Here is a 139162-nt window from a genome sequence, read left to right as displayed (position 1 = left end):
ACCCTGTTTCCCAACCTGAGCAGCCCCCAACAAACCCTCATGGAAACTGCTTGTTCCTGTTGAGCTCGTAGGATTTGAACAGAGGACGGTGTCAGAGTTCAGGTTCAGTATCAGCATGTAGCATGGTGAGCTGCTGCTGCTTACAGAGGCTTTAATGTAACTGAGAGAACACACATTTGATGCCTTTAACGACCAGTGTTGATGAACAAAATGCAGAACTGTGATGTGCTAGCTCAGAATGTGAACATCATCTGAGCCATTATCAACCTTTAACTGATTTTATAACCTGTTACCTTGTCTCGGAAATTTGAAACATTTCTTTAACATTTTTTTTTTTTTAATTTAAAAAAAAAGGTGTTTACAGGTGGAATGCAACTATCATGGCTTTCAAGCTATCAAGGTATAGCAGTTTTAATGTCACTGGATCACTGTTGCACTGTTCTCTATGGGCTGACAATGTCAACATGAACTTCTGACCACACAATAATCAGTGATGTGACAGGGTGTACTTGGTATTTGATTTTTGTGATTTTGTATTTGTGTCAATTTACCCATTAAGACATGATTTAACTGCTTGTCCTAATATGACCAGTAGGTGGCAGTGGAGGTCTAAGTTCCGTTAGCTGCATGTTTCCACTGTCTATACAGTGTTTGGAAGAAGTACTCAAAAAGAAATATTACTGCAGGAGAGGTCAGTGTCCTTACATGAAAATCTTGGTTAGGGCTTGAGAGTGTTGGCACTGAAATAAACAAGCATCAAAAAAAAGTTTAAACATGCATTTGTTAGGACAAAGCAGACATGGACGTTTTTTTAAAACCTTTTTTCATGCTCCAAATTTTGTCAAAAGTGTCTGGTGTTGAAGTTAAAGAAGCTATCTCAGAGTGGTGGTACCCTGAGGATGGCATCAAAATTAGGAAACGTTTTAATAGTAAACATTGTGGCCTCAAGTTAAGTAGTTAAATACTTAAACAATTCATTTTTCATCACTAAATAAGACCAATAACTATGAACCAATAAAAAGGAGCTATTTGTAAGTTTTCACATTGCTACATAGCCAACGTTAGCATTCACAGCTGTTTACTCATCAGTCTTCACAAGAACTTCAGTCTTTGTTGTGATAACAATACAAGCAGGTAATAATACTACCTCTGAGCAGCACTACTTCTTCAGGGCAGCCTGGACGCCACAGTGACTCAGTATCGGAAAGTGATGAGATGGGCAGACAGGGCCCGAGCTAGCTGGTTAACATGCTAACTTTAGTACAAGAAAAGAAGAGATAGAAACAGACAGCTCTTGGCGAGTCAAGGAATTAAGTTTGATGCTGAACTCGGGTTTCTTTTAGACTGGTAGTTAAACAGCTGTTAATGCTAACGTTAGCTATGTAGCAATAGAAAAATCTTTCATATGGCTCCTTTTTAAAGACTATTTACAAATATTATTTACAAATTAATGATCCATATAGATTTGAAATTCTGTGCTGTGATCACATCTTTATATTAATATTCAATCTCATGTCAGGCTGAGGGTTAAAACAAATGTTAAAATCTGCAATAGTGATATTTATTCTCTTGGTTCTCATTCAGTTGCACAAGGACAAAACACAAACAAGTCTCAATTTGTGGAAAAGCCAGTGAGCTCAAAGTCAGACAAAGAAACAGACCCAGTCAACCGTGATTGTCCAAATAGCAGCTCCTTTAATCAGTTCTTCTGTCAACCATTTAAAGCCCCTCAGCACCTATAGTCCACCCACACAGTTGTTTTCATTTATGTTGCTTGATTAGACTTCTCAGGAGTGTGTAGGTGTGTGACGACCTGTGTTTGACATTAAGTGAAAACACGTGTGAACACCTTTCTCCCCTCACCGTGAGAGGATCCTTTTTAGAATCCATATGCAGCGCAGTGTGCGGAGTTTAATACGGCGTGCGAGGTGATTCCTGTTTTGAAATGCAGGCTCCACTTGAACCGTGCGCCTTTTTAAAAAACACTGTTTCAAAATTTCCAATTAAGCTTGTATGAACAGGGAAGCTGCTCAGCCTCTTCATAGTAATGATTTCATAATACACATCTACTTAAACATGATAGATGTTACCGCTGCAGGTTACTCAACACTGTGAGCATGACTGAATACTGAATCTATAGGTGGAGGGAAACAGTCTAAAATGCCTCGGAGCACAGATGTTTAGCGATTTAGCGATGCTCACCTGCGCCATCGACAACATATTCAACTCATCTACAAACCAAAACTGGTCCTGGAGCGAAGCGAAGCACCAACACCGTCAGAGCTGTAATAACAGGCAGTAATTAAAGCTCATTTCACGCTCCTGCAGTTTGTGATGCCACACACACACACACAGCTATTTGTCAAAATTAGTTGGGATTCTCAGACAACACACACACACACACACACACACACACACACACACACATCACATCTGTCAATCAATCTTTCAAATCAATCTCTCTGGTCGCACTGATCAGGAACACTGACGCTGGCGAAGGCCGCGCGGCCGAGTTGAGGGTAATGGACAGGAAAGACGCAACTCATTCATCTTTGGAGAGAGCTGTCATGTTTTTAATGATGTGATCAGCCATGTTTTATCTTTTTGTTTGTTGTTGTTGTTTTTGTAGTATCTCACCCTTCAGTTTCTGCTGTCTTCTATTTCTGTCTCAGTGCTCCAGACGTAAGGTATTTATTTATGTTAAATAATGAGAAATCATTTGGAAGGGAGCTCGGCTAATTTTCATGTATTGAGAATAAACCCAGAGAATATTTTTGTTTTTTTCTGCCTGGCTCTGTGGGGAAGGTTTTGACAGAAGCACTTAGGGCTTGCACATCTGGGATTAAAGTTCACTGAAAGTATAAATGAACAATTAACCGAATGAAGAAAATAAGAAAAGTCCTTGTTTTGGTTTGGAGTCAGTTTTCTGAGAGTGGTGGTGTGGTGCGTTGGGGGAGAATAGTGACTTCAGCATTTCTAAAAATCCTTCAGTCGACTACTGGTGCAGTCTCCTCTTCAAATCAGTGGCAGATGCTGATTAAGAACAAGGATTTAAAGCTTATAGTCACAGCCTCACTGGTCTAAACATTATGGCGTCCATTGCCCGATCAGATGCAGACTTAATGTTGCATGAGTGAGAGCTGGTTTTGCTTGGAGGCGGCTTACACAGTCGGTGCTTTAGAGTTAGGACGGCTGAGAAAGGAGGAGAGAGCCTCCATCACTGGAGGGTCACAGGGTCTATTACTCCACAGTTAATGTGTCCATCAATGTCACGGAGTCCTTCAGGGAAGCACTGAACTGTTTCCTGAACCAGAGCTGAGACAACAAGCTGCCCCTGATCTCTGGGTAATGGAGGGTACAGTGGTCATGTTTCCACACAGCTCTCAATAAATAAAACATCCAAAACCAAATCCAGAAACAAACAATATTGTTCAGTATACATTGATTTCAGTCTCATCTCAGGATAAAAAAAATAATAATAAAAAAAAAGTGTTATTGCTTCAACTAACAACATGGCATGATGGACGTCATGGACAATGGAGAAAGAACAGGTTCAGCGTATAGTCATGAACATTTCATGATTTTTAGAGCCACTTTGGACGCTTCAAACTAATGAAATAACTCATTTTCCCCAATAGTAGGACAATTTTAACTCTGCAGCTCAACTTCTCTCTTTCAGAAAGCTTTTATATTGGTTTTCTACACGCACAGCCAATGTCATGATGGCAGGACATATTCTTCAACACAAATCAATAACCCTCGAACCTCCACTCCCACGTGCCCCAGTTGGCCAAACCAAATATTATTTGTATACAGTAGCTTACTGAAAGAAATGAAAGTGAATTACGAGACTAAAACAGTTTTTTAAAACATGATATATAATAGATTACAAGAGATTTTCCTGGAGATCGTGCGTCTCTCAGAAATGTGCAAAATGGAAAATGACTAATCAGCTTGTGGCGTCCAAATGAAGGTCTTTAAACTCCTGAAACCTTTCTGAGTGATAGATGCAGGTGTAGTCTCAGTCTCTGGAGGTGATGGCAGTGACAGCTATCAAGATGCCTGACAGCACACAGACAGGTGGAGCAGGCTTATCATAAGGTGAGTGAGAGCTCTTCATGTGTCAAACTCAATGTGTCTTCATCAGTCAGACACACGAATCCTCCACCGTCCCCGCTTCTCACAATACGACACGTGAAGGACAAAACAAAGGCTGAAATATTCACACCGCATAACTGTAGATCTTGTCAGTGTGGTGTTTGTTATGTACAGCACAGTCTGGCAGTCACTGTCAGCCCCGTGTCTGAAAGGTACAATTTTCACTTCAGCGTTTGGGGCTGATGTCTGTTGAGATCTGCTCAAGACACTGCAATTATAGTCACAACAATGTTTGACAGTATTCATGTGCATAATAAACGCTCTGTCATATACTATATGGAAGCTCCACGAACAGCAGTGTATTGGAGCATGCTAGCTTTCACTCTGATTTACACGGTCGTTCATACCCATACATTTATCAGTGTAAGTACAATGGTAATAACAAAATAAAAAGACTCAAAGTTCATTATTGAGTTTGGAAACTGGAGTTGACAAAGCAATCTCACTTTCATTTAGAAGCAGTTCTGGAGCTTTCAATTACATCCCATGATCTTCAGCAGGAGAGTTTGCTCAGTTATCATTGACTGAAAGCTCCAGAGCGTCTGCTCTACAATACAGACTCACCTCGAGGTCCATTTAGTAAAGCACAGTAAAGCAAGGGTACCATCCCGACAAAGAGACGGCCTCCAACTCAAGAAGCCAGGAGACAACTGCCGCCTCGAGCTTCCCCGAGACGCCATAGAAACGACACCGAAGAGCAGGCTCTGGTAATGGATAATGGCTACCAGTGCTAGCTGGCTTAGTAACTGCTGTTAGATTAATTTTGCTCTTGTTGCCACTGTTAGAGTCACTGGCTCAATCCCAGTGTTCACCCTCAGACTGAGGCCTTTATTTACTCTTACCGTAAATCCGCATTTCTGCAGATTTTGCCTGAGGGAATTATCAAAAGTTCATAGCGTTATGACATTAAACAAGGGTGTTACCATGGTTACCAAGGGTTGCCCAGAAGTGTAAAAAAAAAAAAACAGTAAACAACGACCATTAAACTGAAAAAATGATAAGATATTATTATTTTGTTCACAAACGGAGCGAGGAAGGGAATTAAAAATGTAAAACCAGAAGTCCCAAACCCACAACTGTAGGCAACATGTTTTACATGATATGAAAGTGTCACAAAGTGCTGTCCCATTCCTCTTTATACCATTTTGAGCCCTTGCACTCTCGCACTCAATCACTTACCAGGTGACGTCAATTAAACCTGTGAGGGTTCAGGGCCATTGTGTGATTCTCCACCTAAGGGGGAGGAGGAACCAGACAGACAGACGGACGGACGGACGGACGGACGGACAGACTGACAGACGGACAGACGGACAGACGGACAGACAGACAGACAGACAGACAGACAGACACTCTTGGAAAAGCTATCTGCAGAGATGAGGGAGCTCTTTCTGGGAGATGGACAATGACTTCAATAAGTTAAAATGACTTCGGTTGTTGGACCAGTGGGAGAACAATTGAGACCAATTTTTCATATACACTGTTAAAGTTTATAGTATATACTGTTAGAAGTATATTTCATTTTTGTATCTAGACCAAAAAACAACCGTTGTTGTGACTAATCCGAGGTTGGTGTGTATAATCAGTAGTGTATGTCAGCAGGTTTTTCACCCCGTCTTCAAGTGTGGCCGTTTGGAAGAAGCATGAACACCTTTGCCTTTAGACATGGTCTGACGTCATTTGTTCTAGTTTACTAAAAGCATACCCTGGCCTTCACTCTGCGTAGTTTTAGCAAGTGTGGGTACTTCTGCGCTAGCCTAGCAGCCCACACCCATCTTTGGTTGATTTACTTTCATTATTCTTTAAACCCACAACCTCTTCATCACCCAAATTTGCTTCTTAAGCAGCTGAGAAATCTGGAGTTTGAGCTCCATCAGCTCTCATGGAGAAGAATAAGTTCACACGAGGGGGAGTTTGTCGCTTGCTAAAATTAATTGAGGTGGGAAAATTACAAATGTGAAATTACTGGGGTTGACGTGTCTGCCAGTAAAATTACACCAGTGTTTTGAAAAGGTAAATCGATGGTGGAGGGAGAAAGACTTGAAAAGTGAAGACCACATGTTATCTACTGTAACAGAAAGGATGACTGTCCTTATCACTCCTGCTGCCGAGCTTCATTTTGATTCGTTGGTGAAAAACTCATTTAGTCCAATAAACCATAAAAAAAGCTGAATTTCATCCCTGAATGAGAGACCTGAAACGTGAGCTCGGCTGGATGGACATTAAAAAGAAAAAAAAGGAAGACGTACATTTGGCTTATATATTTCTGTGTGTGTGTGTCCCCTATATTTTCTCTTGCTTTTTTCATGACCATTCACAACTCAGACAAAGCAGATTTCTCAGGTTTTATATGCAGTATTATTCCTATTCGACGACCCCAGCAGAGTTATAGATTTCCAGCAGGGAGCAGTGTTAGCGCGTGTGTATGTGTGTGTGTGTGTATGTGTGTGTGTGTGTGTGTGTGTGTGAGTGTGAGACAGCAGATGCCTGCTGAGGTTTGTCCCAGTGATTTGTTTGTCCTGCTGAATGAGTTTGCTGCCTGTCATTAAAGCAGCCAAGCAGGGAGAAACAGTCCGTCTGTTACAAAGCCCCAGTGTGGCAGCGCTGAGTTCAGCTCTCCCCCCGGCTCGTTCTCTGTCTGCCTCTGTCAAACTCAATCTCTTTTGCAGACACCATCTCCACATTTAACTCTCGGTGTCTAATCAATGTCCTTATGCAAAACAACTCGCTCAACTCAACTCACAGAATGGCAAAACAAAGATCTAGAATAAATCTCCAAGCAACAAGCAAGTAGTAGGCAACCAATAGTGCAAGGGAAGCTAAAAACAAAACAATATTTCATCCTTTTATGCCTCACAAACACAAGGGCTCAGAGGCAGGCTTTGTAGCTGGTAACGTCTCATTACTTCTACACACAAAATGTCTTTCTCAGCAAGAATGTGAGTGTAATATACATTTGGATGTAAGAGACTGTTTATTTTCCATAAATGTTTTCCTAACCTCTTGCGAACACAGATTCTCCAGGTTGAGGGGAACAGCTGAGGCAAACAAGATTTATTATGCAGACACAAGAGATTTATCTGCAAAGCAGTATTAAAATAAAAATAACAGTTACAGTTGAACAGCTGCAGAGGCTTTTCTTGGAAATATCCTAGTTATTAACAGCTAAATTACTACTTTAGAAAAATTAGGAAAGTTTCCAGGGAATTCTTTGGAAAATATTGATAAAATGAAGCATTATTCAACTAAGATGCAACATCAAATCGTTTGGAGAAACTCAACACCTGGATTATGTTATGTCTACTTTTGGTGACAACAGCACTATCAAATTTTTTTATGTTTATGTTTAGACGCTGTGTCATAATTAGGAGAAGATTGTGCTCTGGTTTAATATAGAAGTCTACAGTGAACAAGCAACAACATGTTACATAACATTTAGCCAAAAGCACGATCTTCGCCTTTTCCCCTGCTAATAAACCCGCTAAGACTCACTGACATCGAACTTTTGTCAGCAATGGAAAAGGGTACAATTGGTAGTCACACCCGGGTTAAATGACTCTGCAGAATAGACGCAACAGTGCAACTACACTTCGCTCAGGGATGAAGGATTTATTGTTTGGTGGATAGATGACCGTACAGACGGCTGAGACATCTCAAAGTTGTCAGCATTGTAAACTTGCATTTTCGCTTTTGCCAAGTAGCGCAGCGTTGCGAGACACTTAATATTAGCACTGATCGGGTTGTTTCGGTTAGTAGGAGATGTTATTGCATCCTTTATAAGACGATCATTATTCCCTCGCAATTCAGTCGTATCTTGTAAGTAATTCAGCATCGTATAAGGTTTCCAAAACATCACAATGTGGAATGACAGCGGCCCTTTAAGATTCTTTGTGATTTGGTCTTAGCAAGTTAGGAGTCCTCTCCACTACTAACTTCTCCCAGACGTAGGAGCTACTTTTAGAGCCAAGTGGGTATGTGAATTACTTTGTTGGAAAAATGGGAGTCCTAAAGTTAGGACTGACACTCCCAATATTTTTTAGGAGTTTCTCCTGAATCAGCAAGTTCGGAGCTACTTTTAGCCTTAAGATGCTTTGTGAATACGGACCCAGGAAGATCTGTCAGAGTATGCTCTTTGAGTGAAACAGCCATATAGTTTCGGGCCTCTACACTCCCATTGCATCAGGGACTTTATTTTAAAGGGGTGCTGGCTAGTGTGTGTGTGTGTGTGTGTGTGTGTGTGTGTGTGTGTGTGTGTGTGTTGAAAGAATAATATTCATTTCATTTTGTTTATTCTCAAAGTAAATAACAGCTGTTTATTGCTGATTCCAGTGTGATGTCTGGTAAACAAAACCCAATAATCAGGGCATTATAGCTCATTAGGTGATTAAAGAGACTCAAGACACTTTAAAGTGTATAGGCCAAAGAAAAAACAGGACAGCCTTAATTTAAGTATTCTTATTTGTAAACTGAATTAGGGACTCAGGGTCCTTACCTGATTAAAATTGGTTTAGGTGGGCTACACACATTTACTTAACAAAACCTTAGCTCCACCACTATCAGGTCCATTTGCAAGAGCTTGGTCACTATGATAGGTAAGACCTCAGAATGTATTCCATGTGTCAGTAACATTGTGACTGTTACTATAGCTGAGTAAATTGTGATAAACCAAAGGAAACGCCTTTTGAGTTGATATAATGAATTTGGTAGCCAACAGCTGATATTCACACATAGCATACATTCGGACGTCCATCATTAGTTCCGTTTTTGCTCTCTATACCAACTCCTGAAGGAAATATCTGGCTTTGCTAGTACTAAATATTCCACTATGTTCAGTGGTTGCTAACTGTTTCAGTCTGTGGTTAAAACAGACCAAAGAAAACTGTCAGAAAGAGTAAGGTAGTAAATACTGATGTAAGTTCCTCATTGTGACATTGTTAAAAAAGGTCCTCACTGGTAAATGTCTGAAAATCTTTTGCGAGAGCCATTAATGGGAATCTTTAGTCAAAGTTAGAGCATTTAAAAACTTACATGTCGCTCTACAGTAGAAGTCATTAACACTGAGTAGTATAAACCCCACCCTGCTCTCCTGCTGTGAGGCTCCAGCTCATTAGCTTCTGCTCTTCTCTTCCTTCTCTTCCACTTCAAACCTCTTTCATCCTCAACCACCTCTCGCCAACCTTCCTTCATCTGACACCTTTGCTTTAACCCTCTATCCTCTCTTCACTTTTTTCCCTTGCATCCCTCCATCTGCGATGGGAGTCTTGCCTTCTCTCCAGCAGAATGATGATGAGTTGGCTCCACTCCAGCTCATTTTTCCCCAGTGAGCAGTAGGCAGTAATTCAGTCCTGTGAAGCAGTTGGGTGTCACAGTGCAATCCCTGCTCTCAGTGTTTGCTGTCACAGTTTGTCTTATAACCAGAGGAGAACCCTGTTTTTTTTTGTTTTTTTTTTTTTATATAAATGGAACGGGGAGTAAAATAAGTGTTCGCTGTCTCAATCTGTCTTGTAAATGCAGTGAGGGTCAGTGGGAGGGAATACATTTCTGTGCCTCGGTTTTCTTGCAGATGCAAGACAAGAAACAAGTTTTACTGAAAGCAAAGTTAAATATTTATGTTTACTCTTACAACTCATCTTGTAACTAAATGTTACAAGATTATGTTTTTTTAATTGCTGGAAGACCAGATAAGCTCTAGTGTCTCTTACTTTGCCTTTTGACCCACAGCAGAATGTGGATTTAAGAGAACTTAATGTGCCTGTAGAGAGAAATCGACTTGTCAATGCTGCTGCTTAGAGAACTGATTGACTAATGAGACACTGTGAATGTAGGGAAATGTTTGGGGTTTGTAGCAGCCATTAAACAAGGGTCTTTGTGTGAATATGTATTCAATTAAACTTTTTTTTTTTTACACAATTACCATTTTTTATAATGTAGTATAATGTGTAGAATTTTGGCTGGATCGCAACAGCGGGAACGTGACTAACAGTGATTAGATTTCCACCACTGGTCAGCCAAATGCCACTTCACTGAGTTGGAGTTTCTGGTGCAAAGAGGTTCTATTGGGGGGGTGTTTAGAGCTGCAGTGTTGCCAACTTTGCTCATTCTCGCTTTATCCACAGACATTTTTTTAAACAACACTGTGTATAAACCTAGTATATGGCTTGACTGTGCATTGATGCCAACTAGGGGCTTAGAGCTACACCTCTTCTTACGGGCAGTCTACCAAGCTGCTCGGGAACTGAAGGGAAGCAGAGGAGCGCTTCAAATACACTGAGCCTTGCCCCCATTATGGCAAATAATCTACAGAGAGAACTCATTGGTAATGCTGAAGAAACGAGCTGATCTGAATAGCATGTAAGCAACAGAAACACCAGCAACCAGAAATGACAATATGCTTACTGCAGCACAGCAATACAAGCCCTGTTTCTGCTCACTGAAACGCTAGAGGGCTTTTAAATTGAAATTATTACAGGAAGTGTTCAGTTTGTATTACCATATGATGCAGCAACTTTAACACGGCAGACGGGAGCAACCCAAAACAAGGCTTTGTACTGAAATATCGCAATTGATTAAGTATGTCAAACAGAGGGAGTTAGAAATGAAGGTCTGCCTCAAATAAAAGTCTGTGACACTCTGGAGTTGAGGATCCCAGACAGAGGCTATGACCTGTGTGAGAGACACAATATAGATATATTCTGTTTGTTCTAACTTTCTGTGAGTGATCATTTTATAGCAAATATAACTGATATCACAACAGTCTTTATGTTGCGGTTATAAAATCAGGATTTGACCACAGGCAGTCCAGTCAGATACTAGGTTTTGACCTGGTCTTGTTTCTGAACATTTATGCATGAATATGGTAGAGGTTGTAGGAAAGAAAGTAAATTTTCAAGATATTTAGAAAATTTTAATTTTGACCTGCAGGTGGTGTTAGAGGAAGAAGTTAGGAGGAAATCAAAGTAGGAAGGATTCATCCTCCATGGACCATGAATGTCCATATAAAATTATATTTTACTGAGCTACTGATTCATCTCTAGAACCACAGAAAGACGAGTAAGCCAGTTCTCATGTAAAAAAGCACCGTGGTGGGTCTGGAATTAGTGTCTGACCCTTCCTCTTCACCTTAGGAGACCCTGTATATTTACCGTCAGCATTTCCAGTGAAGAGAGAAGAAATAAACGGAGCTGCTGAAGCTTGAAGACGAGCGTGCAGGGCTGACAGCACTTCAGACTCCGGCTTAAAAACAGGAAGATGACAGAAAAGTCCTTCTGCAGGTCAAACATTGTAGAAAAGCTCAAGTCCTCAGACCAGCCAAAGGTCATTCCAACAGCTTGTGCAGTCTTCTTAAGTGCAGTGGATTTAAAGTTGCTGTGGCTTTTTCTTCAGACTCCACACTGCTCTCAGCCTTGGGCTATATTGGTCTTGACCTTTCCGTCCAGCTCCAGGCTGTATCCTCTGTCCAGTCCCTCTTCACTCATCGTTGTCAGTCAATCTAGTCCCCATTGTTATCATCCCAAACATGACTGATGGTGTGCTGGCCTCTCAGGGACACAAATTAACAGCCCGTGGTGCAGAAAGACCTTGAAACTTTGCACAAAGGTGTAAGAAACCCATGTGTTATAGTAGGCACAGAATGCCTCCATACATGAGGACATACTGTGGTATTTCACTCTTTACCACTTTTTTTCCTCTAATGCAGTTGAATATTTTTGCATGAAAGTTCCCTCTGCACCTTGGGGCCCCATTGTGGGTGATTTATGAGACCCTGCAACTGAAATAATATTTTCTTCGCAATCCAGATGTGAAAAATGATACCGTTTGGTCAGAAAACAAACATATGTGCAGCCTGAAGCTGTGACAAAACTCTGCAGCACACAATTGTGGTAGCAAAGAAAGCAAATATTAGACAATAAGATTGACTGTCAGCAACACAGTAAAAATATATAATGGTCTTTCGTAAGTAATCTTGTCTGTAGAAGGGAGAAAAAAGTTAGATTTGGAGGTGCTAGTAGACACTAAAGTCTCAGTAATTAATGTTATATATCTTGTTTGTTATATACATACACACACACAAAAACTGGAGTGTTAACATGGGTTAGGCAGGCCACAAATTTTCAAGGATTAAAAACAAGATTCTGAATGTGTTAGTGAGCTTTAGAGGAGCGGGTAGCTAACCAGCTAATATACAGCTATTAGCTTCATCTTTAGCGTACGGACATGAAAGTGGTATTGATCCTCTCGTCTCTTTTAGCAACAAAGCTAATTTTTCCCAAACTGTCCTTAAGTTGTTATTCAGAAAGGTCATTGTGTGGATTTCATAGTTCAACATAAGTGCAGTTGAAACTGATCAAAGTTCTCTGAAAATCTGATCAAAAGAAGATTCTTCTGTAGAAAAAAAAAAAAAAAAAAAAAAAAGTAATAAAGTTAACTGTCCAGATCAAAAATCATAGCAGTGACACAAACCACTCTCAATGACACAAGTTCCGACACCGGAGAACAGTCTGGGTTCACTGAGAGAATGAAGCTGTAACCCGTCATGACCCTTCCCTGGGTCCAGACCAGCCCTCTGGCCCACTTCCAGCCTTGATCCAAGCCCAGCCTCAACCTGCACCCCTGGCCTCAGACCTCTGCACCTTCCTGGGCATCAAACAACACCTCCACCTGACCCCCACTTCAGCCTGAGCGCCGTCTGTTAGTCCTAACCTGTCAATCACCTGCAGCTGCAGTTGTGGATCCAGTGGACTGGTCGCTCTTGTTTTCCACCTCAGGCAGCAAATTCAATTAGTGTCTCCAACACTCGGCCACAGAGCTGCTCCTCAAGTTTCCAAACTGTTTTTATTTTCTTCTCCCTGTGACCACAAAACAATCTGGTCCATTGACCCGTGTCAGCTCAGGTCAGTCAGAGAGGAGATGCTGCAGGACACCTCAGTGTTGCTGTGATTCATTCGTCCCCGGACTGTCCAAATCAGATCCTGCTCGGCCTTTTGTGTTTCCAGAAAGGTCTCTGATGAGGTTCATCTTCACCCTGAAAACATTTTCTCATCTACTGACTTAATTTTCCACTCAATAAAAATAAATCCCATAGAGGATGTAATGATCACAGCAAAATTACCAGCAGAGTTAGTGTGAGCTTCCTAAATTGAGACAAGCAGACACAAATGACCCTTGTGGAACTGTTAATTTCCTTCAGCCGCATGTGTCCGTTTCATTTGCATATGAAATCTGTTTTATTGTTCTCTGATGAGTCTTTCAGCTCTGTGGCATTTAGAAAACTCAAGTTTCCACTTTTTATTCCATTTGGCAAACGGGTAGTAGTGAGTGATTGTGCAATGTCACGTTGGAACAAGCCGACTACAAGATGCTGAGCGTGACAGCATCCATTGGTTCACATGAATCATTTCTTTAACACGTCTTATAGTCGGGAAAAAGGAATTATATTAAATCCCTGCCTGTGTTTTATTCAAGCTTTCTAATCACAAAGTGTGAGAGGTGCCCTGGAGGCATTTCTCTTATTTAGAGAGAGTCTTGCTTTATAATGAGATATCCAGTGTCTGTGCACAATTCATTTGTTTGCACCGGCATCAGTTGTTTCAAAGTCCTTAAATGACAACATGATGAATCTTGGAGCCTCTATATAATTTTTAATATTCTAGTTAGTGGACGGCAACCTTTTAAGAAAATCAGCATTTCCATCAACTTCCATTTTCTTTCACCTGCTTCTCATTCAGAGCAAGGTGTGTAGGTGTGTGTGTGTGTGTGTGTGTGTGTGTGTGTGTGTGTGTGTGTGTGTGTGTGTATGTCTCTGAAGGAGCTGTATTGTATGTCTGCAGAGTGGGCGCTCTGATTACACTGTACATCAGTGATAGTGAAGAAAAATAAAGATGTTGTCATAGGAAAGATAAGTGCAGGTACAAACTCTTAAAGTCCTTGGGCGTAAAAACAAAAAAGTTACAAACTGGAGAGAATCAAAAATGTGGAAAAATGAAGAGACAGACCTTGAGCGCCTTTCACCGGCTTTCTCATCGTGCTTCTTTCTTCCCATTATTTCTAATCTCACCCATTTATCTGTCAGTCACTTTTCTCTCAAACTTTCCCTCCTCTTTCTGTACAAATCAGTGCCACAATCACAAATGCTCATAAATACTTTGATTACCGTTTTATTCCCTCCACACTAAACACACAGCAGCATTTCAACATTTCAAAATAAATGATATTTTCTGAATCTCTACCACTCCTCAGTTAACTGGAAAATTAATATGCATGCTATTATAGGGGAAAAACATTATTCACTGGTGTTTTGACCCCAACCATAATTACCCGCTATATGCTAATTATTCATTAATTTATTGCTCTTCTTTGTCCTTAATGTTAATTTGAATTTTAAATCGTCCATAACAGATTAAATGTTTTGTTGAATATTCATCATTTTCCTTCTAAAAACACTTTGATTAGTTAAGTACGGAAGATGTTCACGGTTTCCAATCAGACACTTTACATATTTACATTCCCCACACAATGTAATCAACTTAATATATTGTCTCTAAACCATCTGTCTGTCACTGATTTGGATTAATATATAGATGCATTTAATGTATTCACATTCACACCATCGATGCAGATTTTAAATGCAGCAGTTTTCCCCTTTTTATTCGACATTCTTTTCCTTTCTCAGTCTTGTCCGTCACTCCCTCTCACTATCTTTCCCTCTTTCTTTCCCCCTCGTAACAGGCTGCAGTGGGCTGATAGCAAGCCTTCGGTCAGAGAGGATGGAGCTGTGATGCTTCTATCAGTAGAGAGAAGAAATGAATGAACTTCTGTCTCTGAAACTACATTAGCCCTCCTCCTCCTCCTCCTCTCCACCACTCTGCACTCTCACCTCTTCTGTCCTCTCCCTGCTTTCTCTTTGTCTGATTTGATCTTCCTGCCTCACTCTGACTCCTTTGTATCTTTTATATAAACTGTTGCCACAACCAGAAAAAGCTTTATTCCTGATTTCCTCATTGTGTGTTGTTCAGTATGAATCATTGCAGATAGCCAAGTACTTTCAGTGTAATGAAGCCAATGTATTTGTAATTTCCAGCGGCTGGAAATGTCACCATAGTTAACCCTTATTCACCTTACCGCTGCCTGTAAAGTGCAGTGTGCGTTGTTTCTTAGAAGTATATGGGTAGTAAGCTGTGACCTTCATCAGTTAGCATGGTGCTACCTTACCAGAGCCGTAAGTCAGTTAGCGTTAGCCAGCCCGCTTTCCATGTGACAAACTGGGCTCACCAGTTCATTTGGGCAGTGGGAGTGGACACTTAATTGATGAAGTAATTAATTTTAAACAAATGAGCTTTGTTCAAGCCCTTCCCCATGTGTTTAGTGGAATACAGGAATATCACAGGGCCATTCGCTTGGCTGTTGTGTGCTGTAATTTACTTTATTGGACAAGAGTTTCCATCAATGCAGCATTATGTCAGACAGTTCAAAATGAAGTATGTTGGAAGTTGGGCTACTGAGGTGGAAATACAAGCTGCTGCAGATTTGTTTGTAGATATTTACATATATAGTCAGCAAAAGTGGTTAAAGTTTAGGTCAAACAGTGAGCAGAGTACAAACAAAGGGATTTATTTGAAACGCTGTAATGAGTGTCATTATGAACCCATTGCTTTTGTGAAGGAGAAAGACAAACAGTGATGTTATTTCCCCACGTAAAATGAGTAATGATAGGCTTGAGAGAAAAGAAAGAAATTTGCTGAGGACAGTGAATTCAGGCAAAGGGGAAAAAATGAAAGTACTGCACAGATATGCTACTGACAGTGAATATAGACTAAGGACACAACAGGGTAGCATTGAGAAATATGACAATAATAAAGAGCATGCCAAAGAGTGCCAAGAAGAAATGATTGATGACTGGTGATCAGCATATACAAAAGCTAATACAGAGGGGTAAAGATGAATATGCCACCAAATAATCAGTATAAAGAACAGCTGAAACAAAGGAGTGTCTAAAAATATACTTAAGATGAACAGCACAAAGCAAAGGTTAAAGACGTGTTCAGAAGTATACTATAGTCCTGATCATGAGATAAATCATAATGTCAGGAGTTTATGAATGACCCTGTTTATGCATCATCTATTAAGCAAAAAATAATGAAACACTGCAGAGGTAGAACACCGATGTTGTAGTTCAACAACTCCAAGCAAAAGTGAAACATGGATGGGGAAAAGTTTGTTGTGTGAGCCACAGATTATTATTTCACCACCATGTATTTATGTGTAAAAAACACCAGCATAGAAATGAGGGTCCTGTGGTCGATTCAGTAGCAGAGAAATGCGTCACATCAACGTATCTTTGTCAGTGTGGTGTGACGGCCCCTGTGCTTTGTTTCCTGCTGTGGCTGCAGACCAATTGAAGGCCTTAATCAGCAGCATGGGACACGCCTCGACCCGGTGCAGTCTAAGAGCTGGGCTGCAACAGTGTGGATGCATGTGATGTTGACTGTATATTACAACTGACACATGTAGCTAAATTATGGATGTGTTATACCTGCCACAGATAAATTCTTACAGGCAAAGTACCAGAAGAAAGTGGAGCAAATAATACCCAGTTAGATCCAATTCCTGAAGAGCTACACACACACTGAACTCTTTGGAACAACATTTAATTTCCCAGCATATTCCCTTCATGAAACTATTGCCATTACCTATATGGGAGGACAAAATGGTGTCCATGGGCCTGTGACTTGTGTTCCACCCAATAGTGATGCGAATAGTTACCAACGTTCTTCCCAGGTTAGAAAATCAGGATTTAATGATTTGTGTGAAATTAAAGAGAAAACTGACATCCAAAAAGGTCATGAGTACCAGCATGTCCATACACAAAGTGCACTTGAATATAAAAAAAAAGAAAAAGAAAAAAAAAAGGTATAAAAATGTGGAATTTAAAAACAGATTGGACAAATCCTCATGAGAAAAGAACTAATGATCAGGAGTGTAATGTCAGTAGTGATAATCTGAACTTGATGTAGGTGAAGATAAGAATGAAGCTGAGGTTTTAAAAGACAATGATGTAGATGAGCATATCAACGAGGGACAGCAGCATGGCATGTATTTGGATACATGTATGCAGCCGTGTAGATGTTGCACAGGAAGTCTGGACCAACACTTGCACTGCATTTCCCAATCACAACCACCTCTAAGCTGCCTTGCCTCCTTGCTGTCTTACCAACTTTCTCTCCCTCTTGAACAAATTTGATTGCAACTCTCTTTATTTTAGAGCCTCCTAAATTTGCCTGCCTCCGTAGGTCTTCTATTCCTGCAGCTAAGCTTTTTAAAACCTGGTTATGTCGCCACATATACCGGCCTTGCGACAGACTAACCTTACAGCCTGACAAAATGTGCTTTAAAGTTGCAGTACCTGAACACAATGAACATAGTGGGTCTCCATTTACCCAGAGTTTTAGGTTCTGGGGAGTTGGCAATACATCATGAGTTGCCCCTATCAAAAATCTAATGCTACTTTCCTCCATACTCCACAGCTCTTTCCAGCTAAGCTTTTTCTTGTCTACACCTTCCCAATTCAACCACTGTCCCTGCTTAGCCTGAGCCACTGCCTTTGCACCCCTTAATATCTCCTCCTGTCTACGAACCTGTTCCACCACTAGCTTTCTCTTTTCCTTGGGACCTGCTCTACTCCACACCGGTTTGCCTGGGCCAAGCCCCAAGCCTCCCCGGCCTATTTGAACATTACCCACAATCTCTGTATGCCTGAGCGTTGCTTCTGCCTCCTGCACTGCCATTCTTGGATTCCACTTTCTCCCCTTGATTGGGTTTGGAACCACCTTACTGACTACCACATCTTTACTCCCAGATAACAGGAGCTCTGTCCTAACCTTAGTACATTTAAACTCCTCCACCAGACTAGTTACTGGGAGCTGAAGTATGCCTTTCCCATACAGTGCCACCGTACTTAAACATCTAGGAACACCTAGCCACTTCCTAATGTAAAAGCTAACTAATCTTTTCATTTTCTCTGCAGCAGATAATGGGATCTCATATTCAGACAGTGGCCACATCAGTCTGGGAAATAACCCGAACTGCAGACACCACAACTTCAACTTTCCTGGAAGCCCTGATTTATCTATTCTATCCAGTCCCTCAGCAACATCTTTCCGAAACTGCACTACCTGTTCTCCGTCATTCAAGTCTGCCTTGTACCACCTACCTAGGCTCTTTACCGATTTTTCCCTAATTATTGGAATTTCCTCTTCGTCTATTACAAACTTCCTATCACTTAGCTTCCCTCTACTTATTGAGATACTTCTAGACTTACTAGGCTTGATTTTCATACTAGCCCACTTTAAGTTTTTATTAAGTCTCTCAAGTACTCTTTTCATACATGGCACCGTTGTAGTTATCAACGTCATGTCATCCATGTAGGCCCTAATTGGTGTAAGGCGCATCCCATCCTGCCGCCTCTCTCCACCTACAACCCACTTAGAAGCTCTAATGATTACCTCCATCGCCATTGTGAATGCCAATGGAGAAATCGTGCACCCTGCCATAATGCCTATTTCTAGCCTCCTAGTGTGCTCTAAACACCCTGCGAAACCTGGTATTCCTGCCTTCTGTACTGCAGTATCTATTAAGCTATTCCTTTCTAAATAACTAGCTAATCTCCGTGCGACTATGCTAAAGAAGATCTTCCCCTCCACATTTAGGAGAGAGATCATTCGAAACTGACTCAGGTCTGAGGATTCCTTCTCCTTTGGAATAAAAACACCTCCTGCCCTGCGCCATGCTCTGGGAATAACCTGTTTCTCCCAAACTATTCTTAATTGCTTCCACAAAAACTTTAGGATATCAGGTGCGCTTTTATAAACCTGGTAGGGGACTCCGTTTGGCCCTGGGGCCGAAGAAGCCTTTGCACGCCTGACTACCTCCTCAACCTCCTTCCCCCTGGGTGGTCTAACATCCATCTCATGATCTATCTTTCCTAATGGTGGCATGTCGGGTGGAAGGCCTATTACTCTATTCTGCTCAAAATCTGAATACGTGTTTCTTAGATACTTTTCTACTTCTGACTTTGTTGCCTTAAGCTGTCCTCCCTTTTCCTGGTTAGACAATCCTTTAACAAACTTGAAGGGGTCTCTGTAAAACGCTGCTCTTACATACTCTTTCTTCTCTCTTTTTCCTAAGATATTCAGCCCTTCTAAGTACTGCTAGCCTGCCTCTCAACTCTTCTTGTAACACATTAATTCCCCCCCCCCCTTCCTCTGTTGCCCTTTTCCACTGCTTTCTTAATTGTCTTCTTTCCTTAACTAATTTCTCCATTTCCCTTTGCCGTCTGGAATTAACTAACTGTGCTCTGAAATGTTATTAAAAAATATTAATATATAAATACTGGCATTGGGTGAAGACACCGGCGAGGACTTTCACATTTTTGCCATAAACAGTGAAGTGGCAACACATAATATCAATATGTTGCACAAGGTATGTTCAGATATTGTGCAAATACAAGCTCAAGATTTTGAATAAAATGAATAACTAAATAAAAAAAACTGATTTGGCACATACCTATGATAAAAATAAAATAAACTATTTGGATAGAATGTTAAGTGTTGGTCCCAAGGCATATGTTATGCTAATAAAAAATAGACGTTTCAGATGGAGCGTTTGGTACCGTTTCTAAGTTGAACTTTGATGGAAAGGACAAATTTCCAAAAACAATTTATGTCAGTTGTGATGATAAAGATTTGCAGAGAACTGAGGCTTAAATTTCTGTGGTCTGGATGTAAAAATGCAACCCCAATAGGTGCCAATGAGGACAAAGTTACAACACAGTGGTGGAATTAGATGTCAATTTCCATTGCATCTAGCCTGGGCTTGCGCTATTCATAAAGTGCAAGGCTTAACCTTAGACAACAGCAGTGGTGTCATTTAAAAAGATTTTCTCAGCTGGGCAAGCATATGTTGCCTTAAGTCGAGTGACATCTTTAGAAAATATTATTCTTCAAGATTTCAAAGCCACTGCTATGTATTCAAAACATGATATTGATGAAAAACTACAACAAAAAAAAAGCCAAATGTTCTCTGAAAGTCTGTCTACACAACATTCAAGGGCTAGATGTTCACGTAGCAGAGATAAAATGTGATCGCAGGATACTGGATGCTGACATCATTTGCATCAGTGAAACATGGCTGCAACACAATGCAGCAGAAAAAAACACCAGGATGGAGAGTTCACCATAAATCAAGATCTCAATCATACAGCAACATGGCAATTTTCTTTACAGAGCGAACAACAGGGTGGTGTTGGCTTCTATCACAAAAGCCACATGATTTGTAACATTCTAGATGTGCCATGTAGTGACTTGGAAGCCATAATGTTTAATGTTAATGTTAACTTAAGTGCACGGGTCTATACCAGCCCTCCAAATGTCATGCAATTATTTCCAATGGAAAAAAAATCTGATCAAAAACAATAGGGTCCCCAGCCCCCCCTCGGACTTGGACCCCTAAAAATACTTCTGTTTACTCACTGACACTGGATCACATATTACCCATTAGTCTCTGGGGCCAGGCTAAGGCATGAGTCGAGGGTGGTGAGCGAGTTGACACAGTAACAAGCTGTGAGCCAGTGGCCTTCTGGGAAGAGGCAGCCATTACAGACTGCGGGCTGAATGAGAAACAACCAGTCTGAATGATGAGACTATGATTAATGTCTGCTGGTGGTTTTACAGCAGTGAAGAATATACAAGTGAATGACACGATAGGAGAAGCAGCAAAGTGGCTGGTATTAGAACAGATAAATGACAAGTATTATAGGAGGGAAATCAATGGAGCTGCAGAATCATTTGTTAATCCATATGTTTTGGTGTTGGGCTGCAGAGTAATGAGAAGGCCTGAGAAACCGGACAGGAATGACCCAACAAAGAGCCGTTCTGAGGAGATGTGAGGCTCCTGGGAAATCAACATAATGAAACCTTCTCACCTGAAAACACAGACCGCAGAGCGAATACCTTTCATCTGGTCGTCTGGATCAGATGGAAAACTGAGCTGGTGACACTGTGGACAAACAGAGCGGCCTTAGAGAGGAGGGTTTAAGAGGCCTGTAAAGAGATCTACCAGTGGTGGTATACAGTGTGTGTTAGTCTATAACTGCTCTGTTGCTTTAGAGGAATACACAGAGGGAAACATTTGCTTAGACTTATGTCGGCTGCTATAAAGCAGAGTGATGGGAACAGACTTAAAGGAGTAAAAAATACCTCAGCAGTAACAATGGAGTGAAGTGAGCAATGTGATGCTTTCGATCTATAATAAAACTGCCATCCAACACAGAGTGAGGACTGCCAGCGGCACATAAGCTGACCGCTGGGGAACATGGATGTAACACCCAACACATGTAGCTAGAGTTTAGAAAGGTGCACTATAGCCAAGGTCCTGCGTCTTAATTGTAGTTTGTTGCTCTAAAACTGCAATAGTAAATTAAATAAGTAGCAGTAATCTTCCATATATAATAAACAGTGATTTTATTGGTAGCAACAGTTCACACAAAAGCTGTGGCTACATCTATGTGGTTGTTTTGTTTGTCAGTGGCTATATGTGGGCTACCATTGTTGAGAGCTATACTATTACCATTCATTAGCGTCACAGCTTCTTCACACTGCTCCAGATACTGTACTGTGTTGAACTCTCTGCAGATTTCAATCAGGTTGGTGTAACTCTGCCTTAACTGAAGTTACGGACACGTTCACTCTTTACACGGCTTCATCTGCTCCGCATACAACTCACCTGCGCCCCGAGTCTGCGTCAGACTTAAGTAGCTGGCCGGCTACAGGTAATGACTCCTCACACAGAGAAACTGACTGTAGCGAACAGGAATAAACCACCAAATGAATATATGGAACAGATAACATTGTAACTGCAGGTGTTTTCTTTCAGCTGTGTGTGAATTTATTCCCTCTAATTACCTGTGTGTGTGTGTGTGTGTGAGTGAGAGAGAGAGAGAGAGAGAGAGAGAGAGAGAGAGAGAGAGAGAGAGAGAGAGAGAGAGAGAGAGAGAGAGAGAGAGAGAGAGAGAGAGAGAGAGAGAGAGAGAGAGAGAGAGAGAGAGAGAGAGAGAGAGAGAGAGAGAGAGAGAGAGAGATGAGAGCAGATTCCAACATGGTGTTAAATACGCGACACTTTTCATCTGGGCAGAGAAGGTGGTTTGGTGTCAGACTGCTGCTGTTCCTCCTGAATGCGATTATGAATTAATGCACATCCAGATCTGTGCCACCTGCTCTGGTGGTTTCACTGGTTTTTATGGATCAGAGGAGGCAGAAATGAAACAATGGAAGAAAAATACTGTAATGAGTGTGTGGGTGTATGTGCGCATATGCTTGTCCATTTGTTATTTGAGGGGTAAGAAAATAATAAATTCCCCGTTCAAGCTGTCTGCTCTCGTTTCCTCCCACTGAGGAAGCTTGAGCAAATTTTGTTTCAACTCTTGACAGACAGGTTTCGTCTTTTTCCACCGTTTTCTGTTGAGATCAGTTAAAATCCCTCATGATTTCCATACAGAACTTTCTAGAAACCCATCTTTTCTGATCTTGCGGTCATTTCTCTGTCAAACTGTTTGTGGTGCTTTGAAAAGTGCGAGGAGCGCTGAGCCGTGCCAACTCATCAGAACCCCTGACACCGGAGCTGAAAATAGCCAAACCACAGCAGGCCCGTCGAAACAGGCAGACATGGTGGTGATGGTTCATGTAACAAGCTGCTATAATGTGCAGGTGTGTATTCAACCGAACCGTGACTAGACATGAAAAGTCCACAGCAAAAACTGGTTGTTGTTTTCCTTCTCAAGCGATTCCCCCCCAGAGATCTCTCCTCTCCCACTTTTCATACAAAACACTAAAAAGGTGATTGTGGAGTGGAGAGCAAACCAGGGCACAAACAGGAGTTAAAGTTAAAGTGGTGGGGAAATACTCAAACCGCCAGTCATTTTGAATGTTTGATTCAAATCCCTGAAGATGCCTGTTCATTTCAATCTGATAAATTTCAAGTGACTCAAACACTATGGAAAGGTTTTTAGCTCTATATTCTCTAACTTTTCTTCCTCAGTATTTCTACGTTGAACGGCAGTTTGTCATTGCATTGCATTGCATTGCATTGCATTGCATTGCATTGGTGTGGAGGTAAGCAGTTGTTTTGTAGGGAGGACCAATGTTTCAGACCTTCCTCAGGCCAAACCGCGCACGACTGACACACTTCCCTTTATAAACCCAATCTCCTGACACAGGCGTGGGTCCCTATTAGCAATCAGCCAAGTGACGCACCTGACACACTTCCTGTTTCTTCCATATATGGTCACAGAGGTCTTCTTAGATATACAAAAAATGTGTAACATTACATAATTGAAAATCTTAAAGAAAAAGAAATGTTTCTTTTAATACTATCCTCTGATTTGTGATTAATGGCAATTAAAATGCGCATCATGAAGGAGAAAGTTAAAATCACCAATAAAAATTACACCAGAGGTAAAAGTAAATAAAAGTAAAGGATTACTACAACCACCTTGATTAAAGGTTTTACACACAATCCTAAATAGTCCATATATTAGAATATTAAATATATTCACCAGCTCTTTCCATCATCTTACACCTGATTTTAAAAACTCATGTAGCTGGCATCAGCTGGCAAGCTGTTCCAAATCTTGGCCTGTTGATCTGTGAATTTTTTGTCTCGTATCAGCATCTACTACACCACAGTACCTGTGCTGGTCTCCAGTGTGCTAAAGCACTTTTTATTCTGTCTGTGAGTCTTAAGACTCACTGGCCTTGTTGTCTCCCTGTAAAACTACAGCTGTGGTGTTTGGGTGATTCTGAGAAAACGGGAAGAGGACATCACACAGATTGGACTCAATATTTTTTCAGGTTTGAGCACATAAATTACCATAAATATAGTGGAAATCTGGATTCTCTACTTCTTTAATCAGGGAGCATTGTGGATACAAACAAAACATCATCACATTGATACGCATGCAGGTGCATCTCAGGTATTTTCTTTAAAAGTAACTTCTAGACAGTTTTTAATTTAGTTTTTGTAATAATATATGATGTTGAGTTGTAGTGCGTATCCTTTAACTCTGTTAGATTTTGTAATAAAAGGAGCTTTTGTTTGACATTGATGGCACTGGTTACTAATTGAAGGCAGGTGGAGCTACAGGTGACACAGATTACAGCCTGATTGCTTCATTTGATTCTCACTGTTGGAGCTATTTGGTGTTATTTAGTTTAGTGTTTAGATTTCATTATTCTATTTTGATTTTATTATGATTAAATTTCTGTTAGCATTCTGTTAGTTTATCATTTCTGTAGTTTGGGTGTTTTGTTGTTATTTGTTTGTTTCATTTGGGCACTGTAGGGAGGCACAATAGGTTATATAGGTAAGTGCACGGTAGGGACCAGCATGCACCTGGGTGGGCAAATGGTTTTTTAGCGGAGCAGGAGAGGCTCAGGAATTTTTCTTTGTTCTGTGTTTGCTCGTTATCCGATTAAATAAATCCCGTTTTTTGTTGCAATTTGACAGTCGTTTGGACCTTATGTTTTTTCCCATCCGTGTACACCACAGCCCACGGTGCAGAAGTGGCCTTTTGAGTTTTTTTTGATCTAGAGTTTGATTTGAAACCTTTTGTTGTTCTTTGTGGACAAACGGCCACTACACTCACAAACAAAGAGTTTGTGTTCAACATGCTGCTGAGGAGTTCTGGGAATATTACTCCAATGTGGAGAACCTTAAACTTAACAAGTGGAACTTTTGACTTTTCTTGAGTGATAATGTTCAAGTTTAGGCCTTTTCCATAAAATGCCCAACTTTCAGATAACTCATCACTTTCTACTGTGGAGGTTTTGGATAGTAATGCAGCTTTACATCAATCCAAAATGGACACATTTTGTGAGAGTACTTGCTTCAGGTTGGTCAGATCACACAACCTGTCCAAACTAACTTCCAATGCATTCAACCAGTGTTAACTGCATGAGTTGCTAAATCTGACAAATGAATAACCTTTTTTGGTTTAAAATGGTGGACTTACCTTTTTCTAATATTTGAAGTCTGTCGATTTGTATTTGTATGTGGTCTGGATTGGGGGGGGGGGGGGGGGGGGTGATGAAAAGGTTCAGCCCATACTGACAAGTCCAAAGGAATTACCTCCAAAATAACCTGTAAAGCTACAAATAGGGGGGGAGGGGGTGAGAAATGTTTATCAGCCTGGTAGCAAATGCTCTGAGGCTCAGTGCTGGTCCACGACCTGGGGATTGGAAACCTTCATTATAGATAACTTGCAGGATTGGAAATGCACTCTAAAAGAGCTCATGTTGGGACGTCTAAACCAGATGTTGAAATTAAATTGTATCCATTTCTTTTACAACCCCCTCGGCTGCTGCTGCTGCTGCTGCTGCTGCTGCTGATACTGGCATTGTTTTGTTTCTGTGCATTAGCAAATATTGACATGGCACCTTTTTTTTTTTTTTTTTTTTTTTTTTTTTTTTTTTTTTTCATATAAACTTTGTCATTAAAAATCAACAACAGACAGTGAGTTTTGGTGTGATGTAAACATGACACCTGCACTAATGCGTCGCTTGCTCACCCCAAGTTTTTCTTTACACATGTTCTATATAAATGTATATCCAACAGAGGTGAGAATGCTTTCTTAAACCGTCATTTCAACAAGGCCAAATCTGCCCTGTGGGGAAATTAATCTGAGGCTGTCGGCTCCACCTCAGCCGTGCTGCTCCCTGTGTGAACACACAAACAAGCAGAGAAAACCTATCTTGGTTTAAATAGATCCATTTGCAAATACATTATTCATGTTCCCCTGGTAAGCACTAATATATTTTTACCTGCTGCTATGTTTAATTCATTACTCGGAGACATTTCTCTTGCCTCTAAACTGGGTGAATAAATTGTGAGATGTGTGATATTTCTCAGAGGCCATTGTGTCCACTCAGTCTGCATGCCTCGGGTGGCACTAATGATTCCTTCAGCACCAGAATCAACTTTACTTTAGCAGGATATATTTATCCAGGGGCAACCAAACTGGGACGACTGGCAGGTGCTACAAGTGTCAGTCTGTGGCACAACTTATTTTCCCCTGACAGCCAAGATATGAGTAAATGAGGCACGCACACACAGTATCTACCACTCTGGATATTTTGAATTTTTCCACAAACTTCTGGAGAAATGTACACATATCCCAGATACAACAGAAAAAGCATTTCTAGTACAGACTAAATCTATGCTCAAATTTATTCAAAAGGTATTAGCTGCCACCTAAATACAAGACATAAGTTCTGTGCAGAGTCTCCTGCATTTTTATCTGAACTGAATAGGTACATTGATCAACATTCAGTTTGCAGGAAATTATGTAAAGACGAGAAGGCACACAATGAGGCAAGAAACAAACAAGTTGAGGAAAAACTAAGGAAGCAAAAATAAAAGTAACTTGCAGAGAGAATGGGAAGGAGCCTGCCGAGCTGAAAATGTCTTTGCATGAGCGAGGTAACGACAAGATGGGACTCGAGCGTTAATGTCAGGATATAGAGGTGTGTGTGTAATGGGAGAGGAACGGGGGGGGGGGGTAAATGAGACACCTAAGCGGAGGAGCATGAAGATCTACAGAGAAATAAGAGGTTGGAGTGAAAGCAGAAGTCTTTCATGACTCTTATGAAATCAGAGTTATTGATGTACAAAGTGTTTGTTACAGGGTGGGTTTTTTTTTTTTTTGTCCTTTAGCTTTATCAAAAAATCCTATGCAAATAGAAACTATCAATGACTGTTTAACTACTCTTGTCTTGAACATGTGCTCCTGTGCCTCCTTGCTGCAGAGCTGCATTGTTCAAAAACTAAATTTTGTATGGTCATTGTAATTTATTCCCCTCAGCACTGTAGCAAAAATAATTCATGAATTTAGGGGAAATGTAAAACAGAGTTACTACAGCTAATTTAAGTGTTCGTTCACAGATTAGTCTGGAGAGTGGTGGTCTGCCGCGGACAGTTTCTAAACCAATTAATGCATTTCTGTGGACAGATTAACTGTAAATGAGCCACGCGGCACAGAATCTACACAATTTTTTGAGACCAAGATGTGAGGGGGGAAAACACAAGGCAACTGAACTTTTATATGCACACATTGCAATAATTGGTGCACAAAAGACTGCACTGTTAGACATGGAGGTAGATATGCAGCTGAATCCAAGAGACTAGACAATGCTGTGTATATAATTCACAGGTACAGCTCAGTTAAAGTGGGCAGACCAGTGTCAGTTTTGCGTCTGCAGTCAGTAGCTCACACACGATGGCTGACACCAAAAGTACAAGCGAAGTCAGTCTTACGATCTCAAGCCTGACTGTGCAACTCTGGAGGACCCACACACACACTCGATCGACAATCCCTAGCAACGTCATGTTTTTATGGTAACCTGTAGGCACAAAGGGACAACACCCTAAGCTTAAACGGCTGCTGCACCCAGCTCCAATTTCAAAGTATCCAGGGAGTGGAGTCGTCCAACGGGACTGGGTCAACTCATGGGATAGGTTACGGTTAGGTTATGGGATTACCCTCAGAGGGCGTATACAAAACTTTATTGTCCAAGGCGTTTGATTTCAATCAATCTATTTAGTACCAGAGGGTGTATCTGAGCAGACAACATTGGAGTGTCGAGTTGCTGAGGAGCCCTTTAATGGTAATGCTGTGAGATACATGGCTGTAAGAAGGAAGCCCTGCAGGAGACTTGGAACTTTGGAAGGTTATTTGTCTTTGCGTTTTTTTATTTCAGGGTTACAAGTTCTTTGTTTTAGACAAATCACACTTTTTTTTTTTTTTTTTTTTTTTTTTACACAAGCTGAAGCTGAGAAGGCATCAGAGGTTAAATGACCACAATTACATGCGAAAGACAAAAAAACAGATTAGTCTGGGGGTCCTATGTAGGAGGGGTATGGGCCTTATCTGTGCCACCTGTCCCATTTTCTCATAATCCATCCATGGAAGACGGCTGGATAGGATCCTTCAAGTGTTTGTTCATCGAACATCAGTACACAGGAGGTGTTCAGAATTTCTCACAGCTGCCTCACGAGAGTGTGCAGACGTGAAACTGAAATGTTCTTGGAAAATCAATTTATTATTGGATAGCGAGGCTGTAAGGCGGCTCGGCCGTGATAACTGCTATGTATCACGATGAACACTGACTCCTCTGTGTGGAGGCAGACGGAGAAGAGAAGCAGGAAATGCTGTGGAGAGAGGTGATGAGTGTGAGGATAATCCTTTAAAAGTGCACGTCGTCTGTGGACAGCCGTGTTTAAAAAGTTGTCCTCCGCTGTTATTTCTGTTACAGATTAGCTCTGCTTCTCCAGGGACTATTATTTTTCCATTGGAGATTAGACATGTGTTATCTCCTAAGAAGGAAAGGTGGGAAGAGTCAAGGTCCTCTTAAACTGAATCTGAGACTGTAGAGGAATTTTGATAAATAGTCTCTGCAGACGTACAAAACACCAACTTGATGTGTTCCAGGAGAAATCTTCCCCTCAGTTCTCATTGCTTGTCCTACTTCTGTCTCCTCTTGCGCGTTCTCCTTACCCAAGACGTCAGGTGGCGGCCCTCGGCCACAGAGGTGTAAAATAATTCACTGAGAACATGGACCTGTGTTCAACATCATGACAAGAATATATAATCATTTTTGCCCAGGCCATTGGAATATCAGCTGTGACTGGATGACAGGTGAGCTTCAGAGCCAGACATAACAGCATAGCTTTTCTTTTTTTTTTTTTTTTTTTTTTTAAATTGATCTCCAGTGTGGTGTGGTCTCGTTGCTTCCCCCTTGTGGAACAAAACCGTGGGTGATTCTCCTTATCTGCATCAGGAGACAGTAATGAGTCCATTTCAGTTTGGCTACCAAATGCTATCAGAGAAGGGGTGTCGCTCTCTATCTTCAAGCTCTAGGAGACTCATTGCTTCTCTGCTGATTGTTCGTAGTGTATTTTTTATTTTTTTTTTAAATTTTTACGATTAGTCAACTGCAGAGAAGACAATCTGCTTCCTGTTTACACTGGCTTGCGCATGCCCAGTGTACATGATTCCTCAGGTGTGTATGTGTGATAATCTGGATGGAGGTTGTTCATTAGTGCCACGGGTGCTCAGCTCCACTAGCTTTACATTAGCCGCATGTTAGGTCTAATCTTCTTAAATTACATTTAGTTAGGTCTTAAATATGTAAGTCCATTTACTGCTTCCTTTGTTGCTTTTCTTTTTGTTTTGTTAAAAGAGTGAATGAAGTTGTGACGGTCTCCGCTGAGACAGAGGAGAGGAGAAGCTACTAGCCCTCTCTCGCTGTCACTTCTAGTCGCGTTGCTCTCCTCCCCAGTAATGTTAAATTTAGCACAGAAAAAAACATAATAGTGGTAATTTAAATAGCGGTTCATGGGATTTATTAACCCTCAGGGGTCCCTCTGTCCTTTTTTGGACATTTTCTTCACTTTTCTTTTTTGATTTGCTGATCATTTTGGCTGTGTTACAGCTGAAGGTATGGATTTCTGCAAGAAAGTGTCTTTTTTGACATATTTTTAAAATCTAATGTCAGTTACTGTTACAGGTCTATTATACACTGGTAACACATTTTGTACCCTCTGGGGTTCCTCGCGTCCAAAAAAGGACACACAAAGAAAATGCTATAAAATCATCATATATCAATATTTTGTTCTGCTTTTTTTTGCATACATCTCTTAAACCACTTCAGTTCTGCTCAAACCTACCAAATGTTTATTAGTTTTCAGGATTTTAACCCTTTAAATGCCAGTTTGAAGACATGTTGCCTCTTGTTTTATTAATAAAAACAACACAGAATATGAGATATTTCCCACATAATACATGATGGAGGGATGTGACATTGTTTTATATCAGTCTTTTATATCAAGACATTTCTCAAAACCAGAATATGATCAGGGTGAATTTTGAACACTGGAAATAAATCATGTACTCATCCCGGCAGTAGCCCCCGTGGCAAAATTTCCCTGGAATTTTCTAGTTTGAAAACACTATTCTAAAATGAAAACGCAGTAGAGTCCTAACCTCCTGAGGGGGTCTCTGGGCCAGCTTCTCTCAGCGGAGGCCCAGACTGACGCACCATTACTTTGGCTCTTTACTTGCAATGTCTGAACTGAGGTCAATACTACAGGTCCCTGTAAAATATAACATTTCCAAAATGACCTGCACTCGTTAATTTTGGAGGTACATCAAAAGATTGTACACCCTCACAGTAGGATTAGTACTCGGCTAATATTTTCAATGTCACATTCTTAAATGTTAATAGATTTATGAGCTGTTGGAGTCGAGGCAGGTTCTGAATTAACAAACCCACATGAACAAAATGAGAGGTTGTTAGATAAGAGAAATGTGTGGGTTGATAGTGGACGGACTCTGCTCTCTCCTGAATACTGTAGGTGGGCTGATGATGAGCAGGACGCACTCTGTCATCTAATTACTCATGTGATTGAATTCAAACTCCACAATGAGAAACATCTCCACAAGCCGCTCAGATTATAAACTGCAGGTGGGCTGGATAATTACCAGCCGCCTGCTGGGAGAGAAGCGAGCTTTTCCCTCCAGCAACATCATGGCAGAACCATCAAGGGTTTCAAGCTGAAGCTGAAGGTCCACTGTTTCTCTCACTGCTGTGTAATGAAACAACCACCCCAGCCCCCACCCCCTGACAAATACTTTAAAACAGGAAGTTGCATCCAAAACCTGAAAGTTGATGCTTCTTAAAGGAGCAAAAAAATCTGTCAAGACTGAAATGCATCTTCAATCATTTAATAAAATAATCCTTAGTCAACTTACTAACTTTTTCCTAAACTTCGGCCACCTGTGGTTTTCACAGGAAATGGTATTTTGTTCTGAGCAAATCCTTCCACACATCTTAAATCGCCTTTTTTCAGACAAATTGTGTATTCTACACAAGACCAACATCTGTTTTATTGTCCCACAGTTTTGCATCTTTCAGCCACAAACTCCACTTCTTTGAAATGAACTCCCTGATTCTTCTGTTGCTACATCTCCTGACCTCAGTCCTGTTTATATAAATATTCTCACCTGTATGTTTGGTATTCTGCCTGGATGTGTATCTGTATCATTAAATATATTGTTGGAACTCCTGACAACCTTCCTGCCTGAGCTCTTTGGCAAGTAGAATAGCAATGCCTTGTGTTTGGCATTGACTGTCAAAATAACAGCATAGAACATTTGTCCCAACAAGGGCACAATATCACATTTTCACTACATGATTATTGTGGCCAACTCAGATAATATCTCACATTTTTTTTTTTTTTTTTTTTTTACTTTCTCTTTTGGCAAATGAATTGGACTCATGATTGTAAGGAGGTGGAGAGTCTGTAACCATAACTGCACAAAAGCATAAAAAAAGAACAAACACGTTTACCCTTTTTCTGACAGCGAAATATACCTCCTAAACCTTGACCATATTGTGTAGGCCTACTTGTTCCAATAAATCCTGGTAATTCTCCATCACGGTTGTATGGCGTGTGTGCCGTTCTTCATCCACCACTTAGAAATAATGCTTCACTGGTCTGAAATGTAGTTTGACGATTACTTTCCCGTATGAGAAGGGAATATAGGCCTACAGGTTTTGGTCGTTTTTCAATGAGATCTCAATATCATCAGTGGTCGATTTAGAGAGCGATGTGTAGTGTGGCTTGTATGCCGAACCTCATCCGAGACATTTGTACAGCGGAGGAGCAGCACATATCTGTCACCCACTAATTGATAATCCAAATTGTACAAAGGCTTAGACTTCTGCTGCTTAGCTGTGCTAGGAGAGGTTAGGCCCAGTCAGTTAACGTTACCCAGTCCTTGGAACAAAAGAAAAAGAGGTTCTTTCCAGTGTTGTTGAAGTGTCCAGTGAGTTGGGTGGCTTTCTGGTGGAGTAGAGTCCTGTCTGGCTGTGTTGCTTCCGCTGTTCCACGCTAAATCTGCTGTGGCTCCTGTTGCTTGGAAAATCAGCTGGCTGACCTTGTGTTGTAGCCGCTGATTCTGAAGACTCTCAGTTAATCCTAAGCAGGTCGCTGCTGTTGAGGAGAGTGTTGCAGTCTGCTCTGAGCTGTTGTCTTGGCAGCAGGGCTGACCTGGGCCTTGGTGCTCCTTGAAGAGCAGAGAGGGGAGAGGTTGGTCTCCTGAACAAGCCAAAAAGAGAGAAGACAAAAGGAGGATCTGGTTTTGTTTGGTGACACCCTGGGGGTCACATGAACACTGACTGGTCAAGGAGGTCCCTGGGGGGGGGGTCATCATCCCCAGGTGTGAACAGTGAGGAACTGTGGGGAAGTGAGTTCCTTTGTCCGTGGGGTAAAAACATGTAGTCTCTTGAATGAGTCCCAACACAATAATTTCACACTGTTGCTGCTTCCAGTAAAAAACACCTGTGTTCAACCTTTACTGTGCAGTGTCTTTAGCGTGCTGCAAAGCTGTGTACCTGGACGCACAGTGAAGGCAGACGAGAGGATATCAATGCAAGAACTCTTGTTGAACTGATATACATTGAAACCACATTGCCCGATCTCTCCAAGTCGCACACTTCGGTTTAAATATTTTTTCTTTTTTGATAAGTTTGGGAGAGAGATCAATACAAGGAGATGCAGATCCATCCTATCAGTGCATGTCATAAAACAGGTCTCATCTCTAATGCTTGATAGCTGACAGGAGGTGATGTTGATGGGCTGTTTGATACTTTTCACTATGAGCGGTAGCTCTAAGGAAGTTTTTAATGTCACCTCAACCTTCTGGATAACTGATGATCCAGTCTGATGTGACACTGGAGGTCTGGGTGTTTAGAGTCTGTTAGCTTGTGAAAGTGGTTCACATAGGTAGTGATACAGCCTGTCACACTCCAGCTAATTCACCCTTTTTTTGTATCTTTTTTTTTTTTTTAAACCCCACAAAAACTGAAATCGTTTCTGAAGCTTGACTCCTGTCTTGCCTGGAGCAGCTGATTAAATTCAATTCTAAAGTGGACCATTAGATACGCAGTGTCCCCCACCTGTATATCAGAAACAATATCCTATGATATTATGACAATGTGGCACCGTGTAACTGCAGCAATTATCCTGAAATGGTGATAGCTGGTGGTTGTGATGACTGTAGATAAAACGGACTGAAAATGAGGCACGATGAGAGTAGCTTCAGCTCCTGAAGGACTCACGAATCAAAACAATGGATTTAACTGACGGCAATATCTGGGGTCTTTCTATTACCACTTACTTACCCGTCCTGTTAGCATGCTCACAAGTGGAATGAATGTCACCGATTTTACACTTGTTCACTCCCACTATCAAAACCTTTCACTTGGTGACCCTGGAAAAGTTGCTCTGAATAGACGATGATAAATAGTGATAGTAGGGCTTTAATTCAAAGAGAAAATGTAGCCTATTCCATCAGGCTGTATTGGAGTTTCAAACAGTTGTTCTGTTCATTTTCTTTTAAAGACACTAAAGGTTTGATCATGATCTTTAAATTACTTTTAAGAGGAAATACTGTGTGTGTTGCAGCACATTATTCATCAGTAGTATTCCAGCAGTAAATGTTGGCTATTTAAGATCACTTCTGCTGTATTCAGATAATTCATCGAGTTTTCTTCTTCCACCTCAATGAATAAAATAACAGAAGATTTCCTTCACTTTTACATCTTGAAGTCTCAAATGAAAACCTGTGTCTGTACAGATGAATGAGCAGGTGTCATTCAGCAGGCGCCCTCTGAGTTCCTAATGTGGGCTCCAAGAAGTGCTGATGATGAGAGGATTGGCCCCCTCCTGCGAAAAATCTGCATCATCTGGAGAGCTGAAGAAGAGCCTCTGATCAAGATTAGCTGTAGGGAGATGCATGTAGAAGGAAGAGAGGGAGAGAAACAGAGGGGGGAGAGTGACTCCTGGATCTCAGCAGGATTCAGATTTCCTTTCCTCTGCTTCATTACCACTAAGCAACAACACAGCTGTTTATTGCATTGCATCGTTGGCAGATAACAGTTGCAGCTTCTCTTAAAGAAGAAATAATGTCATGGTTTGAGTAAATATCAGATGGGGCAAATTAAGTTTCTGGGTGTGAAGCACTTGGATGTGGTGGTTGTAAAAAGTTAGCACATTTCAAACAGTTCAATTACCTGTGGTAAGGCATCCCAAAGGTGCCGAGTCTTCACAACAGAAAATCGGAGTTCATGGAAGCGCAACTTCTCGTCCATCCATCAGTTAGCTTCGTGACCATTTTGACAAAACTGCAAAATAAAATGTTTGACCAAAGAGCCATATATAGGTCCATCTTAACGACTGAGCAGACTCCCTCTATTTGAAGACCATGGGATGGTGGCTGAAAGCTCTGTAGTAGCCCTTGTGTTAAAGAACATTGTCAAAACAAATCCCACCATTTTCAGTTACCCTCCTCAACCCCTTACCCATTTTGATGAGCATGCTTTACTGAGCACATTGATGCTGTGGATCTTCTTGTTGTTGTTGTTGTTAGTTTGAAAAGACTTCAGTTTGAATACTTTTGTCTGCTATGAAAACACAGCACAGCAGCGCTGGGAATTGCATCCATTTTAGATGATTTGGTACTTCACAATTTACATCCAATGCCTCTCTCTCTCTCTCTCTCTCCTAACCTAAACCATACCAAAGATGCAATGCACTTGATTTCAAAAATGACACAAGACATAATCTGGGATTTTGCAGCTCATTTCAGCATAAGCCACTAGGTGACACATTTAAAGTGATACAGCCCTCCAGTGGCCATAGCAAATATGACCAGGGTGCTCACAATAAGGTCAGGGTGGATGGAGGTCTGTCTTTTAAAATCACAACCATGTTTGCTCCCTAACCTGTGACCCTGATGACTCCCCCTAATCTCAGTGAAAGGGTTATTTTAACTCGAACCATCTTTCCCAAAACCTAACAAAATATTAGGCACAGAAATGAGTTGGTTATCTAATTTTTGAGAACCTGTTGGACAACGGGTTTGGAAGACATATCCCAGTTGGAGTCCACTGTCCTGACCTGAATTGATACTGACCAACTGTGGATGACTGTAAAGACTGGAACTCCAAATTTCTCACAGCGATCAAATGACGGAATCAAATTTTTGACACCGATAATCAGGCCTCCATGAAACTTCCAGGGATTTGGTCTCCTCCATACAGGTGGAGATCAGGGTCCATTGTTGCTTATGCTTTGTAGATGGAGGTGATATGCCATATTCAAGCTCTACAACCCAATGATCTTGAGGCTGATGGCAATGTGTAAGAGATGGTATTATAATGAAACGCATCTGTGTACTGCAGATGATCCTTATCTTTGAGTGTCCTTCACCTCCAGTCTTTGATATCACTGACGCTGAAGATGTCAGTTATCAGCTCCACATCTCGTCTCTGATCACAACCAACATTAAGTGAATCAAACACGGATCGCTGATCTCAGGCAGTTAAATCAGCGTGTGAGTGTTCAAACAGGCAGAGAGGCTAAAAGGCCCTTCAGAGTTTCACATTGACATCCTCTGCTCCTGGATGCTTCACAGCTCTGCATATTTCCCTCTTCTCTGGTCTGCAGCTAAATGTGTGTTAACAGGCATCAGAATTGACAAGTTCCCACGCTAAACTGACAGGAAGAAACAAGGAAAAATGTAAAAGTTAATTGTACTCGCAGAGGAGTAAATTCTTGCTGTGTCGGCCTCATTCAACAGAAACAGAACTCAGTGATGTGAAACAGTGATGTGTTTTTCTTCTTACCCTAGATTTTCTCAAACAACTGGGATTATTACAAGAAAAACATATATGTTGGATACTTGTCAGATGTTTCCTATGGTACAGATGTCAAAACATTGTAGTGAAGAACAAATTATTGTACTGGAGGGAAAAATCATGTTGAAAAATGGTTTCATAAAGCGCTATAATAACTTTTATGGATGTAATACAGAAAGTATTACAGTGACCTCTTCAGCCGATGTGTTTTTTTTTTTTTCTGAGGAAAAAATCCACCTGATTCATTGAAAATCATACTCGTTCTCTGAAAAAACAACTTTATTTTCATCAAACAGGATTTTCTCTGTAACCAAACGACCAGAACATGGTGTAAATCTTCTGGGTATTTTTATTTATTTATTTATTTTTTGTATAATGGCATGTCACTCAGACTCACTTACATCACTCACCAATACTATGTACCATCAAATTATTATTATTATTATTATAGCTACACTGATCACCAACAAGAAATCAAACCATCAGAAAAATCTTGATTCTTGAAATTTCAAGTTGAACAGTGTACAGATGCACCTATGCAGCCAAATACAACATTAAGACACTGTTCTTCTCTCCACTCATTATGGTTTGACAGAATCTTTACCTCAGTTATTATCCGCTGACAATTCGAGTCTGTTTTCTGATTGCCAAACTTTCCTCTCGTTAGTTATTGGTATGATCCGGTGCACTTTATTGTGTGCCACGTAAAGGATCGCGTTTAACTTGTGCAACTCCCAAGCGTTGGACTCAGAGCAGCCAAAAGAGGGGTGACCTACATTCAGTACGGTCCTTGAAAGCATCGTGTGTAAACGGACTGAGAACTGCAGTTATTGCTGCTCTGCTAACGTGCTGCTCGTGCTACGCCACCCGTGTAGACACAGGAAGTGAAGCTTGAAGAGTAGCTAAATGCTCACATCAGCATGCTAACATGCTCACCATGAAAATGCTAACATGCTGATGTTAATTTTGTAATGTTTAATGTTGTTCATCTTCTCTACCAGATTAGGGTTAGCATGCTAAAGTTGCTAACTTGCATTTGCTTATTAGCACTAAACACAAAGTAGCTACAGCTGAGGCAGATGGGAGTGTTTGGTTTGTGACCAAATAACTGAAGAACTAAGTATTGAACAAAGATGAAAATGAAGTGAAGTTATTGCAATTTATTCTCTGGGGACCATTAATTTTACAGCAATCAATCCAACAGTTTTCTATATTTCATTAAAAAACAAATGTCAAGCTCAAGTTGAGACTAGAGGTAAAATCAGGGGATCACCAAATTCTTTATGATTCAGTGTGGGCAAGAAAAATGTCTAAAAATCTCACACAGTGGTTATTTCAGTGTGGACCCAAGTGGTGGACAGACTGACATGACACCCACACATGCTTTTAAAACGTTTGTTTTGTCAGGAGATGACAAAGATGAAAATAATTAGTCATTTCAAATTAGTTGGGTTTGTTACATTACCTCTTTCTGAAGGGCAGAAATCAGCAAGGTTATTACTTTGGTTTTACTCATCAGTGTGAGTTAGAGAGAGCTGCTAATGCAGAATTGATGCACAGCGGTGGTGAGCACTTTATAAAATCAGTGACAGAGAAACAGCTGAAAACAATGCCCGCATCAACTCCTTGTTGTGGGGTGAAAAAATAAATAAGATGCACTTTGAAGTTTTAGCAACTTTTGTCATTAAAATCCCATCTGTGCTTTGGGGTCTCGCAGAGAGACGGTGGTGTATGTTTGATAAACAGCTGCTGTCGATGCTCTTTCTGCTTCTTGGCTTCCCTACATCAGCAGCACTCTTTACACATGAGCTGAATTATCACACGGAGGGATTTGCTTCATTTTCAGTGTTAATATCAGAATGTGTTTTCATTACATCCATGTCTGCCTGACACTCTGTCTCTTGGATTATCTCGCGGTCTCATTCTGATCATCTTACTGCTTTCCATCGCGTTACAATCCACCTGTCAGACCGAAGCAGATTAGCATTTCAAAAACACATTAACTGTCTCTGCGTGCAGTGAACGAGGTGACAGACAGCCACAGTGTTACAGAGCCTGCGCTGCTGTCGCTGTTAAAAGCTTCACTGTTCAGAGAGCTGGGGGAGGAAGCTCCCAGCAGGCGGCATGCAGCAGGGAGGACAAAACTGAAGTGGGGGTAGAATGTGAAAGGGAAGTGGATGTAATGGCTTTTGAACGAACCGCATATGGTAGAAGTCTAAAAATGATCAGGATTCGTGAATGTGATGAGGTTTCCTGCCTATGCTGCGTCTCCATCTTTAGAGGGGGGGCCACAACCTGAGGGCCCCTGTCAGCCCACCTCTACCCTGATTATGGCTCAGATTTCTCCAACTGTCATTGCAGGGAACTTTCAGTCATACACATACAAAACTCCTTATAAATTAATCCAAAATACAGACTAGGAACCAAGGTTTACTAGAACAAAGTTGTTCGAATCACTTGAACCATGGGACGGTGAGAAGTCTCACTCCGGTGGTAGAGTTTCTGCGAGAGAAGCAACTTGAATTCTTCATATGGAAATTTTCAGAAAGCATTCCTCAGGCTACATTACATAAGTGAGGCAACTTTTGATTTACTTTCGTCTGCCTTTATTCAGAGATCTGCAGTTTTAATGAAACCTTTTGCAGTGTTTTGTGTAACTACAGGGGTAAAGGTTAATTAACTGATGTTACAGCTTTCTGCTGACCGCTTCAAGCTAAGTTTTAAAATGTATATTGACGCTACTTGGCGTGTTTAATTACTTCTGGTCAACTGAATCCACTCTGCCCTTTCTAAAAGGTAAATAACGGTAATGTGTTTTCAAAAGTGAAACATCACGACTGAAACTAATATCTCAGTTGTACTGATTTGTGTACGCGGACAGCTGTGGACCCCACAGAGGCATAGTTGTTTTCATTTACATATAGTTTGTTTCGTAGTGCACTTGTCCGGAATACGTAATCAGTCAAAATGGCGACATCCATGCAAGAAGAGCTAATTTATCTGCTGTACTTATTATTTTAACGATGACTTGTAGAGATGAAGGTAGCAGCTGATCTCTGCACACAGCTTCTCTTCAAACAGCGTGCATGTTGGTTTTCTACCCTTGCATAGTGATTTATGTCTGTGCGAACGTAACAAATTGGTCGCTACACTGATGTACACCCTCCCATGATGAAATTCACATAACACAGACCCTCATGTACTCGTGGATGCAGAAAGTATAACAATAGTGTAAGTGTCTGCAGCCATGATGGTGGCTCTGAGAGGGCGGGGCTTACATTTATATAAGATTTTCATTACATCGAACTCATTTTTTGCTACTGTTTCGAGCAATAGCCTTTCAGTGTATTCACATTCATGTATTTTCCATTGGTGTCAGACTCTTCCCGCCCTTTTACCTACAATATGAGGTTGTTTGGCTGCACTGTAAACAAATACACCAGTTGCTTCTCTGTTATGACAAAGCTGCTGCTCAGGGAGTGTTTGCTGCTCCTGTAACCTTACATGTCACCAACTCGATCTCGACTGAAATATTAAGGATTCTATAAAGAAAAGAAAAACCTTACTGGAAGTTAAAGACCATGTAAAGGGTGGGGCAAAACCTTCCAGGAGAAATAAAGCAGCTATCTGTTAATTAGGAGTTTGCCTCCGTCTCTACATATTCCCATCTCTCCAGGAGAAACTCAACCACAAGAGGGTGTAGCTTCACATTTTATGTACTGGTACACCATAAAAATACTGATACCTCTACTATTCAACATTTCAATATGACAAAGTGACGTTAGCCAGAGGTTGTTACAAAGACTTGAATCAGCATTTACATTTTTGAATGTTTACACATGAAACGACGATATCAACACCTTAAAGTCCGACACTGTTTCCTGTTTGTAGCAGTATTCACAATGTAGAGAAAAGCAACACAAAGACAACACTGTGTATTGTTCGTTTTTGCTTTCCATATAAAGTAGAGCCACTTCTACCAGTGAAGTCTCAAGTGTCTCTGAGTGCAGTGTGAAGTCCTGAGGCGTGGCAGGACACCCCCAGTCTGCACCCTCAGCTCCAAAACGTCCCCCAGTTCACCAGGTCACCAGGCCTTTAGTTAAATGAAATACTCCTTTCGGCTTTCGCTGGAGACGTTTTGGGAATCAGTCGTTTGGTTGTTGAAAGGAAAATCTTGGCTGTCGTCCTGTTTGACTCCCTTCACTTCCTGATTTCTATACGTCTCTTTTCTCCGGTAGAGGAATCTGGCAGTTATCGCCAGGACAGTCACAACCACAAAGATCACCACCGCTATCACACCTGCAGGGTTAGAGGACATTTCACAATGTAAAAGGCTGAGATATCAGATAATTGTGTGGGTTTTATTTAATTTCAATATGCATGAATGCTTCAAAGACAATCAGAACGATATCTTTCCCCTGTGGTTCAGTCATTTCGTTTCCCAGTGTTCTGATTATCTTGCTAATCTAAAAGTACATTAAACATCATTTTAAATCTATTGGGCTCCAATGCTCTGTTGAGCACATTTGGGGATATGATAGCAGATTACATTTAATTGGAATCCAAAATACATCTAAAATTTGATAGCACATTACATTATACAGAGCCTGATTTTTAAGATAAGGGCAAGAAAGCTTTCCCATCAGCAAGTCATTCCTGCACAGGTTTAATTAGGTGAGCTGCCCTCTGTGCACTGAGACAGTCAGGCCAGTTTAATGGGCAGTTTTAAATGACTTTTCTCAGGGTCTCACCTTTTTCTTTCTACACGATTATAGATTGAAGCTTTTCAGTCTTCACTTTGAATCAATCTGTGCTGGCAGGGCAACAAAGTTTTAAATGAGTTTTTAAATGGGCTCTTGCCTGGCACATCACTTTACACGTCACCTTTTACTCAGGTCAACAAAGTTGTGGACAGATGTTGAGCTCAGAGAATAAAGTCTCGTTAAAAAAACATCCATCAAAAACAGCAACAATTATTAGGTTATAGATGATCATTATTACAAGATTACAGATCAGTATAATCAGCTTAATTTAATATTTAATTCAATTTAATTAAAAGTTTTCCAAAAACCAAAGTCTTGGTGTTTATACAAGTGAAATCGGTCCCTGTTCAAGTACAGTGAAAGATGGTGAAACAGTTCAGTACCTCCAATCAGAGCCGAGTCAGTCCTGATGGCATTGACTAAAGGTTGACCTGAACCCACTGAACCAGACTGGTCTACAACAGAGACAGAGAAAAGGAGTGGAAGGAAGGAGGTTATAAGGGCAAAATGGGGGAAAAAAAAAAAAAAAGTCCACCAAGAAATGTAAGAAATAATATTGAGGGAAAAGAAAAGCAGAAATAATATAAAGGAAATATGGGAAGTAGGGAAACCAAGAAAACAAAATTTTATAGGGAACAAAAGACAATGGAAGGAAAAAAAAAAAGCAAACGGATCAGATCAGGAAAAAAGCAGGGGAAAAATCCAGATAAGAAGATAATCATTCAGATCAGACTGGGAATAACTGCAGCACTTCTCCAACTGACTCTAATAAAGCATCACAAACTGGATGAGAAGTAAACCAGAGGAAAGAACTTGCAAAGGAAACTCCCCCTCTGTGGTCTGAATTAATTAAATCATTGTTCACACTGTCATTAGTGTCCCCAAAACAAGAAGCATACTGTATGCCATTAATGAGCCCCTCATGAGCATGAAAAGCAGCTTTCATGCAATTTACACACACACAAACTGAAAGGCAACAGGAGGTGCACGCCACTAGATGAAACCCCTAAGCAGACGGATGGGGAAAAAGAGTTGAAATAAGCACTTTCCTCTTTTGAACTAACGTCTCATCAGTGATGGTTAAACTATATATAATAAAAACGTCCTTGATTTAGAGCAAAATAGTTCATTGGGCGTGATTTTAAATTTGTCGTTGCTCAAGTTGCAGAGTGTTAGCAGAAGCAAAAAGCCATGTCAAATCTGAATGTGTTGAGCAGAACAGCTTGTCATGCTACATAATAACAGCTTCAGGCTTGACGAGTTAAACCAGACATTTTAATGACTCCCAATCTTGCATACAACACCCCACCATTGTTGTCACTGTCAGCTGCACTGCCTGCGGCTTCTTATTTAATACTGACGGACTGATTCTCTAGTTTGGTTATTGTCAAGACATTTCATGAAAAGACCGAGATCAACAATGTATTAGTTCGTCTCTCAGTACGTCCTGTCACACTCGGCGCCAAGCCCACTGGATGCTAATGAAACCCTAATCCTTAAAAATGGGTCAAAAATACACTTTCATTTCCTGTGTTAAAATGCATCACAAGTTTAATTTAGAATTTCTCAGACCAAACTGACTCCACCACTTACCTGACAGGTGGTGCGTGTCCTCTGCTGCGTAGGGATTGGCTGAAGCCGAGGAGCCACAGTTGGACTGCACTAAAGGTCCAGTGATGACGACGGGGCTGGTGTCTGGATGGAGCAGAGCAGCTTTCAGAGGGCTGATGGAGTTAAAATGGACCACTGACAGACAGCCGGTAAAACCCAGAGACGCCAACCTGGCCAGGTCTGGATCCAACTCTTCCGACTCTGTTGAAGACATGTATCATTGTTTCAAACCTGTCATTTGTGTATACTTAAAATGCAGTTTACATTGTATATTTGAAAGTTGAAAATGCATGAAAAGCTCATTTAAATATGATCCTCGACCTTTTTTTCTCCCTTCAAGTTTCAAGATGTTACAAACTAGAAGTTATAAAGTTATAAATCACCAACTCATTCATAACTTCACAGATAAAATGAACTACAAGACTACAGCCATGTGAGCGGCCCTGTGAGGATGTACTGTGCTTTGAGCCAAGTCCATGCTAACATGCTTACAATGATGATACTAACACACTGATGTAAAGCAGCTACAATGTTTACCATGTTCACAATCTTAGTTCAGTGTGTTGGCATGCTAACATCAGTCACACAGAACAGCTGCTGGTGTGAATGGCATTAGTGTTGCAGGTATTTGGCACTAGCTAAAAAGTGAGTAGCAATGGCACTGTTGACAGATTGACTGAGGGATAACAGGCGGCTGAGTCGATGTGTCACATAAGTGGAAGTATGTTGACATGAACTGACTAAGCACCAATGCTGAGTACAATAATCTTTTTCTGTTGTATGTTCATTCTCCTGAGTGCAGCTGCAGCAGCGGGACACAAACTGACATCATGTCAGGATCAATTATGCTCATCCTCCCTAAACATACAGTCACACACACCCTCATTACAGTAGACAGACTGTCAGTGATTTCAGCCTCCAGTCTCCATCTATCACTCCACGAGACAGATGTGCACTCTCACCCTCTATCTGTTCATTTTATTGACTTAAATCCCTTCATTATTCACCTCCACTCCTTCACAGCAGTGTAAACGGCAGCTGTGGAAAAACATTACCGCGGAAACCGGCTGCATCACTGTCAGATGACTGAGAGGTGACTATGGTTTTTACCGGGACACATCTGCATGTTGACGAGAGCGAAACATTACTGCAGCCTGTAAGCTCCGCTCAGCTGATCCACCCCTCACTCCATCACCTCTCTCCCCCTCTCCGTCTCTCTGTATTCCTTCCGGGTCCATTAGTTAGGCTGATGGATGATAGGGTTGGCAGGGAACGACGGAAAATCCACTTTCCTGCTGCTTTTCTGATCCTGATCTGACTCTCTGCCTCCTCTGGTTTGACAGAGATGAGGACCGGGGTTCAAACACACTGTGCTACACCCACTGAGTTACTCACTGAGGATTTACATCCAAAAAGACAAAAGATAATCAGAGAATTGGTATTTGTTACACCATAAAATGTGTGGTGTGCATGCCTGATGTAAAATGTAGATTGTTTATTTGGTTAATATTGTTGCTTTAAGTAGTACATAAAATTAGTTTTTGACTGATATGGATATTTGAAGGCAAAAACTAGAACTGATGTTTTTAGAATGAAGCTGCTGATGACAATTCTGCATTCAATATTTTTAATAATGATCAATTTCATGCATAAAAACCCCAGTAATTACGACTTGAGCGCCGATTGACTGTCTCAGGCTGTAACTGATGTTTCAGAGGCTTTTTTACTCAAAGTCTCTATTGAAGTTAATGAAGAAGAACAAATAACATTTTCATGCTTCGCACAACTGGAATGCTGAATAGTAGAGAGAGTGCATCATATCAATGAAAATGGAAAATATTGATCACTTTCTTTTTTTTAAAGGTCAAACTTTAACACTGAAAACTGCATTTTCACATACAGTACATTTTTAGCAATTTGCAGTACCATGTTACAACAGCACATTGCTGCTTTTTATCTTGCACATCACTGTTACATGATTATAGTAAAGGGCCATAAAACACTGACAGGATACACCTATGCAAAATTAATCATCATCTTACTCACTATGACTTAATACTGCTGAAGGACACCTGGGGAAAGCTGGTAGAAAAAGCTGACTCAACTATTGATAGCCGATGTGTTTCCTTTTTGAATTGACAGTGTGTTGCTGTGACTTGGTCTCGGGGAGCTGTGACTGCGGCCTCTCAGCCCCTCATGTTATTAACAGCTTATATCTGAGTGTGTCTCTGATGGCTCCGCTCACAGAGAACATGAATAAGTCATGACAGAGCCAATTACTGTCTCATCCCAACTCTGTTACACGTCCCTGTCCAGGACTACACAGCTAAGTGGATAAAGCATGGCACTAAAGCACCCAGGGTTGGTGAAACCTTGTAATAAAGTATCCATTAAATAGACCCGTCTTCTGTTCACTCCTGTAGAAGTGACGAGAAAGAGACAGCATGTGATGACAGTTGGAGTTTTACAAAGGAAAACTAACGCTGAATATTTGAGGCTGCCAAAAATGCAATTTTGACAGTCTGAGTTCTTTAATTAGTGCTGGATAATAATCTAAATTTATGAAATAACACTATGGATCCGTTAGTACATAAATATCCAAGTAAAAATCCCATATACAACAAATGATATTTATCCAGAAGTTTAATCTAACAAAATCAAACACGCACACATATTACTCTTTGTTGTAATCTGAGCATGATGTTCCTCGAAATCAAAGGTTTGAACTGAGGTTCCCACAAAGTTTTGGGGAGTCAGTTACTTGTGGACTACAACTGAAGGCCTGTTTGCTTTCCTTTGTTTATATTTTTGCAAATTAAATGTACGCTGAATTTGCTGTTAGTTGTATCAAATGTATCCATGGATGTCCAGACAAACTACTATCTTTGGTTATACTGAATCTAAAACTAGAGACCATCTTGCGATGGGGTCACACCAGCTGCGACACCCATCAACATGTTGATGTTCCAGCTCATGAGTATTCAGTGGCTGTATCTACTTCACTGCTCAAGTTTTCTGTCGACATCTCAGCTCAGCCCAACTTGGCACATGATAAAGTGATCTTAATTATCTAAGTACTAACAGCTTTGGCTATGTTTACTTCTGTAGATTTTCATAAACACATGTCAGAGAACTAATCAACACTCATTTGAGTAACAGCTCTAAGAACTTTGATCTAAGTAAAAAGGCTTTCTTTGTTTTTACTGCCTCCTCACTTACCGTGCACCCTGCCCAACACCAGTGACTTGATGGCATTGAATTCTCCGTCTGATGTCAGGTTGAAGTCCTCTCTGACATTTTGGTCGACCTGAAACAACCAACACATTCCCCTCATTAATATTGGGGAAAACATTTTAGTTGTCTCATTAGATGCTTCGAAGTTTTCTCAGTGTAGCGTTCAAAAACTGCGGATGTCTGAATTTAAAACTACACTTGTTCACAGTTGAATTTTTTGGAACAGTGTTCAGATTTTCTTTTGTTTCATCTCACCAGCTCAGTGGGAGAAATGAGCAACTGAGTCCAAACTTTCAGTGAAAAACATTCAGTCATCTGGGGTGAAATTCTCCACTGGAGATTATTTTAGTGAGAGCTGCTCTACAGAGACTCGCAGTGTGTGGCTGTGGAGAGGAAATCTAGTCAGAACCAAAACTTTAAAACTTAAAAGTTCCAAACTAACGTCAGCATTTAAAGGACATTGACCACCAAAGCTTGAGGAAACTTTATTATGGGCTAATACTTCACTTGACTTGCATCTCTTATGGATAAGATCCTGTAGGTGCTGGTCTTGAAAGACTTTTACTTAATTTCAAATGTGATGTGAGTTGTGAATCACATCTTCATGTATAATGTCCCCAACTTGAGTTCTTCTTAAAACCCATTTTAAATAGAAATAGTGAGGTGAGTTAAACCATCTGTTGAACTAAACTGGGTGAGATACTGTAGAGTGAGAGTATGTTGTGTTACGGTGTAATTATGCCTCTCCAGGCTGCACACGTTCAGACAAATATGCAAATGTGTTTGTACTTAGCTAAATGTGACTAGTGGACTAGTGATACATTATACCTCCCAATCCATACAAGTATAAATACAATGTTAATTAAATATAGTGGTAATATGGAAACTAAAATCACTCTCGCTCCAGGTCAATGTAAAGAAATCACTGCATGTGAATGAAGTTTAACATTCATCAATCGATGTAAACGAACAGGACAATGAATTTGAGTGGCTTTAAGAGAAAATTAGTTTGTGCTTTACTTTAAGATCCCTTGTGGCAGTACTATGCCAAAATGTCTGCCCAAAGAGAGAACTTCCAGACAAAGTGTCAGACCAAACAATCAGCTAGTTTGATGCTCATATATTTGTGAAGAATGAACTTTAAGCGGTACAACTGGTGCAACTCGAGTAAACGTGAGTTCTCTTTAAGGTGGTGCGAGTTGTGACAAAGACATGTCTGTGCAATCTTTTCACTGTAGTTGAAAAATTTGCATGTAACCTTAACCTGTACAACTTCATGAATAGATTAAAGAGTAAAAAGGAAAGAGGGTGGAATAAAACAGAACTGGTGCCTTCATGTAAAATCTGTCAAAGTCTGAGACTGAGGTACAGATTCAGGCACAAAAATTGATCTCTAGTGATAAATACAGATGGTTGCAAGTAAAACTTATGAGAAATTGTAGAGGTTGAGAGAACAAAAACGTTTAAGAAGTTTTAAAGGTACAATTTTCTAAATAGATATGATTTATTTTACACTAGGTTTCTGGATATTATATCCTGGAGTATTTCTCCTCCGGTGTTTTGAACAGAGTTGACTAACTGGAGCATGTTGTGAGATGAACAGGAAACCCTCAGAGGAACAAACTGCACTCTGGACTCTCCGATAACAGTGTAGGAACAGAGGACACACAGTATTAGTAGCCCAGAGTGAGTCATTTTTCATCAGGACATGTGCTCAGGGAACAGGTTATGACACTGTCCACTTGTGAGACCAGTGGGGAGACTGGACGCTGCTGGCCATCAGGAAGCAGCTCGGTGAAACTCTTGTCGAGGTTCAGCTGATGTCCCCACAGTATGTCTCTAACGACATAATGATTCAAGGTGATGGAAATCGCCAAGATGAGGTGCACCTCATATTTCATTGGCGCTTCGCAAAACAGTGACTCAGGAGGGTGAACCCAAGCAATATGAGGTCACCTTATTTCATCTCATTGTGTTGATAATTATACAGACGTCGGGGCTGCTGGCCCCTGGTTAGATGAAGTTAGCCTCATATATCATCTGATGCTGTTAACAAGATAAGAGATTCAGTAGATCCAGATACGATTTAAGATGCTTCATATTTCATCTGCAGCTGTTTTAATGTGCAATTTGTCCCTGCTGCCCTGCCGTAGCTCTGCTTAATTATACCTGAGGGGAACAACACAATGCTGTAAAGATGGGACTGTTTATTCCTTCCTCTTTACTGATTAAAATTATACACAAACACACACGTGATCAACCATGTGTTTCTGGTAGATCATTAGTTCCAGTATTCTGACATTTTAGTCTACACTATCTAGAGCGACAGCAGGCAGCTCATTATCACAAACCTGGGAAAAACAAAACATTTTAAATGCCACATGCCGTCACTTTTGGGTCAAGTTAAAGGTGTAGTAGTCTCTGTCAAACTGTTTTGGTTTTTTTGGGGTTTTTTTGAGTGAGCACAAAACCAAAAATAAAACTCATAAAACTTGATTCTTTTCAAATAGCAAAGTGCAACAGGATGTGTCCACATCTGGACATTTTCAAAATTGATGCCTGGTGAAACAGGGTTGGAAACCAGTCAAAACATTTTTATTTCTTAAATGATGCAAACCATATTGCTCTTTGTCTCTATCTGGTAGTTAAAAGATACCCCTGTTCCAGCTTTTATTTTGAAAGCAAGAGGAGACTAACAAGAGGGCCCTTTAAACAGAACAGGTTACTCTCTGCTCTGTTTCAGACTGCTGAAAGTGAGTAAACAGTTTTGATAGTAAGAAACCTTATTGATCACTAAAATGCAAGACACAACTCTTTTTGCAGGTTCAGATCATCTGCTATGCTCATAATTTTGTCCTTGTGCACATGCACGCACGCACGCACACAAAAATCTAATTCTGCAAATCTTTGCTTGCACGCTCTCAAATATTAATTTGCAGACTGAATATTGCTCAGGATTAGCTTCACACACTCTCAAATCTTTTGTTACCTATACACTTCCATACATTTCAGGCCAATCTCTCTAAACAATGTGTTGTGTAGTCATTCAACTCTCTGCAGCAAAAAGTATGTGGTGTAAATGGTGTGTGTGTGTGTGTTACCTGCACAGACACGGAGTCCGCCAGTCTCCTGATGGTCACAGTGTGAAGTTGTCCGTTGGCCAGACTCCTCACTCTGCTCCTCAACACTTCAGCTTCTCTGCTGCTGTCCAGCTTGTACCGCACCTCCAGCTTATCTTCACACACACAGAGACACACAAACAGTTTCTTTTCAATTGAAACTTTTTTTCTCTTGATGAAAACGTCCAGGTCTGCTTCTTTAATCTTTACTTACGTTTTGTTTGTTTTTTTGTTTTTTTGCCTCAGTGAAGAATCTGAATGACAAGTATCTGATTTAATACAGCTTGAGGATTGGGATTTAATTCCCTATCAATAACAAAACAAATCTAAATTTAAATGTAATTAATCTTAACTAATATTCAGAGTATTAAGAGCAGATTTAATGAAAGCCCTGTGATGTCTGTGCACTTTTAAAATTCAAAAGAAGGATAAGAAATCACACATCGTCCTTCAGGTGCATACATAATAACATTTAGCATAATTTTCAAGTATAGTAATTAATACCACAAAGAATATCTCATTAATACGATTCACATTCATGTTCATTAGACGTGGATTTACCATGAAGGAATAATTATTTGTTATTCATGCAGTTTGTTTAGGAATACATGTATTTATTATCTGAACAACAGCAGTCAGTGATTGACAAAGAGCTTCTGTGTTTGGTCTGAGGAAGTTTAGCTGCAGCAGAGGGCATGAGAAATAAATTAGCCCAGCAACACAAAGCTCTTAGGGATTTAATTGGACGCTTCAGTTTAAGAACATTTACCTGACCAGTCCACGGTCACCACGAAACCTTAACGCTCTGCTGTCCATCAGCTTTGAGTCATTAACACCAAAAAAATTCCATTTACAGCTAATCTAGCAGCAAGTGCCGGTTTTATTAGACTCCTGGACGGTGAAAATGTAATTTAAAATTCAAAGGGCCTCCTACTACTCTTAAAAGCCAAACTCTCAACATAATTATTTGAATCAAAAGTTTCTAAAACACATGAGTGAGTTTTCTGCTGTTTTATTCAGCAGCACATTGACCGGCTACATTAACATCCCACCAAACCTTTATTCCCTCAGCATCACTCATCAGGTCTCACCGGTAAAACCAGAGAGCACTTTCTTTTTTCAGCCGGAGACAAAACACAATAGCCGGCCCAGCTGGACAGATTAAAAGGCAGTAGAGGCTGACGGGGTGAATCCAGAGAGAGGAAAGGTCTGACAGATCCTGATAGATCTGGTAAAGCTGTAGAGCAAAGGACGAGGAGGAAGGAGAGAGGGAGAGGAGGAGGAGGAGAGGTCGATATCATGAGGAGATGACAGGAATGGGAGAGAGATGATGAGATGGAGAGGGGAGGAGAGGTAAGATGAGAGGCTGGGAGGAGATGTGAGGAGAGGAAAGTCATTGAAAAAAGTTGAGGGACGAAGAGGATTAGGAGAAGTCTTGAAAACATTTTTGATTCAAGGGTTGAAAATATGGACAAAAATAAAAGAACAGAGAGCAACAACCAAGAGGGAAAATTAACTGATGTTCAGAGGGTGAAAGACGACTGGGAGGGAGAAACAGGAAGAGAGGATTACAAGAAGCTTTTTATAAATAAGAGGACAATCTCAAGTCTGAATGACCTGAGCAGACAAAAGGATGAGAAAGAGCCCTGAAGCATGGAGGTAAATAGGAGGAGAGGAGTTTAAAAGGGTTTTTTACAAAAAGATGATGCACTTAATCTTGTGTGCAATCTTGTTAAAAAAGCATTTAAATAAATAAAAACTGCACGAAACCGAAGTCATGGTGGGTAATAAGATTTAAAAACTACCACACAAACAAACCACCTTCAAAATAAAAGCCCTATGTCCTGCTCACCGTGCTTGTTGATGAGCAGGGCCAGGTACTCTCTGTAGTAGGAGGTGACGTAGAGCAGCAGAGCCGGACTCTGGTTCGTCCTGAAGCTCAGAGAGACGTTCTCTCCTCTCAGCGTCATGTCAGAGTAAATGGAGGACGGCAGGGCGCTGCTGTTCCTGATTAACTCGTACGGCTCCTTGAAGGTGTAGCTGACGGATGTCCCTGACTTAAAGATGGCCGACACCTCTGGAGGAAGAGACAGCCACAGAGAGGCTCATTACAGACTTTTTTTTTTTTTTTTTTTAAGCAATATCAGGAATGGAAAAGCAGATTTTACACTCAAATGACGTTCTTTGATCAACAAGGCAACTACCACATTAAAAAGCTTAAAATTATTTTAAATTTTACATTAAATACAAATGTATTTATCTCTCAAGCTTCAAGAGGTTCAAAGGTTTGCTCATGTTTTCAGAGTACAGCCACTGATTTTTCATCAAGGAGATAGTTGTTTTTCTTTCTTGTTTTTTTTAATACCTGTATATTTTTATTTGGGAATTTCATTACTCATACTGATTCAGAGGAACCAGAGGAGGGAATCCTGATCAGGATGATTAATCGGTGTCATCAGGCATCAGTGTGTTTATGTATGTGTGTTTATCTAACAAATAGGCAATCTCCCACCGAATTGCAATGGAAAGGTTAACCAGTCCTCCTCTGGTGTTCCAAATATAGATGTCAGGGGGTGGTAGCTATGTGAATGTGAAATACATTTTCATAGCTTTTAAATATTTCTGACCAATAGTCAGTTAACCTCGAGCAGGTCCTTAGTAAGTGGATGAGATTGGCAGGGAACTGTCACTTACTTCTGGGGTAATCTTGGCCAATCTGGCATTAGTGTAGTGAGCTTTGTGGAGGATCTTGCATTGCATAACACTGTCTTGTAGAAATAGAAGAGGAATGAGCGAGTTTTGAAATGTGTTTCCATTTGATGTCAGGCAGTCCCATTCCCAAGTCGTCCTCCCGTGTTCTTTTAAAATTTAAAGAGCATATTAAATTAAAAATAACTGAGGTGAGATGTCTTTGCTCGAGATCAAGATTCAGAGGGATATCAATTTTACAGTCAGGGTTGCGACTGGGGAAGTGGGGAAACTGTTTCTGTGCCTGTTCTGAAAGAAACACAAAAGATGGCCTTTAGGCAAGTGAAACTTTCAGCGAAAATTCAGCGAAGGACAAGAAAACCTCACTATTATGGTTTCTGGGTTATACCTCAGTATTTAGAAATCCCAAAGGTGCGAGCTGGGATGGATGGTTGCTGTCGGTGGGGGAACAGAACTCCCTGTTTGTGAATATTTTGGGCTCAAAACTGATGCTACAGATGAGTCAGCCAACATGGATGATGCTAGGGGCATTATTTGCTACAAAAAAAGTCAAACCCTTATGGTCTAGTGGGGCCTGCAGATCATGTGGAGTATCTGATCAAACATTCAGCAAAGCGGGGAATGCAGTCTCTCCATAACGCTCACATCTAAAGACAAAGGAAATGTTGTCCTATCAAAAGCTAGATGATCAGGTCCCCTGGAGCTTTATGCACTAAACCAAAGCTTTTTTTTTTTAAATTACTTTTTGGCTTCTTTTACATGTCTAGGATTACGGTAGGCTAAATGACTGCGTATGTTTTTTTTCTGGAAATTAGGGCTGAAGAAGTGGGTCTTCATCATCTTGACAATTACTGTTCATCAGATATTGTCTTTGTAGAGGACCGTGTTACATTTGTATTCTCTCCATTCAGAGTGTTGCATGATGGGTCGCTTGTAGCCCTAATGTTGCTGGGCTATCGTGTGTTTTTAAGTCTGTTTTATAGTGAGTCAGTTAGTCAGCCCTGGAAAGAATCAGGCTCCGTCTCTGGAACATAGCATCCAGTTTTCTAACAGTTGAGCCTGATGTTTTAAAACATTAAACTCTGCTTCACCTACACATCACTCATGGACTGGAGATATTTTATATTTCATCAAGCCTGAAAAAAAGTTGTTTGTTTCTTCCATTTCAGCGACTTTCCACTTTTGTTTCAATATTATAATGAATTGCTCAGGGTTATTTTAGCTCAATCAGATATTTAAAGCATATGAACAAATTTATATGGCCTAATTAGACTGCCAGAGAACACAAGGCTGTTCTCAAAATACCAGCACAAAATCAAGAAAAAAAACCCACTTTAAACCAATTACAGAAAACCGTGTTCAACAAGTTTCCTGACAACTGTAAACATAACTATATCCACGCGGTGTTTCACAGATACATCAAAGCAACTAAAATGTACTCTCTGTGCCTCACCATGCTGACGGAGATGCAGATAAGTGCATTAGATGGATGGGCAGAAGAGGGCACAGAGAGTCCTCTTGAAATCATGGACTAACTTAAGTTGTTGGATCCAGATATAAAGTTCAACTTGATGATGCAACTAATTTGACATCAAACAAACTACTTAAATAGACTCCAACACATCAAACAGACACTATTTGCATGAGACATTTGATTGCAGTGAAAGATTCAGTGGAATGACATGCAGTCTAAATACAGCAGCAGAGAAACACCCCCACAAACTTGTTCTCAATAACAGTATCTGTCTCTTCTCATCTTGTGTTGACTGTTATTTATATTTTCATCCTTTCAGTTTTGTTAAATACAATGAGAATTATATCTTATTGGAGTCCTATAGAAATGAAGCCTGTGTGGAGATGCAGATGTTCAGGGTTAACCTGCTTTGACTCTGCTCAGACAATCGCCGGCTTCGACTCTTTCGTTCTCCTCCTGAAGGAGCCACAAGCTGACACACGACGTCAAAGCAGCTCTGACCTTGTCTGGTGAGATATATGAGCTAACAGTAACTGTAAAGCAGAGCGGGGGGGTTCGGGGGTGGTGGTGGATATGGCTCTATGCAACATGTTGTCAAGTGGTTCGACAGGTCTCACAGAGACGGGTCAAGGCGGGTGTCCCCACCATTGTTGTCTATGGAGAAAAGTATAATATAAAAATAGCTTTGGTTTATATGAAGACTGTGATAACTTTGTCAGCTGAACTCTTCCAGCACTTTACTTCTGTCTGTTTTATAGATATGGTTGTCACAGTTACCTCACAGTTAACTCCTCCCACATTCATTTTTATTCAGTACAAAAGAGTCTCTTATGTAACTTACAAAGTAAGTACATTCTCCAGACAAAGAAAACCTTTACAGCATGATGACACTGGCTGGTATACTTTGCCTATAGCCCTAAGATTTGAGGTTGAGTGTCTTGCTCCAGGACATAACATGTGGACAGTACCTGTATGGCAGAAGACTCCGGTGTAGGCTGACAGGCCACAGTCACAGTGGAAGCCGTTGACCCTCTCCACACAGCGGCCCTGGTTCTGGCAGAGCGAGCCGTAGCTGCTGCAGTGACCCGGGCAGCCGGGTCGAACCCCGGGCGTGATCTTCGCCCTCTCCTCCAGGTCCAGGGTGACGCCGTTCAGCTGCAGAGAGCGAATACAGCCCCGAAAGCCCTTCTGCCTGGACGCTGTGCCTCCTGTCAACATCAAAACAGATAATGGTCTTTAATGCTTTATATTCAATGCTTTTTTTATGTTTCATGTCGAGATGTAAAATGCTACACTTTAAATTTCATGTGTAGCTGAAACTGCAAACATCACAATCAATCAAAGCATGTAGCATCAAAGCTAGCACTGCGAGAACAAAGACAGAACAAATCTTCCCGTCTATCTTCTTTTCCCCAGCCTTTCTTTCATTTCTTTGGGTGCTGACAAGTCTGTGTACTTTCTTTTCTCTTTGGTTTTTCTTCTCTCCTCCTCCTCCTGTCATCTACAGCAAATCCACATGTTGCCTCTGCTCCTCCAGAAGCTCCAGACTGTCAACACTCTTCTTATGAAATGACACAACGATGAAACGGCAATGAGGCAACAAGCTGTAGGTGGAAAACTGATCTGGGAGCATAACTTTCGTCAGCTGTCTTCAGGTCTGTCTGAAAAGCATCATTCTAGCTGTTGACTGGCTAACTAGGTGGTTGGCTGCCATGCTGAATTTCTGCCTGGCTGTGTGTCTGGTCATACATCTGTCTGTGTGGAGCAGGAAGGCAGATCTCCTTCCCTTTCCATCACCTTTCCTTGCACATTCTCCCGCACTTCACTTGCAATTTGTCAGATTTTTTTTTTTAAATAATGGCTACAAACCAGAGGACAGAGAAATAATATCAAAAGTACATGTCCACCTTTGCACCCACACATACTGTGAACTTTTGCTGTGCCATCACATATAAGAGCAAACCAGACAACCTGTCATTTCTGCAAGGTTCACAGGGTGAAATTGTGCACTTTGCTCTCAGCGCCCCAAAGCTGACATCTTCCTACTGCACAGCAGCAGCAGCTTTTCACACCAATAACTCACTGAGCTCTGTCAGACTCCTCTCTCTGCTGTAATACAAGTCACAAACTGTAAATTATTGAAATAGGTTTGAAACACAAAGGGGGAAATACCCACTTTTTTTTTTTTTTTTTTATAAAACAGGGAAGGAAACTTGAAGTTGACTGAAGCATGGATTCAGAAAAGTTAATATTTTGAACATATAAAAATTAATCTTTGGATGAGTATTCTTTCACTACGCTGTTGGCTAACAATGAAGAAACATGCAATGTTTGTGACTAAACAAAACAGGAATCACTTCCAGGATGGTAAGACTGTAGCATAATGAGGGATTTGTGGGGTGAAGATCAAAGCAAAGATCAAAAAATCCAAATGCAGATAGCCCTGCTCCTTTGGTCAGAGGTTATCAGTGAGACCTTCAAGATCAGTAAGAATTTTAACCTCCTATACATCCTCAGCTCTAACAAGATGATTACAGCATCGCTATATGAGATCACACTGTGAGAACACACTCAGTATACGGTATGAGACAGGACTGTGAAGGGAAAAACAATTAGAGGAGCAGAGATCAAATAAACCATCAAAGGCAATGTATGTGGCTCAAAATACATAGAACCTTAACCTGCAGGTCCAGAAAGCAAGAGCATGTACAGCTCCTGTAGCTTGGAGCAGAAAATTATAGTGAACATGAAAGTAGGACATTATGCAATAAAGCACACACAGGATAGGTCCATCTGCCTCATATTTGTGGGGTAGAGTTGGTTCGTTCAAAACTTTGGTCCAGACTTAAAATATCTCAACAACAATTAGATGGATGATGAGATAATGAAATTTTTTAGACATTCCCCAAAAGACAAATGCTAATGACTTACGATCTGATTTTCTACCAGCACCATGAGTTTCACATGGTGCAGACTTTTCATCAAACATCATCATTCGGTCAAATCTTGATTTGCCCAAATTTTGTTTCGGACCAATTAGAAAATGCTAAAACAATGCTAACATCCTAAACTAAGAAGCTGAATATGGTAAACATCACGCATGCATCAGCATGTTAGCATTGTAATTGCAAGAATGTTAGCATGCTGTCGTTAGCATCACTTAAATGATGAATACATTTAAAAACTTTTTATTTTAATAGATAGATTTTCTGTTGATTTATGATTTGTTTCAGCACTTATCTGGACTGCAGTGTCTACAGCAGGAAAAGCAAGAACATAAAATATCTGTACATCATCAAGTATGAATAGATTAAAGGATCTAACGATGATCGTCCACTGGGATGAAGATTTGCTGGAATCCAACAATACCTCAAAAGCCAGATGATTACACCAGGTTTTTCTTTTGAACTAAGTGGAAATACTGTTTTCATGCCACCACTCACAGGATGCAATGCAGCACCAATAAACTACAGCTTATCTATCCAAACCAGGCAATACAACAAATAATGTGAAATGCTGCTTGCAATGAATGCGAAAATCTTTCACTTGAAACTGCTGCATGTGGATATTTTACACCCACAAATATCAGGCAATGAAGAAACTGCAAAAGTGATGTTATGGCTTATAAATCCCTGCAAGGCAATAACACAAGTTATTAATTGCGACAATGTAATTCTCTTCCTTTATAAATCTGTACGATGAATACTTAAGGCTCATAAATACAATGTTTGTGGAATTATGGCTTGTGTATTCATACAACACTGTGCCTTTATAATAAATAGTACACTGACCTAAAAATCTGTCTCATAAAGTCATTGCACATGATAACATAGCTTAACTATTCAAAATGCATGCAACTATTAGAAATCCAAACAAAAGTAAATATTTTCTACATGAATTTGTTGGAGGCATATAATAAAATGCATATAATATTATAGCTCACACAGCATTGTAGTGGCTTTTTATTGCAGAAAAGCTGAACTGATATCAATGCTTATTTTTTACACATAAACACGTATATTGTGTATTTTATATTTATATTTCGGGCATACAACCGATGCTCTGAATAGCTCAAATCATGATCATCAAGTCAAATATTCTGCACATTCCCATTCAAACACACAAAGCTGCCAATATTCCATTGTACTACATAATTCAGAGGTAAACACATGCGGGTTTCGGCTGATGCCGGCAACCTGTTGGCTATTCAGAGTGGATAATTGGCTAAACACATGCAGCCAATCAATCTTCACCCTGTTGCAGACGATGAAACTGGGATAAACAGGGTATTGATCAAGTTGGATATTCTCAGTTTGCAGTGTGTTATTTACATGACTACTGATGAATAACTTACAGCTTCAGATTCATTTACAGATTATTTAAAGACCCTCGCTGCAAGAAACCACACCACACACTATAATCACTGCTCCCTGCTGCATGTTTGTTTATTGAATGCGATTATTGCTCAGTGTGGTCAGAAACCATCGACTCAGCGCTTTCATATCTATAGTAGCAGCTGGTGTCATTTGTCCAACAGCAGTTTAGGATTCTTTGAATCAGAAGTTTCATTCTCTTCCTCAGTGCGTGGGACTGTGAGAGGAGGTCAGACTTGCTCCCGTCTTGAGTCCTGGATCTCAGTCTATCAGGAGTTTGTATTGTGGGGCCGTGGATGAAGAACTAGTAGAAGCCCTATAAAATAGATGTGCAGACTCAGCATCTTTCATATCCAATACCGCTGAGCAGACAACAGGATTCAGCCAATAGCAAATTAACATATGTAAAAGAATATTTTTAGCCCTTTTTCTGAGGATTTAATCCCAGTCTCATGGGGACACACAACACATCCTGTACTAGCTGTTATTGATCTCTAAACTTAACTTTGGGTGTCAGGTTTAGATCTATGGAGAAGTATGGTGTCAGACCCCCTATATGTAAATGTGTCAAACTGGTATCTTCAGTATTTAGCAACACTTGATAAGTGGAGTCAGACTAACGGTGTCTCTCTTCAAAACCAAACAGCATAACCTCCATTTACTTTCAAACAAACACAAATTATCTACTTCTCTGTAAGGCGGCCTTTTTTACGTATGCCTAGAGGGTCTTCGTCGGTAATACCTGGCAACCTCAACCTGCTTATAATCCTTTGCAATTCACCTTCACAAGAGTTAGTTAGCTATGCTGAGTATTTTTGTGTCCTTTGTTTATTAAAGGTACCCAGTGAAGCTTTTGACCAGTAGTTTCACGATCGAGCAACGTTTTTAAGACTGGGTTCCCATATTGTTTGGCGCTTGTACACATGTGATATAAAGTCCTAGTTTTATGCTATTTCAGTGATCAGCAGTTGGTGACAGCAACGTGTCAAGGCAATGTAGAAGAAACTGGCTTAGCAAACGTTTTGGGGAAGGAAATGCATTCAACATGTTCACTTGGCCTTGAGAAAATATACACTGTGCTTTGTTGAGAAACAGTGGATGTAAACATAACTTTCTTGACCTTTAGTTAGGGTACCTTTCATTTTTTTCCTTCTCGGTAATTTATTTTGATTGTGATTTACAGTAAATAACCTTGACCTTGACTCATGAGTGATGAGTGAACGCAGAAGGCTCTTGTGTAAAAGCTGAGTAACAAGACACAGCTCCGAACCTGTCTATGGTTCATAAACTATTGTCTGGTGAGACGTTAAAGAAAACAAGTTTTACTTCCAAAATAGAAAGAAATTGGACTGAAAAGTTCTGTGATTAAAGCTAGTTCAGGAGCTGCAGAGACAGAAACACTGAGCTACTGGTTCTCTCAAGAGCAAAAAGGATAAAAGAAATGAGGCAAGTAAAAGAGACGGAGAGAGACTGGTGTTGTTCCAATCCCAGAAGATTTAAGAAAGAGCTTTGAACCCATCAGCCCTGAGACTGAGGCGAAAATTCACACAGAAACAGAAAAAACTCCAGTGTAAAATTAAGAGCGGTTGTTTTTGATCACAAACAAAGAAACTGAATCAATAAAATAAGATGGTTCAGGATTTTCCTCCTTGCTTGACTGTGAGGTCATTTGATCGTTACGAACACAGAAGAAAAAACACGCCTCTCACCTATGAACAGCTGGCTGTTGAGCTGCAGGTGGAAGTGTCCGTCAGCAGGAGCCTGCTGCGTGGCGGCAGGAAGCTCGTCCAATCGAAGTGACGCTTCCTTGACGTTGCGCTCGGCTCGGACTCGATGCCACCGGTTGTCGTTGAGTGGGACGCTCGACTCCACGCGAACCTCCAGCGGGCCATTACCCACATCGAAGGAGAAGAGCACCAGAGTGGAGGCTGAGGGAGGACGAAGGGATAGAGGAGACAAAGAAAACAAATTTTAATAGAGGGAGAGGGGGATGATGTAGATAACGGGGAAGAAGGAAGAGGACATAGGGAAGCATCAGAAGAGAAAGAAACATAATTAATATGCCATGTGAATCCCATTTAGATGAGTGTTCAACATCTTGAAACAAAACCATACAATTACTCTGTTGCCTGGTGAAGCAGATGTATTTCATTGTGTGGTGATGTTTTTGAATCCTTATACAAATCAGATTAAAGATTCAGATCATACAGTTTAATTAAAGCAAACATTTTCCAAATTAAATCAGGGAGATCGATTTTGGTTTTTCAATCACCCAAATAATTTGTCACAAAATACTGAGCAGTAATAAATTCAATAAAGTAACTTTCAATGAGGTAGTGAAACTAATTTAAATGCTTGACAGAAAAAAGCAAGACAGAGAGGTCTGTCATTGCTACTGTTAAGTAGACAATTTAAATGTTTAGAAGCTACAGACCCAACACAATCATTCAGTTTGTGCAAACAGGACATGTCCACATCTCAATTAAAGTCCACAGGACACCTATGCTGAAACCTCCATTTTATGATTTAGTATGGGGACACAGGTGTGTCTTTACATAAAAAATCTTGCCAAGTGCAGCTGGAATGAATCTTCATTTTACAGCTGCATATTTTCACACTGCTCCAACCATTCATCTCAGACCTGCCAATGCCACAACTGGGAACACAGACAAGAGCTTTAACAAGCAGGTAGGCTGGACCCAAGTGTATGGAGACCAAACAGGCAGACGGGGGGAGGGAGGTGGCAGGACTCTCTGGATTGAAGTTTAATTACTCTCTCACAACAAAACAACAAACACAAAAGCCAGCAGAGCTTTCTATCTAAGCAGACTGGGAACAGTTCTCATAGGATAACAACAAACAAAAGACTAGAGACGATGTGCTGCTTCTTTCCAGATTCCTATAATGCTCTTCGTTGCAGAACCTTGCTAAGCTTTGCAGTTGCAGTCTAGTAAGTTAACATCAGGTCTACTATTATCCAGCTATAACAGTAAAATGCTACTTTTGATACCTGATAACATTTTATTGATAATACTTTAAAAAGTGTGTGATGATTTAAGTATAGCTCTGCAGTGGTAAGTGGCCACAAAATGTGTAACACTCTCTGAGGTGTCCTGATGTACAAAATTAGTTTCTGTACGGTAATCACTCCATTGTGAGTACTTTATTTTCATGCATCAGACCACCTCATTGTATTTTATTGCTTATGTGCTATTGTTAGGTAACCCCAGGAAGTGAGTGCAAGTGCATGTGCTCAAGTACCCTACCAAAGTAACTGTACTCTCCAGGTAGTTCACTACAGTTCACGAGGCAATATTGTGCTATTTCCTCAGCAACGTTTACCTTGAGACCAAATGGACAATTGGACACAATGAATGGTGTCATCATCATCATCACATCAGTTATACACTTTATTTTGCTTATTCAAATTTTAAAATAAGGTCTAAATTTTGATATAGTAAATTTAGCAAAATTTTAGTCAGCATTCTTTTACTTTTATTTGTACTTTATTTTGTAGTATTGATACATAAACCTGCAATAAGCAATTTTTTTTTTTTTTTAATCCAATTGCAGTCAGCAGTGTTGTGGGTACAACATTCCCATATCATCACATTCAAGCTGATTTGACATTATCATTCATTTGGACTTAATGTAAATCCAATATTCACTCTCTTTTAGCTGTTTTTGGTCTCTACCAAGTGAAATATCGGGCTCTTTAGCTGGTGAACATGTGGAGCTGAGACTCACTGTCGAGCTCTGTATCCCCTTTTCAAATTGTCTTTACATTAAAAAAAATAAATAAAAATTGACCCATTATAGGATCTGAATACTTCCACCACTGCCCTCAGAAATGTTTCACTCTGAGCCCGAGCATTAGCTTCAGGACCACGGCCAGCGCCTCAGCTCTGTTAATGCAGCCCTGGTTCAGCACCACGGACAGCATCTCAGTGCCGCATGACTGTATTTACTCCTTGAGCTGTCTGCTCAGCTCTCTCTGTCCTCTCCACCAACAGCAACAGATTTAGGAGGGTACAGACAAAACAAAACCATCATTCTTCATGTTGTGCTGGTGGAAGGTGAGGATGTATTACTGTGGGACAACAGAACAAGATGAAACAATATCCAAACATCCTACAGTGACTTCATTTAGAAATTGTTGTCAGGCCTGGCCACAGTGTTACCGAGCGACCACACTAACAATGATTTCCCGAGGAGAGAGGCGTCTGTGTGTGTACCTGAAATCCTATTTTGTAAACAACTTCCTCCGAACTTCAATACAACACAAAAACAAGCAGCAAACAGAAAGCTAATCCAAACTAAAAGGGTGAAGTGAGGTGAAAGAGCTTCAAAAGGCAACCACCGATGTCTCTAATACCATAGATTAGAGACATCAAGGCATCTATACATGCCTCACTAAATGACTCACACCATTGCTGCCCATAAATGTGTACTTCATACCTTGCTGCGTTACTGTCATAACCATATAAGCATGAGGTCACCTTGTTGGGTAATACAGCTATATTTCAAATGACACAATCTATGGTAGGCTATAAACATACATCTCACACCTCGCCACATTTCCATGGCACCCATAAACTAAATAACACCGTTGGTTATTACTGTCTTAATCTAAATGACACACTGTGGTGTGTGCATAATGCAGGAGACAGAAATTAATGGAGGGTCATGGCGACAATGCCCCTGAGAGTTTACGAAACAAATGTAAAATTAAAAACAAGGTTGCAAAAAAATTGCCTGAAGTAATTATGAGTTCCTCTTTATGGGTTTAATCTTGTTCACATTTTATTGGTTGTGTGGTTAATACAAGGCTGTCTCCTGTGTGCCAGAATGTGCTACCCACAGAGGTGTATACAATGCATTCAACTGCAGTCTGAGTGGGGAATTGATTCAAACAACAATGCAGCCTAAAGCAGAAAAAAATAGAGGAAAACAAAAACTCCACACAATCCAGCCTGTCAGTAAAAAAAAACTGAACAGCCGGTTTCATTTGACCTCAAAATTTAAAGAGTAAATGGTTGGGAAAATGTCACCACCCTCCACTGTAAGGCTTCCAGACAATTTCAAACACTTCAGCATGGGGGAAATACATTAAAGCAAATCGTAAGGATACAAGTGTTTTTGTGAAATGAAAGTGTTCACAGTTCAATTAAAAATAAAGAAAAAAGGACCAAACTTGACCAAAAGTACAATCCAAAGTAATCTTCTAACTGCATCACTATTAGACCAAAAAATAGAAATAAAAGAACATTATTAGTTTTGCTGGCATACTATAAATCACACTGCCTAAAGGGCTTTAAAATGCACACGCACATTCCCTTTAAGTGTGTTTGGATTCAGCTCCTACTCACAGCTTAGTTCGATGCGGATGAAGTCTTTGATGCCCAGGTTTTCCAGGAACACACCAGAGGAGGCCGTGGTTTTGAACAGGAAGGAGATGTCCGCGCTCAGCTCCCCGTGGAAGGTGGGAAAGTGGAGGTACGACGTCTCCTTGTCGAAAAACGCAGCGTTCCAGAAGTTCTCTGAAAAACACAAATGCACTTTCACATCAGAAACAAATGAGCCAAGCAGGCTGATTAGATGAAAACTGAGTAATTTTAGCAATGCTTTGGCATTAATAGCACATGTATCAACTTTTAGGTACTAAAGACTGCAATTCAAAAATCATTTCAAAGAGGAAAGAGTGGTCGCCTTGACGGGCTTGGAATAAAACTCAAAAGTCTCAATGATGTAATGTCGCTGAGTGATGGCTGGAATATAAAACACATAGAGTTTGTGTCTCCAGGGGACACACAAACTGATGAACATGCTCTACCATGCGAGTTTGTATAATAGACTACAGCATTATAACATACACTATAGATACAGTATATACTATACAGTAACTGTATAGCAAATATCTGCATTAATATTTAAATCATGGTGACATAATGTTAATATATAACCAGTGTTGTTTAGCTAGAAAGCATAAGAAAGTGACAACAGTACATAATAGTAGGATTTCCTGATCTTGATCTTAGAATCAAGTGTAACCAGGCAACTGGGGTTTTTGGAGGGCACTTACTGTCTCCATGACAACGGAGCGGTCCCACCCTGTAGGCGGCCTCTGACCCTGGCCTCTGGATGTCACCCAGTACCAGAGACCTGACTGGGAGGCTCTCCCTGTGGATAAGCAGGCCTGAGTCTTCAGCCCTGGTGGAAAAAGGAAAGGAGGAGGAGGAGGAAGTGAGGAAATAGAATAAAAGCAAAAATAAAGCGGAAAGAAAAGAGATGAAAGACGAAAAAGGTTTACGGAGGAGATAAAGGCAAAGATAAAATGAGGAAAACGATGTAGACGAAGAGGAAGCAACAGGATGAGGAGATAGATTAATATGTAAAAGAACAAAAAACTATGCAGAGAATGAACAAAAACACACCAGTCACCCAACCCAAATCATGCTCATTTTCGTGCATAGATTTACTGGTGTGTATATTTTTAATGTTACATCAGTCTTGTGACAACATTACATGTTGCCACAAGCTGATGCAAACATTGCAGTGTGTAGGTGTAATCTCTCGGGAACCTGTTTATTCCAAAACCAAATCATAACCATCCTGACGCTCAGCACTCCATGCGTGGCAGTTTATGGAACAGCTACTCCCAAAACACCTCCTGTCCATCCAGGCCCACACCCGGCTTTATGCACTGAAGATTAATATGAATGTTAACCTTGTTGCTAAGGAAAGCTGTGGATAAAAATACATTCAGCACTGGAAGGACTGATGTATGCAGCAGTTTGAGGGTCTGATAAAATATTGAAGAGCAGCTATGGCAGCTGAGGTATGTAAAAATAGAGGCGCCACTGCACAAACAGTTCGGACCGGTGGTAGAAGAGTGACAGAAGACATGAAGTGAGGCATGGAAGGAACCTTTACAGCATGAGGAAACATTAAAACAGTTTTGTTTTTTACTCTGCTCAATTTATCCCCGTCGACTGGATGTTTGCCAAAGTTTCAAGTCGAGCAGGGACAGCATGTTTGTTCAAAGTCATCAGACATGTTTTCATTTTCCTGAGGAAATTACATTTAGTCAGACGACTTTGCACATATATCTTCTCTTCTTATGTCTCGTGTCTATTTTTTGTATGTGAGTATGATTGTTCCTATTTTCTTCAGACAATCTGATATTGACATGTTTTGGTAACCAACCCAGATTTTCTTTTCCTTATTATTTTGTGTATTTTATAAGAAATAAAATCATTTGATGAAAAAATTTCATCAAATGATCTTCACTTTTCTTTAAATTGGTCACACTGAACAGATTTCTTTTTCTTCTTCTTTTTTTTTTATGTTGATTCTCCCTAATAACTTTTTTACATTTTCTGGGAAGGCCAACCCCGTATTACTGAACAAACTGCTATGTAAACTTTTACTTTTCCTTTACTTTTATGTCAATATTCTATTATTTTTTTCCTGAAAAGCAAGCATGGTACCAGTTATTACAAACAAATGGACCTTGTGTAGCAGAGCATTCTGCCCATAGTCTTCTGTTTTCTTTTCATTGGACATGATAGTTAGTTGATGGTGGATGCTTGAAAGAGACACTTAAACTTGAGGTGTGTGACCTTACAAGCACAAAACACCCTGAAAAAAACATTACCTTATGACTATAAGTACTGAGAAAAATATATAAATACATGTAAATATGAGTTTATTAATTTCAGTACCACTCCATGCGGTCAGCGTCACAGTTGCAGTAGTGTTGTGGGTCCACACAGTCGCCCTGCAGGCCGCAGGCACACTGCTGACTTCCTGGTTGAGCTCCGCCCCAGTAAGTCTGGAGACGACCGGAGCCGGGACCACCGAGCCACCAGCTGAACGGAGACCCCTCTGAAACACACACGACAGCTGAGCTAACACATGAGGAACCATTTTGTTGTATCAGATTCAGCCTTCAGTCGCACTACTAGAAACATGCTGCTGAGAGAGGATATTGTGCTGTGTAAAACTGAGGAGAGAAGCACATTTACCTTTGTAAACAGTGCTAGAAACACCCCTACAAAACCCCAAAGTTACAGTATCTCTCAACATTTCACTGGCAACACTACATGAATGCTGCAGCACTATTTACGAGGTAAATGTGTGTCTCCTCAGTTTTATACGCCACAACATCTTCACAAAGAGCACTCAGCTATTTTCTCTCAGGTGCACATTTCTTTGTCTTGTTTCCAAAAAAAACACATTTGTGTGAGGAATAAATAAGGGAACAAAAACTTCTCTTTAGAAAGGCTGCCAAGTATGTCTTGGCTTTTACATACTGAAAACGCTTCTTGGACAAAACATTGTGGCCACGATATAAAAAATGTTTTGTATTGTAAGTTGTGAGCATCATTAATAAGAGAACATTGTGGGTGTAGCTACTTTTTCTCTTTCCATCCTTTTCCTCATCCAAAAAATAAAACAATCTCCCTTTTATCCTTTTGTTTACATTTCATGTGTTTTACTGGAACACAGCACCCCTATAATAAATCCTAAAATACTGTACAGACTGAATCTTTTGCACCAATGCAGCCAAGGTACAAGGTTCTTCATTTGTCACATGCACAAAGATACAGAGTAAAATAAGCAGTGAATCAAAGCAATATAATAGTCAGAAGATAAAATGAACTAAACTCAATAAAACTAAAATAGCTATATAACTACATAAAACTTTATGTATAAATACAAATCTATATAAACATATAATATAGATTGTATAGATGTGTAGAACTTTATACACATACATAAAAACATAAATCTACCAGTATTTACAGTTAGAGTGTGAAAGTGGCAGAATCAAACAAACAGGATGTGGATGTTTTAGACATGTTCACATGTGTGTGTGGAAGTTTGTTAAAGTGGAGAGTGTGTGTTGAGGATCTGGTCTTTCGGTTTAGGTCATGTGACAGCAGAGGTGTCCCCCTGACCTCCACAGTCTTAAGAGTCTACTGTTGGGGAGTGTAGTGTCTCTCATGATGTTCTGGGCTCTCATCTTCACCCTCCTGCTGTAGGTTGTCCTGCAGGGGGGCTGTTCTGGTGGTGTATTCAGCCGATCTCTGCAGGGCGCCTGTCATGCTGCCTGTCAGGACTGTCTAAGGTCTTCAGGATGGAAGCTGAGACCTTGAATTAGTGAAGCTGTCAGAGGAAGCAGAGCCCATGTCTGGATTTTTTTAGCATGTGCTGGGTGTGAGGAGCTCAGGTGAGGTTCTCTGTGATGTGTACACCCTCTCCAACGACGATCTTCAGCCGTGTTCGTGTCTGCTGATGTGCTGTCTCCTAAAACACTTTACAGTAAGCCACTCTAAAACCACAAACTGAATGCCAAGTGTTGTGGAAATCTTGTGAGCTGGAGAAGAAGACGATCCCCAGGAGTTCAGATGTCTCAGGCAGAAGTATTTACTGTAAACTTGACAACAAGGGTGAAAATGATGAGCAGTACAAAGCCAGCATGTGAATCGAGTTGTGAATCTTTCTGAAGCTGTCTGGTCTGTATATATTCCTAGGTAGCACATGGTTACAACACTATTCTGTAGCTTACCCAAATGAGGCTAAGCTACAGTCTAAACCTATGTGTGTGACGACGCTGTCGGCCCCTTTAACCCGGTCACTGTCACATGTTCTTACCGTATGTTACATGTGTCGTGCCCTTTGCCTCTCTTCACTCATCCTTGTCTAGAACTGGATTTGGGCAGTTCTCTCTGAGTTATGCTTTTCCCTGCCTCCTTATCTATAAGACCCTGGTTTCCCTGGCGACAGAGGATAAAGATGGTTCCATCTAGACACTATCAGTCATAATAGGAGTTAAACATTGAACCACTGTGTCACAATGTGAGTTCTTTATGAATTCTTGGACTTAATTTCAATATAAAATAAATAAACTGGCAGTTTCGGCAACATGTTCAAGTGGAAAGTCCCACTAGTAAAAGGGCAACATGCACAGTGTGCAAGGCTCCAATTTCAAGTGGTGGCACAAGTTTTAGGACAAACAGGGTAGGAAGTGATATTTATATCAAGACTTATTTCTTTATGAATGACAGTCATATTAGATAATAAAAGAGAAGGCATTCGTGTGTCCATGTTTTACAAAGGGTTTAACCAGAGTCACACCATAAAGGAATGACAGAAATCATACCACATCCATACAGGGTTAGTAATATTGAGCTGTTATTTTTTTATATGTAATGTTATCGGATCAGTACTCAGCCGATACACAAGTATCAAAAACGCTATCGGAGCATCTCTATATTCTTTCCTTAATCCATCTGCCCTTAATGGTTCCAGCCTTGTTTTACTGCAAACTGGCTGCAACCAGAAAGAGGCTGAACAGAAGACATTAATATCAAAAGATTATCCCAGTGCCCTGCAGCAGTTTTCTCTAAAGTTGTAAAATTAGAACCCTGTATGCTGCTTGAATGCAAAAAAAAAAATTCAAGATAAATGTTGAAACGCTGTTTGTATAATGGTGGTCATAAATCATTTCCTAACCACTTTCTCACAGGCAGTGTTTGCCATAAGAAAAATGCATGTCTACACACTTTTGGTGGTTTAACTGATTCTCAGTCACAGCGTTAGGGTCAATTAATGACTTGTAAGACCATGAAAAAGCATTTGAGGAAAAACAAAGAACAAAATCCAGACAAACTAATTGGCCTCAATGCTGAGTCTAAAAGGAGGAGACATTTATACAAATCGTACACAGTCCATTTGTCTGACTCGCTGGTAAATGGGAAGAAAATCCTTGGAACCTGATTAAGTGTGCAGCAATGAGCGTAACAATTATTTTGTTTTGTCTGGTAGAGCGGGAAAAATGTGCGGAGCTCAAGGGAGTTAAATTGTTTTCTCCAGAGCTTTTGGTTTTGTACAAAATGATGTATGGCTCATAGCTCGCTCCTGTTAAATTGGATTCAAAGGCGAGTGTGATTCAGTGTTTATGACTTCAGTGAATCAAGCCCTTCAAAGACAAAGATAAATAAATAAATAAAAACATGAACACATACTTGACTATCTTAAAGCTAACTGATAATCTGATCTAGTAGGAGTGGGTACATCCCAGTTTCCGTATTTGATTGATCCTCAATCCTCAATCCCCAGTCCTCCATCTTGAAGGTCGTCCCATAGCTCTTATGAGTGAGGATACACAAGACCATGGTTCACAGCAGTCTTTCAACGGTCTGACACAGCCTTTCTGTTATAAATCTCAGTCATTCAACACTGGAATCTGCACCGTAACGTCACCATTGTATGAAAGGAAAAAAGGCTTTACCTGGAGTGTTGAGGAGGCGGGACTTCCTGCAGTGGTAGGACAGTTCCTGTTCACAGTGATCTGATTGGCTAATAGCAGCCAACAGCTGCTCCTCTTTAGTCAAGTAGTCAAAGTGAACCGAATGCTGGTTCACACCAGGAGACGGTCGGACTCTGGTCAGGTCTGTGTTGTTGTGCTGGATCACCATCCACGTGTTCTCCTCTGGAGAGGCAGACACAAGGAAACACAACCATTGCTATGCTGCTAATGACACTGTGTGGTAAAAGGGAAGGGAAGGTTTCTCTTGTTCTTCCCCTTTTCATTTTTTCATTTTGAACTTGAACTTTTCTGTTCTCTCTCTATTTCTTGTTGATTTTTTTTTATTAAAAAGATGGAAGAAATATGGACAGAGAAAGAGATGAATGGAGGAAAAAGAGAGACTGAGGTAAAGATGGGAACAGAAACGGAGCCTTGTAGGGAAAGGAGGATGAAAGATGAAGTGGGTCACAGAAAGAAGATGACATCATCATTTACAATTATGTAAATGTTACGTCATGTGAAACGCTGAGTGATGTTGGGAGGATGAAGGGGAGTGAATGTGTGTGTGTGTGTGTGTGTGTGTGTGTGAGTCACCTGTCATGTTGCAGTAGACCAGCTGTGGTTTGATTGGTCCGCTGCCGTCCACGTCGATGTAAAAATGTCCCGAGGAGTTGCCGTTGTGTTTGTACGCCTCACAGGACTGTTCATACACAGCTGGGAGGAAAATAATGCGATCAGCTTCAACATGAATCACATCAACATCAGCACATCTGCTGGCACACAGGAGCTGTGAGGGGATGGAGATCACACCCCGTGGAGGATTATGGGTGCTTCTTCATACGTATGTATCACCACTGAATCATAACCAGCATGAAGCGTTTTATTTCTGCAGCAGCGTCCCATGAAGTCAAGATCAGTCCAGCTGGAGAGGACAGTAATGACTGATGGGAAGTCAATGACTCAATAAATAAAACCTTTATCAGCCCCGCCTCTTCCTCTCTATCTCCACAAGTCTTCCTCTTCCTCCTCCTCCAGTCACACACACACACCTGTTCTTCCTCTGCAGCCACATAATCGAGCCCTTCAAGTCAAATCCATATCTAAAGGTTCCCACACTCTGCTCACCTGTTTATCTCGCTTCTTCTCCACAGCCAAAGGCCTTTTATTCATCACATTGCCTCAGTGTATTTAGAAAAAGGTTTTCACAGAAACGTCAGCAATAAAAAATGAGAGCAGAGGTGAGGTGTGTGGGAAACTCTCCACTTTTGGTCTTGAGGTGTTTGGCTCAAAGGGAATCGGCACAGAACCAGTAAATCCCACCAATGAGCTCACCTTACCTCTGCAGTTTTATTTGTTCATTCTGTATTTGGAAATTTAGTCACAGCTACAGACTCATTAACCTCCATCAAAACACTCACACACAAACAGGTTTTAGAGGTACTCTGCAGTGGGCAAAGAATATTATGCAGGCATCACATGAAGCTTGCAAAGAGGTCGCTTTATTTAAAAAATGTCCCCAGGCTGCAGCCGAAACAAAAACCAAGAAATACTTTTTTTGTTCTGACAAAACTCACACTTTGCTGCTCCTACGCTAAAGGGGGAAAAACCCAGTACAGCTGTAATTACTGAGCAATATTGCTGTTAAATGCATCTGTGATTGCCACCCTGAGAATAACAGGTTTTCTTGGTCTTGAAGGTCGAGCTGTAAATGGAGCAGCTGCCTTTAAGAGTCAACTTAAGAACCCTTCACATGAATGATAGAGAGAACTGACGTGTACATTAAAACTAGTAACATTAATAGTACTCCCCAGGCTGTTTTTATTCATTCATTTTTAATCTCTGTGCTGTCTCACTGAGTGCTCTATTTCTGTTATTTTATTTTCTCTTCAGTTTGCCTCTGTGCTAAAATCCAGTTATTGTGTGTAAAAGGAAATTCATTATCTGCTGCTGTTGCTCTTTCTCACATTTTACCTCTCCATTGATTCTAATTTTTCCATTTTATCTGTCATTGCTCTCTCACTCTCTCTCTCTGTTTCTAATCCTATCTCCATGCAACATACGAGTCATTTCAACTGAAAATATATCTTGGGAGAAATGTATTGCCACCGTGATTATCTTTTTATATACACATAATGAGGAACTAAAGCAAGATTAAACTTTTTTCATGGTTATGTTTAGATTCTCAGAGCACTTGGTTAAGGTTAGGGGAAGATCATGGTCTTGGTTAAATACTGAATAAAAGTGATTTAAAGCATGAGACAAAACAAGTTTTATTCATTAATATTTAACCAAAACCCTAACATTGTCTAAATCAAAGAGCTTTTGTCACCTAAGCATAACCACACCATAATAATAGTAGTAGTAATAGATTTGCCAGAGTAGAGTGTGCACTCCTGAATAAACTACAATATAAAGACCATCAAAGCGAGCTCTGTATTACTAGGTAATCTTGTGGCTTTGTCAGTTTTAATCTTATCACTTTTGTTATAATTAAGTTGATATTATTATGTTTACATGGTGCTCATTCCTAAATAAAGGTCTGTTCAGTAACTGACACACAACTAGTATTACCACCTTGTGGTTGTTCGCCTTTACCAACCAGTCAAGTTGCAGGAAATATGGTCATTATCTTTGCAGAACATTATGATGTCAGAATGAAGTTGACCTTTGACCATTTGGATGAAAAACATCATCACTTCATCATCTTATTTGACATTTGTGTTAAACTGTGTCATACCTAGCAAAGGAATTAGCTAGTTATCGCAAAAAACATGTTTTGAGAGGTCAGAGTGACCTTGACCTTTGACCTTTGACCACCAAGTTCTAATCAGCTCATCCTTGAGTCCAAGTGGATGTTTGCGCCAAATTTGAATGTTAGTGAGATATCGTATTCACGAGACAGATGGACAACCCGGTAACATAATGCCTCCAGCCCCGGCTATCGCCGGTGCGGAGGCGTAACAATCCTGCAAAGTACTAGTGTGCTCTCTACCGGATTAATTCCTAAAGGTAACAGATTAAAGTACAGTACACAATGAAAAGAGATCAGGAGGAACCCGGGGTGTCAAATGCTCCAGCTCGATAGCAGGTTAATCCGGCCCTTTTGTCCAAGAGCCATGTTTGTCTGACAGGTGACTTACAGCTGTGGCAGGTGGCTCCGCTGTAGCCGCTGTCAGAGCAGTTACAGTGGAAGACGGTCCAGGACTGACTGCAGAGGCCGCCATGTTCACAACGACTGGGAGAACACCTGAGAGAGAGAGAGAGAGAGAGAGAGAGAGAGAGAGAGAGAGAGAGAGAGAAATAGTCTCCATAGTTCATCGTAAAGTTTCCCAAGAATTTTATTTCAGTCCCCAACTGATGGACTCGTGTGTGGGAGGAACTTGAAGGTTTCATTTCTGCCGTCAAGAAAAAAAATACAGAGAAATGTATTACAACATTCTTCTCTATACTGTATACTGAGACAGCAGATTTACAAAAGAAAATCAATGTTTGTTTTGGCAGCCTGAATATTTGGGAACAATTCACCAGGTTTTGCTGCCAAAAATCTGTCATCAAGGACAAAAGCAGTCGATGCCAAAAACCACCCCTAATCACTTATTGTCAAGAAAAGTCCACTTTTTTGGTTTGTTTCAAAAGCAGCTGAAGAATATTTCTATATTTCAGTTGAGTCATTTATCTTACAATGAGTGAACACACTCAGTGGATACATTTCAGATTTTGTCTGTTACATAAAGCTATTTTCATTAAAAGGGACAGAAAGCATTTTATATTACGCATAATATTCATTTTATGGCCAAATGTGTGTGTAGGAGGATCCGAGATAATGTAACTACTGGACGCAGAGAGTATTTCATTTTTAACATCTGGAGGTCATATTTTCCATTTTGGCAACATGTTGTTGTGGGAGGTTGTTGAACTGAAAAAGAAAAAACTTTCTAAACATTGACTGGAAAACCACTGCACCCTTTCTGCAAAAGATTAAAAACTTTGTTATCATGCATTCTGTGTGGCCTGAGCACCATTGCAGAGCACAAATCTAAGCTAAACCTTGTTAAAACACCTTGATAAATGTATCAGGACAGCTGTGATTTAGAAAATACCTGCCTTAGAGTTTGACTGGATAAAAATAAACTCCTCCGGAGTATATCACTCCACGGTTCAGCTGCTCTCTTGTAACATTTTCTGTGCTTGAACTTCTCCAAACATCTGTCACACACTGTCAAGCTTTAGCAGGATCATCCATCCATAAATCCATCAAGGTCTTTTCTTCTTCATCCATTTTTACACCATGTGTGCCCATACATCAGACGTGTTTCAGACATGTTTCATCATTAGACACGTCATGACTGAACTCATTTTAAATCCTTGTGGTGTCAAATAAGGAACGCGACCTTTTACATCAACTAATTTTACCTTCCCTTTACTTTTACTTTCACCTTTTGAGCATCACTATTTGTTACATACACTTTTTCCTAAGGTGTTGTCTGCTTAGTTATGACCACATCCAGCTGTGCCACCATACATCACAGCTGAGTGATGAAAAACACACGATGTCACCACTAGTTAGCAGGGTCAGCCGGATTGTGAGACGCGGCCAAGTTACTCTTTAAAGTGTCGCTTCAGTTGTTTGGTTGTTGGGCTCTTGATTAATCTCAGGCCGATTCTGAGATGATAAAACACAGTTAACATTCTAGGCTTATATCTTACCCAGTGTAATGAGACTTTTCTCCAGGTTGTGTTAGTTTACCTGATTAAACATAGCTGAGCCTGTGGTGTACACTGTCACTGAAATGATAAAGACCTCACTCTACTAAACAGGGGTGGGAGAACCAAACAAAAGCAGATAATAGGTCTTTGTATTTCTACATGAGGAAGCATGGTGCCTGTCTGAATGTTACATTAATGCCACTTTGTCATTTGCTCTCTGTGCAGTTTTGTTGACTTGTGGGCAATAGTAGCTTTGTATTGTAGTATAACTTTGTAAGCAGTGTGTTTTATATTTATCCTGTCTTGGCCTCACCCTGTTGCATTTGGCTTAGCTATTTTTATTCACATGGATTGCCTCCATTTGTTCCAGCAGGCCCGACTGATTCCTACAACAAGGTTTAACTCTCTCTCTCACACTCACACTCACACACACACACACACACACACACACACACACACACACACACACACACATACACAATGATAACCACTTTTCTCCAGTCCCATCTCATCAGCTCTCAGGTCTGTCTTTGTGAATGACTTTGTGTGTTGGTAGTTTGTGGGGCGGGAGCCTTGACGATTCTGTATATATCGTAATATTAAGAGATGCAAGTTTTGAATACTAAATATAAACGTATGTGACAGTGTGTGAGTGTGTGTTTGCTCAAACCCAGGCAGGAATATTGAGTAGAAAACAGATGACTGTACAGAATCTGCAGCCTCCCTTTTATTTAGATAAAAGCCCTGAGTCAGCAGCCTGTCAGCCTGCTACAGGCTGATTTTTACCTCCATTTATCTCTATACTGCTTTAATCTAAAGTCAGTGAATTAGCATTCACATTAATTTTACAATATTAACCCAGAGTATCACTTTATTCTGCTGACTTATATTTTAGTGTGTGTACAATGTGGGTTTTGATTCTTGGAGCGGCGTTCATTTCTTTGAAGAGCCATGATTACGATGCTGATGATGACGATGATGAAGAAGAAGATGCATTTTTAAGATGAAGAAGGAGGAGGAGACTTGACTTCTAGCCTAATTTAATGAAACACCCCACAGAAAAAGAAGACAAGAAACAAAAACCCTAACCCCTGCCCCCCCCCCCCAGTCTGCACACACCAAACAAATACACACATGTCCGACCCACACATGCAGGTGTATACAACATTTTGGGTACCTCCGATGAGATTACTTTCTTCAGCTGTTAATGCATTCTTGCTTTTTATTTCATGAATTTAAAAACTAGAAAAAAATTAAATGGTAATTTCAGCATGTGCAAAAATTTGGGCACCCTACTAAGTCAGTACCTAACTCCCCAAACCCTCCTTTGGCAGATATCGCAGCTGACAAACACTTTATAGCAGCTAAAAGTCTTTTTATTCTTCACTGAGGAATTTTCGCCTAAGGATCCCTAAAGATAACTTCAAAATCAGAAATATTTTTACGCTGTCTTGGACACACAAAATCAAGATCTACCTTGCAGTCAGGGGAGCCAAAAGCTTCAGCTTATGTTTCTTGGAGTGGTTCATGGTGGATTTTGAGCTCTGCTTCGGATCACTGTCCTGTTGTACAAGCCAGCCTCTTTTCATTTTCACTTTCTTGACCAACTGCAGGACATTTGTATCCACAACCTGCTGATATTTAGTGGAATCCATTCTTCTTTTGTATTTGTGAAATGTTTCCTGAGCTGATACACAATTCAAAAGCAGAATATTTCCAACCCCAGTAAAGTTAATGAAACAAAGTAACTGCACATTTGTATTTGAAGAAAGGCTCATTTTTAATATCTGTTTGCTGGAGAGTCATTTTTTACTTCTATTCATTTCAAAAATCAATAAAATATGTAATTGCCCAGTGGTGCCCAAAGTTTTGAAAACAACTGTATTTCATAAAAACAGATCATTGAAACCAGTTTCTTTCACAGAACCAAAACAACAACAGTGTCACAGACTGATAACTAGTTAAGTCCACACTCAAACTGCAATACAGCCTCATCTACACCACAACTCCACTGAAATGTCAGACACAGAAACACAGACACACACTCAGCCCTGAGGCCCTCACAGAGCAGCACTTTAAACACTGAGTCAGGGTCCATCAGCTCGCTATCCTGCAGCGCCATGTGAGCCAATTTAGCCTGACAGCACTTTTAACTTCAGTCCTCACAGACCACATTGATCCCAGTACGTACAGCCATGCAGAGAAGCCTCCTCCTATCTCCGCTGTGCTCCATGCGTTTGTTGACAGTCAATAAAAACCTGGTGTGCACGCTCAGAAATTTAAAACAGCTTACGGTAGTCATGTTGATGGCAGTGAAACACAAAAAACACACACCCCGACTCACATTTTAACACTGATTTTCTGATGTGTGTGTGTTAATCTAGCATTTTACATGAACTGAAAATAATCAGGCAGGTTTGGTATAAAACAAGGTGTTGATCCGATTATATAGTAAAGAGGCTCCTTGTTCCATAGGTGCTGTTAATGTGTGTTTGCGTTGGATAATTATACTCTTTGGTACCAGCAACACACCCAAACACACCCATACACACCACTGCAGATATAATAACCTGGTCTGAAGCACTGCCACAAATAGAAGCCGTGTCGTGAGTCCATTTTCCACCTGACTTTACATCTCATGGGACCAAAATTCAATCAGCAGGATTACACTCGGAGAATATGGGGTAGATTTTTTTTTTTTTTCGTCTTTACTGGAAAACAGGATTTTTTTTTGTAGGTTTGTTTCAGTGATCAGTCAGATCCGTGCAAGAACTGCATTGTACTGATTTAATAATCTAATGAATGCAGAGAAAGGGAGACATTTTAATTAAAATCACTGGAGCAGATTCTCTTTATCTACCAAAGATATGTGGTCGGTTCAATATTGGTGTTTATGCTAATGTTTACACACAACATACTGTGTGTGTGTGTGTGCGTGTGTGTGTGTGACTGTGTGTGTGCTATGCCCTAGAGGCGAGTGTATAATTGTTGTAATTGTCTCATTAATTGTGCTGCTATTTGCTGTGACTGCTCTCTCTCCCTCCCTCCTCCCTCTGCCTCGCTCATCTCCTGAGCTTGAAGTTATCGCTCTGATCCTGCGCTGTCACTGACTGTCATTTATCATCTTACCATCCATGATTTACACCAAAAATATTTATCATGAGGTCTAAACTCGCTCTACACATCAATTCATTTCAGTTCAGCTCTCTGTTCACTCTTTGACTTACATGAATTTTGCTGAAACACAAGTGCCAATTACATTAGATAGTATTTAAAATCTAATCATAAGTTAAAAAAATCATAGAAGACATAATCAATATCTTTATATTAACAATTGGTCACACGGCTACTTGTATTTAAGCTCTACAGAGCTTTACAGCGACTTTCGGTTTTACTGTTTCTTTACTGATTTGTTTCACTCTCACTGCTGTCATCAGCCTCATTTCCAGCCACAGCAGGCAGTGAAAAACAACAGCAAATCTACTGCACACCACCTGCTCAGCCGCACACCGTAGACACACAACGTTAGAGACTAGCTGGTGAACATAGCGGAGCATTAAGCAGCTGACGAGCCAGATATTTCCCTCAAGAGCTGGTGGAGACCAAAACACTGAGCTAAAAGGAGAGTGAATGTTGGACCTGCATTTATCAGATGGACACACACACAAACGTGAGTCAAAATTACTCTGTATCTGCTGAACTTGTAAATAGATCAACTTCAAAGCTGATGATCACATTGACCATTAAAAATTTACATGAATGTCTTACTTGTGATTGTTTCTACAATGGGAGAAGAAGCACATCTTTTCTGCATCTCATGTCATTGGACACAAACATCAGATAGACACAAACACAATGTTTGCCTCTTGTGTTCCTGTCTTCTGTTTTATAGGTTGAAAATGTTTTTTGTTTCTCTCTCTATGTTATACAGTTGTATTCCTGTCGATGTTAGTGCTATGATATTTGCATAATTAAAGGCCGCCAGCCCACCTTTCCACCAACATATCTTTATCTCTCCCTCCGAGATGACTGAAATGACATTTACATAACTGACATTATAACTTGACATTCTTTATATTTGCATTAATACTGATATATGGATCTAGGTGCCGATCAAAGCCTCTAAAAAACTCTATAACCTGACTTCCAGCCTTTTGTCCACACACTTTTGGCCATCTTGCAAGTTGTTCATGACTGGTGGGTTCTAGTAGGAACAGAGCAGAAGTCCAAGCGGAACAGAAATCAGCAAGAATACAATTGTCACACCACTGGTCTCCACTGAACAATAATTCTGTATTTCCCAGAGGAGATACTGTGATAATGTGAAATAATAGATACAATATCTTATGATTCTTTGTGTGTATCAGTCAGTGTGTGTCCTTCAGCTCACTTTTAAACTACTCTGCCAGCAAAGAGAGAAGGGAAGAAAAATGATCTACAAAAATGTTGCTTTAAAAAATTCTGCTAAAAGAGAAATTAAAGAAAAAACAACTCAAACTTTCATGGTAAGATGTTGTGCCACCATGTGCTGCCAGAGCAGCTTCAATGCTCCTTGTATAAGTTGCTGAACTCTACTGGAGGATGAACGTTCCCTAAGTTGGTGTTGGAGAGCGCTATCTAACACGTCGGTCCAAAATCTCCAACTTGTGTTCAACTAGGTTTAGATCTGGAGATTGTGAACATCATTGCATATAATTAACTTCATTTTCATTCTAATTAAACCATTCACTGACCCGTCATACCCTATGAATGGAGGCATTTGTCTTAAGGACCAATGGACAAATGTCCTCATGGTGTCAGATCTCACTCCCAGTAATTTTTCTATTGAAGGCTTTCACTTGCTTACTCTGTATTTTAGACACTGAGACTAAAATCCAATCAAATATTAACTTGTAATTTCAGGTTCTAACAGTTATTCCATCTTTATCATCAAAAAGTTGTTTTTTTTATTGATTTATGTCACCAGGGTGGCCGAGTGGTTAAGGCGTTGCACTTAAGATGCAATGGACGCAGAAGTCCTCGTGGGTTCGAACCCCACTCCTGGTAGATGGTTTTCAATTACTGGGACAATCACTTTTGTTATATGTATTATATATATATATATTTAATGCATTAACTTATCACAATATATTATATGAGAGCTACATCAGAGGTACTAGCAAAGCAGCAACAATGCCATATGCATCTCAAGAAAAATATCAGCAATAAAGGCAAATTATTTGTTTTTTAAAATCAACATGCAAAGACAACTGTGTTAACTGACATATAAGAGAGACCGCAGTCATATTTTTCTTTACCAATGAAAGCTAAAAACTGCAGTCACAGGGATGGCTGAGTGGTTGAGGTGTTTGTCATGGTGTCAGATCTCACTCTTCCTCATACTTTTCTAATGAAGGCTTTCACTTGCTTACTCTGTAGTTTAGACATTGAGCCTAAAATCCAATCAAATATTGACTTGTAGTTTCAGGGACTCAGCTGTTTCCTCTTTATCTGCAAAAAGATGTTTTTTGACCTGTTTGCTTATGTCACCAGGATGGCCGAGTGGTTAAGGCGTTGCACTCAAGATGCAATGGACACAAAGTCCTCGTGGGTTCAAATCCCACTCCTGGTAGGAGATTTCTTAATTGGGGGTTAAATACTTAAGAACAGAGGCACATTATCTTTGCCTGGTGACCAGCAAACAGCAGAGAAAAATTCATTTATCCTAATAAAACAGTTTCACCTGGAACCTTTGTGACTGCTTGTTGCTTCCAGTGTTTCCTCTACATTCATTTAGCAGTGGCGGCCCGCCACTGCTAAACCATAGCCGCCACGCCTTCAAATTTCTTTTTTTTCTTTTTTTTTATTGTCGCAAATCCACCACCGCCACATTTCTCCCCCTTCACAGCACAGCCTGTGTGATGATGAGCGCAACAGCGGGGGGAGGGGAGGAGAGGGGAGGGAAAGAGTGGGGTGGTTGGGGGATCCTATTGGAGTTAATTACTCGCGAGAGCGCGGCCTTGAAAGTGACGTCACGTCAGGCACCAGGTCAGAGTCAGAGAAGTTTAGTCGTGAGGAATAAGGCAGCGAATTACTGGAGAAAAGGTAGACTTATTAGCCAACTCAGTGACGCTAACTTGGGTAAACTAATTGATAGCATTAAGCTAATATCTACACGTCATTATGTATTAACTGCTGACTGCATTTTCAGACGAGCTTGTTCAGATACTTCTCTAAGAAGAGAAAGACAACAGATGAAGAAGACGCTAGTCAGGTAGCCTGTCATAAGCCTTTTACTGACTCGTAAATGATGATGGTTAGGTAAAAAATAGTATTTTAATGTTCACACTTGTAATCAGATGTGATGTGAGTGTAAACTATATAACGCTGTTAGCGTTACGTTACTCACACTTTTAATGTAATCTTATTAGACAAGTAACATTAGACATGGAGGAGTTGTTAAACAAAGTGGAGGAGAGCAGAGCACAGCAGCGGGAGAGCTGGGTGAAGGTGCAGGAGAGAGAGATGAGCCTGGGTGCAAACTTTGCCACTGACTCTACCCCCCCGAGAGCATGCCCCCCACTGCTGAAAAAAATCCTAGAGGAAACACTGGCTTCCCTCGGAGGTCAACATGGTTTGAAACGGGTCAATAATTCCTGTGTCGAAGTAAGCCATTTATCATTTCTGTCACCTCCAAGAGTGAATGTACTCATCATGGAAACTAAACTGATGTGAAAAAGCTCAGGCTGTGCAGAACATGAGGGAAAGCTCATATCAGCTGTAATAGAAAAGTAACAAAAATGTGCCTTAACACACTGAATATTATTGAACTGTTTTTTGGAAACTGACCTGTCGATAATTCCACACATGTCAACCTGCAGGTTGCTGTAATTTCCCAGCTGCTTTTGCTGCACCATGATCAGGTCCACGTTTCTGTTGTCCAGGGTTAAGAGACGCATGCAGCCCTGGAAGACGTTAAAAGGGTTTCGGCATTCCTGACTGTCGTCTTCAGCAGGACAACCTGAACAGAAGAGAGAGGAGTTAGACAGTTAGTTGGATGGAGCGCACATGACAACTGCTTGCTGATACTGATGAATATTTAATGATAAACTGGGACATTTACTGTAAATATTCTGGCTGAGAAATATGCTATACTCAGTCTAGTGTTGAGCAGCTTCCATTTGGCTGTTTGACGCGTGGCAGATTTGAATTGTTCACAAAGATATAGCTGACCTGTTTTACACTTACCACCAAAGAAGAGGTGACTTTCAACGGTGACAGGAAACGAGGGGCTGGCGTGAGCGGAGCCTCCTTCCTCTTTATCCACAGCGATGGTCAGACGTCCTTCTCTGGAGTTCAGCTCCACTGAATGCCACTGACCATCATTCAGAGCAGAACCTGGGAAACCAAAACCTCATTAATACACACAGCGGGGAATTAGATTTGTTTTTTTTTCTCAGGTGTTCATGGCTGCACATGGAGCCATTAAGACCTGCAGCAGATGTTATAAGAGCATTTTTGTTCCAAGGAGGAAAGGGCAAGCATGGGCATTCATGTAGTAATGACCAAATTAGATATCCGATCACTCCACAGCCTGCCACACAGGCATCATGTTGCTATTTGGAAACAGCTTGTAAATCATGTCTTTCTCACAATGAAACACTATTTAGAAGAATATTATGAGGCAAGACCAAAAAATAATTTGCCCAGACAAAGCATCTACCTCCTGCATCCTCTGTGTCACTGGCTTCATTAATTTTAAGGTTAACATGAAACTATGGGGTATACCTCTCATAAGGCTTGAAACAGCAATACACCATTAGAGTAATCACTAATTCAACTGCTAATGGTTACAGGGATGATGGATTAAGGTTCTGGGTGTTGCTACCTTACCTGCACTTAGCTCCAGCAGTGCCCTGCCAGCCTTGTGGATCTGTAGCCGGAGCATGGCTTCACTCAGGTACAGCCATACGACTCCCCCTTGCTGAGGGAGGTCAAATGTGAGCAGAAGCCCCGCCTTGTTCCACGTCCTGAATTGTAATCCAACAGACAAGTCCCCTGAAGAGGATGCCGTCGCACCCGGCAACTGGAGGAAGCTCTGGGGGCCGGGGAACGTCACTGCGACGGAAACTGGCTCAGCACAAGAAAAGGTCACGTTGCCCTGAGACGGAGAGATGCAGAGTGGAGAGAGAGAGAAAGAGGGGAAGTGAGACAGGAAAATGATTATTAGAGAGATAAAACAACATGAAACATGAATATTAATCAGTTGCAGAGGGCGTGTCGGTGCGACCTCATGTCGCAGTGATCTCATCAGCAAGTCTCCTTAAAGAGGACATCAGTATTACCATAATGATAACAGCAAACCTTAAGATAAGATTAGGAAAGAAAACTGAAAATACCAAAGTCACCTAGCTTGGATGTAAGAGAGATAAAGACTGAAAATGAAAGAGGGAGAGCAGACAATGTGCCCAGACCTGCTATATCTTGACATCTCTGTTACAGTCTATTGTTTTGAGTAGTGGTAATGACTCCAGGCCCATTGCTAAAGCTGCAGCAGTAATATATTACAGTCCCAGCTCTCTTCTGGGAACATCAGCCTGCTATCATCTAAAAGCCCTTTGTGGTGCAGTTAAAGTGATGTACAATAATTCATGTTGGAGTGGGATGTGCTACCCCACAACACAAAGTAAAAAGTTACCTAAAAACCCTGAAAAGCCATAAGACTCCAACACCGACACACCAACCCTTCTCCATATACATCTATTTTCTTTGTACTAATTCCTCCCCTTTCAGAGCCACGTGAAATACCATTTAGTCCCTGTATTAAACTGGACCATAACCTTAAGAGCCATAGCATCATTACAAAATGGCCTCTATTAGATCTTCAGTCATGCATGTGAATCTGTGTACCTCTTTACTGAGAATTCATGTTTTTTTTTTTTCCTGCTGTCTGGATCTTTACTGTAATGAGAGAGCGTTTATTACTCCCTGCAGAAACGCTTCACAGCCTCTACATGATGAGCTCGCTCCACTCATTGTGAATGTAGAATCATCTGAAGGTCCTAATGGCCAAGATGAGGAGGTATTAGTGAGAATCTAACTGTCTACACTCCTGTGCCCTTTATTAACCTGCCAGCGGCTGAGTGGTAAAGCCACTATTTCACCACTAAGATTGAATTCCAGTGGGTCCAAGGGGAATCTAACACATACACACAGGGGCATTCCTACAGGAGTGGCCAATAAAAAAACTGATAAAACAAGCCTAATACAACCCAAAGCTAAATAAAACAGAAGAAACCAAAGAGAATTGTAAACAATAAAATTTACAGTATACATGCTGCTCTGTGGTTATGCATTGCACTGGTTAAGGATAATTGTTTAGTAGTTAGTAAACAAGTCACAAAAAAAGCCCCAAAAAACCCTGAACAGAATATTTTGTCACTGTTTGAAAAGAATTTTATCGACAGCCACACTCTGAGACGGACTTGCAGATTTTGGTTTCATCGGCCCTTCTCCAGTGATTGATGCTGCACTCTCTCACACAAAAGCCGAACAGCCAAGAGCATTAGAGAAAGCTTAACTTTAAAAACACAAAGCTGCTTTTCTCTATTCATGCTGGACAGACAGACATTGCATCGCAGTAAATATTTCAGCATAGGCTACTATACTGTACCACTGTGAGTCCACACAGGGTAAACACCAACATTTTGTCACCTACATTGTCTACACAACCTACACAACCCCATGTTTAGCTAAATGAACTTACCATAAGGGTAACTTGGTGGTCGTTGTGTTTAGCTCGTTCTATTAGGTTGAGGTTGTTGTAGAGCAGGTTTTCCAGGCAGCCATGGAAGGTCCTCTTTGAGATGAATGGTTTCTGAGAAGTGAGGCTCTGGACTGCCCCTACACTCAGCTGTATGGGCACAATAACACAGAGGATTACATGCTCATGCAATAACATAAGAACAATATCTACGTTTATAATGTACTGTAGCTACAGTAGTTTTAAACTTTAATAATTCTTTGGATTCCTTAAAAAGTACTGTGCAGTATGTATCTGTATTCTGTTTCACAACACCTGTTCGATGTCCCAATGGTTGAACTCTGCAGGGATTTGAACCCTCTCCGTGTGTTTGTCCACAGTGAGGTTGAGGTGAGAGCTGTGTCTCTCCAGTACTACATGATGCCAATACTGATCATCTAACAGGCTGCCCAGCGAGGCAAGGCGCCGGGGCTCAAAGGATGAAGTCCCACCTGAAACAGAAGAGGTGGAGGAGGAGAGAGCAGTCAGCGGGGTGAAGCTGATATAAAAACAGGATTTTCTGATCTCACTATTAAGATTGTTTTTCGTTGTTTTATCTGACCCGGCGAGAAGTGAAGACCAGCCCAATAAAAGCCTCTTTACTGTTATGAATACTTAAATTTTTTCAGCATCCCACAGAGAGGATCACACTGAGGTCACCGTTCCTCATCTCATAGGGGACTACTGGATGTCTGCATATTTGAATTTGAGAACTGAAGTCAAATATGTGATGAAGGCTAATCTGAAAAACTGCAGCGGAAACATAATGAGACATCATTAATGATAGATGAGCACCAGCAGGTCCAAATTAGTGGATACATTTCTGCATCCGACAAAAAAAAAAAAAAAAACTTTGTTCTTCTGCTGAGAGAAGGAACTGTAGAAAGAGCTGAAAACAGTCAGTCATTAAAAATGTATTAGATATTCTTCAGGGAGAGACAATTCCAGCTTCAGAGAGACAAACACACAGTTTGGAAGATGATGGACAAATGTATCTTTGATATTTCAGCCAGTTTTTGTGAGATCATATATATTTGCTGCTTGGGTGAGAAAAACAACTTCATCCGAAGAAACTCAGTTAGGATGTGCACATCATGATGAAGTGGAAGCCTGTCCTGTCAACACAATCATTGTGACGAGTTATTTGATCACACTCTGGGCGAGTGAACAGAGACAGTGCAATCAATATGAGAGGAAGGATGGCAAGACTTAAAAACACATAAGATCGCTTTATTAGCACTGATTAATTGAATAGTTATTATGTTATTGGAGATGGAGAAGAGACGGAGAGGACTTTCTGATTGTGTGTTTCATTGGATGGATGATTTGATTACTTGGTGAATGGCTGAGAAGAGAAAGAAGGAATCAATATTAGAGATCAGTGGGAAGGCAAATAGAAAATTTATATTAATATGCAGTGCTCTCTCTCTCTTTCTCTCTCATTCCCTTTCGTTGTTGCTGTTTGTCTTTATTTTCCTCTGTAGTTTTTAGCAGTATTGACGACATCAAGGAGAAGAAATTAATCTTTTCTTAAGCAGCAATGATCAAACATGTAGGTTTATGACTGGGCAGGCAGTCAGTTTTATTTTTTTGGACCATGTGAGGAAAAAGTGTGGTGTGGAATATGAAACAGCAACTGTGTCCCCTGTGTAAAAGCTACTGTCAGCGAGTCCTTGAGCATGACTGTTATATGAATTGAGATGGGGGTCACCAAAAATCAATAGATCACTTCCTGATGGGAGCATGAATGTGCACAGAAAATAATAACAAGCAATGGGTCAGCAGATACCAAAAATGTAAAGATTAGTGTGCTATTGGCACAGAGGGAAAGTCATGGGGTCTTAAAAAATCAAACATGTTTAATCTTCAGAGCATGAATGTGCTCAGAAATTTCAGTGTGGTATGTTTTCAAGGTATTGGTCTTACTAGCTCCTCACTAAAGTGGCCCAAAGTCAGACTGTAGTTGTGAATCAGGATGTGTAAGACGGGGAAGTCTGCTGCTGAATGACAGCGAGCACGTTCAGCAAAATCGAAAAATAAATAGTGGATAAAAAGCTGCTAATGACTACAACATTTTTTATGTTGAGGAGGGTCAGACTGGACGTGTTTGCCTCTGCTGAACACTCTCTGCTTTTTCCCTCCAAAGTAGCACAGTATCATATCCTGTCTACAATTTCATTACAGCTGTTCACTAGATCTGATTACACAGGAAGACAGTGGCCTTTATCGATGGTTGCTGTAATCAGCTCCAAACATCATTTTCAAACTGTAAACACAGTTTGAAAAAGCTAATAGTTTAGCACTGATTCACACACGACTGTGTCTGGTCTCTTCTTTCTCATTTTTGTCCCTCATAAGGCAGGTGTGGTGCGATGACCTGCTGGCTAGTCATTATACATGTCTCTGCATGTTCTAGTGTTTGCTGTTGAGGGTACTTTGGTTGTTCAGTAAAATCTCTTTCATAAAGGCTTTCAGTAAAAGTCTTTTTCATGAGGCCTTTGTCAAGCTGCGTTCTCTCAAAAACAAGCAGACCAGGTGATTAAAAGTGGTCAAAACATTGAATAAAGACATTTCACTTTAAAAATCGTCCTGGAGGGGCTGCGAGCTACTGATGGCATTTGGTCAGTTTCTTTCTCTGATAACTCCAGACGTCCAATGACTAAAATTGTTAATCCAGTTAAAATATATAATGTAAAAACGACCAAGATCTAAATAGTATATTATAAAAATAGGGCTTAAACCTAAAACTTAAACTCTGTTTTGACTGCTTCTGTCAGGATACCACAAACGCTGACACACACCAAATGAAACGGACCGTTACCTTTATTAAAATTACAGATTTCTCTAACTGCTGGAAACATTTGGGACAATGTCAGTGCATAATATAGGTCTAGTCATTTTTGTACATTTTAATTCAAAAAAGTTATTTTTCATTACACCTTTAATCAAAGCAGTGCCTCGGCTTACAGCTAACATCAAGCACTGGAGCAGGACCCTAAAATTACTGAGGTAAGAGGAAAGGACTGGCTGAGTTATGAGCCAACAGAGACACAATATACCGACCTGACATTTTGATGAATGTAAAGCAGAGAGGGAAGGGGATGGTTTTGAATAGCAGACATAAATCTTGAAAACCAGCATGTTTATTCTAGCTGTTTAGACAGCAACAAGCAGACTGAGCGGTGTTTAATGTTTGCAGTGAAAAGCTTCTGCAATTTAGTTACTGGACTGGATTCTCTAAAATCATTCTCTTATCACTGAGCAAAGATCATGTAAAAAAAAAAAAGACAATTTAGATTTTGGTTTGATTTGTGGACACAAGGCTGAAGCAAACAGAATAAAAGAAGAACAATTTTCCGACAGGACTTTTATTTAGAGACCCTGTGGCTCTTTAAAAAGGCATCTCACTTGGAAAAATTTGGTGAAAAAATGACAAAATAAACTAAGGTATGTAAATGTTGACACCGAACTTCACTTCACTTAACAGTTTACTATACATGACGAGACAAAACTGAACTGCACAAGAGTCAAGCTCTGACTTAAAACTGTTTCATCCGTCAGTTTTTTTTGTCAGTGCTTTGGTTTCTCTGTTTTCCGGGACAGAGCTGCTGTTTCTGTTTCTGTGCAGGGCGGTTTCTCAGAGTTGCCTCATAAAGCAAACCGCAATATGTTCGGACCTGGATGCGTTAGTGTTAGCAGAGCGGAGCGGAGCAGGCCATGCATGAGCTCAGGGTCAGTGCACACAGTAGATGACTTAAATTACACAATCAGTAACCTAAAATGCCAATGTGGAGAAAAAGAGAGAGGGAGGGGGTGGGCAAAACACAGAGCGAGGAAGACAAAGAGGAAGGTGGAGACAAATAATGAGAGAACAAAGATGAGGGGCATCTGACCATGAAAACAGAGGAGAAAAGTGTGAAGAATTGCAAAGAGACAAAAACACACAACAATGTCATGAGAGAAAAACAGAAATCACAAGACAGAAAGATGGGGAGTGAAAAGCTGAAAAGGGCAAAAGGCCTCTTCTGATATGAAATAAATAAAGTAACTGGAGTCAGACAAAAGGAAAGGCTGGCTGTACTGTAACATGGCACAGCCTTTCTTCATGGTGGAACACTGACATTTGGTTTTGTTTACGCTGACACTGACTCTCTCTGTGACATATATCTCCACAGGAAACAGAAGATGTGTGCAGATTGTAGTTATGAGAGGGATTTAAATTGAATCTTTCAGGTTTGATTGGCTCACTCATATGTGGGTGTGGTTTAGTCAATACAGCAGTGCTGCAGTGAAATCGGGATGAGGACAGGAGAGACATGAATAAATTAGACCTAACCACCGTGCTCTTTTGAAAATGTCAACAACGTTTTTGCCAACTAATCTCCAAACACAGACATCTGACCCATGATAATGCTCTGCTGCCAGTTTTATACATTTCTCTATATGCCCCCAAGTTGAAGATAAGACATTAAAAGCATTTAATGTCTTACAGGAAGAGAAAAAAGAGGAACTTTGATATTAAAACATACTTAAAAGTCATTTTTTGACATATATATATACAGTACATGTATTGGCATATACCAAAAGAGAGTTAAAGAGCTGGTACAAGAAAACATGATTAGTATGTGTAGATGTTGTCTCTCTTCAAGATGCATGTCCTTTCCCTTAAAGGGATAGTTCGGGTCACTTGAGGGTTGTGTGAGGTTGACTACTTATCAATGGTCAATGTATTTATTCTTTTACCCACTTTAAAAGAATGCCCACTGAAAAAAGACAATATCAGTTTAGGTGTACGCTATATTTTGAATATTTTTACCCCTTTATCTTGCAGACAAACAGCCCTTTCCTTTGGAACTACCCTTTCTCAACTGTTGCACTACCATATTCCTACGCATAGCTACGTATAACTGATCTGCGTTGTAATATGGCGTACACGTCAACTGATATTGGCTTTTTTCTGTGGTCACACCAGTACATCATCCGCTTCTGTGGCGTTACTCCTGCCTGCCTCTCCAAACTGAGAGGGTGCCGATCCAAATCTGCTGCAGCTAATACACTGACTATATATAACTACTTCACACAATCCCACATCAAATAACCCGGACTATCACTTTAATGTGCTGCTGTCTGTCTTTACAGGACTTTGTAGGTCTTTCTGCAAGAGTTACAAGAAGTTGGATACGGTTGGAGGAAGGGTAGAAAAGATGGATGAGGGAAGAAGGGAGGAAGGGGAGAAGCAGATGGAGGAAGGAGTGGTTTGAAAGATGTGAAACGGAGAAAGAGAGAGAGGAGGAGGCAAAGAGAAGAGCCATATGGTGATGATTCAGCATGGCAGGCTGACAACCTCTGGTTTAACCCCGTTTACACACACACACACACACACACACACACACACACACACACACAACTCTGTAGAGACAGTAAGCCATGCATGTAGCCTAGCCCTAACACATGCTACAGTAAACGGGAACCATCCATCACAGCTGTAACTAGACAGAGATGCAGCAGCAGAGTGTGAGCCAAGATTTAAACCAATCATGTGGCGGCATGCGTGCCAGCCACCTCACCCAACCAAAACCAGTCTAAAGTTATTCCAGAGGGTTTATATTGTCCTAGGCCTGATAGATATTTTTGTGCCAATATAACCGTCAAGTAATTCACATATTACAAGAAATAAAATGTGTCATTGTTGATCAAACTGTTTCAGCTGAAGGTTTTTACTGTAGAACAGCAGAAATGTCTGGTGGATGACACAGACGGAAATGACATTCATGTGTTTATATGCGACATTTTCCTGTTTTTTCTGAAAATGTCATCAATATAAAATATTAAACTCGGCATTTCACCTAATAATGGTAGACTTGGTTTAGGTACCTTTATCTCCCACTATCCTTCTACCGATAAACCTGGTCTCTATACAGATTCTCATGTTATTCTCCAGTGCAGCAGATATGTATATATAGATGTCAGTAGATGTCAGTGTCTGGTATGTTGGACCTTGTCTGAGCAGCAGCTGTAGCTTTCCTCTCTCTAACTCCAGACTGAGGCTGAGGCCTTCCTGTCCCTCTGCGTGGAGCAGCGTCCCAGCATTCTTCAGGGTTTTAAACTTCAGTGAGACGACTTCTCTGAATGTTTTCCTCGGGCTGGGACTGAACCTGTACACCAGACCACTGCTGCCACTGTCAAAACTCACCACATCAGAGGCTGGAAAACAAAACAGGGAGACGGCCATCAGGACATTGTGGGTATGTATCAGGTATGTATATGGTATATGGGAGTCTCAAAGACCAGGAAATGCGTCTCTCTTCCAACACAAGGAACATGCACACCTGGAAAGTTTTGTCTGTTATTGTGATACACTGTTTTGTTGATGAGGGAGAATCTCTGAGGTAGAACTGGATCTGTATTCTGTTCAGCACATAAAATAAAAATGTAGTACCCTCCCTTTAGCTGGGGATTTGAGATGAGGTGAGCAGTCAGTGTGTGTGTATGTGTGTGTGTGTGTGTGTGTGTGTGTGTGTGTGTGAGAGAGAAAGAGATTAGGTGTAAAGACTTTCTGAACTTCCCGACTGTGAACCTTGTGAATCCTAAAAGAGCAGCGAGTGACTTAAACATCGATTAAAATTTCCAAATCAACACATAGCCTCAAACACGAGAACACACACCCTCCAACAAGTCCACATCAGAGCATTTTTGTAAACAGTGCAGTTCCTGTTGACTGCAGATACAAATACGCGCTACTACATGTGCAATGATGCAACGGTATAACTGAGTGAAGACTTGTGGCACAACTGCAAAGTAACTGAATCCTACATTTATCAGGCCCTTTCACACGGAGCAGGATTTTTGGCTAATGAATATGTTGTTTAAAGAAAAATTATATATAGATACACACATATACACACAAGGTTAAAAGGTTCAGTCAATTTTCCGATCAAATTGCAAAACTACTGACATAATGATGTGAGAATAGTCTTAAATTTGTGTTACAGTAGATATATTTCATATTTTTGTGCCATTCATCTGTGACACAGCTTTTGATCTTTGCTCAACAAATTAAAGTGACAGCATGTTTTTTGTTTAGCATAAAAAGACAATAACAGAGGGTGTGAAATGTGGTCATTTTAACTTTAAAAGCAAAAGGTTGATGGATACAATTGAGAAACTGATTTTTCCAATGGGAGTAGGAGTGATATTAAAAGAAGGTGAATGAGTTAAACATATGTTTTTGTGGCTGAAAACACTGTGATGTGGGTTTATTTTCACTGTGTCAATGCCAGAGTTAATACAGCAAATCTGTTGTAAAATACTCAAAATGGAAATGCAACCAATTAAACTGTTGACACAGTATGTTTCCTGGCTTAGGGGAGAAAGGTGTGAAACACGATGGCTGTCAGTGATGATTACAGAGGAGGGAATTAAAATGTGGAGAAGGTGTCAACAGTTGGCAGTAAACCTTTGTGTTTCTTGGTGTATGGAAATACAGAAGACACACCAAAATGACACCGAAAGGAAAAGGCATGACATATGATGTGCTAATGTAATGATGTAGAAACAGAATGTAAACCGATAATACAACATTATGAAAATAAGAAGGTTATACTGTGTGAAAATCAAGAAACAAGTGAACATAAGGCTCTAAATCATTATACAGTATCCAGAGGATACAAAGCATCACTGTGATTATTAAAGTGGGAATGAAGCCAATTAAAAGTCCGCCATATGAAGCACACGCACACACACACACACACACACACACACACACACACACACACACACACACACACACACACACACACACACACACACACACACATACAGATGTATGGAAATCCTGTTAATGTTAACAGAAGTTTGGCATTTGTTATCTACTGAATTGGTAACTTTCTCTTCAATCAATTAATCAATTAAAAATAATGTGGCTAGCTAGCAGTTATACATTCATATACATTACCTTTACTTACCTTAATTTACTGATAGTCACTCCAATAAATAAGATCAGACTTACTATAAGGACATCCGTAAGTCTCCAGCCTGAGTCCGATCCGCCCGCTGGGGTTCCAGTCCAGAGGAATGAGGCGGAGGAAGCGAGCGATCGCTGGCTGCTGCAGTTTGTACTGAACCACACTGTCTGCATTACTGTTCCCTGGAAAAGACTGAAAACACACAAACAAGGATGACACTTTGACTATGTTCAACTTACATGAAAAGGCTATGAGACATGAATACTACTTTCTTCTCACTTTCATCTTCAGTTCAGTGACTAAACGTGAACTCTTCTGATATAAATCTGACATGAATAATTTCCTGTAGATTCCTGTTGATATTTTGCCATCACTAAGGAATGTATACACATACAGCACACAAACGCATAGCCATTACTGCAACAAGACTAATAGTCGACTTTAACTAACATCAACTTGCTAACGTGTTCACAATGACAATGCTAACATGCTGATGTTAAGCAGGTATAGTGTTTACCATCCTCACCATCTAAGTTTAGCTTGTTACCATGCTAACATTTGCTAATTAGCTAAGTATTAAACAAATGATTTCTTTTTTTAGGTATGATTTGGGAATTTTCCTTTCCGTAGAAAACTGATGTATCAACAAACTGTTACCTTTTAGTGAGGGAATCACTAAAGCAATTCATCTTGGAAGGGACCTGTTTGTCAACTACAAATGTCAACCTCATGGTGGCGCTAAAGGAAAATTTAGGCATTCACCATCATCCTCTGGGGACCATGAACAGTCTGTCCAAACTGTCATGGCAACCAATCCAATAGTTGTTTAGTGGTGGATCAACAGTCTGACATTGCCACCTGTAGTCACGGTGCATATTGTGGCTATATAGTGGTATTATGGATACACCAGACTATTTTAACAATATAATGCTCTTGATGAGCAATAAACAGTCTGTTTACATGATCTGGAGAACGAACATGAAACTAGATGGGTCTGTTTCTTTCTGACACTGGGCTTAACGCCTGATGGATCGCTCTTTTCATCTCTTTCCATCTCTCCCATCTGGCTATCTATCCTAATTATATCCCTCCCTTGAAGTTGACATGCAGGTTAACTGGCTCTCCCACTGCTGAATAAAAGCTTAGACACATAATTAACTTATTAATTCCTCTGGAATCATTAGAGAGTGGAGCTGGATCTCCTCATATGATGAAAAGAGATACTTGTGTTGGGTAACTATAATAATAGTGTGTTTTATGTGTGTGTCTTTCTATGGCTGTTGGCCGTATGGCTGTTTGATGGTTAAGACTTGGTTAAGGTTTAGGTAAGAATTAGGTAGGCCTATAGGTTGGGGTTATTTATTTGTGAAGGTTAAGGTTAAGGTAAGGGCTTAAGGAAGGCATTATGTTTGTATTAAGACAAATGTGTGTGAGTGTGCGTGTTTGTGTCTGGATCCAGATTGTGTCTTTTTGTAATAAAAGATTTTGTCATTCTTACAGCAACAAAGGACCAATGAAATTCACTCCCAGTTACACAAATGACACACACAAATAGCATCAGACATGCAGCTACATATTATAACCCTGAAACCAGACAACGAGTGATTTTACTGTACATCATGTGTATGTACTGTACGTATGTGAATATACAGTACAGCAGGAACTCATCAGTTACATTCATGGAAAGAAATGCAACAGGAGGAACAGATGTATTTTTCACACAGAAACAGCTAAATATCTCCCACAGTGCTATGCTTCCTGTGTTCACACTATTTATTGCGATCCATACTGTTTAAATAGTGAATTCACACATTAATGTTGTCAGTGCAATGTGTTATCAATGTCATGTGACAAATGTTTGACTCCTGTTGATATTAATGTCGACTCATCCTCCCCTCAACAACATCTTTATTTCAATTTTTGCCTGATTTCCAGTCATTTCTTTATACAAAGTGCTGAAAAATGAGAGAGAAAGAGGACAAAAAGAAGTTATAGTGATACATCAAACTATTTTCTGTCAAAGTTTAAAAGAAAGAAAAACGGGAAGAAAAAAAGAAGAAGAAAAAACTTCCCCTCACTGGTTTTCAGCCCAGTAAGCTGACAGCAGAAGCCTAGTATGGTGTGGTTGATCCACCAGCCCTGCCATCAACTTTCCCCTCTGACAGCCTCTCTAAGCCTGGCTGACTAACACACAGGAGTTCATAAACACTTTGAAATGTGAGTTTGATTGTGCACAGTTTATGTAGAGTGTCAGATCAACATGTTTTTAATCTGTGAGAAGCCGTTCTCCGCTCTCACAGAGAAGATACTCAGTGCTGAGATTAGCTGGATTCTCTCTATATGAGGAAATTGCCTCAGCTCGGCTTCTAATCAAAAGCTCTTCTCTTAACTATTTCAATAAATGTAGTTTTACTCTGGATGTGTCCTTGCTCTCTGTGGGTTAATATATGCCATGTTTTTCCATGCTTGTTGCACAACCTAATGTGGTATTGGACTCTGGGAGCATGAAGGTAAGAAACATGACTATTAATTAAACATATTTTGACAGGATTCATCACTGTTTACTCTCTACACAAACAGGATCAAAACTACTCAGTATTCCAGTGTCTGTGCTGAACCGTGTACCACAGCAGTCAAACACAAGTCCAACATGACACTTGTGTTGAGAAAACAATGGAGGGAAGTGGGAGGTGATGCCTCACTGCCTCTGCTGCCCAACTGGATGATGTCTTTATTAATCATTTCAACAAAGGCCCACTACACTTTAAAGTCATATTTTGGAAATTATTTTTGTACAAGTACATCTAGCCTAAATTACACAAATGTCTGTAACTTTGAACAACCCCTGATTCAAAACTGATTCAAGTTTTCAGTTCATCCAAAGACTAATGATTTAATGGACCAGAGGCACATGAAACAACGTTTTTCTTTCCACATTATTGTTCAGAAGGAAAAGTGGCTAGCATATATTAAACTTCTTTTAAGAGGAAATTCATCATTTTCTACATTTTGGTGGTGGTAAAAAAAATGATGCTCAAACTATACAGAGTCACTTGTGATCTTGTGGTTTTCTCACATCATTTTTAGCTATCCAAACTAGCTAACGAAAATGTCCTCGAGTGTGTCCTCAACAGTTAATGTCTTGGCTAATTTGTTTCTTGTTAAAGTGAAACTTGACAATAAGTTAGCAAAAGATTTCAAAATATTTTGACATATAAATGTAAGTTCATGCTAACCTATGTTCAAGACCATTTCTGAAGTCCCCTCTAATTTGAGAACTGGTGTTGGCGGCCAGGAAGCTATTGGTTAACTAGCCAGAGCAACGTGTCATTGCACTAACAGGAAGTTGACCCACACTAACTGTGCCAGACTTGATGTTTAGTGATTCAGGACAGAAAAAAGAGTCTTCAGCCATCTTCATGCTAGCAGCTCTGTGAGGCTGTATTCAGGCAAAGCAGATCTTTGAGTCAAATACTTACTACACATTTGCATGCTAACATGCTCACAGTGACAATGCTGGTGTTTAGCAGGTTTGTTTACCATGTTCACAATCTTACTTTAGCATGTTAGCATGCTAACATTTGCTAATTATTACAAAACAAAAATTACTGCTGAGACTGGTGCGTTGATTATTATTATATATTACATTATGTTTGGTCATAAAGTATTGAACTCATTATAAACTTTTGACCTGATGGTGTTACTCGACGAAAAGGCAAGAGAAAATGGCCGACAGACATCCGCAGAGATGCTGTTACCGTGGCTATCAAGCATTGAGCAACAAAATAAATGCCGTTTTTCTTACATCAACACCGTTTGTTCTCCATTTGTTCTCATGTTTTTATTGTCACTCTCCACTCCATATTAAAAAGACTAATCATTACATGCAATCTTGAAAAAGTTAACGATAAAAAAAAAAAAAAGACAGAGGAAATTAAAGATGTAAGTGAAAGCACCACAACTTTGTGTTTTTTTGTTTTTTTTCTAGCATACACACCGGACTTTATCCTCATTGATTTCAGCATCCGGTTGCACTCCAGACTGCACTGCATGGTCTCAGCCAGAAAAGTGCCGCTCGGCTGATCCTCTGTTCTGCTCTGTGTCCATCAACAGCAGCAGAAGTGTTTTGGCAATAGGTCCACACAGTCAGCAGAGCTCTTTCATTTGTTCATACATTATTAATGGAGAGTCAAAGGCTCCTGATGGCTGTGATTATCTCTGCAGGATGGACTGATCCCTGCAGATGAGCCCAGTAAACACCACGTCCACTGTAAATATGACTGTTATAGTCCAGGAAAATGAGCTGTAATAAACCTGATGGGTGTTCATTTTTACATTTATCACCTACAGTGCAGCACACTTAAAGTGCTGCTGGTCTATTTGTGTTTAACAGTTAAAAATAAATGCACTGCTTGTCTTCGGATTTGGCTCTGTCTTCATGTGTCCTGTTAAATTATATTGTTATAAAGGAACTGTTTATCACAGATAAGTCATATCTTCATTGTCTTCCTGCCAGTGTGAGATGTTAAAGGACAATACACTTGATTTAGAGGGATAGTAAAGTAATAGTCTGTAATATAACTGTCATGATGATTTGTTCACTGTGAATTCAAACACACATGTATTTCTACAGTTGTTTGTACATTATGTATTTTGTTGTTTTCTAAGACATAGCTACATGCCGCTTTCCAGAGACAGTTGAGAATGCAACCATTGCAGTCTCAAGGTATAATGTAAATAACTGTAACTGAAACAGTAACTGAACATATGTTCATTTGAAATTGTTTATGTGCATATTAAATACATCTGAAATCACCTTCTCAGTGGAGAAACACTTCTTCCTCTTGTCATTATCTGTCAAGACATTTGTCTTATTTATTGTCACAGTAATCTGACAGCCCTCTGGAACAAATTTTTTGATTTACTGCATTATAGAGGAACTTCACTCGACTTGACATCACTGTTCTGTTTTGTTACTGTCTGTTGTTGTTGAACAGACCCAGTATTGTATTGTGTTTACACAGAGCGAGAGACAGCGCTAAGTGAATTAAAATTAATTTTAAAAATGCAGTCTACTCATCGATTTCAAGGAAACAACCTTGAGCAGAGGCCTCCAACAAAAAAGAAAGCAGGATTGTTTGGCACACAGTAGAACTTTTTTAATTTGTTTATTTGTTACTGCCCCAAGGTCTCACTTTTGAAACTATTTATTACACTATACTGTTTTGGTTCTGCACACTCAAGTATGGACTCACCCCTAAACTGTCCTCCTGTCTGTACTGTTTCCAGTTGTGTCCCGTGTCGCTGAACATCAGCAGGTACGACGACAGCCAATCAGAGCTGCCGTATCGCCCCTGGGTTGCGACAGCTGTGATCTTTGTCCGCTCACCCAGGTCGACCTCCAACCACTGATACCTGTCTGAGGTGAGAGGGGACCAACCTCCAGCTCCTGCAGAGAGGGAAAATTAAGGGTAAAAAAAAAAAGGGTATAAAAGTAAAAGTAAGTTGTAATGAGATTTTTGAGTCACCAGCGTCTGTGTGTGCGTGTGTGCACATGTGTGACGAATGAATTGCTTGACCTTTAAGTCAAACTTATTTTGCTGTAACAGAGCCAGAATAAAGCACATTTTTGCCAAGTACATACAACAGTTAAAAACCCATTTCAGTACAATGGTTGGACACCGTGTTGAGTATTTTTCTTGTTGTTCTGAAACACAGAATTGGTTTAATTTCAAGAAACTGCAGGGGTGTTTTTTTATTAAAAAATTTGACTTTAAAGAATCAGAGGCAGTCAGATTGCTGCTGTGTTATACAGAATTTTAATTTTAGCCAAAGTACATGATGGAATTTCATGAGTCCATTAAATAAAAAAACAATGGTCAAAAGAATAAAAACCTCCGAACTCCGAACAGTTTTCCAATTTACAAAACTGCAGCCTCCAAAACTTTTCATGCTTGTTTATCATTTGTCTTTAGACTTAGATTTTTTTTTTCTTTGAGAAAAAGCAGTGTTGTTTAGCAGACATACTGGATGAATAGACTTTCTCACCTTCTCACTCACTTTCTCAGCACACAAATGTGACCTATAAGTGACCTCTGACCTCTGATCTTAACTGACACTATACAGCAATGGATTGCAGAATGAAATGCAGTGTACCCTCCTTGCTACACACGCTTACAAAATGTATTAATAAGACTGACATAGAATTAAAAAAATAAAAAATGTACAGGTAAATAGAACAATTACTTTAGTTACTACTTAATGAGGCTGCATTTATTACTGTAAATCAAGCTTACATAGGAATAACGGTGTTATAATAATAACAGTGTACCACTTTTTTGCTAATTAGTGTGTCATCAGTATGAATCAAGGTAGGTATTTCACAGGTTGGTGAAAATCAGATCACCAAAGTCAGTCGGATTCATCCTCTGGTGACCAAGAATGTCTGCGCAAAATTTCATGACAATCCATCAAATACTTGTGGTTAAATAAAAAACATCCATTCAACTGTTGAATTGCAAATGAAACAATGCAGCTAATGTTTAAACATATCACTGTCCCTCATGCTATGTTTTCTATGTATACTTCATAATGCTTCTGAGGCTGCGGTCTAACACTGACAGGAGAATCATTTCATTCTTTCTTTTACATTTTTTGTGTATGTATGATTTCAATCACTGAAACATTTTCTGCTCTCAAATACTGACATCCTTGTGGCGAGATCCTCAGCTATCCTCTTTGACATCAGTGCTGAGATGTTTTACCAGAGTTAGTGTAATATTATTGTGCAGCCCCTTATTATATATCCCAAACAAAACATCAACAAGAGGTCGTGCATTGCTTAGTTGCACAGAATGCAGCACCATTTTCATCCTCTTCCAGATATAGCCTTACTAAGAGGCTGTGGCGTGATCTATTGATTAGTTTTACAGTTTGCCTGCAACTCTGCACCCTTTGCTATATAAAATATCATCAATGAGAGGTTGTGGTGCCAAGCATTGATTAGTTTTACAGTAGCCCTGCAGGTTCCTTTCCCATGTTACATATCACCACTAAAGAGCAGTGTTGTAACATATTGATCGGTTGTGCTCTGGGCCAGTAAGCTGAGAAAATAAAAAGAGGGCGTTCAAAACATGTTGATTAGTTTAAATAGAAGTGCAGGTGTTCAACAGGTTGGAGGCATTTCCTCTGTGTAGCACTGTATAGTATTGCCTAATGTGTCCCATCCCCCAAAATACTTTGAGAAAAGGCTGTGGAGTAAGTTATTGATTAACCATATACAAGCTATTTGACATTAAATTTGTCTCTGTTTTCAAATACAGACTGAGAGAGAGGTAGCCAGAATCTTAGTCCAACCCCCCACCCCCCCCCTCTTTTTTTGTTGTGTGGGAAAGTGCTTTGTCAGGCCAAAGCGATGCCTCAGAGCTTAAACACCAGATGGACGCTTCTGAAGAAGAGGGCTGCTCACCTATGTCCCACTGAGTGCGCACACACACACACACACACACACACACACACACACACACACACACACACAAACACAACCATCCGTACAGTAAAAAAGAGAGCAGAGACACAAACATTGGACGTGGATAAGCTCCTGGAAAGCATTAAAAAACAAACAGTGTAAATGTCACTTGTCCTCATGTTACCTTGCTGTTGTCTGCTTTACGTTGTACCAGCGGAAAACAAACAATTTGAAACAAAGCAGCAAACAGAATTTATCATGAGCCTCCAGGGGACAGTGCTCGGTTGTTCCACTTTGGTCTAAAGGCTGAAGTCACAACTACAAGCCTTAAGATACCCTTGGGTCCAAAAAGTCTTTTTTCCGGCTGTCAGACGTTTTTGTGTCATTTGTGTGGTCCAGCAGTCAGCACAACACAACAGATGCCTGCATGTGGGCCCAACAAGCACAGATCACAGGGAAGCGTAGAAGCTTTTTCAGCGAATGCACTGAACATTGATCAACTGGTAAATTGAAAGTTTCACCTTCAAACTCACCCTGGTCTTTTCACCATGATTCTCAAATACCATGCATGCATCAAGTAGGCTGCTACTGTCACTGAACCAGTCTGGCTTTTCATCTCACGCTCAGTTTTACCAAACTCCTCACATTCTGTTAAAATTCGCCTCACATCTGGATGGAAACTTGACTCTTGTCAACCGACTGAAACCTCCTTTCCAGCACCAGCTGGCTTTGCCCCTCTTTCCTAGCACATTGAGCAGTGTCATTCTGCAATAATATGAGCTTCATAGATTCACAGCACTCACAGATACAAAAGACAAAGACCATGTAACAGCAATCCCCTGGTTCAAGCCCACTTCAGTTACTTTTAGTAAGATGTCCAATAAAGAAAACATGCCAAAAAAACATATAGATGAATAAAAATTAAGAGGAACAGGTTCATATGTCAAGGTAAAATGTTTGGTCCACTACATATTAGCTACTGGAATCTAGCCGTAGGAAAAGGTCAGTGTTATCTGATTTGATATGATTGTGGTTAAATCTATCGTAGCTCTTCATTTGTATGTTCAAGTAAAACTAGTTTCTCTTTATCTTGAGTGTGGGAAGTATTGTTTCAGAGCGTCCTCTCTTTTCTTATCAATCAAAAAGGAGAGTGAACAATGTGCTGTGGCAGAAAATCACTGCAGTGAAAATGAACCAGTGTCGCTCCGGTGGCCGGTGGAGCCTGATCTTTAAAGAGCTAAAGGCCAAAGCTAATAAGCACTTGACTAACAGACGTGTCCAGTGACAGCAGAACGGAAAAGAGCAGACACTCTGACCTTTACTCATGAAGATTAGACTGTAGAGAAAAAGGAGAAAAAGATCAGAGGAAATGACTCAGAGGCCAAGAGGCGTTGCGATTTACTGTGTCCACCCTGTCAGTACAACTGAAACAGGGGCGAACTGACGGCTGACGCTCGAAATACTTCCTTTCACGGCTGTCGCTTTAAATCAAAGAGATCTCCCTGGTTACTCTCTCAGTGTCTATCAAGGAACTAGATCTAACCATCCACTGGGAAACGTACTTACAGTTAATGATAGAGAGTGTGTATGACATCACTGCTCTGCCAGCCAATTACAAGGCCAAACTCTCCTTCAGTTTTCACCAGTCACGGGACAGTAGGCGGTTGCCAGTGGCAACACGCGGCTCATTATCTGGCATTTCTCGGCTTTGAATAAACCAGCATTTTAACTTGCTTTTCATTTCTGAATTTTATCAGACAGGCTACATCCAATTTCACCACAGAAATTACAACAACCATGTCACATTTGAGCAGTGCCACTGTAAGACTGACACTGTGTTGCTAAATGTTAGCAATTAGCTAAACCAGCCAATGGAAAATTACAAGCACTGAGCGCTTGTTTCCTACTGCACAAAAAGCTGAGAGCTGTGCTGCATTTTCTCCTCCATTTTGGATTATCTTTTGTCATCCACATTATTTCTCCACACAGCTGAAATTAAAATTCATGATTTATATTTGTACTTCACTTGATTGTACCATAGCAATGTAGCCTATTCATGTAGCTGCTGCAGCTACACTGTTGACACAATGACACCTGCTCTGTCTCCCTTTCTCCTGCATTCAGGGTGCTTTCCCTTCTGGTAAATTATGTTTGCTCCCCTCCTTGCTCCTTTGCGATCTGGTCCTCCATCACTGTGAATGTTACAATCCCTGAAATGTGTCTCAGAGGTGAAGAGGAGTGAGGAGAGAGGAGGATCCCAGAGGAGCTCAGAGCAAGGACTCACAGGCTTTGTACCAGAGGGCAACAAAACTCTTTGATTGGAATCTGTTTATTGATTGGTCAGCTGATCTGATGGGGGGGGGGGGGGGGGGGGGGGGGGGGGTGTAAAGGGCTGGTTGAGCTGTGCTGAATTAACATTGCATGATTGAAATGCTGCAGGCAAAACACCTGTAGAAACAGGAATGGGACTACCAGCAGCTATTATGTTATTAATGTTTATTCATAACATTAAAACTATTTGTGTGTAAAATCTGAATCATGCAGCTTTGCATATTTTTTCCTTCATAAGCCAAGAGGCTTTTCTTTTCTTCTTCTCCTCTTATTTTCAGTCCAAGTTTATCTTGGCTGACTCAGAAAAAAAAAATACAGATACAGTGTTGGAGCAGAAGTCAACAGGCGCCAGATGTTCCCTTTGTTACAGTCACTTATTTGTCCACATTTGACATTTGAGATGCTGTCCGGCATGACAAGTTACTGTCTCTTTGAAGTTGGTGAATATATGTCTTCTGTCCTCACATCTCTCTCTGTCATCCTCACCGGGAGGAGCTAATACATTTGGAAGAAATGTGAGTGAGGGAAGCGAGGAGGCGATGGACGTCACCCTCAGTCCCACCAACCTTTCTTCCCCAGCCCTGGCATCTCATATGACACTCTAAATCGGAATGACAGGATTTAGAGTGTCATATGAGATGCCAGGGCTGGGGAAGACACCACCTGTCCACCAGAGGCCCTCAGTCTTCCTCACCTTCCCAGTCACCTGATCACCACACCCACCACGCACACCTGTCCCTCATTGCCTAGATGAACACACCTGTGCTCTGTTCACTCATTAGGCCTCAGTATATACATATATCCAGCATACTCACCCGGATTCAAGTGTTGCCCAACTGCTGTCATGGTTAGCTAGTCTTGTTTATTTTTGTCTGCCTGTTGCTGACTGCAACTTTCTACCTGTCCCTTCTCCAGCTTTGTTTACCTGTTCAGACTGTTTTCATGTCATGCCACCCATAAGCCTGTTTATCATCCACAAATTGAAGTTAAGTCCATTTAATTCAACCTGCTCTGCCAGTGGGTGTCTGTATCTGTATTTGGTTGCTCTCCTCTGTTGCCAGCACCATGCACCACCTCAGAAATTTAAATATAAATTGGGCTATGGTGGCTGTGGAGATCCCATGTGGCGAGCACAAGAACCGTGACTGTTTTCTCCTTCAACTTTCACCTGTAAAGTTTCAGAAAGGCTCAATAATCTTCTCCTTTTCAGTGACACAAGACATTGTTTCCACAACAAAGTCCAATTTCCTTGACTGAAAGAATGTTAACAAACTACTTCAGGCTATATAATTATACAGCAATATGACTTGCTGTACAACATATCCAGTGTTGCAGTGGTTCTACTGATGAGAAAAATCCAACACTGAACTAGAAATCACTTCCCACGCTTCAGGCATCATAACACAGAAAAACAAATGCTCTTTATGTGCCACACTCATTGACTCAGGTAGAACCATAAAGTTGACACTGGGGAAATAGGACCATGGCATATAAATTAAAGCCAGTGTGCTGGCTTGTATAGAAAACAATGTAGCCTGCATAAATTGCCAATATACTAAAAATCCACCCTATCATTGGAAAAACTATCAACATCAAGGACTTGATTACCTGTAAAACAAGAACATTTTACATGATACGATGTCCATGTGGTAAAATAGGTGAAACCTCTCGTAACCTTTAAAAAGCATATCACTGAGCATTGACGCTCTATTAAGAGAAATGATATGACTCGTCCTGTTGCAAAACATTCCAATGAAAATATGAAAGGAGGATTCATCTCTATTCTTTTTGGGCATAGAAATGATTAATCCCAGCCAAAGAGGAGGTATTGTTGATTTTCTCAGGAGGAAGAGGGAAGCATTTTCGATTTTTTTTTTTCTTAAAACTTTATTTCCATGAGGCGCGAATGAGCCAAATAATAATTATTAGACAATAATAAAGTTCTTCTGTATACTGAAAGTGTTTGGAGTTTTAGCTCTGTAGAAAAGAACGGTCGCAGGTGTTTTGACAAACATCATTTGTTTCATTTCTCACTATCACAGGCAACACAAATTTCACATTATCACATGTTCAGCTGACCAACTGTGCACTCACTAAGAGATCCCTCTAGATTATTGGCAATTCATCGCAATTTATTCATTGTAGACTACTAATCGATCACTCTCTACTTTCCCTACAATTCACACCACCTTACATTTCTTTTTTAGGAAATTTCCAATAAATTATAAGAAAATTATTGGGAAGTTATGGACCAGTAAAATGCAGTTAATTTATGTAAATGAAATTAATCTATGCCTGTTTTCCCTTAAAAGTCCCATCATCAAATACTGTTAGTATGATAATAAATAGCATGATTATATAGATAGGTATAGTTGATGAAGAGGCAATTCTTTTCCACAAAACAAAAAACTAAGTAGGCTACCTTGAGGTGGGTTTAACCTCTCACTTCATCCCTCATACTTCAGTAATCCACTTCAGCTGTAAGGACTCTGACACTTGAGACCAACTCAATTTGTCTCCGTCTTGTTATTAGAGCAGTAGTGTATGTAACAGGTAAAGAGGAGAGCTGGTTAGGCTGCACAGCTGTCCTTCTGCTTTACTATTGAAGGGAGACCAAGCCTGACATGAGGCCGCTGTGGACAGCAGCTTCACTATATAAGGAGCAGATGGATGGATAAGTAAAGAAAGGACTGCTGAATCATTAATAATGCACCGAAATTCCACCTGACAGGTACAGAGGACAGAAGGGAACATACAAAGAGAGAGACACGGGTAAAATGAAGAGTCAAGTGGGAAGGAAAAGGCTAGGTAGGCAGCAGAAGAGGAGAGCTGTTATAGTGAGAGACGGGTCGAAAAGTGAAAAGGCATTGTTACGCACAGACTGGCAGCTGAAAGGAAAAAGAAGAGACTGTTATACCGGCCTGGAATGAGAGCTCGTAATTTGAATGAGAATAGCAGCAAGCCTGGACGGTAATATCAGCAGCCCGATAACATGTCAGATGGACAGGGAACCTAATGGGCCCGATGCTGCAGCAGGCTGGGAAACGTCAAACATCTCCTGCAGGCAAAGCGCAACACATTTCCACTCTAGTTTCAAGTGTAATATTGGAACTTTGTGGAAGCAATAGAGCGCACAAGGAACACACACACACACACACACACACACACACACACGTAAATCAATACATGAATAGTTGGCAATCCATACACACACCCAGAACAGGATCCAATTAAAGTTTAATTCCACTTTTAAATCTAATTCATTTAGAGAGTGATTACTGTTCCACAATAATTCTTAAGTCTATCCAGCATAATTGCACAGACATCACTGATAACTGTCAGTGTTGCCTGAGAAAAGGAAACGTTTAAACATGGGAGACCGCAATTAAGTTTTGGCAAGAAGACTGAGGTGACTGAATTAGTTCCCACTGATGAAAATGTGACGGTGGACGGAGAGAAACTAACTAATGAAGAATAAGAGACTGAGGATCAAAACAGAGAGAGGTGAGGAAACCAAAATAGTGAGTCATTCATCCTGCAGGTTGTCAGTAAAAGAGACATTAATCTCCAGTCTACTGCCTGCTAGAGCCAGACGTTCCTTGGCCCAAATGTAAAAATGATGTGCATGAACAAAATATTGAGCATGCCACCTTTTTCAAAAGAAACTGCTATGTATAAGAAAGTATATGTGTATATCTCCACGCATGCTTTACCTCAGACATAAACACATTTATCACACTGAGCTCAGCGCGATTAAAACAATGTGGCAAGAAAATTGACCTCAAAGAGGGAATCTGTGGACATTTCAGCTGAAGGCTTTATCCGTTCAGCATGTCATAATCTGTTAGGCACACCATAGGTCTCAACAATTTCCCACTAACTGGCACAGACTCTATCAACTGGCTGCACACACTGACACATAGGCTGCTTTGGTTTCAGTTAGAAGATGATTCTGGTGGCAGCTGAAGGAAACAACAACTGTGGTTTATATACAGTAAAGCAAGGTTAAGTAGGAATGTGTTACCAGCCATTAAAGGATAGAGTGGGCACTGGGCTCATGAGTGTGTATGAGTGCAGGGAGGGGGGGCATTCAATATCATTAAGTCTCTCTCTCAAATTAAATCGAAGGCAACTGGACTTGTATTTGTCTGTGGAAGACGTTTTTAGTCCGCAGTAGTCCGCACGTCAGACTAGTGCGGACTAGAGAGACCAATACTTAAGAACTGATGAAGCCGCTTGGATAAGAGGCGAAACGTCTTCCACAGACAAATACAAGTCCAGTTGCCTTCGATTTAATTTGAGAGAGAGATAACAATGACCTGGACGAATGAGAACATTCACAGACAAATATCATTAAGTGTCTTCTTAAATATCTACAAGTCAATAGGCAGCTGGAATTGCTGCTTTAGATAAAGATCAACTGAGACTGAGAATCTTCACAGCCAGTGCAGTTCTAACTGCTATTAATGCAAATCAAGTATTTTCTAAAAATGAAGTTATTTCGACTCTTTGTTCTTTATTCTATAGATCAGCAACCTTAATTCTTTTGTTCTTGTGACACACTGACACATTGAAACACGATGATTTCTATTTAGTACAACAACTACATACTTGACCAACACTGTGGTTGTGGTGTTCCCCACGCTGTAGAGGTGGGCGGATGGATCCCAAAATATCAATACTGCAGGTACTACATCTTGTGTTTGAAGATCAATTCTAGAGTCAATAGGATTGATACCAGTTACAGTTTCTCTCTTCTATGTTGATTTCAGAGTTGAGATGCTGGGAAAAGACATGAGTGAGTATAGAATAATAATAGGGAGTAATAGAAGATTAAATGGTTGGTTTATCATTTTATTAATTATTAGTTGACCATTCATTGAGTCTTGAGTTCTCCTGCGTCACTGATCATCATCAGCATCATTAGCAGTAAATGTGTTAAAAGGGTACACAATTCTCCTCATCCTGTTAAGGGTCAAAGAGGTCATCTGAAAGGTCAAGGGGATGCATGTGGGTTGAGTTTTTAAGTAAGGTGTCTTGTGTTCAAGGACATATGTGTAAGTAGTAGATATGCAAATGTACGTCATGTACATGGTTGTTGCTATTGGTTGTAAAAAAGATGATATGTATCTTGACCAGACGTGTGTTCACTTCTTTGTCCCCTGTTCTTGAACTTGTATAATGGTTAGTCTGCCTCTGTGTTGGTTGGACAAGGACTGATTATACTTGCCAACTTTGTGTTGGCCTTGTCAACCTTATTGATCAATAGTAACCTTTTTTTTTATTAATCTTCAGTCTGTGTCTTTGTTTTCTTTTTCTGTGTTTGTGTCCAGAATATCAACCACAATATCATGATATATCTGAAGCAGCTGTACCAGTCGTGCTGAATCATGTCAAACTTGAGAAATACACTTGCAGATAATCATACAATTTTGTAGCTTCTAACCAGAAGTCTTCATGTAATAACATATACAGTATATGTCTGGCTCTTTGAGTCAAGCCTCCAGTGTGATCAGCTAATCAGTTTAAAGTCTAAAACACAACATGAGCTTAGTTTTATTAAGTGGGGAGAAACAGAGCTGCAGAGTTGTTGTTAAAACTTTTACCATGAACAAAATTTTGGTTTACTGTCCATTCTTATGATTGACCGACTAGGATGCTAAAGCCCACACATAAAATGCCTGCATTTATTTTGAAGGTGATATTTCAGGGCTCTGCTAATCTGTTCATTTAGCGAGTAAATGAAGTGAAAGCGAAGCTGCTCCTCTGAGAACAACTGGAGGAGGCAGAGTGCAGCAGCAGGAGATGGAAATGAGATGGAGACATTCGTTTATTCATCGATTTCCTCAGCAAATAGCTGGGATCGCGTGGGCTTTTCACGGTTGATACAGTTGGTGAAGAAATGTGACACATACCGCTGCCAACAGCTCCAACTGGGTTTGACAAATGCTGTGGTGAGATGACAGCGTTATGACGCTGACAGTAGTAGGCTGGTCATTCATTACACTCAAAATCTTAACCCCAGCATTTTCTCATCTTGACATAATTGTGCATAATTATTGTTACTGAATGGAAGGGTGGGTGAATCTGAACACAGTCAGTCTGAGGCATCTACATGTGTCAAAGCTGTGTTATGGCGGTAACGACACTACTGAATTTTAAGCTGAATTAAATGATCAAATGAGCAGTTTTCTGCAGGTTCGTCTTCCATCAGTTTCCCAGGTGGTGAAAATCATTCAGATCCAGATTAAACTCGTCTCACCCTCTCAGCTGATCCTGGGCTTTGATGTCAGGATAAAGCAGCGAAGCCTGTTCCCTGCAGAAATCTCCACAACAAACCATCATCTTCATTTTGTCAAAGGCTCACATCAGCATCCAGCACAGGACTCCCTGCTGGGTTTCCATGCTGGACGAACAAACACCTTTCACATTTATCCTTCTGACATAAACCCTCAATACAAACGGCCCCTATAGAGAACAAAGACGGGACAAAGCAACTACTGCTTGTTCTCTCTTTTAGATTGTCTTGTCTCTCTGAAATTATTCTGATCTTCCGTCTCCCTCTAAACTGGTCACCTGTGAGTTACCTGTAAGTCTTTGTGAATCCACTAAAACTTCTTCTATTCATTATGTTTTGTGATGGACCCCTGGCCCATCTTTGTGATTTCTGTATGAGTTATTGTTCTGTTCTCTTATTTGTGCAGCAGGTGTTTGGAGGGTGGAGCTATATATAATGTCTACAACAATAGCAACAATCCCTGCTATCTCGAAGTCCCCAGGCTAAAGGATGTTACACACAAACACTAGAATTACCACCTCACGGTTGTATACCTGCACCAACCATCCAAACTGCAGTAAATATGGTCATAATCTCAATTGAATAATGGCCAGTGTTTTTGCAGAACATTATGAGGTCACAGTCTAGTTGACCATTTGGATATAAAATGTCATCACTTCATCATCTTATCCTGTTAGACATTTGTGTTAAATTGTGTCACAATTAGCAAATAAATTCTTGAGTTGTGGCCTAAAACATGTTTTTTGAGGTCACAGTGACCCTGACCTTTGACCTGTGAGCAACAAAATCTAGTCAGTTCATCCTTGAGTGAATGTTTTGTACCAAATTTGAAAAAATTCCCTCACGGCAATACTGAGCTATTGCGTTCACGAGAATGGGACAGACGGATGGACTGATAACCCAAAAACATAATACCTCCGGCTCTGACTGTCGCCAGTATGGAAAGTGTCATAACATGACAAACAGGCATGTTGCAAATGAGTCATGTTAAGTCATGTGATGTAGCACGTGTGATGTAGCACCTTCAGTTATATCCTGCTGTACATTCTTGTCAAATCCAGTCCAACTCATCAAACACAACAGGATCCAGTCTATATCTCAGTCAGTCAGTGTCGGCAGCAAAAATTCTTCCTCACCTTCTCTCCTGTTGAGTTTGGCGAATCCCGGCGCGTGGCTGCTGGACAGCTGGGAGGAGCTCCTGAAGGACGATGGCGGCAGATTGGACACCAGCGGGCTATCACACACCTCTGTCAACCAATCACAAAACACACATAGTTAGGGATTTACACTTGATTAATACCTAACCTGTTTGAACATAGAATTTTTTAGGAAATTCAGTTTCACTAACGTTATGGGAAAAGACGAAGAGTTGTTTTTGTAACCAAAAGATTTGAATTTTCATTAGAACTGGCAAGATTGAAAACCTTTCCTCACTATATCTGACAAAGAAATCAAGAAATCAAGAAAACTATTTCAAAACCATCTGGGAAAACTAAAGTATGTTTGTATGGTGTCTTTATTCCAAACAAGTTCCAGTAAAGTTGAGATTTTGGAAATAGTGAGTTTTCATCAACATTAACAACATATTTTGTTAACTTTCACCAGCTCTCAGAAATATTACATAATTTCTCTTCTTGTGGTAACATTATTCCACATGTTAACATTCATTATTCAGAATTTACTATTAATAATTTATGTTTCAGCCTTTACCGTCTTCCAATTTCCCCATATTTTATAGGTCAAACAAAAATATTTAGATGAGGGTAACTTGAGAGAATCCACAGACGTCTGTAATCAGAAAAAATCTCTCACAGTGAAAGCGTCAAAAGGTAAAAGCTCAGAAAAGTGGACATGGTTGAACAGAAGTACTGCATCACTTATCGTGAGTGATACAGCACATAGAGGATGAGAAAAGCAGCATACCAAAAGTTATTTGGTGGGAGCATCGCATTTTTTACTCTCAATAAACACCATTAAGTGGATAAGGAGAAGTGGAGTTGTATCATTGAGCAGCATGTTTAATGTCAATGAAGTGAAAAAAGGCTGTTGACTTCACATTCCAGTCTTTCATTGCGCAGTAAGAAGTTCCCAACAGCAGAGTGATACAAGCGTCCCCTCTTCGCATGACTCTAAACTTATTATGTCCAAAATCGTAAAAGTAGTTGGAAAGAAACGTCCAAACTCTTCTCCAGAGTGGAAAACAAAGCTGAGTAGTTAAGAGAGCAGAGATCAACAGTGAAAAACCAATAGGGATAACGAGAGCCGATACTTTGGCTGCAAGGCGATGCTAAAATTCTGAAAATATGACTTATTTTTCTACAGTACTATTGGTACCAAAGGTAAAGTAGCTGTTGTAGGTAGTGAACATGTGATTGTTCCAGGACTGATTACATAATAACCCTACAAGTGTTCCAGTCTGACATCAAAAGAGAAGCAGCACATTAAACAATAACAACAACTTGTTGAATGGCAGCCATACTAATGGAAAAACACAAATGGACTTGTATATGGAGATATTTTATATTTGTCATAGAAGACCAAAAGGCAGTGAGCAAACAGAGCCACAGAGCATTTTGAATGAAATGAGGAAACACCTCAAACATATCCAAGCAGCTGTTCAGGGTGTGTGAGTTTCAGTTGATAACTTTGTATTAATAACATGTCATCAAAATGTTCATATTAACATTATTGTTTGTGGATTGCAACAGCTGGTACTCACAAAGGCTAACGTTAGCTTGTTTAGGCTAACGTAGGGACAGGGTGCTCACGACATTAGCAGCCTCCTGTCATCAATGTTCACTCTTTTAAATGAACATTTTCACACCATGGGTCTGTTGTCTTGTCAGATTAAAATGCTGCTTGCACACTGACTACACGGAGATGTGTACATGTTTGTTAGCACACTCGGAATGTAGCAACCTCTGTTTTTTTCACTTTTTTGCTGCGGTATTAAATTTGGTATTGAGAATTGTGGAATTTCAAATTTCTGGTATCATGACTTCCCCAAAAGCCATACTGAGGATACCACATTATCAGACACAGCAGGAGATGGATTATTCTCCGTCTCTTACTCTGAGTGAAAAACTGTTGCATTGGTAAAAACAGCAGGACGGGAGCTCACTGATGGTGTGAGATGAAAGTCTTGTGCCTCCAAATTATCCAAGCTTTTCAGGAGCAAAGAAACAGTGCACAAGTTGTTTTCAACTTGAGCACTGTACATTGTAGAGTTTATCCAGTGGAGTTTGGAAAGGATTTTTAATACCATCATACAACACATAGAGAGAGAGAGAATTCAAATCAAAGCACCGAAATCTGAGAAATGAAAGTTTCACATGACAACAGTTTCATCATCGTTCCAATCAAGTCCCTTACTATTACAACATGAGTGGCAGAGCAGAGTCTAATCACTGAGAAGGAAGCTTAATGTTCCCCTGGTGGAAACAGGTCTTTCAGCTGTAATGGCACCATATTAGATGAATGAACAGTGTAATAATGTGCAGTTGGATGAATTAATGGTGTAATTCTGCCTAGATGGATAAATGAACATTGTAATCATGTCATGTTGTGGAGATGAATGGCGTCCTGACTGGCTCATTGCAGGTCGGATACTGATGGAGAGGGATCAGTGTTGTCAGAGGAAACCTGCATGTTCACACACTTTAATGGTTTATGGACGATCGGCTGCAAAAAATAAACCCATTATATGTTATACATACCACAATGATTAACAGTAATTTAGCTTGTTTTAATTGGCATCTGCACCGCATTACACAGGAGCAGCTATTTCATTTGTTTGTTAAATTTACATTACACTGAGAAAACACAGTAAACAGTAAAAAGTCACAGTAGAAATGAATGTTTGTTTTATGAGATGTTCTGAGGTCTGAGCAGTGTAATTATATCTCACACAATAACACACACACAGATTCATGAACATCAGCTCAATAAATATTCATGGTTTTCCTCTCCAGCTCCGAACTGTAAGTTAAAGCCAAACTAACGCTGCCTCCATCTGAAGCCTCTCTGTTAATGGATGTTGTTCTCCACCGCTGAGACAAGAGCCTATTACTATGATTCACACTGCGGTCCGATCTCGGCCCACAGCTCTGACAACAAGGCTTTAGCTTCGATTACTCTGTCAACATTAGTGTACTTCACCTCAACAACTCAAGGTCTTCATCTGCCTCTCAACATCCTCCACAGACTGATGATTTCACTTTTTAAAGAGGAAGAACACTCCAATTAAACTAGTGAATGACTTTGACTTCACTAGAGAACTACACTATTTATTTCTGTAGCAAAAAGAACATGTTAAAGATAAGTGATACTGATAGAATGTGATAGAATTAGGATGAACAAATGAGACACTTGACACATGAGCAATTATAACTATAAAGACCACATTATAGAGTTTAGGTTTCACTTCAAAATGATGTTGGTTAATAACTTTCAGAAGGTTGGAAGTAACTTTTCCCTGCAGGCAACAGATGTCAATGTAAGGTCAGAAAAACAATGGACTCCCAATGTTGGCTGGAAATGAAAATTGAATTAATGTCATGATCCAACGTTGGTTGAATGACATTTAGAGATGTTGGGTTTTGCTCACAACTAGAATGTCGGTATTTTAGACGTTGGATTTTGGTTACTTAACAAAACAAGTTCAAAGTGCTATATGTAAGCTTCCTCTGCTGCCAAACATGGTTTCTTGCCGGGAGCAGGTGGTGGTCACTTGCCAAGACCTTCAGACGTTGGTGTGTTTACAAGACCAGAGGTTAGAAGACACCCTTTGATCAGCGCTACTATTTCATCTTCTCATGCTAAACTGTGGGTAGACTGGATGCTACAGCGACTCACTATCGCAAAGTAGTATTATGAGACGAGATGGGTCAGGGCTAACTAGCAGATAGCATGCTAACTACAGTAGACGAAAAGAGGTGATAGAAATAGAAGCGATACAAGAGAGTTACTTTCCACCACTGGAGACAGCTCTTCATGTGAAGCAAACAGCTGTTAATGTTAACTTTGCCTATGTAGCGATAGCAAAAACATACATATAGTACCTTTTTTCAAACCAACAAAATATCAAGGTCAGCTGTCGTCAGTGTTCTATGTCAAACTGATGTTGACATTAGACATCACAACCTTAAAAAAACCAAATATCAACATCTAATGACGTCGGTGGCCAGCTGCATGTCTGCAGGGTTAAATCAGATTTTCCTACTTTTTACAATCCTCTGATTCAACAGACAAGCAGCAGAAGTGAAAGCAGTGCATAAGCAGCAAACAGAAGCAGTTCCAGTGTCTACTAAGACTGTGTTCAGGCACAGTGCTGTGTGTCCAACACACACTCACTGTAGTTACACATATGAAATGGAAGAAAACACACTAGAAGCATTAAAACCCACTTTTGGGTTTCAGCTAGGTACGAAAAGTGCATGTGAAACACGAGCTGTTACACAGCCTGTGTAGACATCTGCACTGCTTTAAAATAGAAGCTTATCTTTTATATTACATATACATGAGACTGAAAAACCCCAGCTGATATACCCCCTGTAGACAAACCTTTACAAATCTCAATTGCAAAAATAAAACCTTTCTCTGATCTGACACACCATGGTTTTCCCCCTAAAAGGCACCTTGAAGGATTAGAGAAAGATCATAGGACTACAGGGTTGAGGAAGGATCTTAGTTTTGTTTAAAATGACTACATCGACCCCACCTCCTCCCTCTGCGGACTGTGGCTCATTCACACTACAGTATATCCTCCTGGGTCAAGAGTTATAATCTTTATAGCCATTAGAAGGCTTTATCACTTGGAAGTAAACGAATGTGATTATTGGGCATTTACTGGAGGACAGAAGACAATAAAAACAAGTGTAGCAGAGGCCTGAGGCCACTGTCAGTCTCTGATGTGATGGTGCCTGATGTCTATGAATATTTAAGTTTGATAACACCAGGAAACCTCCAGTGTGGCCTCCGAGTAGTCTCTTTGATGATGAAATTATCTGGTATTAAGTTTAAACTCTATTTATGACAGTTTGTCACAGCAGGTATCACTCAGTACTGAGATGTACAGTCACACAGTCAGTCTTCAATAATTCAGTAATTCTGATAATCTTTATTATTGCAGGCCTTGGCTTCGGAGACACTTGTTACTGTGGGTGGTGGGACTCCTCAGCGTGAAAAGCAGGTGAATCTGAAGAGGTGAAATGAGAGGCACGGCTCTCCACTGCTGAGTGCTGTAATCCCTGAGGAGATAATGTGTGGTGAGAGCGCAACCTCGCTGAGGTAACACTCCACAAAGAGAGAGAGAGAGAAAAAGAACCCGCAGATTAAAAACACCGGGCCACTTTTCCTCAGCGGAGGTTTGGCATTTAAGAGTGGACGCCGCTGTAGGTGTGACCAGCGGAGCACAAACACAGACAGCTCAGAGGAAAATGGAGCTAAATGTTGAATACCTGTTGGACTCTGCAGCCGCTGAACCTCAACACTGACCCCGGCTGAGAGAGCTTTCCTGAATATTAAACTACTGCACCGTCCTCCCCAGCAAAAACAGCACAAAAACAAACGCGCCTCCTTTCTCTTTCTGTCGGCCTCAACATCTGATCGAGGGTGAATTCACTAAAAAACAGTTTTCTCATGACATTTTAAATTTGAAGCATCCAGGTTAAAAGAAGAAACAACTGACATTTCTGAATCAGTAGCATCACTGGAAACCAAGGAGTTAGGAACGAATAACACTTACAGAAGATAACATTAACAGACATTGTGGAGCATAAAGCTAGGGAATGATTGCTTCAAGGTGTGAGATCTTCAGAGAAAAAGAAGAGAATATGTGAGAAAAGCTGACAATAATAGAATATGGAATGATTCTGCTTTCTTGAATCAGCTGTGGTAGAGAATAACACTGTCCCAAAAGCTTCAGCTGTTTCTTCCCCAGGTGAAAAAATAAGAGGGGAAGTCACAGTATAACGGAGATCTCCTCCGACAAGAGCAAGAAACTGCTGACATCTGAGTAATGGGATTTAGCTTTTCATCTCAATAAAATATCCTCCCATCAAATGAATGTTTAATCGTTTCTGGTACCTAAGGAGGATTTAGAGGGAGTAAAAGAGTCAAACATCTCTCCTGCAGCCCATCCATCCACCCACACAGTGTCAGTTTTATCATTCGAGGTGAACAAACTGTGAATCTGACAGCAGTGAAAAGTCCCAAAAGATGAACAAAAAAAGTCTCTGGAGTGTTGAGGCCTTGGCAATGTCGAGCACAATTAATCACAGCTGACATGATAGCTAGACTAATACTTGGCACTGGAGAGACAGGGAGGGAGGCCACAGCTCATTCACCTGCATTGTCCACTTCTTTACTGTTTTGCTGCAAAACAAAGTGCACACACCGGAGACCCTGAATACTGATGAGCTCCATCCATCACCTCAACAAACAGCAGTGAACAGGAGGTCCTGCACTCCAGAGCTCCATAAGCCCCACAGACCCAGAGTTCAGTGCCTCTTAGTGTGAGCCGAGCCGACTTATTTACCCATTCAGAGCACATCGCAGTAAGCAGGATAATGAGGCTCCAGCGATGGTGGTTTTTGCTCCAAAGCTTTAACAATCATCCTCGTGCAGAAACTGTCAATGTTCATTTTACTAATCTGCATGACTTCTACCTCCAGTTTGACCCAAAGAGATCCAACTACTACTGAAAGTGTGTTTGTAAATGGATATAGCACAATGGGCTGTCTTAACAAGCTGATTCCAACTTTTGAGTTCATGCTGCATCAGACAATATTCTAATGAAAGGAAAAAAAAAGAACATAACATTTTTACCCCACTTTTAGTTTCATCTGGCACATATGAATACAGAGCGTGTTCTTGGTACACAAGGAATGAATGAAGATGAATTATTGCATCTATAAAATGTTGGAAAATAGCAAAAAAAAAAAAAAAAAAAACTCCATGGATATTCAATATGCAGTGATATAACAGAGAAAAGGTAAAAAATTCTTTAATTTAATAAATACCAGGCCGTTCACTCCCACTGATTCATTCTTCTTCATATTATGGTCCAACAGAGCGGGGTTATATGCTGTAAAGCCTCAGACATACTTTTCGCATCTCTGGACAGCTGCAGATGTTTCTGCGGGCGTGGGAACATGCACACAACTCTATTAATGCTACAGCTGGGGTCAGCTTTGGTCTGGTGTTCCATGCATTCACATTTCCAGTAATACACCACAACGTTGTTTGCCTACCTCTCTAGAAATCAAGAAGTAGGACTCCACAGGACAAATTTTGGGCTGCACGCAGAGGTCAGAATAGGGGTTTGTGCGGACCCTCGTGGACATGGGCAGATGACAATATTTTACCAAAGCAGACCCTCCTGAACATGCGGATACTGACGGTATGAACTGGCCTTAAAAGTGGAGGTTGCAGCACAGCTCTATTTTGGATTCTCCAGGTTGCCTAAAACATCCACACTGTAAGCGAATCCTCTGACCGAGCAATTCCATTGGAATTAAATAATTTCACCTCAAACCTTTGCAATTTTAATTGCTGGTGTGAAGGAGCCTTATGTTTCCATTTGCCACAAAACAAAACACTAAGTTGAAAATTTCCTAGTCCAATTTCATCATGTCAAACTGTCATTTTTCAATATATTCAGAACACTTCACCTAATTAAATGAAAGACAGAGCTACTGCAAGGAAAATGACCTTGTTGAAGAATCTGTGACAACATCAGCTTTGAAGATACACTAAACCAAAAATAATATAACAGTTGTTCTTTTTTGCTTTTATGCGTACACTAGGTTGGATTTATATTCTGGCCGTGACAGATACAACAAGCTGATTAAAACTGCTGAATAATTCATCAGGAGCCAGTATCTGTTCTAAAGCTGCCTGTGGCCCGACTTGTTAATTGATTAATTGAAATGCAGAGCAGTGTACTGTGCTAACTAATACCCTGAAGGTAAGGACATGGCAGGAGCTCTCCTCCCCTGGTTTAGTTAGCACTGTTTTGACACGTAATTAATAGCACAGGATGAAAGGATCTGATCAGGCTGCAGAACAGCATATGGCACCGACCAGCCACAATACAGCCGCACTGCAACTTCAAATACCCCATTCAGTCATTTACTGCTGTTTATTCTGGATATATAAACTGACACTAGAGGAATGATTTAACATATTACAAGATGTTACACTGTGAAGGGTTAGGGCTAAACAAGTACCAAGGACAACACACTGGATGACAGACTTTGTACTCACACGTCGAACAAAACCTTTCCTTTTCCTTTCCACACAACACACAAAGTATTATTTAACTGTGACTGTTATTAAACTCTGTGACTGTTTGACATTTAATTTTCAGCCGTAACCCACTGTACAGTGGGTAATATTCAAATGTTAATTCAAATTTGAAAACTGAAATGCAAAATGAACGATGATCTTTCATTTTTTGCATTTTCTTTTGTGCAAGCGGTTCTCAAGATACAATAAAAATGAAGATGTAATTTTCTAAGAATTTGAAAATGGAAATGAAAACAGCATTTGACATTTCAAAGACATAACCTGCTGTTAAAAAAAAACAGCTTCCCCGTCTATTACATGTTCCTAAATGTTGTTAAATATGTATCTAACACATTGAAATAACATCCATAGATACTAAATCTGACACACCATATTTTCCACAAGCTACTTGATCCAAATACTGAACTAAAATAAAAATATCAAATCTATAAGTTTAAATTCTTGACACATTATGAAAGAAAATTTGGCTGGACACAGCACCCCTGAAACTCTGCTGGGGTTGGAATGGAATATCTTCCCTCAAAAACAGTCTTTGACAAACACAAGAACTGTTTTTCAGAGTGCAACAAACCAGACAACGGACACGTTTTCGTTTTGTCCTGCCATCAAGGTACTTGTGGAATCACCACATCGCCACTTTCTACTTTCGTCATTTTATTAAGCACCAACTAAAATCGACAGGCTGCTGGCTGAATGTTTTCTCTTCACTGCTCTCTGCTGATGATAATTAGCGTTGGTGATTTGCAAATCTGTGCATTTTGCCAGCCTCAGTGTCTGAACTCAGTCACTCACAGGTGCACACATAAAACATTTCACACACTCTAATTTTCACTGTTATGTGCGAGCAGAATTCCGCACTGTAGAGCCAGAATGTAATAAAGGAGAGGAGCTGCGTTGAGCCAAACAAAGCACAATACAGTAAAGAAACAATTTTGATGGGCTTTATTTTGACCTGTTCCAATCCATTAAAACATGCCCAGGTGCTGAGTGGCTCAGCACATCTTTAATATAATGTCTTAATAAGTGAGCTTTAGAAATGCTGGAAGAGTTTTTTTTGGGCAGCACCATAGCTGTATCCACACATTTCCCAAAATGTCAAAATACTTCACGTAACATATGCAATGGTGTTTATTTGCCATTTTCCAAATAAAATAAGAGTAATTCTGTCTCAAAGAGTTGAACATCTATGACTTTGTCTGGTGGTACTACATGCCCCTAAACTACAAGGCAATGTCACTTGAACACATCTGTTGTGTCTTCCTAAAGTAACAGTCCAAAGTCTGGCTCTGAAATGTGACTGGGATGTGTGTCTGGGTTCAACTGCATTTATCTGAATTTGTGCAGGATAGGTGCCGAAGCTTAACAGGGGTGTTAAAGTGATCTTTGAACATTTTAACACCACACACTTTTTATATCCAGTCTGGATTGGACTCAGTTAAAGGTCCCACATTGTATAAAGTGAGATTTCCATTTCTCTTTTGATTATAAAGAAGGTCTAGGTTGTATATTAACAGTGTGAAAGTATCAAAGGGCTCTGTCTACAGAGAAATGCACACAGCCTCCCCTCTGATTGGCTCACTAACCTGTTGTTACTGGAGCTCCAGAGAGAAGTCTGAGAGAGGAGATGTAAAACTACATTGAGATGGTTTTTGATTCTTAAAACCAAAAATATATATTCTTATAGATATCAACAAACCACATCACTCATGATGCCCAAATAAGAATAATCAGCCCAACAACTGTAATGTGTGTCCCAACTTTTAAACAGTGCAATAAAGATGAAATCACTCATTAAAAAGTCATTTAGTTGCAGCAGAAAATTAGTCCTCTGGAGACAAAGTCTAATAATAGCTTTTCTCCTTTAGTGTCAAAAGACCTTTCAAAAATGCACTTTAATGCATGCAGAGTGGACAGCCAGCACAAACACCAATCAGCATAATGCCAATGTACCACTGCCTTTAAAGGGAGAGGACAATCATCCTTCTCACTGAGGCTCATCACACTGAGCAGTGATGTGGGTGGCTGAGTGGGAGACAGACATCAACCAAATGAAGTGATCACAACAGCGACGAGCCACATCACGGCAGCTAAAATCTCTTCATCTTTAAACTGCCAGGTTTAACTCACATAAACACAGAGACAGTTGAAACAAGCTGCTGAGAATCAAGACTTTCACCAGAGCCCAGTTCAAAGACTGCTGAAGCCCAAAAAACATTCACTGTGAAGCGTAATGCAAGAAATTATGCAGATTTTAGAGGGAATGCTGCAGGCTACATCACTCGTACTAATGGCTTCAGGAGAAGATATGTATAATAAAATATCTACTTATCCACCAGCACTAAGTAAATGATTTGAATATATTACATCTTAATTGAAAATATCAACACATGTCCATAGAAAAAAAGGTTATTTGTTACTGTCATTCAGGTACAACCACAAAGATATTCATATCATCCAGGCATTTTAGCAAAATTATATTATTTCAAAAAACAGGCATTAAATCTAATGGGACCCTGGGGACCCATAAAATGGAAAAACAGCACTGATTCAGTTGAGAGAGTTATAATGCAGAAAATATTATATAATTTATATTATATATAATATTACAATATTATATATCATTCGAACATATTATTTTTCCAGCACAGTCCATTAAGCTAAGGTTGGATTGCACCAACAAGGTTTACTTTAATCTAAGATTAGCTCTAATCAGAGTTTTGGGTAGTAAAGCCAAGTTTATTAGTTTAAACTTTAAACTGTTTTAATTTAAACTGAGTTTAATCAATAAGGACAAGTATATCAACATATCAAAATTAAAATTAAATAAATAAATACTTAATAAATATATAAATAATCTTTTTTTTTCCAAAACAAAACATCACATTTTTGCTAGCTAGATAGCTAAAAAAGCTAGCTTGCTAGATTAATAGTACTCGTGATGGCTCAACAGAGGAGCTCAAATTCTTCCTCCTTTTGAGAAAAACTTGATGGCTGAATTAATATTATATGGCCAAATCATAGAAGATAAAAAAAATGGATAACAGCACAGAGAAAAAGAAAGAGACTGCTTGGCAGCTACTGTCTGACTGTTTTAACGGATGTTTGGCGTAAAAGAAAAAAGGGAAGTCGCTCAGCTTAAAGCTTGTTGCAAAAACATAAAAGACGAAAGCCCAAAAAGATGCGGTGAGTGTGAGACAGGAGATGTTCATCACAGGAGGAGTGCTGACAACAGTCGAGTTGTGTAGGCCAAACTGGTCTCCATCCACCCTCTGGAAACAACCAGTAGTGTAGAATCTCAGGGCCACCAGGAGTTTGAGCATCGGTGGTAAAGCTGCATTTCTGTCACTGCCATGTTTAACAGTTGGCCCAATCCTCCTGTCCTTTGTGAAACGGTATCTTCACAAAAATTCATCCTCATCATAAAACTCAAGTGGGTTGAGTCTGTCTCTCAATTTTTCTTTGAGGAAAGTTAAACCTCCTCAATCACAGTTCAAAGTTAGCGCTAGATCACAGTTTAAATTGAGGTATAAAGTTTTGGTGCAACAAAATTAAATTTAATCTTGGTTTAAAGTAAAAACTAAACTGAGATTAAAGAGAGGTTTAAATTTATTCGCTTAATATTAAACTAATCTGGTGCAACAGAATTTCAATCTAAACCATGATTTAATCTGGTTTAAAAGTTAAACCGTGTTGGTGCCATCCATCCTAAGGGTATTTTTTCTTTATTGTAATAGAAGTACAGTCACACCTGTTGTGATCTGCCACCATAGACTGTATATAAAGATGGACATGGCCTCCATGATGTCACCCATAGGTTTCTGAAGAGCAGTTTTTAAGCTCAGAGCAAGCTGCACTGTTGCCACCATCTTGGCAGTGCCTTACTTTCAGCTAATCCAAAAACGGACAAAGAGGTGGGGCGTGTGGAGCCTAGACCTCGGTGCATGATGGTTTGTGGCAAGCATAGGCTCACCCACCTGTCACTCAAAGCAACCACACCCTGAAATATGCATTCATATTCTCATACAGTTGTCATGAAGGGGGGAATTAGCTCTAGAGACCAACAACACCACAGAGAATGGAGACAGAAACGCACCAATAAAGGAAGAAAAAGGGAAGACGGCAAGTCAATAGACAAACAATGAAGACCACACTCCACACTACTTCTATACACTGCTTCTACAACAGAAGACTAAAGAGCTAAAGTTATTTGAATAACAAAATACTCATTACATATTACTCACTACAGTAATTATAGTACTTTACTAATTGCTCAGCAGCAAAAGTAATTAGTTACATTAGATATTACATTACTTTCATGACTCAGTCCAGCTCTGTCAGCTCTTTAAACAACTTCAGAGCCTCCACACCCACATGTCACACAGTCTGTATTTAAACCTGCAGTAACTGTTGGCCACTTGTGAGCAGAAAAATTAAGATGTGAACACAACAGAGATTTAATCACCCTTTCAGTTGATATGGGGAACCTGTCTACACATCAAGCAGTTATGGAGCACCATTAGCATTAATTTCGGGTCATGTTTCTGGCCACCTGTTGAATGGAAGTCCAATATTCTCTCTCTTTTAAGCTCTGGTTTTGATGTCTTCCGACTCCTGAGGGAAATATCTGGGTCTCTAGCTGCCAAATGCTCCATATGTTCACCAGCTAGTCTCTATCACAGTCTGTCTGCCATTTGCAGCTAAGCAGTGAGTGCACATTGGGTTTTTAGAGCTTTTTCATTGAAAACAGCTGCCTGCCGCGGCCAAAAATGACGCTATGAAAGCGGTGAGTGTAAATCGTAACTGTAAAATTGTGGCTGGGCAGCTGAACAATGAGCTGAAACTCAAAGCTGAATAAAGCCAAGGACAGCTATATATTTGGGTGATAATTTTCTGTAGCTTCTATACTATGGGTGACCCCTTTCGCATTGTCACACAAGGTGCCACAGGACGTAGTGTAGGGCTGAACGATTAATCACTTTTGCAGTAATATGATAAAACGCGATTTTCTAACCACAAAGGCTGCGATTACACTCTGGTCATGTGACATGCAAGCAGGAGTAGAGCAGTCAGCTAAAAGAGGGCGCAACAACTTGGCACACTACACTTTCACTGTTGTACAATGGCCTCAGGCTCGACAGAACCTGGCACTTCAGAAACTTTAGTGTCAAAGAGGAGTAGTACGTCAGTTGTGTCGAACTATTTTAGCTTTAAAAAAGAAGATGCTGCACAGAGTCATGTGTTGTGCAGAACCTGCCTTGCTACTGTTGCTACCTCACAGTAATAACCTGTATCAGCACTTAAAAAAAAACACCTACTTCCCAGACGACCACACAGGGGAAAACATAGCAGCCGGCAAATGAGAGGGGCTTGCCAACTGGGATCTCCATGAAGAGAACCCTGTCTGCATAACAACGGACAACTTTAAATGGTCACAAGGCTGTAAGTTAAACCAATCAGTCAATTTACTACTGTGATTGAAGTAGTTAAATAAAAATGTCATTCATATCAATAACATGACATAAAATGACATAAAAACATGTCATTCATATCAATTCATGCATCATCTAATTTCATCATGACATATAGGCCTGGCCTACAGGAAAGAACAGTTTATGTTTAATCTATCTAATATTGTGTTAGTCATAATATAGAATGATTTATTGCTGGTGTTTGAATAATACAGAAGATAAGGAAACAAAAAAAAAGTGTGTGTGTGTGTGTGTGTGTGTGTGTGTGTGTGTGTGTGGTGTGTTGTGTGGGTGTGTGTGTGTGTGGTGTGTGTGTGTGTGTGTGTGTGTGTGTGTGGTGGTGTGGTTTGTGTGTTATGTTTTGTCTTTGTGAGGACCGGTTTGAGTATATAGACCTTATATAGTGAAGACAATTCAGGGAAAGTGAGGATATTTTCGCCACTCTCCACTGACACACCTTCAAAGGGCTGTTTGAGGGTAAAGGTGGTTTAAAGGTTCAGGATGGAAATTATGTTTAGATTTGGATAAGGGTCAATTATAGAAATTTAGTTGTGATGGTTTAGGGTTAAGCTAAGGGGCTAGGTAATGTAAGGGAAAAGTACAAAGAATATAAGTTTTGTGTGTGTGTGTGTGTGGTGTGTGTGTGTGTGTGTGTGTGTGTGTGTGTGTGTGTGTGTGTGTGTGTGTGTGTGTGTGTGTGTGTATGTGTGCAGCCTCTTCACACCTTCACTAAACCACAACAGGAGCCGCAGTCGCAGCATCTACTTAGTTTTACTTTACAGCCATCCTCCCTCAGGAGACATTAGAAGATAAGTGCTCTTTAAAAAACTTCTCTGCAGCGAATTTGATGTTCTCCATCTTCCTCTCACACACTCACAGCTCAGTTTTCCTGAGGCTGGAAACACAAAGGCTCAGATTTCTTTAACTAACCAAGGGAAGAGTTTCTATCCTTTACCAAAGTTGTTGAGACGAGTGTTAACATCGAACTTTTGGCCTGAACTATTGAACCTTCAAAGAGCAGAGGAATTGGGGAGAAGCTGGGGGTAAAATCTGGACAGTCCCCAATTAGTGCACTGCTCAGACATGGAGGATGTGGTGGTGAATATCTCCTCTCACAGCTTGTTGGTCACATCTTCCTCAGGACAGACTGATCTTACAAAACTTTGCAATGTGAAAAACCTGCAGTGACCACGCTAAAGTCACATAGGAGGACTTTCAGCTGGCAGGAACAAAACAGAGAGGATCACAACCTTTACACTTGATAACACATAAAACTGAGAAACTATCTTCTTCACAGCAAAGAGACACACCACTCCCTCCTCAGAAAGATGCTGGTTGTAGGGTTTGAGAGCAGAGGATTGTAGGTAGCATTGTTCCGGACCAGTATTATACACATTTGTTCTCTGCCTGCCTTAAATTTAATCTTTGGCTGGAGCTTTAAGTATTTTATCTCCAAGTTGACAATGCACTTCACAGAAATCCATTTTTTTGTTTCATGGTACACTGGGATTAAAATTTATCACACTGTTGTGATATGACCAGTCAAGAAGTGAAAACCTCCTGCTGCTGCACACTGCTCCCTGAGGAGCAACAGACTGTTCTGCCAGAGCAGTAGCATCTGCTCACATATGAGTTGTAATTGTTTTCCAGGACTATGTTTATGATGACACATGATACAGTATAAATCCTTAAAGGAACATCGTTTTTTTTCTTTCCTTTGCTACAGGAAGGTTCAGGGTCAGGTACAAAATGTAGTCGATGCTGATTCAAGTTTAAGTTTTATTGTCATGTATCTTTAAAAAGTAGGCTACAGTTGCACATTCAAATGCAATGAAAGGCATCTGCCCTTAAAACTAACGATTAATAAAGCTATACCTAAATGAATGAGTATAAGTTAAAAAAAATGATAGTGATTGGTGGGATTAGTTATTTATTATTGTGTTTTTAACCGTCATGTCTGATACATACTGAGTTATTTAAGGTGCATCAAGAGAGAGAGAGAAGCTCATAGCGTGTCACCATGTGTCAGCGCCATGTTGGTACATTATGGATGAACCCTTTTAAAGATGACCCTCTAATCTCTGCACTCCTGTCCCATTAACTAATGTACTGGAATGGGACATAATGTCATCTAAAAGTCTAAACATCAGTAGATGTAACGATGTGATATGATTCACTCTTAAACTACGGGCAGAGTTTAAGAGATATACAGTATGACAGTAAGTCTTGGTGAATCTTGTCATAGGCGGCCTATTGCATTATTGCAGCCTCGCAGGTTGGAGGGTCACCTAACAATTATCTAACCAAGGTACCTTTAAAGACACATTTCATATCAGGCTAAAAAAACAGTGTTTCACAGTTTCAGATCTGAAGCATCTACTGTATGTACTCAGAAACGTGCTCTAATCACATCTTGCAGTGATGCTACACTACTGACAGACCCTCAGGTATACTTCACTACAGCAAGCCAGAGGGCAATAAGCTGTTCAGTTAGAATTAACAACCTTGAGTGGTCCTTTGACACTTAACTAATGCTCTAGGATTCATGACACTAACATCACGCCAGGTGGTTTTCCTGTCTGATTTCTTTGGATAACAAAAAAAATAGAATACTTTTTGTTGAATCTAGATCCACTAAGTTACTTAAAGCATTTGAAGGTGGCTGCTTCAAAGCATGACATGCACATGAAGGCAGTCAATGAAGATACCTAATGTAATCTTAACGTTTTTTATGTGGAATAGCATGAGAAGTTGACCACAACTTGACAAAGGAGATTAGTACAGTAAATTCATACACCCGTTTAAAACTGGAAAGCTGGAAAGGACAAATATCCTATGTAATGTAATGCACTGTGTTCTAGTCTTTAAAACTTTTATTCAGTCTTTGTTTAAATGATTGAGTTAAGCGGCTGTTCCTTCAAATTTCAAGTATCAGTAGAATGGCTTTTTTTTGGACAGACATTAATATTAATACCAGGGCAGTCTTGCAAAAACCCACAACTTGCAGGACTCAAAAACACACACATAAATGCACACACACACACACACACTCAAAAGGCAGCAGGGGGTGAAATTGTAGAGGCTGTTGAGAATGTCACGGCAGGAAAACAGACAGACAGGAGGATTCTGCTAAATTCTCCTCAAACTCCTAAACTCCTCATCCCTCCAGTGTCTTCTTTTTTCATAATCCTTGTTCCTCTTTTCATCTCCGTTGACCTGTCTACTCTCCCTAATATCACAGTCATGCTTTTCCAGCTTTCCCCTACTTGTCTCCCTTTTTCTGCCCTCATCCTCCTTCTTTCTCTGTCCTCTTGTACCTGCTGTCATCCCAGTTATCCTCCTCCTCCTCATCTGCTTCCTGCTTCATCTCATGAAGTCAAATCATCTCCTAAATGTGAGGCGGTGCATCCAGAAAGCAGATGGTGGCCCGTACACACAAACAGTGAAAAATCAGTGAGGGATAAAATGGGAAAGGCGGCAGAAAATTTCACTGCAGTTGTGAGAAACACAGAGGGAATACTATGACCAGACAGCCTGCAGACTCCTGACCCCTACACTTTATCCTCTCACACGTTATATTGCTCTTCCTCCCCTTCTTCCCTTTTCTTATTCGTGTTTAACCCTCCTCATCCTCACCTCTCTCACCCTTATCCTCCCCCCTCTTAACCTCTGTTTGACCTCAAAGTGTTTAGCTCTGATTTAGTTCTGTCTTGTTGTGTTGAAATTCAGCCTTACCCTGCCGTCTTTAATGGCCACTGACTCAGCTCAGTCCAGCTCTCTAATAGAAACTGACCAGCGCTGCTTCGTCTCATCAGCAGTCATTGCAGAATATCAGAGCAGCAGGCCGCAGAGCTGTAGTCACACAGCACTGACTTCATAAAAAAAAAAAAAACACAGCAGTGACAGCAATAAGCAGCGATCAGCATCTATTTTGGTGTGTAACAAGGTCACGTTAGAGCCGGGACTGCAAGGTATGAAGTAATGTAGATGAGCTCATGCTGAAGACAGATATCAGCCAATTAGCCTTGCAAAAATTTAGAGTAATGCACACTTCATAAGCACAATATTAAGGGGGCAATTTCCAGATTTTGAAGGTGACACTTATTCTAATGTGGGAAGGACATAGGAAAATGTGACATTAAAATTCCCACAGCAGTCTGTGTCTCCAGAGCTCAGTGACACCACCTGTCTCTCTGCCTCTGGCTTGATGCAGAGCCTGTACTTCATCATTTTTAGTAAGTGTAAAGGTAAAGGCAATGTCAAAATGTCACAATGGAGGAATTGTTTTACCATACTGTTATAGCAGCTTGCAGTCGTAAATAAGTAAACTAACAAAGGGACAAGTGGCAACTGGAAATGCACCGTTAGTTCATGAATAACATACAGACACAACACATTCTCAAAAGGAAAACTCACTGTTGTATTCTCAGCATTCATTCACATCAACATATCAGTGAGTAGTACCAGGAATTACATGGACTTTGTATTCTGTGACAAAGTTCAAATTTGTATAAAAGGTCCCATATAGTATAAAGTGAAATTTGCATGTCTATTTGAGTATCAAAGCACTCAATCCACAGAGAAATGCACTCAGCCTGTATTCAGAAAGTCAGCCTTAAAATGACCTGTCAGGACTTCTGTAACTTTGTGATGTCACAACAAAAGTCACCAACCTTAGCCATGCCCCAAGCCTTAGTATTTACCTGAAATCTGCTATGTTTTTATTTGATCACTCAGAAAACAGTCAGCCAATCAGAAGAGAGGCTCAGAGCTTCTCTTCTGTTTGGCTCATCGACCTGTTGTTACTAGAGCCTGAGAGAGGAGATGTAAAACTACACGGAGATGGTTTTTGGTAGCTAAAACCACAAATACATCTTCTTATGAATCAACAAATGAAACAGGAAAAGTGTCAAATATAGGACCTTAAGGTAAAACCACAATCTTTTCTTAACCATAACCATACCATACTTACATAGATATTGTAAAAAGCCAGAATTTTATATACATTTGCCATTGCATGTTTAAAAAAAAAGCATAGCAGCTGAACATTATCTGAGGGTTTGCAGAATAGTTCAATATCAACATTCTTGGCAGGAGGGTTGAATAATGCTATATATAGTGTTGAGCTATGGATCCATTGATCCTGCCCATGCCAAGTTATTCTAGCTTTTCAGCAATGGGAGAATGGCTTTTACTCACAATTGCAAACGAGTCTCAACTCAGCACTGAGCTAAATCTACTCAACTGGGAAAACAACCACAGAAAAAAAATGCTGGGGAAGGTGAGCCCTTCAACATCATCCTTCAACATGAGAGTGACTGAGTATCATGACCTCCACAAATGGAAGCAGATCCAGTATTCTAAGCAACAACAAGTCATCTGTGATGATGACAACCACACATGATGAATGGCTTCATTTTTTGGGAACCAGACGTCTTCTGGGGACGGCCTTGAACAAATACAGCAGTCCAGCAGGTCCTAATATCAAATGGATGGACTGCAGTCGTCTGTCAGCTCCTCACTTAACTACCTGTTCCTGGGTTAATAACCCCAGATTCATGGCTGGTGGCTCCACGTTGGGTCTGTAACCTTGACTTCATCAGATCCCATTCATGGCTCCACTTTGCCTGCACACATTTCCATAAATGACACTAAAGAAGAAATATGAAGGGGGATTTACCCTCAGCTACTTCCCTTTTTCCTCATCCCAGCTCACACTGATGCTGTCCTCTCATGAATCATAAGGGCCTGGGAGGTTTGCAGGGAGTTTCACCACACATTCACACCAAATAGTTTATATTCACAGGTTTATGTTCTCCTCAGTGCAAACAACTAGCTCATTGAAAAGCAATAAATTCCCATGAGACAGGGCTTTGCCACACCTGAAATAGGCTGCTGAATTTACACCTTCCTCAGCATTTTCTTTACCAACTTAATCCTGGAAGAGCTGAGGGATTCTTCATGAGCTCTGATATTTAATCAAGCACCCTTAATATTCCCCTGGAGCTCCCACAGCTTAAATAACCAACATTGTCTAAAGGCATCCACCAGCCTTCATTGAGGGAATAATAACACCCTTGAATTTGACATTCAGCCTTCCGGCATCTCAATAACTCCCTTCAGCATCAAACATGTAAGTTACCGACCCATGCTGTCTTTAATTTGATGTAATTAGCGGAAACACTAGATTGAGTTTAAGAAATCACACAATTGGAGGGCAGGTGGCAAAAAAAACCTGTCTGAATATGAATTCCTGATATGAATACATCCTCGACTTTCACAACCGTCTGTTTCACCTGTAAAACATCTGACTCCCAAATGGCTTCTCAAACTCAGCAGCTGACTTTGAGGTAGGACAGGACGCCTTTACTTCCTTCTGCAGGCAGACAACAAGCTGACTACTAATAACAGATTCAGGTATGAAACTTCACTGCTTGAGGCCAGAGTGGGACTCAGAGGAACCAGTGAGCCACCGTCACTTTAACACCCAGGGACGAGGAAGAAAATGCAAATCAGTAGGACTGTAGTGGTATTATCTGTCATTAGGCTAGGATTAAAGTCATTTAGTGTTCTTGAGATTATCTGTCATTAGGGTATGATTATAGCACACACTCCAGTGGCTCTAAATCAGCTCAGAGGGGAGATAAAACCCTCAAGGAAGACTGATGAGACTGGGAGAGAGGGAGAGCAAAACAGCAAGACAGACAGAATACCTGAAGATGACAGTTAAGAAAGTGAAAGCAACCATCTATCTTCCATCTGTGGGTGATGAGTAATAATGACTTACTAGATGAAAACCCTTTCATTCCTGCCATGGCAGAGGCTGCAAGGGAGGATAGCATTATATGAATAAATGATAAACTGTGCGTCATCGTAACCTGACCCTGTTTTGCTCTCTACTTTGTCCACAACCAATAACCAGCATTATTTGGCAATGAAGTCGAGGAGGAGGGGGGCATGTCTGGCTGTGACCTCTGGCTATAACTACAATCTACAGCATAATGTTTTTCATGTATAAGGCCTCGTTTACAATTGCAGAGATATTAACATTTTCAGTTAAGTTCAATCATTGGAAAAGAAATGCATTTAAAACAGTGACCACTCAATATTACACTTATTGGGATCAATCGATTATCAGCCTGGCTGATTATTGGTGGTAAAATTCTGCATTTTCCAATTATCTGTATTGTTATTTCTTTTAACTGATAACTAATAAAATAAATTAATCTAAAAATGTGCTGCTTTGGCTCTGATGCAGCCACCTGTCTCTGGTCTGTATTCAGCACTCTGTGGTCTAAAGCAATGTCCCACCCACAGCATGATCTGATAGGCTATTACTTGTGTAACCAATCACGCTGAAGGCTGCTGTGTACACAGTCACGGACACGGACACAGTTACAGTGAGTGAGGAAACACAAATATCAAACCTCTCAGGACAAATCTTAGCTCCTTCAGTTCACTCTGATAAACAGCCTCAGCCAGACCTTGCTCCTGGCACCAACAGACCACTGAACCAAATGACGTGTGGAGAAAAGTCATAGGTGATTATTAAGTGAATGGTGAACAAGAGGTGGGCTCTCTTGAGGAGTAAATGCTTTAAGGACAAGTTATTGGTTTGAGTGAGCTGTGGATTCTTTTTTCCCTTTTTGTTATGGCTTATAAATGCCAAATATCTTGCTTTATCCAAAGCTGTTTCCTTTGAGGCAGTCTTTGCTTTTAATTTGGATTCCTGCAGTCTCCAACAACAGTATTTCTATTTCCAACTGTTGTATGTCAGTACGACCATAATACGATGGTCTGTATCATGTTTTCTGTCCATCGCTCTGTCGTCATGATGTTGGTCTGATCCCTCAACAAGTAATTTGCTTTCTGAAATCCTATAACACGCCTGGCTTGTTGTATTCACCATGATGTCTGCTTATCATCCATCCCCTCAAATTTTGTATTGAATCTGAACTTCTATTAAGTCATGTTTGTTCCTCACTGCTGATCAAGCAATAGGACCTTTTTATGAAAATGATTTTTCCATTGCACATAAATGATATTTTCTACAGAAATTATTATCATGCAAAAAAAGTTAATTTGTGCTCAGAATGGTCAGGAGTAAGGCACAAATACATATAACACCATGAACTGCTTGTGCTAGTTTACAATAGGATCTCAAACTGGATCTTATTTTAATTTTTTTAATGAACTATGGCATGTTACAAAACAGCTTAAAAAATGAGTTGTCATTAAACTGTTTATCCATATCAATGCAATATTTACATACTATTTATATAACTTACCAATTAAGTTATTCAAAATATTTGAAGAGGCAATCTACTGTGTTTAACAGCAGGTCAGATGTGCCTCCTTTCAGTCCAGGCAGCTACATCTCCATATTAACGTGTCTACATAAACTTTAACCTCATGTTTGCTTAAAACACCCGGGGGCAATCCAGCTCATTTAAACCTACACTGAGCAGAGCAACATAAATGTATTTATTACACATACACACTAACTCAGTTACCAGAAAATACACATACTAATTTCACATGGTTTTAAAACTCTGAAATGCTTTTATCACAAAAATATTGCATTTTAACACATTCCTGTTAAGTCCTCCTGTTTGCCAGATGTTTGATTTCATAATGACATTGGATTGTTTCATTGTTTTGGTTTTATGAAGAGTATCTGAAGCTGAGACTTCTGTGCATGTCGTTTTAATAAGGCTGGCAAGCATATGCAACCATTAGCATTGTTAGCACAGCTGGGCGTCTGGGGCATCTTACTCGAAAGCTAACCCAAGGCTAATCAATTTGCTGGCTAATTAGCTAGTAAACAACCTAATCTATTACGCCAGGTAATGTTGAGTGCTGACACTGATACTTGATGATTAGTACTAACATATAATTAAAATAATACTGGAATTTCACTCAGCTCAAAAAGACAAGAGTAGACTGCCTCACGTTCTGTTAGTCAATCAACCACATGAAAAGCTATTTATCTGATATCTGCATGAAAAATCCACCAAAAGGCACCAACACCACAAACACAGCCAAGAGGTCATGTTCAGTGACTTGAATTAGCTGAGGTGACACCAAGCAGACAGCTAGAGGCCAGGCAGTTTTCATGAAGGGGGAAATTAGCTATAGAGACCAAAACCGTTTTCTGTACCAGGCTGTAAACTGTAAACATGTTTATTTCTGGTGTAAAGTTGGACATTTTAACATGTTGTCTGAACCAAAGTGGTGGATGAACCGATATTACCATCCCCAGAGCCCACCCACTAGTGTGACTGATTTAAAGTATAAACATATTACATTACACAGCATCGCATCAGTTGACCAGAATGCAAAGCAGCTGCAAGGCAGGGCAATTACAGTGAAACATACATGTCAAACAGTTCTCTGGAAAATGAGAGGAATGACTGAATTAGAAACAGATGGAAGGTAAGAAAAGGAAAATAATAAAGGTAAAATATAAGACATAATCACATGATAATTCCTTGAATGGATTGAATGTTAGTTAGCTTATGCTCTCCATGTGTTACAAGCAAAACCATGTTTGAATAATACAGACCTTTGTGTTTTACTATTAGCAGCAACAATGGGGAAATCAAGACCTGTAGGTCATTAATTGAGTTTACCTCAATTATATACATTCATCATTCTGTGTCCCCCAAGCTGATATTAAACTTTGTATATGAGCACAACAGTGGCCTTCATGTCTGATTACACGGCAAGGCTAACCTTGACATGTCTTGTCTTCACTGAATTTATGCTTTGAAAAGCAGTTGATTTTTCTAAAAGCAGAACAAGTCCAAGAACGAGGAGACAGCAGAGACGTCCAAAGCTTAATCATGAAGCATAATTAATTAATTAATCCACTAATTAATGTAGAAATTTATTAAAGTCAGTGCTGTACCAACTCAAATTATGCTTAAAGAAACAGCAAAATACAGCAAAATTCACAAGGGATCAAAACTGCCTATGGGCATGATTAGAGACACTGCAGAGCACCACTAAACAATACAATAAAAGAAAAAAGATTACAGTCTGTACCTGTGTTTCTCTGCTCTGTGTGAAGAGGAATACAGCAGAGTTCATATTATTAATGATATTAATGTTATTCAGGAAAGGTCTGCAAAAGCCTGCAATTTTCGATTTCATTTTGCCTCAGCGCCACACACTTACTTTTATTAGCCGTGATGGACATGGCTTTATGCATGGTAATGTCGGTCAGTTCACCACTTTTGTCCAGACTAAATTACATGGATTGCCTTGAAATTACATACAAACATTCATGGTCCCCATAGGATCAATCCCGCTGACTTTAATGTCGCTGACTTGCTGTCTAAGGGTCACCATGAGGTTTAAATTATGTTGATTGATTTCCATGAAATCTGGCTCAGATATTGACGCTCCCCTCAGGATGAAGTGTAATAACTTTGGTGATTTGCCTACCTTTTTTTGCCATCATCAGATAAAAATTTTAATTTGGTCATAATTAAATTAGTGGACAAATACCTGCAAAACTAACATCATCCCCATCAGCTTCAGTATTTTGAGTATAGTGCTAATTAGGAAATGTTAGTATGCCAGCATGCTAAACTAAGATGCTTAGCATGGACATTAGAATTGTTAAACATCATCATGTTCTCAAATTGTCACTGTCAATCACAGCCTCAAAGAGCTGCTAACATAGATGTACTCTCAGTCTTGGTCCAACATAAACCCAATTTTCTCCTGCCAACATCTTAGCAACTTGATTAGGGGCATTCTCATTAGCAAAATGCTTTGGTCTACAGCCGTCCAAGCACCTCAATTAAGAGGAAAAATGTAAATTGTGTAAAAGAAATTCTTGATACACGGCTGCACCTGAATAACCTGCAGCACATGTATCCACACCTTTCTTTGAGGTTGTGGAATACAAGATTAGACAGTTTGTGGCAGCCTGCTCACTTCTTCAGCTCCTTACTTTATACTGTCTCACAGATTTTATAGTCAGACCTTCTGAAGTTTTTTTCCTGTTCAGCTGCTGGGAAACAACCAGCATCTCTCACAGACTCACGGAGGTTAAAGCCTCAGTTTACAGGAACAAAATTGGTAAGGAACAGTCCATTGTGAGATACTCTGCAACTCCTACATCTCATCAGTCTGTGATGTTCAAAAAGCTGTAGCAATTTACTGCTTCAGCTTCCAGAATTCCTTTCCACAGCGGCCAGACATCGAGTGATAATTTGTTTCCAATCAAAGCTGAGCGTATGGGCATACAAGCAAGTTTAGGACGGCCAACTTGTTTGTGTATCATATCTAATGATGACGGCCTCATGCTTTATTCAGAGCACAACTTGCCCTGAGGCAACTGTGGATTTTGGTCTTTTTTCTGCTGGAAAAAATTGGTCTCTTTGTGATAGATTTCTCTCTGTGATTCTTGAGTGTAAGTGCAAAATTGTTACTAATCGACACAAGCTCTTGCTCTTTTACGATGATAAACATCTTGATGTTAGTGTTGATCTTTAAAAATTTGGTTTTCTGCTCTGTTTGGGGTTTCTGGTCTTGCTTTCCACTTTCCATCTATGTTTCGTCACTTATTTTTAAAGGTCCCATAGTCTACACTTTTCATGTGTTTTCTTTGAGAAGATATATGTGTGGTTATAAGCTCCAATAACCAACTTAATGTAGTTTTACATCTCCTCTCTCAAGCTTCTCTCTGGAGCGCTGAGCCTCTCTTCTGATTGTCTGATTGTATTTTGAGTGATCTTGTAAGAAAATACAGCAGATTTCAGGTAAACACTCAGAGGAACCAAATCCAGCAAGGCAAGGAGCATGACTGAGAGCAATGACTGTTTTGTTGTGACGTCACAAAGTTACAAAGTCCTAACAGCTCATTTTAAGGCTCAGTTTCTGAATACAGGCTGTGTGCATTTCTCTGTGGACCAAGCGCTTTGATACTTTCACTATCACTATAGAAGCTAGACCTGCTTTATAATCAGAAAAGACATGGAAATCTACATTTCTGCAATATGGACCCTTGAAAAATATAACAACAAACAACAACAATATTGTTCTAAAAATGCAAGATACATGGCCAAGTTACATTCAAAGCTGCACTAATAAATATTTTATATATCAAATTAAATTAAATGACTGTTTGTGTGAAACGTGAAGTGTTTTTGCATCTTTAGCTCATTGTTTTAGTTCTCCTGTTTTGGCTCACTCTCACCGCTCTCATCTGTGTTGCTTTTGGCAGCTATTTTCAGCGGAAAAAAAACACAAACCCCAGTAACCTCCAGATCACCATGAGAATCAGTAATGGGGATCAAACCTTTCAGTTACATTACAGTCTCTACAAACACTAGGCCGACCTGCCTTCATTCAACCACCTCCATGTAAGAAGCACGCCTTGACTATCAAACTGTTAATATCAAAAACGATTTAACGCACACTGATTGCACAGCCCTGCAGGTAGCTGTTTCACACCATGAGTACCTTGAATCTCAACACATAAACCCCAGCGATTCACTCCTCCGGCTAACAAGTCATCAGAGCACCATCTGCGGCTGTTAAAATATATATTTCTACTTTGTTGTCATTTTGTACCACCTCCTTAATGAACAGTGAACTCTCACCGGGGGGGGGGGCTCAGTGTGAAACCTGCAGCTGGGATCCCTCCACCTTTGCAGACTTAAGTTATTATGCTGTTGTGGTTTATGGTCCGTGCATGATGAGTGTGCTGCTGGGTCAGGTCGAGTGAGAAAAACAGAAACAGTAAGAGGCTGAGCAGCCGAGGCAAAGAAAGAAACCAAAACCAAAGTGGAAATATGAGAGTCACGGCAGAAAACACTGATTGTATCTCGTGCTTGACCAATAGAAAGCTGATACTTTGGGCCATTACATGCATTTAATTACATATTCAGTATTGATTAGTCCTGTTTTAGACCTCTGATATGATGGAGATTCCTCCCCGCCCACGACTGCATGACAACATGCATGTGAATTTTTTATTTCATTGCTCATTTTACACATTTCCTTTAAAGTTAGTCAATGCACCAGAGACTTTTGATTATTGTTGAATAGGTGTGGTGCTGCTTACCTTAAAACTATTTCAGAATTTCATCAGTCTGGGTTGCAGGGGAGACTTCTATTATCCATTAGTGGTCTAAATTCTGTTTCGTAGGCTTTTACAACCTGACAGAACTGAAACTTGGAAAAGCAAGTATCAGCATTGGTCTGAGCCTTCAAAAAACACACAAATTGGTCGAGCAAGAGTCGAAACAGCAGCAGAGATGAGGCAACAGGAGAATCAGAAAATAACCTGAAGAAGCATAGAGAAAGAAAAGAGCAGCAGGAGTATACAGACAGACATACGAAATGATGTGGTCATGAAACGGGGAGAAAACATGCAGGAGCGGGGGGACCTAAAGAAAGAGGAAGAATCGGCAAGACAGGGAGAGCGACACAGCAGCAGCTCTCTGATTGAGATACAGTAGGAGGGCAGAGATCCAGGTAGCAGATGCAAGGAGGACAGAAGCTAAAATGAAACGGCAGGAAGAGAAGACCGATAGAAAGGAGCAGCGAGCAGGAAGACCAAATCAGGGAGGAGAGGATGGGGAGTGAGCAGCAGATCTGAGTAAGAACCAGCAGGGAGGAGGAGAAGCAGCTGAAGGAGAGGCGCAGCAGGAGGAAATGAGCTTGCGAGGAGAAGCGTTCAATGGAGAAGCTGTAGATTTTTTTTTTTTTCAGAGAAAGAAGGAAAGAGAAAGGAAGGCTGAAAAACTACTGATCTGTTCAAAACTGCATTCCCCTCCCTGCATCACCTGGTTTCTCCATTCATCTCTCCAGCTGCAGAAGAAGCAATGTCTCTCTCACTCTTCTACCGTCTGACAGCTGACTGCCTGCCTTTCCATTAAACAGCAGCAGAACCAGCACACCTCAATAATTACTGAGCATGTTGCTTATCTGACATTTTCACAGCGATGTGTGTAAGACGGTCTGTCACAGAGAGGACTAGAGGGATGGGTGTGAAGAAGATTAAAACTCAGGGGAAGCCATAAGGGAGAAGGCATGGGATGATGATGATGTTGGTCGCATGGCAGAGGAACTCTGGCTATAAAAAAAGAGGGGGGTCCAAATAAAAACACAAAAGAGGTTAAATAAAAAAGAGGGAAAAAACAAAGGGAGGATCAGGTAGCAATATCAAGGGGTTGTGGAAGAGGAGAGTAAAACCAGCATGGATGGAGAACTTTTACAGCCATCTGCTTCAATTACATCTCCATTTCTCTCCTCCCTTCATCTTGATTCTCTCCATTTACCTGCTTGGATCTGTGTACCTCTCCTCCTCATGCCTGCACATTCATAGCTGACCTAAACGGCCTGTTAACACTGTGGTATACTGGCACAAAAAAACTCAATGGTTGAGATGAAAAAAAGACAATTTCTCCTTCATCTCCATCACAGAGGTCAAATAATCAAACCAGCAAATTCTCAATCCCTAACCCACCTCTCCAAGCTGCATACAATCCTTTTCTCTTTCTCACACACACACACACACCTTCACAGTCCTGCCTGCTCTCCTGAGTGTGTGAGCACAAACGTGGCTCAGTCCCAGGGCGCTCATCATGCTGGGCTGAGCACCCAATTAACCAGAAAACAAAGCCATAACGTTGTTTACACACAGTGGATGAACTGATTTCTTGCATGTTTGAGTGACAACGATTTTTTTTTCTTTGATAAAATGGGGGTCTGTCCTGGAGCAGAAGCATCCTCCTCTGTGCAAACATCCCCACGAGGGAATGGTCGTTTTAACCCTGGAAGTCAAGCAGCTAATTAACTGCGACAAAACCCAGTGAATTAAGGGAGGTCGGTTACTAAATTCCTTTGAACAGGCTACCTGCTTTCAAATATGTGCTATAGTGATGGACTGATTAATAAATAACAGGAAACAATCACCATTCATGTAAAACCACTTAAACTGCCCTTATTTCTCTTTTTACAGCCGAGCACCAGTGCGCAAACGAGATGCGCTATATCCCACACCCTTCACCGGAAAATAAATACCTGTACTTTATCCAACTTAACATAACAACTAAATGTGACAACTGAATGTCACTGCATCCAAGAAAGGTAAAGGGAGGGTGACAGAAGCAAGAATTTAAAGCTTCCTTTCCGGGTCTGGAGCTGCCCGGACTGGCTGCGTCTCCTCCAAGAAAAGTAAAAAAAAAAAGAAGCGCGCAAAGCCTGCTCACCTTCTCCGGTTGTCCCGTATGAGCTGGAGAGAACCAGGGCGACCTGAGCGATAATAATCCCAGCGACTCTTTTTTTAGTCCCCAGATCCATGATGAAGCGGCGGGAGGATGCAGAGAAGCCCAGTGGCTGCCGGAGGAGAGAGAGACGGCGGACCTCTCCTCTCCAGCTCCAAGAGAGATCTCCTCAAACCCCACAGACTGAAGGAGGAGAGAGAGAGAGAGAGAGAGAGAGAGAGAGAGAGAGAGAGAGAGAGAGAGAGAGAGAGAGAGAGAGAGAGAGAGAGAGAGAGAGAGAGAGAGAGAGAGAGAGAGAGAGAGAGAGAGAGAGAGAAAGACAGAGAGAGACAGAGAGAGACAGAGCGAGAGAGTTTTCAATTTCACACTTGCAGGATAAAAATGTAGTTTCACCACATGGCATAAATTCAGATCAAAAACTTCGACCCTTACTCTAATCTGAGTAGTATAGTTGGCACTGATTGGGAGGGTCTGACCCCATAAAGAGGTAAAAACGACAGGGGGGTCTACAGTGAGAGGGTAGAAACATTCATATATCCTTCTTAACTCTAACTACATATTACAATGAGAGTGCAAATTATACAATGACAGTCAGGGGGATCAACGAAAGGGGACCCAGAACAGCAGCAGGCAGGCGCTTCAGACAACTGAAAGCTGCCAAATAAATGTAGTGGAGTAGAGAGAACAGTATTTGTCTCACTACTCATGACTGAGCACCAGTGTTTGTTAAAATTAGATATGATATATATATATATATTGGCAATGAAATAACAAGGCTAGCAACAAATAAAATGGCTAGCAGTTAGCTAGTATGAGTTAGCTAACATTGGTTAGCTAAAACTGTAACTACAGCAAAAGTTTGAACATTAGCATTCATCCATACTTGACACAGTCTAATTCAGAAACTGATGATAAGAAAGTGCGCTATACCAGCTAGATAGTTATTTACTGCTACTTATATTTACCTAAATTTTCTCAAATTTATTTCTGTGACGTATTGGCGCAGGGACTTCAGGACGGAGCACGGATGGCGTGAGGCACTTAGACGAGACCTGTAACTTGTTAGTTAAGAAGTGGTACGGTCCACTTTAGGGGTATCTGAAATTACAAAATTCTTCCAGAAATGAATATGGTAAATATATTGTAATATTTACATATACAGGTAAATATGCTATATCAGTGTTTCAAATCCCCCCAAACTGTTGTTTTTACCTCTTTTTTTAATCAAACCCTGGTTTTGGGTACTTATAGCTGTGATTGAGCAACTTCTTGTGCATGCAACGCCACTGTCACTGGCAATTGTATCTAAAGCACAGTATAAATACTATAATTTATTCAGCATCTGAAATATAAAATGTATTTAAAATGGGGTTCATTAACTACTGTTATCAAACCACTCCAAATATGCAGCAGTTTTTCTTTTTCTCCCTCATTCCGTCGAACCATGAATGTCTGTACAACATTTTGTGCCAGTCCATCTGTTATATGTTGAGATATTTCACTGGGCAATTGAAAACTGACCTGCTGGTGCAAGATGGAAATTCAGGGGATAATCAAAGTCATTAGGATTCATCCTCTGGGCGCAATCAATGAACTTTCATGGCAATCCATCCAATATTTGTCAAGATATGTCAGTCTGGACCAAAGTGGTGCACCATCAAACTGTGGCTAAGTGCAAAATTTAGTCACTGAAGGAGGATATGCATTCAGTAATGATTCATTCCACATTTTTAGTGACTCTTACTCATCTTTAACGCCTCCTTGAAAGTCAAATAGGCACAAAGAGAGCTGGTTGATTTCTAACTTTGCGGACAAACAGCAAGGGGAAGACCATGATTAGTGTTCAAGTCCATCAAAATAATGAAAATGCAAGAAACATTTGGGGAATAAATCAGTGCCTTGTATATTGGTAAAGAGTTGTGCAACTAACTTGATGGACACAGGTAACATGAAAATTGACCATATCCAGCAGAGACTCCTGAAAGGAACAAGATAGGAAGTGGATTTAGTGCAGAGCAGATTTGAGTG

General features: G+C 40.3%; 1 protein-coding gene and 2 non-coding genes across 3 annotated transcripts; 2 read left to right on the top strand and 1 right to left on the bottom strand.

Annotated features, from left to right (window-relative positions):
* Positions 1-39613: 39613 nt before the first annotated feature.
* On the bottom strand, positions 39614-137210 carry LOC111233859 (contactin-associated protein-like 4). Its single transcript, XM_022761759.1, has 24 exons — positions 137120-137210; positions 108246-108356; positions 96268-96461; positions 91057-91204; positions 89046-89252; positions 83325-83500; positions 83013-83159; positions 81140-81407; positions 80495-80644; positions 80096-80267; positions 71701-71807; positions 69155-69274; positions 68543-68743; positions 64968-65130; positions 63326-63453; positions 62613-62783; positions 58953-59171; positions 53839-54078; positions 50540-50764; positions 48670-48803; positions 45554-45641; positions 42317-42535; positions 41107-41178; positions 39614-40259 (listed from the first exon to the last, which is right to left on the bottom strand). The coding sequence occupies exons 1-24, from the start codon at positions 137208-137210 to the stop codon at positions 40060-40062; spliced, it is 3951 nt and encodes a 1316-aa protein (XP_022617480.1). The 3' UTR covers positions 39614-40059.
* On the top strand, positions 78229-78313 carry trnal-uaa. Its single transcript has one exon. It is a non-coding gene; the product is annotated as a tRNA-Leu (tRNA).
* On the top strand, positions 78795-78878 carry trnal-caa. Its single transcript has one exon. It is a non-coding gene; the product is annotated as a tRNA-Leu (tRNA).
* Positions 137211-139162: the final 1952 nt, after the last annotated feature.

Source organism: Seriola dumerili, unplaced genomic scaffold (genome assembly GCF_002260705.1).
Source record: "Seriola dumerili isolate Sdu_G_001 unplaced genomic scaffold, Sdu_1.0 BDQW01000432.1, whole genome shotgun sequence".
NCBI classification, from domain to species: Eukaryota; Metazoa; Chordata; class Actinopteri; order Carangiformes; family Carangidae; genus Seriola; species Seriola dumerili.
This window is presented reverse-complemented; position numbering and strand designations above follow the sequence as displayed.

Excerpts from the sequence above, each read along its gene's own strand:
- LOC111233859 (XM_022761759.1), bottom strand. The coding sequence starts at position 137,210 with ATGGATCTGGGGACTAAAAAAAGAGTCGCTGGGATTATTATCGCTCAG. Across the intron at positions 91,205-96,267 it reads GACAGGAGGACAGTTTAGGG|TCTTTTCCAGGGAACAGTAA; the intron begins GTGAGTCCATAC and ends GTGTGTTTTCAG. Across the intron at positions 54,079-58,952 it reads CAACAGCCAGCTGTTCATAG|GAGGCACAGCGTCCAGGCAG; the intron begins GTGAGAGGCGTG and ends TGATGTTGACAG.